The sequence below is a fragment of the Chiloscyllium punctatum genome, chromosome 15 (assembly GCF_047496795.1).
Source record: "Chiloscyllium punctatum isolate Juve2018m chromosome 15, sChiPun1.3, whole genome shotgun sequence".
NCBI lineage: Eukaryota > Metazoa > Chordata > Chondrichthyes > Orectolobiformes > Hemiscylliidae > Chiloscyllium > Chiloscyllium punctatum.
Window position 1 is genome coordinate 24,575,163 of NC_092753.1, and position 144,179 is coordinate 24,719,341.

General features: G+C 43.3%; 1 protein-coding gene across 2 annotated transcripts; it reads right to left on the minus strand.

The window, feature by feature from the left end:
• Positions 1-6,516: 6,516 nt before the first annotated feature.
• LOC140486128 (NACHT, LRR and PYD domains-containing protein 3-like) lies at positions 6,517-69,437 on the minus strand. 2 transcript variants are annotated; one of them, XM_072584776.1, is made up of 11 exons: positions 69,289-69,437; positions 58,233-58,301; positions 44,448-44,605; positions 27,563-27,734; positions 27,402-27,467; positions 15,910-17,701; positions 14,776-14,862; positions 14,427-14,597; positions 14,073-14,243; positions 13,750-13,917; positions 6,517-11,567 (listed from the first exon to the last, which is right to left on the minus strand). In XM_072584776.1, exons 2-11 carry the CDS (start codon positions 58,276-58,278, stop codon positions 11,480-11,482), a joined length of 2,919 nt encoding a protein of 972 aa, XP_072440877.1. In that variant the 5' UTR covers positions 58,279-58,301; positions 69,289-69,437; the 3' UTR covers positions 6,517-11,479. The 2 variants fall into 2 exon arrangements, with proteins under 2 accessions (XP_072440877.1, XP_072440878.1); XM_072584777.1 differs by lacking the exons at positions 58,233-58,301; positions 69,289-69,437 and adding an exon at positions 38,948-39,073 and having other exon boundaries at positions 44,448-44,558.
• Positions 69,438-144,179: the final 74,742 nt, after the last annotated feature.

The following is a 144,179-nucleotide window of genomic DNA, read 5'->3' on the forward strand; positions in this document are numbered from 1 at the left end:
CACAAAGATGTCATTCAGCATTGTAAGAGGACAAGGTGAATTCATGGTTAGATGGAGATTGCAAATATTAGTCATTTCAAGATTCCCTTTTGAGAGTTTGGAACTGTGAAAGAAAGAAAATCTCCAAATCTTCATCCAGTGTAACCTGACACTATTGTAAAGGTCTGCTCATTCAGCATCTCGAACCCTCTAGTTTAGTACACTTTGTACAGGTTAAGAAGAACCTAATGGTTCAAACAAAGTAACTCTTTGCTTTTGAAGATTGTTGCAGTGTGTCAAACAAACAAGAAATGAAAGACTCGCCACTTACGGCTGTTCAATCTGTCAACAATCTTTCACAAGTGTGAATTCTCCATATCCCTCTGATCTGTTCCTAGAAAATACTGGTCTGTGTTCGAACATAGAACCCAGAACATTACAGCACAGAACAAGCCCTTCAGCCCATGATGTTATGCCAAGTATTTTTCTTAACCTAATATCAACCTAACCTGCACACCCCTCAATTTACTGCCATTCATGTGCTTAAATGTCCGTAATGTCTCTGACTCTACTACCACCACTGGCAGTGCATTCCACACACGCACCATTCTCTGCGTAAAGGACCTACCTCTGACACCTCCCCTAAACCTTCCTCCAATCACCTTAAAATTATGACCTCTCATGATGGCCACTTCTGCCCTGGGGAAAAGTCTCCGGTATCTACTCTTTCTATGTCTCTCACTACCTTGTACACCTCTATCAAGTCACCTTTCTTCCTTCTTCTCTCCAGCGTGAAAAGCTTGAACTCACTCAACCTCTCTTCATAAAACAAGCTCTCCAATCTGGGCAGCACCCTGGTAAATCTCCTCTGAAGCATTTACATTCTTCCTCCATCCTGGTAACATCTTGATTAAACAATTCAAGAGAAATAACTAATTTATGTGAAATATTCTTATCTATGTGAACAATTGCAGCTGTACATTCTATCTCATCTAAACAACCTTGATTATACAGACCTGCTGTTGATCTACTTTATTAAGCAAGTATTTTCCCATAAGCTCCAACATCTCTAGCTATGAGCAGCCATCAGCCATTTTGTCCATGGGCATCCCTCACAACTATTGATCTTCTCTGGGCTAAGTTAAATGAATAGTGACCTATGCTAATGTTAGGAGACTGTCTGTAAGGGATTTTAACAGACAGACAAGAGGAAGCTTTCTCCTTGTCTAACATACATAACCACTCCAACCCATTGTGAGATGACTGGAGAATTTGAATTGGATGCAGATGCTTGAATAAATATTAATGACTCAGCAGGGCAAGAATTTCAAAATTTAGAGTCCACAGACACAATGTAGTCATGATTCAACAAAGAGAAATAATGACATTTCCAGATCCAAAACCTCAGAGGTGTCCCTAAGTATACAGGATGCCATGAAACAGTAAAACAAACCCTAAAACTATAGAAAAACTGGTGGAGAAACTACATGGATTAAGTGAAAGTCAAAAACTAGAAAAAGCCAAGGGAGGATGAGGAAAACATTTGCAGTTGAAATCAACAAAAAAAACCCAGAATTTTATCAGCGGATTAAGAGCAACATTTAAACAATGGAAATGATAAAGGCTATCAAAAGAGTACAAGGTAACTTCTGTAAGCCAAGTACACACTCACACACACTGATACACACAGTCAAAAACTTTAGAATCCAACACAATATTTATTCTTCTTTCACATTGATCACTTTGGATCATGCAGTCAGTCGTGTTTGTTATTTATTCTCAATTAATGAATATAAACATGTTGTATTGAAGCTCTGTGTGTTGGGTTTGTCACAAGGGGCCATCACATGGATTACCATCACATAAGAAATTTATCACTTGACCAAAGAACTCACCAAGGGTAGATAGGCACAAAGTAGTTTCATAAAAACTGTGTTGGCGTATGGTGTCCCGCTGTTTCTCTGACTATTAAGGGAAGGGTCTGGGAAAGAACACTCAAGAAAGTTGCTCGTATTTGTTCAACCATAACTTTGAAGAGTGAGTGAGGTTGAACACATTGGAAGATGGCTTTGAATAGGACAGTGATTAATTAAAAACCAATTAGGTGGATAAAACAGGTATTTTCCAATACGACAGTCACAGCAGAAGGAGGTTAAGGAAATTGGACTATTTAAAAGGCATCTAGATGGGAGCATTAATAGAAAAGGTTTGGAGGGGTATGGGTCAAGTGTTGGCAAATGGGACTGGATAAGTTTAGGATATCTGGTCAGCAAGGATGAGTTGGACTGAAGGGTCTGTCTCCATGCTGTATGACTCGATAAAAAAGTCTGATGTATGCCTTGCTGCTGAATCCAGGTAGAGCATTTTGGTCGGGTGTTCCAAACTCAAGCCTGACCATCGGCTAATGGATTCACCACCTAAGTCAGACGCTGGCACATGGGGCTTCAAAGCAACCAGTGTCATTGTGAATACATACTATTGCTTCCAAGCATAATAAAGTAGTCCACATTGATTGGAACCTTATTCAAGTTTTTTGCAAGCAACTGATAGCTGGAACAGATCTATTAGATATAGAAAATTACTTCAAAGAGTGGTTTACTCGGGAAATGAGCCGAGATGGATACTTATCAAACGGACTATGAGGTTTCAAAAGTGCAAAGCTCAAAGTGAAAGCAAATACCATGAGAGCATTAGATATTAAATACTCCAGAAGAAGCCTCATCAATGTCCTGTACAACTTTAATATGACTTTGCAACTCCTATACTCAAAGATCTGAGCAGTGAAGGCAAGTGTGCTCTTCCCAGACTTTCTACAGCTTTTATGAGATTTTATCCCGGTATATAACACTCTCCCCATCACAGAGTTTCCCTTCTACTTTGCTCTCCACCTTTCACCTGAGACACAAAGAGGAATGCAGGCAATTCCTTCTCACATAGTTTCCGTACATTATCACTCAAAGAGACACAGAGACACAAGAAGCATCATCAATCCAACAGTCTGAGATAGAGACAGTGTTCAGTCCCATTCTAAGCACTCCCTCAGTACTGTGTTAGGAAGGGTCAATCTCAATCCTGTTCCTCTCAAGGAGCTGCAGCTTCAGTCAATGACAATCTCCCTCAGAGGTGCAAGTGCTGCCCACTGAAGCAGAGAGTGGTGCCAATTCAGAGATTCCTTGGCAGGGAACAGCTATCAACACTGTGGCCATGCACCTGCTCAGTGACAGAGTTTGAGTTTGGAGGAATTTTGTGCAGCGAGATGATGAGAGACAGGGGAATGCATTCGGTGACCAAAACCAACCAGAGAGAATTGACACCTTTCTCAGTTATGAACTAAGCAGGCTGCTCGCAGCCAATAAGCAGCGAGATATTGGGCTCTGTGTTTAGGGAATGAGAACAGTTTCACACAGTGTGTCTGCATTTGTGGTTCTGATGGTGTAACATGCAAAGATTCAATAAAAAGGGTAACTCAGGAGAGAATAGGACCCCTCAAAGATACCAAGTTCAAGTCCAGCGACACAAGATCAAATCCAGCCTCAGACGGCCAGATGGGCCAATAGGCAAAGAAGTGGCAGATGGAATTTAATTCAGATAAATGTGAGGTGCTGCATTTTGGGAAAGCAAATCTTAGCAGGATGTATACACTTAATGGTAAGGTCCTAGGGAGTGTTGCTGAACAAAGAGACCTTGGAGTGCAGGTTCATAGCTCCTTGAAAGTGGAGTCACAGGTAGATAGGATAGTGAAGAAAGCGTTTGATATGCTTTAATTTATTGGTCAGCGGATTGAATACAGGAGTTGGGAGGTCATGTTGTGCCTGTACAGGACATTGGTTAGGCCACTATTGGGATATTGCATGCAATTCTGGTCTCCTTCCTATTGGAAAGATGTGAAACTAGAAAGGGTTCAGAAAAGATTTATAAGGATATTGCCAGGGTTGGAAGGTTAGAGCGATAGGGAGAGGCTGAACAGACTGGGGATGTTTTCCCTGGAGTGTTGGAGGCTGAGAGGTGACCTTATAGAGGTTTAAAAATTATGAGGGGCATGGATAGGGTAAATAGACAAAGTCCCTGGGGTCGGGGAGTCCAGAACTAGAGGGCATAGGTTTAGAGTGAGAGGGGAAAGATATAAAAGAGGTTTGGAGGGATATGGGCTGGGTGCTGGCAGGTGGGACTAGATTGGGTTGGGACATCTGGTCGACATGGACGGGTTGGACCGAGGGGTCTGTTTCCATGCTGTACATCTCTATGACTTTATGACTCTGACTGTGTGGAGTTTGCACATTCTCCCCATGACTGCATGGATTTCCTCCAGATGCTCCGCTTTCTTCCCACAATCCAAAGATGTGTAGGTTAGGTGAATTGGCCATGCTAAATTGCCCATAGTTACAGGTTAAACAGAGAATAATATGGTAGAGGAATGAATCTAGGTGGGTTACTGTTTGAAGGGTAGGTGTGGACTTGTTGGGCTGAAGGGTCTGTTTCCACACTGTTAGAATTCTATGAAATCCAGTGACGTTTTTAATCCTCACACTCAAACAGAGCAAAAGAGAAAGAAATAAAGTCCATTTCTCCCCAAACCAGTCATTTCAAACTCTGATGAAAGGTCATTTGCTGGAAAGGTTCATTTTGTTTTTCTTGGAACAGATACCGTTTGACCTGCTGAATATTTGGAGCACTGTCTATTTTACATCATATAGATTTACTCCATGTTCAAAAGGCACGCAAGTTATATAATTAAGACAGATTCTCAAAGATTCAGTTTATTTTATCTGATCTACCATGGAGAAAACTATTTGTACATTATAATATTAAAGGTACAATTACAAACATAAATATGCAAATCAACATTAAATATATGTACATAATCCATCAGATGTACAAAGAATAACAGAGATCCTGACTGCAGAGTGAATCTCACTCGCATGCAATATCAAAGACTGGGAGATAAACTCCACAATTCACACATATCGACTGTAATGTTCAGAAACAGAAAGAACCTGACTATCACCTCCAAAATCTGAAAGCAAAGCTTCCTCAATATTGTCCCCATCAAATATTGAGGGCAGGTACATCATGGGGTTAGATACAGAATAAAGATTCCACTACACTGCCCACATCAAACACTCCCGGGGCAGGCACAGCATAGGGTTAGATATTGTAAAGCACTTTCTACATTGTTCCCATCAAACATTCCCCAGGGCAGGAACAACATGAAGTTAAATACAAAGTGAATCTCCCTTCATACTACCTTCAACTCGCTTTCCCAATGTATGGCCACTGTCGGTCAGACACAGTGTAAATCTCCTCTGCTCTATCCATATCAAGCACTCATCAGTCTGGGTCAAGCAGATGTTGTTATACTGAGTAAATCTCCCTCTTTACACTGTCCCCAGGGCAGGTACATCATGAGATTAGACAGAGTAAGGATATATTGTGCTGTGACCAATACTGTCTTTCACTCTCTGTTTCTTAGTCAGCTCTCAGTTTGTATCTCTCTTTTTCTCACTTCATATGCTTGTGACTTCTCTTTGTCTCCCCCCGCCCCTTTCCTGAAGGTTTGGGTGTCATAAACAGATTCACGATGACAAATGGACCTGAACATCTTCTTACTTAAAAAGAAAACCACCAACACACTGGCCCCAGTGACCTGAAGGATACTTGTGCAGTATGTCTCAGGAGGGATAGGGTTCAAATCCAATCTCTACACTCCCCCAGTGACTGCAGGCCAGAGCCCGGACTCTGAATTTTGTTTCAATATCCAGGAAGCTGTTCAGCTGTGGGAGCCTGCACATGTCTCTCTCTTCAACCCAGTTTCAAACGTGGCTTAAAGACCATGAGATGTCAAAGCAGAAGTAGTCATTCAGCCCATGCCATGAGATTCTGGCTGGTTTGATGATCCCTAGCTCTGCTTTCCTGCCTTTCCTCAGAACCCCTGATTCCCTTCCTGGTTAAAAATCTGTCATTGTCAGCCTTCAATGTACGATTCATAATCTCGAGCCGGTCTGATCATCGATTAGGCTGTGACCTGTAACCTTCTAGCATGACCTTCTTGTCTAACACAAATACAGCTGCTGCTTCAACTAATTCCTTCCTCTTCTCTCTCTCATGGATATACAGTTAAACTACCTGAACGACACTATTTCCTTAATGGAAAACTCAGAAAGTTGCCTATCTAAGTTGCTTACTGTCTCCACACTCCATGGTGCAGGACATTTCCTCATGTTATCCCCATTTATCCTTCTTCAGGAGGGAAGACCTAAAGGTCCTTGACCTCTGGCAGTATCTGGCCAGCTGCTACATGGCCATACAGGAGCATCAGCTTATGACGGAGAAAGTGAGGACTGCAGATGCTGGAGATCAGAGTCAAAAAGTGTGATACTGGAAAAGCACAGCCGGTCAGGCAGCATCCGAGGAGCAGGAGAATTGACGTTTTGAGCATAAGCCTTTCATCAGGAATGTGATGAAGAGCTTATTCTTGATGAAAAGCTTATGCCTAAAATGTCGACTCTCCTGCTCCTCGAATGCTGCCTGATTGACTGTGCTTTTCCAGCGCCACACTTTTTGATCACAAACATTTATGCTCAGTGAGATCTTGTGATGATTAGTTTGTACAGTCCTGCAGAAAATATAAAGAGACAATCTTTGCATTTATTGAACTGAGTATCAGTCATGAGCTAGGATAGTGAGAGAAATAAATGGCCAATATTGAAACCAAAAGTGTTCTTCCTGTGAAAATTCCTCCATTTTCCAAAGTGCTTGGTTAAGCGCACTCATCTGATGTATTTATTTACATATGATAATGCCAACATTTACAAGGGTGTTGCCAGGGTTGGAGGATTTGAGCTATAGGGAGAGGCTGAACAGACTGGAGCTGTTTTCCCTGGAGCATCAGAGGCTGAGGGATGACCTTATGGAGGTTTACAAAATTATGAGGGGCATGGAGAGGGTAAATAGACAAAGCCTTTTCCCTGGGGTCGGGGAGTCCAGAACTAGAGGGCATAGGTTTAGGGTGAGAGGGGAAAGATATAAAATAGACCTAAGGGGCAACCTTTTTTATGCAGAGGGTGGTACGTGTATGGAATGAGCTGCCAGAAGAAGTGGTGGAGGCTGATACAATTGCAACATTTAACAGGCATTTGGATGGGTGTATGAATAGGAAGGGTTTGGAGGGTGCTGGCAGGTGGGACTAGATTGGGTTGGGATATCTGGTCGGCATGGACGGGTTAGACTGAAGGGTCTGTTTCCATGCTGTACATCTCTATGATTTTATGACTCAATGTTACAATGTTTTAAGATTAATACAACAATCCACAATCAAATATGTTATGAATAATGCTCAGAGAATGAAACAAATATTCGGCTGAATATTGGCCATTAATTAAATCAGTAATGTTTGTGTAACTAATGCTCACTGATAGAAGACAATTCTTTTCCTTCAAGTATATCAATGCTGTTGTCTTGGACATTTATACATTACCTTGTATTACAACGGATAATGGCATTATCAAAACAGACAAAATGAGGCAAGGAAGGGTTGGTAGGGTGAACGAACCTTGGATGACAAGAAATGTGGAATATCTAGTCAATAGGAAGAAGGAAGCTTACTTAAGTTTGAGGAGGCAAGGATCAGACACAGTTCCAGAGGGTTACAAGGCAGCCAGGAAGGAACTGAAGAATGGACACAGGGGAACAAGAAAGGAGCATGAAAAAGGTTTAGCAGGTAGAATTAAGGAAAGCCCCAAGGCTTTCTACACTTATGTGAGGAAAAGAGGATGGCTAGAGTGAGGGTAGGACCAATCAGGGCCAGTAGAGGGAACTTCTGTCTGGAGTTGGAGGAGGTAGGGAAGGTCCTTAGTGAATACTTTGCTTCAGTGTTCACTAGTGAGAGGGGCTTTGATGTTTGTGAGGACAGTGTGAAACAGGCTGACATGCTCAAACATGTTGATGTTAAGGAGGTGAATGCGCTGGAAATTTTGAAAAACACGAGGAGAGATAAGTCCCTGTGCCAGCTTGGGAAATACCCTAGGTTACTACAGGAAGCGAGGGAAGAGATTGCTGCACCTTTGGCGATGATCTTTGCATCCTCACTGTCCACTGGAGTAGTACCAAATGTTTGGACAGTGGCAGAAGTTATTCCTTTGTTCAAGAAAGGGAACAGGGATAGTCCTAGGAATTATAGACCAGTCAGTCTTACGTCGGTGGTGGGCAAATTATTGGAGAGGATTCTGAGAGACATGATTTATGATTATTTGGAAAAGATAGTCAGCATGGCTTTGTTAGGGGGGGCAGGTCATGCCTCACAAGCCTTACTGAATTCTTTGAGGATGTGACAAAACACATTGACGAGGGTGGAGCAGTAGATATGGTGTATATGGATTTTAGCAAGGCATTTGATAAGTTCCCCATGGTAGGCTCATTCTGAAAGTAAGGAGACATGGGATACCTCTGCTCTTTGCGATTTTAATAAATGACTTGGATGAGGAAGTGGAAGGGTGGGTTAGTAAGTTTGCTGATGACACGAAGGTTGGTGGAATTGTGGACAGTGTGGAGGGCTGTTGCAGATTGCAACGGGACATTGACAGGATGCAGAGCTGGGCTGGGAAGTGGCAGGTGGAGTTCAACTAGAAAAGTGTGAAGTCATTCACTTTGGAAGGTCAAATTTGAATGTAGATTACAGGGTTAAAGGCAGGATTCTTGGCAGTGTGGAGGAACAGAGGGATCTTGGAGTCCTATGTCCATATATCCCTCAAAGCTGCTGCCCAAGATGAGAGAGTTGTTAAGAAGGCATATGGTGTGTTAGCTTTCATTAGCAGGGTGATTGAGTTTAAGACTGGTGAGGTAAGGTTGCAGCTCTATAATGCCCTGGTTAGACCACACTTGGAATATTATGTTCAGTTCTGGTCGCTGCATTATTGGAAGAATGTGGAAGCTTCAGAGAGGGTGCAGAGATTTACCAGGATGCTGCCTGGACTGGAGGGCATGTCTTAAGAAGAAAGGTTAAGGGATCGAGGGCTTTTCTCATTGGAGTGAAGAAGGATGCGAGGCGACTTAGTAGAGGTGTACAAGATGAGAGGCATAGATAGAATGGATAGTCAGAGACTTTGTCCAAGGGTGGAAATGGCTATCATGAGGGGGCATAATTTTAAGGTGATTAGAGGAAGGTTTCGGGGAGATGTCTGAGGTAGGTTCTTTGCATAGAGAGTGGTGGTTATGCAGAATGCACTGCCAGCAGTGGTAGCAGGGTCAGGTATATTAGGGAAATTTAAGCAACTCTTGGATTGGCACATGGATGAGAGAAAGTAGGTTAGTCTGATCTTAGAGTAGGATAAAAAAAAACAAAGAACAAAGAAAATTTACAGTCCAGGAACAGGCCCTTCGGCACTCCAAGCTTGAGCCAATCCAAATCTACTGTCTAAACCTGTCGCCCAATTCCTAAGCATCTGTATCCCTCAACTCCCCACTTACTCACGCATCTGTCCAGACATATCTTAAATTAATCTACCGTGTCTGCTTAAACTACCTCTGCTGGCAATGTGTTCCAGACATGCAATACCCTCTGTGTGAAGTACTTGCTACATGTATCCCCCTTAAACTTTCCACCTCTCACCTTGAAAACATGCCCTCTCATTATTGAATCCTTCACCCTGGGAAAAAGCTTATCTCTATCTACCCTGTCTATACCCTTCATGATTTTGTAGACCTCAATCAGGTCCCCCCTCAATCTCCTTTTATCTGATGAAAACAATCCCAACCAACTCAACCTCTCTTCATAGCTAGCACCCTCCATACCAGGCAACATCCTCGTAAACCTTCTCTGCACCCTCTCCAAAGCGTCCACATCCTTTTGGTAACGTGGTGACCAGACCTGTACACAATATTCTAAATGCGGCTGAGCCAATGCCTTGTACAATGTTAACATGACTTGCCAGCTCTTATACTCAATACCCTGTCCAATAAGGCAAGCATACTATATGCCTTCTTGACCACTCTATCCACCTGTGCAGCAACCTTCAGGGCACAATAGACCTGCATTCCCGGATCTCTCTGCCCATCAACTTTTCCCAAGGCTCTTTTGTTCACTGTATAATTTGCTCTAGAGCTAGACTTCCCAAAATGCATCACCTCACATTTGTCTGAGGTGCCACTTTTCTGCCCAACTCTCCAGTCTATCTATATCCTCCTGTATTCTTTGACAGTCCCTTATGCTTTCTGCTACTCCACCAATCTTCATGTCATCTGCAAACTTGCTGATAATACCAATCGTGCCCTCTTCTAGATCACTTATGTATAATCACAAACAACACTGACCCCTGTGGAACACCACTGGTCACTTTTCTCCATTTCAAGAAACTCCCTTCAACTACTACTCTCTGTCTCCTGTTGCTCAACCAGTTCTTTATCCACCTTTTTGAACACCCTGCACACCATGTGACTTCACTTTCTCCATTAGTCTATCATGGGGAACCTTATCAAACACCTTACTAAAGTCCATGTAAATGACATCAACAGCCCTTCCTTCATCTATCAACTTCCTCACTTACTCAAAGAACTCTATTAAATTGGAAAGGCACGATCTCCCCCGTACAAAACCATGTTGCCTATCACTGATAAGCCCATTCTTTTCTAAATATAAATAGATCCTATCCCTCAGTACCCTCTCCAGCAACTTCCCCACCACCAACGTCAGGCTCACTGGTCTGTAGTTACCCAGAATATCCGTACTACCCTTCTTGTACAGGGGGACAACATGAGCAACCTTCAAGTTCTCTGGCACCTCACCTGTGCTTAAGTATGCTACAAAGATATCTGTCAGGGCCCCAGTTATTTCCTTTCTCGCCTCCCTCAGCAACCTGGGATAGATCCCAGCTGGTCCTAGGGATTTGTCCACCTTAATAACCTCTAGCCTACCCAACACATCTTCCCTACTTATGTCAACATGATCCAGACTAATCAAACTTCTATCTCTATTCTCAACATTGATCATGTTCCTCTCCTCAGTGAATATTTGATTCCTCGTTTAGGACTGGTCTTACTCTCCTGATATTCCTCCAGGGCCCGTTCTGTTCTTAGCTGCCTAGATCTTATGTACACTTCCCTTTTCCTCTTGGCAAGTCGGACAATTTCTTCCGCCATCGACGGTTCATGAATCTTGCCTTTCCTGTCCTCTGCCTTCGAGGGGACATGCCTATCCTGCACTATCTTTGAAAGCTCCCCACATATCAAATGTGTCCAATCCACATTTCCCAGCTCCTGCCGAATTTTGATATTCTTGGCCTTGGCCCTGTTTAGTACTCTTCCCTTAGGACCACTCTCATCTTTGTCTATGAGTATTGTAAAACTTGCGGAATTGTGGCCAACACAACATTGAGGGTCGAAGGGCCTGTACTGTGCTGTACTATTCAATGTTCTATGACACAAATAGTCTGCATACGGTCAGAAAAAAAATTCTATTGCTGTCATTAAATCTACAACCATCAGCAATATTTCTCAAATAATAAACTCATCACATTTCCACTCTGACGCCACCTCTGGATTCCTGCAGTAAGTGCAGCTGTTCCCTTCCACTGGCAGTAAATGAATTCTCTCCAATCCTAGTTGCACAGAAAATGAACAGAATGCATAAAATGTAAATACTAGGGAGTTAACATTTCAATGACAAACAGAAACAAAAAACACACACGCAATGCCAGCATTTCATTCATATTTGTTATGATTAGCTAGGGTTGCATTTCACATATCACTGAAATCACAACTCAAGAACAGATGCAAGGCTGAGGCAACGTCCACAATAAACAGTTATTGGACAACAGTCAGTATGACAAAAGGGGTTATGGTCAGTCATGGCCTTAAACTGATCACATAGAAAGAGATGAGGAACCTGGGGAGAAAGTCCAGCTTGAGGATGCAAGTTTAGTCTTGACAATAACACTTAAATATGCCTAAACAAAGAAGGGGATTGAAGATGAAATTATGCACTTGCAACATTCCAAAAATGTCAAGGCAGGAAAGGGCTGTAATGTCTGTAATAAACATTGATGATGTCGTGAGACATATGTAATAGATACAGAAACAGGAAGAGGATGTTTATTTCCGTAAGTTATACCATGAGGCAAAAGGGAGGACTGCAGATGCCAGAGATCAGAGTCAAAATTAGAGTGGTGCTGGAAAAGCACAGCATCTGAGGAGCAGTATTCTCCTGCTCTTCGGGTGCTGCCTGACCTGCTGTGCTTTTCCAACACCACTCTAATCTTGACTCTGTTATACCATGAACTGAGCTCATGAGACAGTATAGTATTGTTGGTTAACGTAACATGGATTATGAAAACATATAAGAATCTAGGAATTGGCAAATTGGAAATTGGGAATTTGCTCAAAAGAAGATGGAGGGAAAATTGCATGGAACTGGACCTGCTGAGCTTTTCCAGCACCACACTCTCGACATATGCTGGCTCTTAGTTTAAATCACCATCAGTTGTCTCTCTCTAATGGGAGAGTAGCCCTATCATCTGGAAATGACAATGCTGACAACTTGATGTTCATCACTTCTCTCTCGTCGTTTTTACTCGTTAACTTTGCAAGATAATTCTTCCATTTTGTCAGGCAGCATTTCTGTATTTTTTAATACAAAATTGTGCTAACTGCTCAATCATTTTATGATATTTAAATCATTTTGTCAACATAGATGTTAATGACGATTTGGTCTATCGTCTCCCAATCCTTACAAAGTTCTCAAGGAGGTGAAACTTTCTGGAAAATCAAACAATTTATGCACCATCTTTACATCTATAACGTTTTAGGCCACTGGGGATTTGTCTGGTCCAGGGATTGGTTTATGCTGAGACCCATTAAAGTTTCCAGTCTGTATCTTCACTAAGCTCATATCTTCATGGTTTCCTGAATGCAAATGTGTGTTCTACTCCTTTTTGTTGACTCCACTTGGATGATCTTTTCAGTGGGTATCTGAGCCTTTAAGAAAACTATATGTGTTGAAGATGACGTGTTGGGCCTTCAGACATTCAGCATTCTTTGTGGTTCAGTATATGTCTGAGCATCGACTTATGATCTACATTAAATTTATCTCCAGAACTGATTCATTGGTAGTCATCAAACAGAAAGTGAGCAGTGTGGAAAGAACAGATATTGTAAAGACATAGGAAATACTTAATTTGACAAATCTCATGTCCGTGAATATAAGAGAGTTACCAGTAAGTACAGTTGGATATTCAGCAGAAACGTATCTTCCCAAATAATGCACAGAATGGGGACATGGTGGCTCAGTGGATAGCACTGCGGTCGGGCAGAGCCAGGGATCATCCACCTTCTCCCCATGTCTGCAAGGTTTCTGCTGGGTGCTCCGGTTTCCTCCCACAGTCCAATGAGGTGCAGGTTAGGTGGATTGGCCATGCTAAATCACCCATGGTGTCCAGGGATGTGGCGATTAGATGTGTTAGCCATTGGAAAGGGGGATTGGTCTGGGTGGGATGCTCTTCAGAGGGTTGGTGTAGAGTTGTTGGGCTGAATGACCTATTTTGACATGGTGGGTATTCTATAAACAATTAGAAAGAATGGAGAATCTTCTCCCAGCAGAAAATAATTGTGATGGAAACCTGAGCGGTCATTGTGAGGAGTTTATAAGGGAGGACTCCCCTGATAGTGTTAGATGAAGATGGAGGTTCATATGGAACTTAAATGTTGGATATAACTGGTTGGATCAAATAACCTGCTCCTTTTGTAAGTCATGGAAATACATTGAAAAGAAAAAGCAGCACTCACCAGATACACTGCAGACTCTTACAGTTCAGTGTGAGGTGGCTGACAGCAGGAATGGATTGGTCAGTTAAAGAGTTTGACCACAGCGACAAAACTGTCAGCGACTGGCTTGTACTGAGAGCAGAACTGAGCGCCTCAATAGACAAATCTGTGAGTGCATTGTTATCTAATCTGAAGAGAGACATCAAGAAACAGAAAGTAATGGCAATAATCTGTACATGGATCAATGTTTATTCACAATTCTCTAGCTAATAATAATGCCAGGGAACAGCTTGACAAGTAGTAATTGAAAATAGGAATAAAATTAGACTAAGACTGTTAATTACCTCAACTCCTGTATTTTACAGTCTGGCTTTCTCAAACTCTCAGACAGCAATACTACTCCTGAGTCTCCAAGTTTATTATTGTTCAGGTTCAGCGCTGTGAGGGACCTGTTTGTTTTCAGAGCAGAGGTGAGATCTTCGACACAACAATCTGTGAGCTCGTTGTCATTCAGACTAGGCTCAGCAAGAAAGGAAAAAGAAAACAGACAGCAATGAATAAAAAGATGGTTATTCATGCAAACAATACTCTTCTTCAAAATACAGAAATCAAAGCCTGTCAGCCCATTTTGTTTACAGTTTACTCAGCTCAAATTGTATTAGAGACATCTCATGGTGATGAATCACTCTGATACTCACGACAGTTTCTGTATTTCACAGTCCAAGTTCTTCAGTGCCACAGATAAGTGTTTCACTCCAGAGGATCCCAGTTTATTATAACCCAGGTACAGGTCCTTCAGTGATCGGTTTGTGCTGAGAACAGAGCTGAGATTCTCAATAGAAGAAGCCGTGAGGTCATTGTCAGCTAACCTGAGAACATAGTGACAGTGACAGTTAGTGTGGTTAATCAGGATTCATGTAGCAGACAAGCAATGATGAGCATCATTATAATTACAAGTACAAGTTGAACTATCGCTGATAATAATAATGATTTACAATGGTGGAGATCAGTTATTATTCTGTTGATTATGCACAGTGTTATACTCACCCGAGTGCCTCAATTTGACACTTTGGGTGCTTCAGGACCAAGCACAGTAAATGCATTCCTGATTCACCAAGGTCATTTCCCTCCAACCTTCAAATAAACACAAAGGGGATAGAAATGTGCTGAAACATATCTCAGGCATACTGGGTGTTTCCAATTCTCTCTAACAATTGTTATAAAAACTATAAAATAATAAAAGATTGATAAACCAGTTTTGCTGTCTTTGCCAAAGAAACTGGGCTACTTCTAGTTTGAGGAGTACATGATATAGTTTGAACCACTGACAGTCTGCAAGTTAGGAGCACCACCAGGTGGGAGTCTGATGCGAGTGGACTTGCTCCCCCTCTCAGCCAATAAAATCACAGCTTCATGCATGTGTATTTTGTACATCATGTCAATCTGAAAAATACTTTCAAATGCTGCATAATTTGAAACAAAGTAAGTGGATGCCACACAATCTGTTTGATATTTACATAATAAGGATAATGTATGATTTGTATTTAATCTGAAAGCACTGAAACACTGTGCACAGAGTGGAGGCGATTTCACTTTGAATTAAACTCGCTGATTTCAGTCTGGTTAATCAATTATTTTGATTAATTTTTAAAAAAATTCTGCATTGGCCACATGACAGGGTCCTTCTCATTTATATTCTCTTTGTATTGACTAGGGCGTTTCTCGGATAGCTGACAGTGCAGCCAGACCACATTACTTCGTGTGCTGATTTGGGAATACTTTACAAATGCAGCTAGGCAAAATGGAACTTTTTTTCATGAACGAAGAAAGATTTCCCACAGGCAGGAAAAATCAAGTCTCACTCAATGTTGCACGTAGCAAATCAAACTGAATATTAGCCATGAAGCTACACTTTTTAGCTTCATTAACCATTTATGTCTGGTCAATATGGCATTTTTTTTTCTAATTTTAGGTCCTTGTCCACAATAGATCTCATATAGTTTTCTTTTTTCTCCCTTTTGACAATTTCTATTATCTAAATCTTTTTGCATAATCAATTGTACTTTGTTCATTGTACACTTGCTCTGGCAAAACCTCTGATCTTATTTGCTAACTTGGTATGATGCCTTTGATGAAATAAAAACAGATTTAACAACTTGACTCATGTAAGTAATGAGTTACCTCAATACTTGGCATTTGTGCAGTGAAGGTTCCAGCCTTTGAAGTCCTTCAGACTGAATAAAACAGTTCCGCAGATCAAGATGTTTTATTGTATGACAAAGTCCAATGGCGTGAGACAATACAGCGCAGTCAATTGGGCTCAGTGGCAAGGCTTTCTGTGAGTCTGAATCCCCAAATTGAAGTCTTTCCACAGACCCCAATGTAGTCTGTGCCAGGACTTTATTCTGGGACTCAAACAAATAGTGCAAAGTATTCAGAAGATTCCTTTTCCCACTTTTGCTTCCAGTGTTACCGACCTGGCTTTCAACCTTCTCCTGCACCCAGTCAATCACTCGGCAGGCTGTTTGATGAAGAAATGAGCCCACCAGCTCCTCCAAGGGCCAAGCTACCTGTGGGGAGGACAAGCCAGCAATAAAACGGAGAAATATCTCAAATCTGCCATCCTCCTTGCTGTGAACGTCATTGAGCAGTTTCTGGATGTCCTCAAGATCGGGAGTCAGGAACTGTGCGAGTGCAGCGACAAACTCTTGTATGGTGAGATGGAGGAAGGTGTAGACTACACTCTGGGCAGAATCATTCCTCTCAAAAATTTCCAACATGAAGCCAGACAGGAACTGCGAAGGCTGAAGATTATATTTGATCAGATCCTCATTTCTGAAGACAATCTGTTTCTCAAAGACACCTCTCAATGCCATCTCACCAATCTTCAGCAACACATCGCGGGGGTTTTCAATCTCTCGGCCGTGGTTTTTCAGTATGTTGTAAATATAGTAGGAATATAGTTGGGTGATGGTCTTGGGGACTTGCTGCTGTTTCTTGCTTCCTTGTGTATAGAAGGGACCCAGTGAGAGACAGAGAATCCAGCAGTACGAAGGGTTGTAGCACATGGTGTAGAGGATCTCGTTCTCTTCCACGTATTTGAAAACAGCTGCTGCCACCGTCTGATCTTCAAAGCATTTTTGGAAATACTCTTTCCGTTCTTCCCCAACAAATCCAAGTATCTCAGCCCACACACTGATGTCAGCTTTTTCCAATAATTGCAGTTCACTTGGACGGGTGGTCAATAACACTGAACACCCTGGAAGCAGCATCTTCTGTATTAAACTGCTGACAATGTCAGACACTCTGCAGGGAACCTCTGGGTCCATGCATATTGACTGGGGTGCAGCATCTGACTGGCTGTCAGGAAATTCAATGCTATCCTTGAATTCATCTAAACCGTCGAATATAAACAGCAAACTGGCCGGATGTTTCCACAGATCTTCCAGAAATTTCTCCAAATAAGGATAGAACAGCAGAATCATTTCTTTTAAAGTTGCTTTCCAGTTAATAGCATTCAACTCGCGGAATTTAAAACTAAAGACAAATTGAAAATGCGGGTAAATGTTCCCGCTGGCCCAGTCGTAAACTATCTTTTGTAACAGTGTTGTCTTCCCAATTCCTGGGACTCCACTGACGACGACGGAACAACCTGAATGAATTTGTACAATCTGTCCCTTTCCAGTGTGGCGCTGATAGACTTCTTGTGCAAAGCCACTTCGGAACAACTGATCAATGCGGATTTTTTCCAGTTCCCTCCGAAGGTGCATCTCTCTCCATTCTTCATGATCCCTGCCACGTGCAATAAGTTCATGCTCCACCAGTTTCCGATGACGAACAGGAGAAATTATTGTCAGTTCAGTGTACCGTGCGTTCAACTGAGAAATCCTAACCTTCTCCTTGATTAGAATAGTGTTCAAATCAAGTGTTTCATTTCTCTGTCTCAGCATCTCCTTGTGTTGTTCCTGAGCATCTGCAACAAGGACGGGCATTTATGGTACCATTTGGACAAATGATAAATGACATCATAATTTTGCCAACATTTCAAATATGATTCACTGCAGAAAGTGAATATGATGTTGCTAATTTTGTTTTGTTGACCTGCCATCTTATTGGGTGAACATCCAAATTTAAATCAGGATTGTGGGTAATCGAAGGAGGAGGACAGACAAAAACTGTGTCAGTAAGAGAGGCTCCTTTTTTTGAGGCATTTTCAATGTTGGAGCTGATTTCTTCGAATTCTACGAGCGGTAATTACTGCTTTACAAGCTATTGCACTGCTTTGGGGAAAAAAAAGAGATCAAAACAACGGCACTTTAAAAAGGAGGAAGAGAGACGAAGGCAGAGACCACATGGGGAGTGAATAAAATGAGAAAGAATCCTACTCTGTTGTCTGACCCAGCAGTGAATCTGCACAGCTACTGCCTCTGCTGTTTGAACTCATTGGAGATTGGAGCATACCTAAGAAATAAGCTAATAAACAGTGAAATTCATGGCTAAATCTGTGTGGGGAGGTAACAGCAAGGGAGCTGCTATGTGCAAATGTGTCATAAAGTAAAAAGAAAAATCTTTTTTGAATTTAGGGTGCAGCAACAGCTGTTAGTGGGCAGAGCAGCGGGGAAATGAGCTGTCCCAAAATAGATATAGGTAAGGATTAGCTATTAAATGGATACCTGAGTTTTGGTTGCTGTTTTGACAACCATTCAAATTTAACCAATTAATTGAAATTGTGCTCAGGATACCAAAACCCAATTGTGTTTGAGTTTACAGTATTGACAACATCAGACCAATGAGAGGGGACAATGTTAGGGTTTAAAAAATGAGGGTATTTTGAAAACTGGTCAGAACAACTGCCACCTGAAGAAATAAACACCTTGTTCTCAAAGAAATCTCTGAAGGCACTATTTATCAAAGGTACCTTTTCCTGTAAAGCTCACACCTTCAATACCTTATCTGGGCCAACATGACACCAATTGTTAAAGTTCACTTGAGAATATAACTTTTAAAAAAGTTTTGTGATTTACATATGAAACAACTGAAACCAACATGGTCATTCCAACAGATGAGAGATTTAACAAACAAGATCTTTTTCAATATATAATTTCAGGTACATCACACTGTAAATGTTTTGCTATAAATTCTGTGCCTTAATATCTTATACTCCACAATCATCTGATAAAAGAGTGGTGCTCCAAATACCTCTGCTTCCAATTAAACCTGTTGGACTATAACCTAGGGTTGTGTGATTTTTAACTTTTCCTGTAAAAGCAGTAAAAAGTAAGAGGATGACCCAGGGAGGAGACAACAGAATTAGAAGGATGGAAAGAAGCGATAGATTAAGAATATCGGAAGCAGGACAGCATAGAGTGACTGCATGGACTTTGAGAAATTAGATTAGATTCCCTACAGTATGGAAACAGGCCCTTTGGCCCAACATGTCTACACCAACCCTTAGAAGAGTAATCCACACAGATCCATTCCCCTACCCTATACTTACCCTGGACTAACGCACCTATCACTCTGGGCAATTTAGCATAACCAACTCACCTGACCTTCATATCTTTGGATTGTGGGAGGAAACTGGAGCACCCAGAGGAAACCCACGCAGACATGGGGAGAATGTGCAAACTCCACACAGTCACCTTTGGCGGGAATCAAACCCGGGTTCCTGGTGCTGTGAGGCAACAGTGCTAACCACTGAGCCACTGTTCTGTCACTTAACTAATGTTGAGTTAATGTTAGATATTTATGTTATTGGAGCAGCATTTTAATAGCGTTGAGGGTCAGACAGTAATTAGTTTAAAAAGGGGCGTGGATTTGTTAATAGTTTTTGGTTAGTGCTCATTGTTGGAATTAGGAAAATAAGTTGCTATTTTTTTCTTTAAACAGTGGAAATCAGGGGTTTTCTTTTATTCACTCTTTGAGCATACCACATTTAGAGAAGGTATGGGGTTAGAACTAGAATTCCTACAGTGTGGAAACAGACCCTTCAGCCCAATAGGTCCACACTGACCCTCCAAAGAATAACCCACACAGTCCCATTCCACGACCCTAAGGATCTGCATTCCTCTGCTCCCTTCCCATTCATCAATTTGTCTGGATCCTTCTTACTCCAGGCACCCACCACCTTCTGTGTGAAGAATTTTCCATGTATCTCTCCCCAAAACATTTCCCCTCTCAATTTGAACTCGTGACCCCTAGTAATTGAGTCCTCCATTCTGGGAAAAATGTTTCTTGCTATCCACCCTGTCTACACCTCTCATGATTTTATAGACCTCAATCAGGTCCCCCTCAACCTCCTTCTTTCCAATGAAAATGATCCTAACCTTCTTAACCTCTTCTCATAGCTAGCACCCTTCATACCAGTCAACATCCTGATGAACTTCCTCTGCACCATCTCCAAAGCATCCACATCCTTTTGGTAATGTGGTGACCAGAACTGTACACAGCATTCCAAATGTGGCCGAACCAAAGTCTTATTCCTCATTTCCCGTTGTAACATTGGATATGTCTGGTCTGGCCCTGGGGTCTTAACTATCTTGATGCTTCCCAGAATTTCCAGCACATCCACATCATTAATATCAATCTGTTCAAGCTTATTGACCTGGTCCATGGTGTTCCCACTATCAACAAGGTCCCTTTCTCCGGTGAATACTGAAGCAAAAACCTCATTTAGGGCCTCCCCTACCTTTTCAGACTCCAGGCACAAGTTCCCTCCACTATCCCCGATCAACCCTACCTGCTCTCTGATCATTCTGTTGTGAATCACGTAAGTGTAGAATGCCTTTGAGTTTTCCCTAATCCTTCCCACCAAGGCTTTTTTTGCTCCCCCCATCCTGGCTCTCCTCAGACCATTTTTGCATTCTTTCCTAGCTACCCTGTAATCCTCTAAAACTGTACCAAATCATTGCTTCCTCAACCTTAAGTAAGCTTCCTTCTTCCTGTTGGCGAGAAGCTCCTCTACTCTTGTCATCCAAGGATCCTTCACCTTACCATTCCTTGTCTGTCTCAGTGGGACAAAATTATCCAACACTCGCAACAAGTGCTCCTTAAACAGCCTCCACATTTCTGTTGTACACTTCCCAATTTATACTGCACAGCTCCTGTCTAATATCAGCATAATTTCCTCTCCCCAAATTAAATACTTTCTCATACTGTCTGCTCCTGTCCCTCTCCATGGCTATGGTATTGGTGAGGCCATTTTGGTCACTGTCACCGAAATGCTCTCCCACCGAGAGATCTGACACCTGGCCTGGCTCGGTGACTAGCACCAAATACAATATGGCCTACCCCATAGTCGGCCTATCCACATATTGAGTCAGGAATCCCTTCTGGACACACCACAAAATCGGCTCCATCCGGACCATCTGTGCTAAGAAGGTTCCAATCAATATTGGGGAATTTGAAGTCACCCATAACAACAACTCTGTTACATCTGCATCTTTCCAAGATCTGCTATCCAGTCTGTTCTTCCATCTGTCTGCTGCTATTGGTGGGGGTGGGAGCAGGGGTCCACTGAAAACACCCAATAAACTGACTGCTCCTTTCCAGTTACTGACCTGCACCCATACTGACTCAGTAGACAAATCCTCCTCAATGACAATCTCATTTTCTGCAGGAGTGATGTACTGTCTAAATAACAATACTACTCCCCCTCCCCTTTTACCCCCCTCCATGTTCTTTGTAAAACATCTAAACCCTGGAACATCCAGCGACCATTCCTACCCATGTGAAATTCATGTCTTGGTTATGGCCACAAGATCGTAGTTCCAAGTCCTGATCCATGCTCTAAGTTTATCACTCCTATTCTTGAGACTCCTTGCATCGAAACAGACACTTTTAAACACCCCTTTTTCCTATCAACTGTGTATCCTTCCTCTGCACTCTATTTCTGCCTGTTCAACAACTACTCTCTCCTCTGGTCTGTAGCTCTGATTCCCATTCCCCTGCTAAACTAGTTGAAACCTTCCCAAAGTGGTCTAGCAAATCTCCCACCCAGGAAATTGGTGCCCCTCCAGTTTAAGTTAACTATGTATAGGTCCCACCTTCCCAGAAGGTATCCCAATGGTCCAAGTGAAGCCCTTCCTCCTGCACCAGTCCTGTAGCCACGTTCTTAGCTGCACTCGCTCCCTGTTCCTCGCCTGACTAATACGTGCGACCAGTAATAATCCTGAGATTACTGCTTTGCGCGTCCTTCTTGTTAGTTTCCAACCTAACTGCCCGAAATCACTTGTTAGATTCTCATCCCTTTTCCTGGCCATTCCATTGATGCCAATGGGCACCACAACTTCTTGCTGCTCACCCTCCCCCTTCAGAACCTTGTAGACTCGATCAGAGACATCCCGGACCCTGGCACCTGGGAGACAACATACCTTCCGGGAGTCCTGTTCACAATCACAGATTCTCCTGTCTGTTCCTCTAACTATTGAGTCTCTTGCCACTAGCGCTTTTATATTGTCCCACTTCTCTTTTGAGCCACAGAGGCAGGCTCAGTGCCAGAGTGCTGGTCACTATGGCTTTCCACTGTAGGTCATCTACCCCAAAAGTATCTAAACTGGTATACTTATTAATGAGGGGAATGGCCAAAGGGGCCTTTTAGATTAGATTCCAGATTTAAAAAGCAACAAAGAACCACGAAGCAAGAAATAAAGGTAGATAAATTATGAATTCAAAATAGCACAGAATGTAAAAACAGGTAGGAAAGGTTTAGGTTGGAAAAGGGTGGCTAAAGTGGATGTAGATCTCTTGCAAAATGAGAAAGGAGAATTAATATTGGCTGAAACGTCCGAGGTCTTGAATGACTATTTTGTGTCAGTCTTCATGCTGGAAGATGTGTCTAACATGCCAAAGAATGATGTTAAGGAGGTGAGGACCTCAACTCAATTGATATCACTAAAAGGGCAGTGTTGAGCAAACTTGAGACTCTAACGATAGATTAGTTCCCTGGTCTTGATGGAATGCATCCCAGGGTGCTGAAAGAAATGGCGGAAGTTACAGGAGATGTGTTAGTGGTAATTTACCAAAATTCACTGGACTCCAGGCAGGTCACAGCAGACTGGAAGACAGTGAATGTCACACCACTGTAAATAAAAGGGTGCAGGCAAAAGGCAGGTAATGATAGGCCAGTTCGCTCAACATCTGTAGTTGGGAAAATGCCGAAGGCTATCATTAAAGAAGGAATAGTGAGACATCTGGATGGAAAGGGTTCCATCAGGCAGGCACAGCATGGATTCAGGAAGGGAAGGTCGTGTTTGACAAACTTACTGAAGTTCTTTGAGGATGTAACAAGCGCGGTGGGTGGAAAGAAAGTAGGTGGATGTTGTATACTGAGATTTCCAGAAGGCTTTCGATAAGGTGCCACATAAAAGATTCATCCATAAGACAAGAATGTGTGGAGGTACAGGGAATGTACTAGCATGGACTGGTTCACTAAGAGTCAGGAAAGAATTGGGATAAATGTGTGTTTCTCTGGTTGGAGATCAGCGGTGAGTGGGGTGCCACAGGGGTCAGTGTTCAGCCCAGAGCTGTTCATGATATATATAAATAATTTGGAAGAGGAGACCAAGTGTAACATAGCCAAGGTTGTTGATGACACTAAATTGAGTGGAAAGGGAAACTATGCAGAGGATGTGGAGGGTCTGCAGAGAGATTTTGATAGGTTAAGAGAGTGGCCAAGGGTCTGGCAGATGGAGTACAATGCTGGTAAATGTGAGATTATCCACTTTGGAAGTAAAAATAGTCAGTCAGCGTATTATTTAAATGTGGAAAGATTGCAATATACTGTTGTGCAGAGGGACTTAGGAGTGCTCATACGTGAATCGCTAAATGTTGATTTGCAGGTGCAACAGGTAATCAGGAAGGCAAACAGTAATATTGGCTTTCATTGCCAGAGGGATGGGTTTTAAGAGCGGGGAGGTTCTGCTGCAATTGTACAAGGTGTTGGTGAGGCTACACTTGGAGTATTATGCTCAGTTCTGGTCTCCTTACCTGAGGAAGGATCTACTGGAGCGGCACAGTGACTCATTGGTCAGCACTGCAGACCTGGGTTCAATTACCGCCTCAGGCGACTGTGTGGAGTTGCACATTCTCCCAATGTCGGCATGGGTTTCCTCCGGGTGCTCCGGTTTCTTCCCACAATCCAAAGATGTGCAGGGCAGTTGGATTGGCCATGTTCAATCGCTCATAGCGTTAGGTGTATTAGTCAGGGGTAAATATAGGGTAGGGAAATGGGTCTGGGTGGGTTACTCTTCTGAGGGTCAGTGTGGACTTGTTGGTCTGAAGGGCATGTTTCCATACTGTAAGGAATCTAATCTACTGGCTTAAGAAACAGTGCAGAGGAGGTTCACCAGGTTGATTCTGGAGATGAGGGGCTTATCCTGTGAGGAGAGGTAGACCCTCCTGTTGAGGGGAACTGGTTGGATCAGCAGGAGATGAAAAAATGGAGGGCTTGGAGACCTTCGTCATGGCAGATGGATGTGTACAGGGACTGGATCTCCATGGTGGAGATGAGGCGTTGGGGACCAGGGAAATGAAAGTCATGGAGGAGGTGGATGCGTGGGTGGTATTCTGAACGTAGGTGGGGAGTTCCTGGATTATGGGGGACAGGACGGTGTTGAGATATGCAGAAATAGGTTCGGTGGAGCAGGAGCAGGCTGAGACAATGGGTTGACGGGGTAGTCAGGTTTGTGGATTTTTGGGTTGGAGGTGCCGGGTTCCTGGACAATGAGGTAGGGGGCTGTGGATGGGAGATCCCCAGTGGTGATGAGGTTGTGGATGGCCTGGGAGATGATGGTTTGGTGATGGGGGGTGAGTTTGTGGTCAAGAGGCCGGTAGGAACTGGTGTCCACACGTTGGCGCTTGGCTTCAGCAGTGTAGTGGTTGGTGTGCCAAACTACCACTGCACCCCACCCCCACCCTTGTCTGCAGGTTTAATGGTGAGGTTGGGGTTGGGGTTGGAGCAGGGGGAGTGGAGGGCTGTGAGTTATAAGGGTGATAGGTTAGAGTGGGTGAGGGGGTTGGACAGGTTGAGGTGGTCAATGTCATGGCAGCAGTTGTAAATGAAGAGATTGAGGGTTGGTAATAGACCAGCACGGGGTGTCCAGGTCAGTTGGAGGCGGGAGGAGGGGTCCTCAAAGGGTGGCATGGAGGCGGCCTTCCTCCAAACCAAAGGGGTAGCCATGGGCACCCGCATGGGCCCAGCTTTGCCTGCCTCTTCGTTGGGTATGTGGAACAGTCCATCTTCCCCTACCTCTTTCTCCCCTAAAGTGATGATTGTATCGGCACCACCTCATGCTCCCACCAGTTGAACAGTTCATCAAGTTCATTAACACCTTCCATTCCAACCTCAAGTTCCCCTGGATCATCTCAGACCCCTCCCTCCACTTCGGCGAACAATCCATCCCCATTTCTGACGTCAAACTCAACACAGACATCTGCTACAAACCCACTGACCCCCACAGCCACCTGGACTACACCTCCGGGTTCAATTCCCGCCTCAGGCGACTGACTGTGTGGAGTTTGCACGTTCTCCCCGTGTCTGCGTGGGTTTCCTCCGGTTGCTCCGGATTCCTCCCACAGTCCAAAGATGTGCAGGTCAGGTGAATTGGCCATGCTAAATTGCCCGTAGTGTTAGGTAAGGGGTAAATGTAGATGTAGAAGTAGGGGTATGGGTGGGTTACGCTTCGGCGGGGTGGTGTGGACTTGTTGGGCCGAAGGGCCTGTTTCCACACTGTAAGTAATCTAATCCTCCCACCCTGCCTTCTGTAAAAATGCCATCCCTTACTCCCAATTCCTTTGCCTCTGCCGCATCTGCTCCCAGGAGGACCAGTTTCACTATAAAGCATCCCAGATGGCCTCCTTCTTCAAAGACCACAATTTCCCCTCCCAGATGGTTGACGATGCCCTCCAGCTCATCTCCTCCATTTCCTATACTCCACCCTTGAGCCCCACCCCTCCAGTCACAACAAGTATCCCTCTGGTCCTCATCTTCTACCACACCAACCTCTGGGTACATCACATCATCTTCCGCCATTTCCGCCACCTACAAACAGACCCCACCACTAGGGATATATTTGCCTCTGCATTCCGGAGAGACCATTCCTTGCACAACTCCGTTGTTAGGTCCAACTTCCCCTGCCAATTCCAGAAGTGCAAAACCTGTGCTCACACCTCCTCCCTCACCTCTGTCTAAGGTCCCAAAGCATCCTTCCACATTCAACAGAGATTTATCTGCACTTTCTTACACGTCATCTACTGTGTCGATTGTTTCCAATGTGGTCTCCTCTACATTGTGGAGACAGGACGCCAACTTGCAGAATGTTTCAGAGAACATCTCTGGGACACACACATCAAACAACCCCACCGCCCTGTGGCCGTACACTTTAACTCCCCCACCCGCTCCGCCAAGGACATGCAGATCATGGGCCTCCTCCATCACCTCCGCCATTACCACCCGACACCTGGAGGAAGAACGCTTCATCTTCTGCCTTGGGACGCTCCAACCACACAGGATTAATGTAGATTTTACCAGTTTCCTCAATTCTCCTCCCCTCACCTTATCCCAGATCCAACCCTCCAACTTAGCGCTGTCCTTTTGAACTGTCCTACCTGTCCATCTTCCTTTCCACCTATCTGCTCCACCCTCCTCTCCAACCTATCATCTTCACCTCCATCTCCATATACCTATTGCATTACCAGCTACCTTCCTCCAGCCCAACTCTCTTCCTATTTATCTTTCAACCCCCTTGGTCCACAAGCCTAATTCCTGCTGAAGGACTAATGCTCGAAATGCCAATTCTCCTGCTCCTTGGATGCAGCCTCACTGGCTGTGTTTTTCCAGCACCACACTCTTTGACTCTTCATTCCAGATTGTCAGAATCTTCAGTACGTTTTTTGTGTTCTTCAGTAGTTTTGAATCTGCATTTCACTCCCTGAACTGATTGTGGAATCAAATGAAAGTAGCAACTGTTGTTTTTTTTAAAATGAACATTTAAGAAGAAAGATGATGGATAAGGAGAATAAGTGATTTTCCAGATATTTTGAAGAACCAGGAAGAGAACAAATGGTGAATAGCATTTTTGTCTTGTATCACTGCACAATTTTCACATTTTTTTATTTATCAAACTAACCCATTACATGAGAGAACATCTATCCTTGAACACCAAGAATTCTCAACTCTTGGATTACCCAACATGCTGGTCTATTTTTGGCAATAAATACTTAATCACAATGGTGGCTGCGTAATCACAATATGACCAAGTTGACCAACCTTCGCACAAACTTCTACTTTTAAGACACACGATTGAAAATGAACACGAAACATAAAATTAGCTCAATTCTGTCACATAACACCTTGATGATTTCATTAGTGAGTAACTTCGATGGAGTGAGTTTTAAATTGCGTGTGAAATGGAAACTGGGTGTGATACTGGAAATAAATCAAACAGAATCATATTTTAGATCAATGTACAGTGCATCTTATATTCAAATTTGCTTAATCAAATGGAACTGATAACAAATTGGCATCAGGGAGATGGCAACAGGTTTCACCTTACTTGATATCTTTGTCCGTTACAAAATTCCATGTCTGGAAATGTGTAAGAAAGTGGCCAGCACCAAACCTTTCATCATACAGCATGTCAAAAGGTGTGATTGGTTTCAATCTTTTGACTTACCCTTCAAGTGTCTGGGTATCTCTGATATCTCTTCTATGATGTTTGTATAATGTGCCACAGCAGCACCTGTTTGAAACAATTTTTTCCGTAAAATCAGATACAAGAATAATCACAGCAGTATGTATGATTCTAATTTGGATGCAAATGGAATTACACAGTACCGCTTTGCTCTATTTCTTCCAATATTTTGTCCAACTTCGGGACACCATGGCGCATTTTCACAAAAGATTTCCACATCACCCTTCGGGCTCCAGCTTCCTTCTCCATTACCAGGTTCAGAAGAAGTTCGCTGCTTTCTACTTTTTTCCCATCGTCTGCCAGTTCAGTAACTTTCTGGAAGTAACAAGAAGCACCATATTTCATAAACCGTGAATATTCAATAACTGTGTTATTTCAGTTTGTCAAATGAATCAAATGGATAACAGACGAAGAAACTACCCTACACAGTGCAATTATCGGCATTAGCTCAAAATCAATCAAGTTCCATTTCAGGATTTTAGCACACTAAAATTTTCTGGGGACAGGTGGTAACATACTGCTAAAGTTATTGAGCTACTAAACTGGAGGCTAATGTTAAGACATTGGGGACATGTGTTCAAGTTGTATTATTGTTATATGGCGAAAAGGGATTTCAATAACACAGACGAGGTCCGGTATTAACTGACAGCATTCTGAAAATGTGATCACAGTTGAACGTTATAAAAACAAGTGGCTTATTAATGTCCTTTCGGGATGGAAATTAAATCTGCCAGTTTTACTTGTTGTTGTTGACATTTGTCTCCATATTCACAGGAATGTGTTTGACCATTACACCCTCTGGATAGCAGTGGCAAGAACATAGAACATAGAACAATACAGCACAGTACAGGCCCTTTGGCCCTCAATGTTGCTCCGATCCAAGCCCACCTAACCTACACTAGCCCACTATCCTCCATATGCCTATCCAATGCCCGTTTAAATGCCCATAAAGAGGGAGAGTCCACCACTGCTACTGGCAGGGCATTCCATGAACTCACGACTCACTGAGTATAGAATCTACCCCTAACATCTGTCCTATACCTACCACCCCTTAATTTAAAGCTATGCCCCCTCAAATTGGTGACACCATAAGTGGAAAAAGGTTCTCACGGTCAACCCTATCTAAACCCTAATCATCTTGTACACCTCTATCAAGTCACCCCTAAACCTTCTTTTCTCCAATAAAAACAGCCCCAAGTGCCTCAGCCTTTCCTCATACGATCTTCCTACCATACCAGGCAACATCCTGGTAAACCTCCTCTGCACTCGTTCCAGTGCCTCCACATCCTTCCGATAGTATGGCGACCAAAACTGCACACAATACTCCAGAAGCAGCCGCACCAGAGTCTTATACAACTGCAACATGACCGCAGGACTCTGGAACTCAATTCCTCTACCAATAAAGCCCAGTACACCATATGCCTTCTTCACAGCACTATTTACCTGGGTGGCAACTTTCAGAGATCTGTGTATATGGACACCAAGATCCTTCTCCTCATCCACACTATCAAGTATCCGACCATTAGCCCAGTACCCCATCTTTTTGTTACTCTTACCAAAGTGAATCACCTTACACTTAGCTACATTGAACTCCATGTGCCACCTTTCTGCCCAGCTCTGCAGCTTATCTATATCCCACTGTACCCTGCCACATCCTTCCTCACTGTCAACAACTCCACTGACTTTCGTATCATCCGCAAACTTGCTCACCCAAACTTGGAGCCCCTCCTCCAGGTCATTTATAAAAATGACAAACAGCAATGGTCCCAAAACAGATTCTTGTGGAACACCGTTAGTCACTGCACTCCAAGATGACCTTTACCATCAACTACTACCCTCTGTCTTCTTCCAGCCAGCCAATTCCTAATCCAAACCTCCAACTCACCTTCAATGCCATACCTCCGTATTTTTTTGCAGTAGCCTACCATGGGGAACCTTATCAAACGCCTTACTAAAATCCATATACACCACATCTACCGCTTTACCCTCGTCCACCTCCTTAGTCACCTTCTCAAAGAATTCAATAAGGTTTGTGAGGCACGATCTGCCCTTCACAAAACCATGCTGACTATCCTTGATCACATTATTCCTATCCAGATGTTGATAAATCCTATCCCTTACAATTCTCTCTAAGACTTTGCCCACAACAGAAGTGAGGCTCACCGGCCTATAGTTACTCGGGTTATCCCTACTCCCCTTCTTGAACAAGGGAACCACATTTGCTATCCTCCAGTCTTCTGGCACTATTCCTGTAGACAACGAGGACATAAATATCAAGGACAATGGCTCTGCAATCTCCTCCCTTGTTTCCCAGAGAATCCGAGGATAAATGCCATCAGGCCCAGGGGACTTATCTATTTTCACCCCTTCCAGAATTTCCAACACTTCTTCCCTACATACCTCAAAGCCGTCCATTCTAATTAATTGTGACTCAGTATTCACATCGGCAACAATGTCCTGTTCCTGAGTGAACACTGACGAAAAGTATTCGTTCAGTGTCTCCCCAATCTCTTCAGCATCCACACGCAACTTCCCACTACTATCCTTGACTGGACCTATTCCTACCCTAGTCATTCTTTTATTCCTGACATACCTATAGAAAGCCTTTGGGTTTTCCCTAATCCTATCAACTAAGGGCTTTCCATGTCCCCTCCTTGCTGCTCTTAGCTCTCTCTTCAGATCATTCCTGGCTACCTTATAACTCTCAATCGCCCCAATTGAACCTTCACACCTCATCTTTACAAAGGCCGCCCTCTTCCCTTTAACAAAGGATTCCAATTCCTTCTTAAACCATGGCTCCCTCACACGACCCTTTCCTCCCTGCCTGACAGGTACATACTTATCAAGGACATTCAATAGTTGCTCCTTGAACAAGCTCCACATATCAATTGCGCCCTTGCCTTAAACCCTACTTTTCCAAGAAACGCATCGTAAGTTGTGCCTCACCGCATCATAATTTCCCTGCCCCCAGCTATAACTGTTGCCCTGCAGTGCACACTTATCCCTCTCCATCACTACAGTAAAAGTCACCGAATTGTGGTCACTGTCCCCAAAGTGCTCACCTACCTCCAATTCTAACACCTGGCCTGGTTCGTTACCCAGAACCAAATCCAGTATGACCTCACCTCTTGTTGGCCTGTCTACATATTCTGTCAGGAAATCCTCCTGCACACATTGGACAAACACCGACTCTTCTAACGAACTCGAGCTATAGCTTTCCCAGTCAATATCAGGAAAGTTAAAGCCCCCATAACAACCACCCTATTACTTTTACTCTTCTCCTGAATCATCCTCGCAATCCTTTCTTCTATGTCTCTCGGACGATTAGGAGGCCTGTAGAAAACTCCTAACAGGGTGACCTCACCTTTCCTATTTCTAACCTCAGCCCAAACTACCTCAGATGGCGAGTCTTCATCCATCGTCCTTTCCACAGCTGTAATACTATCTTTGACAAGCAATGCCACACCTTTTACCCCCACCTCTGACCCGACTAAAACATTTAAACCCTGGAACCTGCAACAGCCAATCCTGTCCCTGTTCTACCCATGTCTCCGTAATAGCCACAACATCAAAATCCCAGGTACCAACCCACGCTGCAAGTTCACCTACCTTATTTTGTATACTTCTTGCATTGAAGTATACACACTTCAAGCCACTTTCCTGTTTACAGGCACCCTCCTTTGACATTGATGCCATGTTCCTAACCTCCCTACACTCCAGGTCCTGCACCCTAAAGCTGCAGTCTAGGTTCCCATGCCCCTGCAGAGTTAGTTTAAACCCCCCCCCTCCCACCAAAGGGCACTAGCAAACCTCGCCACAAGGATACTGGTGCCCCTCAGGTTCAGGTGTAGACCATCCTGTTTATAGAGGTCTCACCTTCCCCAGAAAGAACCCCAGTTATCCAGATACCAGAATCCCTCCCTCCTGCACCATCCCTGTAGCCATGCATTTAACTGTTCTCTCTTCCTATTCCTCGACTCTCTATCACGTGGCGCGGTAACTAACCAGAGACAACAACTCTGTTTGTTCTAACTCTGAGCTTCCAACCTAGCTCCCTGGAAGCCTGCCTAACATCCTCAGCCCTCCTCCTACCTATGTCGTTGGTGCCAACGTGGACCACGACTTCGGGATGCTCCCCCTCCCCCTTAAGGACCTGGAAAACACGATCAGAGATGTCATGTACCCTTGCACCTGGGAGGTAACATACCAAACATGAGAACAGTGACAGATGGTCAATAAATGCTGACGATAGCACGCATACACAGTCCATGAATGAATTAACAATAACACCTGACAGCAGATAAACGTTCCAACACTCTGTTCAAAGTGATGTGTGTCTCCCAGAGCAATAGTATTCTTTCAAGTGCAGTCACAGAGTTATAGACTTACAGAGATGTACTGCATGGAAGCAGACATTTTGATTCAAGTTGCCCATGCCGGACAATTATCCTCAGTTACCATCGGTCCAATTTTCCAGCATTTGGCTCAAATACTCATCCAGATGCCTTTTAAATGTTGCAATTGTTCCAGCTTCCACCAAGTCCTCTGGCAGCTCATTCTAAACACACACCACCCTCTGTGTGAAAAAGTTGCCCCTTTGGTCCCTTTTAAATCTTTCCCCTCTTACCATAAACCGATGCCCTATAGTGTTGAATTCCCCTTCCCTGGGGAAAAGAACTCGACTATTTACCCTGTTCATGCCCCCCATGAATTCATCAACCTCTGTAAGGTCACCCCTCAGCCTCTGTCACTCCAGGGAAAACAGCCCCAGCCTTATTCAGCCTCTCCCTATAGTTCAAATCTTCCAACCCATTCAGCTTCTCCCTATAGCTCAAATCTTCCAATCTACCATGTGGAACCTTGTCAAAAGCGTTGCTGAAGTCCATATAGACAACATCCAATGCTCTACTTTCATCAAGCTCCTTTGTCACTTCCTTAGAAAACTCAATCAAGTTAGTAAGATACAATTTCCCATACACAACATCATGTCGACTGTCCTTAATTAGTTCTTGCCTTTCCAAATACATGGAAATCCTGTCCCTCAGAATCACCTACGAAAACTTACCAGTCACCGATGTCAGGCTCACCAGTCGATAGTTCCCTGGCTTTTCCTTACCAACTTTCTTAAATAATGGCACCACATTAGCCACTCTCCAGTCTTCTGGCACCTCAACTGTGGCTATCCATGATACAAATATCTCAGCAAGGAGTCTAGCAATCACCTCCCTTGCTTCCCACAAAGAAAGTTGAATCGCTTGTCAAGAGGAAGAAGAAGGCTTATGTTAGGATCGAATGTAAACACTCAGTTAGGGAGCTTGAGAGTCACAAGTTAGCTGGGAAAGACCTAAAAGAGAGCTAAGATGAGCGAGGAGGGAACATGAGAAGTTGTTGACAGATAGGATCAGGGAAAACAGTAAAGCTTTCCATAGGTATATAAGGCATAAAAGAATGACCAGAGTAAGATTAGGATCAAACAAGGACAGTAGTGGGAAGTTGTGCGTGGAGTCAGAGGATATAGGGAAGCGTTAAATGAACATTTCTCATCAGTATTCACACTGGATCAAGACAATGTTGTTGAGGAGAATACTGAGAAATAGGCTGTGAGACTAGATGGGATTGAGGTTCACAAGGAGAAGGTGTTAGAAATTCTGGAAAGTGTGAAAATAGTTAAATCTCCTGGGCTGGATGGAATTTATCCTCGGATTCTCTGGGAACCCGAGTCTTTGACTTTGATCTTTATGTCATCGTTGTTGGCTGGAATAGTGCCAGAAGACTGGAGGATAGCAAATGTTGTTCCCTTGTTCAAGAAGGGGAGTAGAGACAACCCTGGTAATTATAGACCAGTGAGCCTTACTTTAGCTGTGGGTTAAGTGTTGGTAAAGGTCACAAGAAATTGGATTTATAATCATCTCGAATAGGTTAAGTTTTGCACCTTCTCTAGTAGGTACATTCACATACTAAATAAGAAAATGTTCTTGTACACACTTAACAAACTCCTCTCCCTTAACACTATGGCAGTCCAAGTCTATGTTTGGAAAATTAAAATCTCCTACCATTACCACCCTATTTTCTTTTTTACAAATGACTGAAATTTCCTAACAAATTTGCTTCTCAATTTCCCACTAACTACTTGGGGGTTCTATAGTACAATTCCAATAAACTGATCATCCCTTTCTTATTTCCCAGTTCCACCCAAATAACTTCACTGGACTTGCTCCCAGGAATATCCTCCCCAAATACAGCCATAAGGTTAACCCTGAGCAAAACTGCCTCTCCTCCTCCTGTCTTGCCCCTTTTCAATCCTTCCTATGGCTTCTATTCCCTGGTACAATGAGCTGCCAGTCCTGTCCATCCCTGAGCCACATCTCTTTAATTGCTATGATATCCCAGTTCCATATTCACAATCATGCTCTGAGTTTATCTGCCTTACCCCTAGGCCTCTCGCATTGAAATAAATGCAATTTAATTTACCAGTCCTACCTCGTTCTCTGCCTTACTCTTGCCTGTCTTGACTGTTTGACTTCCTCCTCTTCTCAAGTGCACCAGCCTCAGACGTATCTCTTTTCTTACTATCTCTTTGGGTCTGTGTGGCCCCTTACTAGTTTAAATCCTCCCAAGTAGCTCGGGCAAATCTCCCCACCAGTTTATTCATTCCCTTCCAACCTGTCTTTGTAAATAGGTCACTTCCACCCCAGAATATATTCCAATTATTCAAAAATGTGAATCCTTCTCCCCTGCAATAGCTCCTCAGCCACACATTCATCTGTTCTATCCTCATATTCCTACCTTCACTAGCACATGGCACTGGGAGTAAACCAGATATTCCTACCTTTTTAATGTCTTGCCTAATTTCCTGTATTATCTCATCTGAATTTGGTACTTTTCTCACCCTATGTTGTTGCCTCCAATGCGTACAAGACCTGCCTGCTTGTCATTCTCCACTTTGAGAATATTCTGCACCTTCTCAAAGACACCCTTTGCCAGCCATTGAAACATCTGTCTGTGCCTCCGACTAGAGAGTGCCCTATAACAATCGATTGCTTGGAACCTGACATACCCCTCATTATATTAGAGCCTGTCCTTGTACCAGAAACTTAGCTGTCAGTGCACACTCCCCTGAGAGTCCATCACCCTCTACATCTTCCAAAAAAACATGCTTGTTTGAGATGGGCAGAGCCACAGGAGACTCCTGCACTACCTGCCTACCTCTACTACCGTTCTCAGAGCTGAAAATGTGTTGCTGGAAAAGCGTAGCAAAAACACATTTTCAGCTCTGATCTCCAGCATCTGCAGTCCTCACTTTCTCCTACCTTTCTCAGAGGTCAACTATCTACCTGACTGTAACTGAAGTTTCTCCAGCTTCCTGAAACTGCCATCCATCACCCCCCCTGTCCAACTCCTGTAACTTCCTCAGTACTTCTCACTGCTGCTGCAAAGGATCCGTGTCATCCAATAGGATTTGCAACCAAACACACTTCCTCAATTATGATCACCAGAAACATTGGCGTTCTCCCTCTCTGCACCTTAACAATCTACAGACCCAGAAAATCGAATAGCTCTAAAAACATTTCTCTAGGATAACTTAGTGCCTATGTTTTATATTTTTAATAAAAGTCAGTTCACTAAAATCTCGGTGCTTCATTACTGATGGCTTTTAGGAATAAGGACTAACATTGCCTTCATGTAAAATAATCATACCTCTTGAAGAATGTAGAAAAGCAACTGAACACAATGAATATTCTCTTGGAAATTTCATGAACACCTCCCTGTTCCCAGCTGCCAGAGAAAGTGGTGGAGGCTGGTACAATTACAACATTTAAAAGGCATCTGGAAGGATATATGAATAAGAACGGTTTAGAGGGATATGGACCAAATGCTGGCAAATGGGACTTGATTAATTTAGGATACCTGGTCAGCATGGACGAGTTGAACTGACGTGTCTGTCTTCATGCTCTTTGGCTCCATGACTCTCTGACTCTCAAAGTGAGTTTAAATTAGCTTGTACGTGAGTTTGTAGCAATAAGTTCAGAAGGAAAGGAAATCGGCTGGAAATAGAAGGTTATCATTTTAGTTTATTCCAGAAGTTTTAGAAACCAAAGCTATGGAATAGACAACGTGCTTGTTGTACAATGATTTATACTGAAGAATTCAGTGCAGGATGTCTGGTGAATAAGACAAATAAACAGTTTCCACAATAGTGGCCCAAATATATAGCACATTCCAATATGAATAAATCACTGAGAAAGGATTCAGAGAATCAGGGAAAGAAATAGCAAAGGTTTTCTCATTGGAGTGAAGAAGGATGAGACGTGACTTGATCGCGATGTACAAGATGATGAGGCAAAGATAGAGTGGATAGTCAGAGACTTTTTCCCAGGGCAGAAATGGTTATCAAGAGGGGGTGTAATTATAAGGTTTAGGAGAGATGTTTAGGGGAGATGTCAGAGGTAGGTTCTTTACACAGAGAGTGGTGGGTGCACAGAATGCACTGCCAGCAGTGGTAGGACAGGCTTATACATTAGGGACATTTAAGTGACATTTATCTCTTGGATAGGCACAAAGATAGTAAAATGTAGCATGTGAAAGTTAATTTGATCTTAGGGGAGGATGAAAGATTGGCACAACACTGAAGGCTGAAAGGCCTGTACTGTGCTGTATTCAGCTCGGTTCTATATTCAGTTTTTCACTTTCCAATTCACTGTGCCAACAGTCTGGATGATGCAGGGTTGGAGAACTGCTAAAGTCCTGTTATTGCTTTTTTAAAAAATAGACATTTTTATTGAAAATTTAACATGTTTTTACAAACTTACAAATAAAAAAAACACAAGTACAAACACTAATACACAATTAAATCTTAAATAAATAATAGCCAAAGCCTGTCAACCAAAAAGAAGAGATACAGAGAAAAAAACGAGAAAGACAAAACTCAACTAACTACTAATCTTACCTACAACAAGCCAGAGTGTATGATCAAATATCTTACATTACTCAAGAGAAAAAGAAAGGATAACATAGTAATTAAGTAGTGAAGTACATGCTCGGAATGAGTTAACATCAAATCGTAATAAAACCCGTATTCATGCGGGATTTCTCCCCCAAGGGGCCCCTGGAACAGCCAAAACCGCTACCTCAACGAGATGAAAGCCCTTGACAATATGGCCGAAATATCTGTATCTGTGTAATTCAAAAAGGGCTGCCATATTTTATAGAAAAATTCAGCTTTTTGGTGCACCATATTTGTAAGGAAGTCAAGAGGAATACATTGCATGGTTAATCTGTGCCAATTCGGAAGTCCTGGAGGGCCCTCGGCCACCCAGCTGACTAAGATATTTTTCCTTGCACAAAAGGAGAGAATGGAAAATAGTTTCCTCCCATGCACATCCAGAGAAGGTAAACTCGAGAAGCCCAGGAGAAGAGATATTGGATCTACTCTAATTTCCATTCCCAAGATTTCTGTCAAGGCATTTGCTACTTTGGTCCAGTATTTGTGGATCTTATGGCATGTCCATAGCAGTGTGTAAGAGTGCCCACCTCTGTTTTGCATTTGGGACACATTGGAGTTGCTCCTGCCCTAAATTTTGCCAATTGTTCCGGTGCTATATGAGTCCTATGGAGTATCTTTAACTGAATGGCCTGGGTTCTGTTACAAATGGAGATTCTTCTGGCATTTTCCCAGATGTCATCCCACATTCCTATAGAAATTTCCAGCCCCAATTCCTGATCCCATGTTCTAAGCAGATGGTCCATGTCTTCCGACACTTCATTATGTAATAAGTGATAAAGAGTGCTGACCAAGGATACACCCATTGGCCACAACACTCTACGTTCTCTATCTGATTTATAAAGGCTATCTAATAGCGTAGTCTTCTTCTGTATGTAATCTCAAATTTGGAAGTATCGAAAGAGGTCTCCATTAGGTAATCCAAATTTCTGATGCAGCTGCTCAAAAGACATCAGGGCCCCCTTCTCAAACAGATCCCCTAAATAAGAAATATCCCTGGACCTCCAGGATTTGAATGTGGCATTTGTGACCCCTGGTTGAAAACACCATACCCCTACAATGGGAGTACAGGGGAATGTTTTATGTGAATTACCCTCGTTTTGCCGCATTTTCTTCCAGGCTTTAATTGTGTTTAATACTATGGGGTTTTTACAGTGGTCCATAATGATTTTCATCTTATCTAAAAATAAGATGTTAATAAGAGGACACTTTACTTGAGAAGCCCAGATGTCCAGCCAGATTGATTGCGGGTCAGGCGAGAACCAATTGCTATGTAGCTTAATAGGGAACTCAGCTGACACTTCCTAAAGTATGGAAAATCCAGCCCTCCCCTTGCCTGTGGAAGCTGTAGCTTCCTTAACTTAATGAGGGAAAATCTATGATTCCAGATGAAAGAACCAAGCCAACCATATAATTTGCACAGTGCTGGCCTCGGCAGCATCACTGGGAGCATTCTCATAGGGTATTAGAGACGGGGCAAGACATTCATTTTAATTAGAGCTATTCTTCCTAGCCAGGAAATTGGAAGATTCCCCGCAGCGTTGAAGGTCCTGCCTTATCCTTTCCAGTAGATGCCCAAAATTGACCTTGTACAGCTGACCAAATACTGGGGTGATAAAAATACCTAAATATAAAAAAACCCTCCAGAGACCACAGAAAGGGAAAGTGAGATCCGTCCAATAAGTGGGACATACTAGCGAGGCCGCCCTACGGCATGGCCTCTGATTTTGAGAAATTAATTTTGTAACCTGAGAATGCACTAAATATATTAATATTTTGGATCAGGCGGGGCAACGGTATCAGAGGATTACTAAGAAAAAGAGAACATCATCTGCATAAAGGATAATTTTATGTTTACTTGTACCAATCCTCGGGGCCGTTATATTAGAGTCAACCCGTATAGCTTCCGCTAGTGGCTCAATTATTAGCGTGAATAGCAACAGTGAGAGAGGACATCCCTGACAGCAGCCACTACCCACACTGAAGCTATCTGAGTCTAAACCATTAGTGATCACAACTGCTTTGGGATCATTGTACAATGTTGAGACCCATTTAGCAAATACCTTCCCAACGCCAAACCTTTCCAATGTATAGAACAGGTATGACCATTCTACCCTGTCGAATACCTTCTCCACATCCGAGACTACTATTCCCAGTACTTTTCCTGATGACAGACTTGAATCACATTCAAAACCCTTCTAATATTATTAGATGATATACAGCCCTTGATAAACCCCGTCTGAGCCTCCTTTATGATGTGTGGCAATACCGTCTCCAGCCTCAATGCTAATGTTTTAGAAAGAATTTTAAAATCTACTTTTAGCAAGGATGTCAGTCTATATGATGTGCAATCTTCTGGGTCCTTTCCTTTTTTGAGAATAACGGAGATATTTGCCTCTTTCAGCGAAGGCGGGAGGGCAGCCCTGACCGTATGAGTAGTTGTACATGTCCATGCGTGAACCAGCTAATACTCCTGGAAACTCTTTGCAAACTTCAACCTGAAGTCCATCTGGGCCAGGTGCCTTACCGCTCTGAAGTTGCCTGATTGCGTCAAGTATTTCCTGGGTTGTTAGGGGAGCATTCAGGATCGACACCTGTTCTGGAGTTACGTCCGGAAAAAGGACTGCATCCTCCTGGCTCTATCTTCACAATCCTGTGATTTATACAAATCAGAATAAAACTTTCTGAAGATTGTGTTGATCCTTTTATGATCGTGAGTCAGAGTACCAGTACTTTCCCTAACGGATGTGATAGCTTGAGGGGCCTTTTTATTCCCTCGCGAGAAATGCTAAGTATCTACCAGGTTCATCGCCAAATTCATATAATCTTTGCTTTGCAAATAATATTTCCCTCTTTGCCGTTTGGGTAAGTGCGGTATTCAGGGCTGTCCTAAGGGCCGTAATCCTTTGTAATTTAGCAATAATCTGTCAATGTATGCTGTTTCAGCTGCTTTTAAACGAGCCTCAAGTAGACGCTGTTGTACTCCCTTTAGATTTTTCTGGGTCACCAAGTATGAAATGATCAGACCTCGCACATAAACTTTAATGGTCTCCCACATCATTGATGGGTTACGAGCCGTACCTGAATTAATTTGCAAAAATAGTTTTAAATTCTTGAGAAAAGTATTTTACAAATTTACTATCCTTCATTAAGAAGGAATCCATAAGCCAATGTCAGGGGGATGCCTCATTGTTCCTAGCCTTGATTTCCATATACACAGCAGCATGATCAGAAATTATCATAACATCTATTTTTCAGGATGATATGGAATTCAAAAAGGTCAAGGGGGCAAAAAACATATCAATTCTAGTGTGACACTTATGCGGATTAGAGTAAAAAGAGAAATCTCTGCCTTGTGGGTGAAGGCATCTCCACACATCTACTAATCCTAATTCTTTATTCAAATCCACCAATTGTCTGGATCTGGGGGATACACCCACAGTACTCTTGGGTATCCTGTCTATCTCCAGGTCCATAATACAATTAAAGTCTTCCCCTATAATTGTATGACGAGCCCGGAGAGCCGTCGGTTCAGGGGACAACACAGATTTAAAATCCCATATTCCTCTCCATTTATAAGGGCTTTAACCAAAATATATCGTCCAGATTCATCTTTTATCTGACTTGGGATTTTGAAAGGGAGATTCTTCGTAATAAGAATGATTACTTCCCTACTTTTTGAGCTGAAAGAAGAAAAGAAGGCCTGATCAAATCCACCCTGTTGTAATTTCAAATGTTCTTTATCGAGTCAATGTGTCTCCTGTGGGAGAGCGATATCACTCCTTTCGTTTTTGAGATTAGATAGCATTTTCTTCCTTTTGACTGGCGAATTACTCCCTTTGACATTTGAGGTGCACCATTTAATCGAATGACTAACCATAATCGTCCAGGCAAGTCCGAGACCTCCCAGAAGGAGAAACCCCATCCAAAACACTCCTAGCATAGATCATCGAAAATTCACAAAAATAGAGATTCTTTAATCCACTCTAATTTAATAAAACACAATTTCTAAATTGAAAAAATATACAACATATTTAAACGGAGACTTGACCCCTTGTTTCCAGGGGGCATCACTTCCTTTCCGAAAACCCATCATATCCTCTCCCAACCAGTGCCCCACCCTCGACGCAGGCATCCCATAATAAAATAAAGAAAATTCAAGTGTCCTGTAAAGCTAAAGTTAACAGTGAGTCCCCTACCCACTCCTACCCACACCAACACCTAGCAATATATTTGGCAATGTTAATACCACGTATAAACATATAAAACAATAAAATTACAGTCTTAGCAGATAATAATTAAATATAGTAACACAAAATAATAGCGGGAAACAACCCCGCTCTAAAAGAAAGAGATAAGGTAAGACAAGACAGGCACCCCCCCTCACCTGAATCAACTAGACCACCCAGCCTATATATATAAAACAAAAAGGAAAATCGCAAAGTGGAAAACAAATAAGCTCCCTCCCTACCCCCTGGAGATAATATTAAGCAATATAGGTAATAAGAGAAAAAAAAGGGTAAACCGGGGAACAGGGGGTTGGGGGTGGGGGAGTGAGCAGAACAACTTCATTCACTACATGAATTAACTCTTACAATTTATTTGAGAGAGTCCAAATATTCCTTGGCCTTCTCCGGCGATCCGAAGTTATAGATGGACCCTTTGTGGTTAAACATGGCATTGCTGGGTAGCGCAGGGATTATTGAATGTTTAAATCCCTTTGATGCTTCTTCGTTTCATCAAACACCCTCCTCTTATGGTCCAAAGCTGGGGAAAATCCTGAAACAGCATAATCTTGGATCCTTTTTAAGTCATGGCTTGGGGATCTTTCCCGAGATTTCTGGAGGCTTCCAGGAGCGTTTGCTTCTCTCTCTAGCACTGCAGCCAGAACAGGACCGGGCAGGGGCGCTGGTCCGACCCGGGCCTGCATATTGCAACCCGGTGGGCCCATTCTACCCTTACCTGGCCTGATCCAGCCTCCAACTTCAACATCCGAGGAAGCCACTGCTCCAGAAACACTGCAAGCTGGCCTTCCTCTTCCCGTTCGGGAAGGCCCAGCAAACGAATATTTTTTCGACGACCTCGATTCTCGAGGTTGATGATGTGATCTTCTAAGGGCCGGACTCGCTGTTCGACCCACGGCCAATTCTGCAGTAGCCTTGCAGGTCGTGGCCTTTAGCTCTGCCCCTCCGACTCGATGTTCGATTTTTTCTATGTCTCGGTCGTGCTTTTGCAGCGCGACAGACAACAATTCCGACCTGCTCCTGGACTCTTCAATAAAGGCATTGATCTTCTCTTCAAGTTTGGCAATCACTGCCACAAGGCTCACCACCGTAGGTAAGTCCCCTGGGGTAGCTGCAGACACCTCTGCTGCAGCTGGGGAGGGTGGGGGAGGGGTTCCTGTGTGTTTCAAGCTGCGGGCATTCTTTCCCTTAGTCATTTTAACAGAGCATCAAACTACTCAAGGTTGGTTCAAAATAACTAACTGTATTGAATAGAAGTTATTTTAAATGATTTGGCAGGTGTGGTGGAGGCGGGCAGCCCACTTTGCCTGAGTCTTGGGCAGAGCACTACAGACTCAGACTTGCTGGGTCGCCGCCATCTTGGATCTCGTCCTATTATTGCTATGAAGGCAGAGCCAGAAACCAGAGTAAACACAAACCAAAAAGTAAATACATGGTGTTATTTTTGGTCAGAAACTGATATATAATAGTTTGAAATGTGTATTATTGATCAGGTCGAATGACTATGTGTTTCCTCACTGTGTGTAATTTTCTTCAGAAGGTATCCATGGTGGCTGATGAGGGTAACAAGAATCTGAATGGATATTGGCAAATTCATTTACAAGACCATAAGACATAGGAGTGGAAGTAAGGCCATTCAGCCCATCAAGTCCACTCCGCCATTCAATCATGGCTGATGGGCATTTTAACGCCACTTACCTGCACTCTCCCCGTATCCCTTAATTCCTTGCGAGATTAAGAATTTATCAATCTCTGCCTTGAAGACATTTAACGTCCTGGCCTCCACTGCGAGACACCACATGCAGACTACTTAGAATACTAAAATATCCCAGGATCCAAATGAGGGTGTCTGGGCTGGTGCAACCGAAGCTATTTAATGCTATCAATGGCGTAAAGCCAAAAACAAAAATATAATGTTAAATATGTCAATCAGGATTGGCCAAATCTATGTGTTATGTGGAGAAAGAACAAAAATCTGTTAAGGTTTCAGGTCTGTAATGTTTTGTAAGAAGTGAGAATAGTTGGGAAACATAATAGATTTTGATCAAATGAAAGCGGTAGCTAAGATAAGAATAATTAACAAAACAGAAGGTCTGCTCAGAGGGGAGGGAAGATCAAATGACAGATTGTTCAATGGGGCCAGATCAAAGGATTAGATAAGAGATAGTGAAACTATGAGTCTGGAGGTGATATGATGGCAGAACTGAAAATATGTTGCTGGAAAAGCGCAGCAGGTCATGCAGCATCCAAGGAACAGGAGAATCGACGTTTCGGGCATAAGCCCTTCTTGAAGCCAACTTGAGCAATGCATAAACTCAAAAGCTAAATTTTAAAAAATATGAAAGATGTATTATACAACCAATTAAAAAAGTGTATTCGAGTATGTGATCTGAAATTGTTGAATTTAAAAAAAGGAAGTTTGCAAAACGCCCTCTTAATTTCTCTGTATTTCCTTTTGGTGCATCCAATCTATCACTAACATCTAATTTGGCTGTTTTTATTTGCTGTTCTCCCTTTTTGTATTTACTTAATTTTTTTTTCCATTGCCAAGTTTACCCATTGCTCCTGAAAGCCACGAACCTGCAGAATTATCATCTTTCTGCAATGACATCATCAAACAGCGCCAGAGAATCTTTCACAAACAATTTCTGACTTTTCTACTTTCCTCATTTACGTAAGTTGGATGCAAAATTGCCTCAATGGCAAGACAAATGGTTCACACAGTTCATGAATGTTTTGCAAGAGGAAGGCAATTTTTATTGGGGTCATGCAGCATTGAGGTGAGCGTACCATGCAGTTCCTGAACTTATATGCATGACTTTCATTCAGGGGGCATGATTAAGAAGCCTTCACCTTGACATGGAAAATATCCAGGTGTTTGCTAGTTGTCAATCCTATTCTATATCAATGGAATTTACATATGCTCTGCAATGTAGCAGACAAAATTTAAGCTTGAGATGAATGATCAAATGTATCTCGGAATGACGATTAAATCTAGAAAAAACCATAGAAATGGCATGAGGGGCACAGGACAAAGAAATATTAGTGCACAGTTGGTGAAGGGAATTGGGCAGGTAAGTGGACAGGAAGAAAATGAATAATTTCTTCGGGAGCTGAGACACAGAGGATCAGAAGATGAGAGTTTATATTTGAACCATATGTACACCAGTTAGACTGAGGTTGGAGCCTCTGTAGATGATTTCATTGATTGCACTATAGGAAGAAATCCATGGAATTCATGAGAATATTTTTCAGCAATTTGTTGAGGATTGGACAATAAATTGGGCTTGGATGTTTTTTGAATCATGTCAGTTGTACAGATGAGGGTGATTAGAGATGTATAAGGTGTATGTAAGATGAGAGCACCAAGTAGAGATAGCAGATATATTTTGTTTAGCAGTGTGGTGAACAAGTGCTTATGGAATTAGAGAGGGACTGAGGAGTTGATATATATGGAGGATAGTGCCTGAAAAACTGGCAGAAGCAGAAACCTGCATCGTTTTAAACAGATCTGTGAGGTATCATAATGTTCAGGTTTATGAACCAAGAGCTGAAATGCATGATGATGTCTGGGAGCAGTCAATGGTCCAAATTACCACATCTTGTCTTCCAATTATTTCTATGTTTTCATCATTCCAACAGAGATATCATTTATGATCTGCAAATCCAAAACATTGACAGACATTTCTCACATTGATTGGATCTGTTGCCAAAATAACAGGTTCTCTTGAAAGTTTTCTGATGTTGAGTCAATTCAGATTAAGAGTGATTTTGTTCACTTGCCTGATGTTCCTGGCCATTGAAATGTCCCTCGTACGTTAACACCAAGCTGACACCTATCACCGCTTCTTCAATTGCCTGTTCCAATCTCTCCCGGTAGAATGTCGTCACCTTATAAAGGTCGCAATCGTTGAAGTTTTCAAGGCACTGGGAGACAGGATCTGTGAGTATAAAGTGTATAAATATTTTCAATGTATCCTACAAGTTACAGTCTTTAATTTATTGGTATAATTTTCATTTAACCAACCCATCAAATTCACTTAGTTTTCATGGAACAAAAAATGTTGAAGTAGTCTCATGGGCACGAATGAGTATGACACCTTTACACTGTCTTGCAGAGTTAAAGTCATTCTTCTTCCATCAAGTTAAAGGTAAGGTTCATTTCAGAAAATGTGTTGATCATTGTAAACTGTGTTATCACTGACGACAACTTTGAAGAAACAAAACTTTGGAATTTCCTGCGACTTTTGGTGAAAGGACCTTTATTTAATGATTCACTTGCATTAACCACAGAAATCCTTCATAACATCGTGTGACATGCAATGCATGCCATGGTCAATCTTGGCACAGAGTTGGCAAGGAAAGTATGGGTGGCATCATTTCTATGCCCTCAAAGAGACTTAAAGTTCACACAGACATAAACAAATCAAATAAGTAAGTATACCAGTTAGAAACATCTAAAAAGACCCTTATGTTACACAAGCAGTTAAACATTTTGAAAAGCTGCTAGACAGCACAGACAAGAGAAGTCTATGTGAGATATTGAGAATGCATCTGAATGTCATTTGATTCCTCAACAGCGGTTATCATCCACAATGATGCCCAAATGGATGATTTGCTCAGTTTTGTTCTGCTTATGTTCTCATTTACCCATTCTTTCGAAGGATGAGCTTTTAATTAGTAATAAGCAAAAAGATCCATTTACAACCAACGTGAATGTCCCCTTATGTGTGATGCCATTACAAGTCTCTCAGAATCACACTTTCAGCCCATAGGATCCATACTGTCTCTGTAGATGCACAATTAAATTAGTCACATTCCCTTGGCTGGACTGTCTTCTTTACAAACCACTGTATAATTGCCATGTTGGCTCAGTGGTTAGCACTGCTGTCCCACAGTGTGAGGGACCTGGGTCCAGTTCTCACCTGGGCAGCTGTCTGTGTGGAGTTTGCACACTCTCCCTGTGGGTGTGCTCTGATTCCCTCCCATATTTTAGTCAGGGGTAAATGCCTGGGTGGGTCCCTCTTTGGAGGGTTGTTGTGGACTTTTTCCACACTGTAAGGAATCTAATTCCCTTTTGAATGTGCCAACTGAATCTGTTTACCCCGTACTCTCAGGAAGTGCATTCCACTTTGATGGGAGAATTTTTAAAAAATATTTTCTGATGTCACTTTTTTGGCTGTTTTTACCTCTGATTTCAATCGTATTCTCAATCCTCTCAGGAGTATGAACAATTCCACCCAGTTTTCTCAGGGTGCACTCTCATGTTTGTAAATAGCCAAATTAGATCTCCTGTCAACCTTCCCTTTTCCAAAGAAATCAGGCCTAATTTCTCCACTCTCCCTCAACAATGGAATTGTCCTCCCTGAAGCAATTCTTGTGACTATTTTCTGCACCTTCTTCAAAGTCTTTATATCACACCTGAATCGCCCTGTCCAGAACAGGGCAGAATACTTCAAATGCTTCCGAACTAATATGAATTTGCTTCATTTTTATTCAAAGGAGAATGCCAAACATGGTAGGAGGAAAACGAAGATGACTAATTCTGTCAAACAAATCTTCAATAGCTAAAACCACTTCAGGAAATTCTAGTCTTTGAAATGTCTAATATTTCACACTCTCCATATGACAGGATACTTATAACAAGACGAATTGTTTCTCTAACCAATTGAAATAACTGCTCAGAGGTCGATACCCCATCACCGAGTGACTCCTTATCGACACTTGCACTGTATCTGGACTCTGAGCATCTAGCTCAGAACCAGTCCCTGGAGTGTGGAGATTCTCTGACCGAACATGTGAAAAAGAAAAAGAAAATGAGGAGATTCTCTGAATCACCTGATTTTTTTTTCCTTTTTCACATGTTCATCCATTTTCTCCTCGCCTCTTCTCATTCCCTTGCTTTCATGTCTGTTTCTCACAATGTGACTCTTGTCTTCTCATTCTTTCTTGGTCGATATTTCCTTTGCTTTTTACCTCTAAATCTCTGTCACTCCTTGAAATAACTCCACAGAGACCGGTATCCTGTCTCTCCTGCTTATATTTGTCAGCCAGGGCTCCCTGATTGGCCCAGGTTAACTGCCACAATCAGGGATCTCTTACTCAACGAGATCCATTTGGCCCTCGTTCCAATTACCATATCCCTCCGCCCACCTCACCCAACTCCTGCCCTTTCTCTTGTTGCTTACCTGGAATATTTTCACTTTTCCTGATAAACAGCTTATGCCCAAAATGTCGACGCTCCTGCTCCTCAGATGCTGCTTGACCTGCTGTGTTTTTCCAGTGCCACACTTTTGACTCTGATCTCCAGCATCTGCAGTCCTCACACTCTCTTATATTTTCATCTCAGTTCCCTTTCCTCCAACTCTGACACACACCATGGTGGCATGTACCAGACCGTAGCCCACCTCTTACACCCAGACAATATCGGGAGAGTTTCCTCCGCTTCTTTGGGGGTAACATTATCGAAACTACATCCATCTCAGACTCTAAGGTTTCCTTGACACGAGAGAGGGGGGGAATAATCCATGCTTTCTGACAGTTCTTTCTGGCTGTTCTGAGGGCCAGGTATGCTTTGCTCCTGTCCCATTTGCGAGATAGCACTTTATCGTGGTGCACACGTTAGCTCAGGACTGCCTCACCTGCCTGAACTTTGAATGTCATGGGTCCAAACTTCACCTCTTACCTACGCAGGGCCTTTTTTTTATTGAATCCCAGCAGTGTGGAAGCAGACCCAATAAGTCCACACTGACCCTCCAAAGAGTCACCCACCCAGACCCATTCCTCTACATTTACCCGTGATGTACCTACCCTAAACATCCCTGAACACTCTGGGCCATTTAGCATGATCAATTCACCGAACCTGCACATCCTTGGATTGTGGGAGGAAGCCAGAGCACCCAAAGGAAACCCACAAAGACACTGGGAGAATGTGAAAACTCCAAAAAGTTGCCCATGATTGGAATCGAACCTGGGTCCCAGGTGCTGTGAGGCAGCAGTGCTAACCACTGAGCCAACATTTCTGTGGTTTTGACACCAAACTTTGTCCCCTGAAGTAAACTGTCTCTCTCACTTAGAGGAGGCAAGTGGCATTCCTGCTGCCTTTTCACCCTCCCCATCAGATCTGGAAATATCAGGTTTAATCTGATGTGGAATCTTCTCCCCATCGCTGCAGTGATCCCTGCAGTTCGTGAAGGGTGCTCCTATAATCAAACAGGAACTGGAGCATTTTGGTAGCGAATTATGGTAGGCTGTTTCTTTGAGCTTGCCTTCAATGTTTGGACTGCTCTTTCCACCAGACCATTGGACGATGGATGCTATGAAGCTGTCTGAACATGCTGAATCTCATTTGAAAGGCAAATCAGGGCAGGACTTATACACTTTATGGTAAGGTCCTGGGGAGTGTTGTTGAACAAGCAGACCTTGGAGTGCAGGTTCATCGTTCCTTGAATGTGGAGTCTCAGGTAGATAGGATAATGCAGAAAGCGTTTGGTATGCTTTCCTTTATTGGTGAGAACATTGAGTATAAGGGTTGGGAGGGCATGTTGCGGCTGTACAGGACATTGAATAGGTCATTTTTGGGTTACTGTGTGTAATTCTGGTTTCCCTCCTATAGGAGGGATGTTATGAAACTTGAAAGGGTTCAGGAAAGATTTACAAGGATGGTGCCAGGGTCGGAGGCTGAGAAGTGACTTTATAGAGGTTTACAAAATAATGAGGGGCATGGATAGGATAAATAGACAAAGTCCTTTCCCCTGGGGTGGGGGAGACCAGAACTAGAGGGCATAGGTTTAGGGTGAGAGGGGAAAGATATAAAAGAGATCCAAGGGGCAACTTTTTCACACAACTTTTTCACACAGAGGGTGGTGTGTATATGAGGGTGCTGCCAGAGGAAGTGCTGGAGGCTGGTACAATTACAACATTCAAAAGGCATCTGGATGGGTATATGAACTGGAAGGGTTTAGAATGAAATGGGCCAAGTGCTGGCAAATAAGACTCGATTAATTTAGAATATCTGGTTGGCATGGATGAGTTGGACTCAAGGGTCTGGTTCTGTGCTGTACATCTCTATTGCTCTATGACTTTAGGAAATGCATGTCAGCATGGTGGCTCAGTGGTTAGCACTGCTGCCTCACAGCACCAGGGACTTGGGTTTGATTCCAGCCTCAGGTGACTGCCTGTGTGGAGTTTGCACATTCTCCCAGTGTCTGCGTGGGTTTCCTCCGGGTGCTTTGGTTTCCTCCCACAATCCAAAGATGTGCAGGTTAAGTGAATTGGGCATGGTAAATTGCCCACAGAGTATAGAGACTATGTAGGTTAGGTGCATTAGTCAGGGGTAAACATCGGGTAGGGGAATGGGTCTGGGTGGGTTACTCTTTGGAGGGTTGGTGTGGACTTGGGCCAAATGGCCTGTTTCCACACTGTAGGGAATCTATGTATCTGTCGGGTTTCTATGATTCCACTTGAAACCCCTGCTGGTAAATGACGTCCCATTGTCTGTGACCGATGCTTCATGTATTGTGAAGATGCTGGCAGCCTTTCAGTCATTATCCTTGCGTTTGCAAAATGAACGCTATGTATGTCCAAACAATTTGAGCAAGGACGTTACGCCCATGAAAGGGCCAGCACATTTGACGTGTAACTACATCCAGAGTTTACCCAGCCATTGCCATGACAGGGTGGTGGGGGGGGGGGGGGGGCAGAGCAAGCTGCTGGCAGTAGTTTTTGTCCTTGTTGGCACTCTGGGCACTGCCCCACTAATCCAGCTATGTCAGTACCCAATCCTGGCCACCAAATAACCTCTCGCCAACATTATTATTCTGGAAACTTCTGAACAGCACTGATGGAGTTCAGCCAGTATCTGGCAGTGACCTTTACTTAGGACTATTACACTTACTCCCCATAATAAAATGTCGTCCTCTACAGTGATCTGGTCTGTCCAGGTCCAGAAAGGTTTCCATTCTGGTTGTGATGGCTCTTTGGGTTCCACCAGCTGTTTTAGTTTTGCCAGGATGGGATCTTTCTGTGTCCACAGTTGGATATTGTCAGCAATGGCCAGAAGGGTGTCCAGAAAGTTTCAAACCAGAATGGACTCTTCCAGGGGAGGCACCACCGGTGGTGTACCTGCCAGTCAGAGGTGGCTCAAGGCATCCGCATTTGCCACTTGACCTCCTGGACAGTGGTCCAACTTGCAATGGTACGCACTGAGAATATGGGCCTACCCTTGAATTCAACTTGAAGCCACAGCCTTGTCTTCTCTAAGTAGCCCTAACAAAGATTTGTGGTCCATTAGTATTACAAATTTATGTCTGTAACATATTGGTGCAACTTTCTCAAACTAAAGATGATGGCTAAACCTTCTTTCTCCATCTGGACATATTTTGGTTCGGCATCAGCCAAAGCCCAGGAAGCGTACATTATCAGGCGCTCCTTTCTGTTGGGCCACTGGTGAGTCACACCACCCCGATACCGTACAGGGAGACATCACATGTCAGCACCACCTCTCACTTGGGATCATAATGGGCCAACACCTTAGATGACAGTAACTGTTTTTTCACTTCACAAAAGGCTACTTCTTAGCTACACGACCCTTGTTCAATAGGAAGTGTAAGATTGCCAATATGGATGCCAGCTGAATATGAATTTTCTGTAATAATTCACAAACCCAAGGAAAGACCTACATTCCAGTACAGATGTGGGAGCCAGGGTGCCTTTGATCACCCTCCCTTTGTCTTACACAGGGTGTAAGCTGGTTTTGTCAACTCTGATGCCTAAGTAGATCACTTCGGAATCCTGGAAAACAGATTTTCCCCTTCTAAGCTGTAAGCCCACATGTGAAGAACATTTAAGCACTATGTTCAAGTTTTCAGAGTGCTCTTTATTGGTCTTCCTGATGTTTTGCAAATGCTGTTTATCAGTAATTAGCAAGTCTTCCAGAGAAATGGCAACCTGGGATAGAGCTTGTAAAATGTTCTGCCTGGTGCACTGGAAAAGGGCATAGACTGATGATACCCCAGATAGCCATCTTGCGTACCAGTAAAAACCCTTATGGGTATTAATTTTGGCAAAATTCTGGGACCCCTTATCTCGTCCCAATTGCAGATACACACAGCTCATGTCCAGCTTTGTTTCGGATAACACAATCCACTCCGGTTTTATAATACGAGTCCTCTATGAGACGGACTGGGTATTTATTCAGCTGCGAGAAACGGTTTACCATTTGCTTAAAAACCCCTCAAAGGCAAACCTAGCCATTGGTCTTCCCAATCAGTACGACCGGTACTACCCGAATCTGTAAACTGGCCCAGTTTGATGATCCTCTTGCTTTCCAGCCTCCTGACCTCTGCCTCGATTTTTGCCTGTAAGGCAATGGCACTGGGCAGGCCTTGAAGAATCACAGAATTGCTTCCTAGTCAACACGAAAGGTGCCTTGACTCACTTGAGCATGCCTAGACTTTTCTGCAAAACCTCAGGGTATTTAATTAGGACTTCACTCAGGCAGACATTTTCTAATCGAAAGATGTTGAGCCAATCAGGGTTAATCTTTCTCAGCCTATTCCACCCCATCAAGCATGGGCCCAAGGCTTTTTACTACAATTGGTGGTATCTGCATCAACTGTTTCTCATAGGAGAACAAAACTGAGTCCTACCCTTAATCTGAAATAATTCGGCAGTATACATTCTCAGTCTGGCTGAGGTCTTGCGTGAACTTAAGGGTTGGATTGCAAGACAAATTCCTGAAGAAGGGCTAATGCCCGAAACGTCAATTCTCCTGCTCCTTTGATGCTGCCTGACCTGCTGCGCTTTTCCAGCAACACATTTTTCAGCTCAAATCATGTTAAAGACTGGTCCTGGAGTGACTGCTACAGATGCGTTGGTATTGATCTCCATAAGAACTGGGTGACCGTTCAACCAGATGTTTATTTTGCTTGGTTCTGATTTGAGTGCTGCTCAGCAATGTAACTGTTCCAAATCAGCTGTAGGTGGACATCCCAGGGTGTGCACTGGCTGGATACCAGTCTATGAATTCTCTTACACAATTCAGCCCCACTGCGTCTCCTTTAGGGCCTTGTGTCCCTATACCTGCAGCAACTACAATGGTCTGCCAGCCTGGTTCCGAGATAAAATGAAAATCGTTTGGGTGAAGCCCAGCTTTGTTTTTAGGGTTTTGCTGACCTAGAGTCACCTCTGTTCACGATATGTCCCAAGTGAAGCTACACAATGGTGCTGAGTGAGGATACGCAATTGACCTGAGAGAGGCGACACAGTGGTCCTGGGTGAGGGTACACAATGATCCTGGGTGAGGGTACACAATGATCCTGGGTGAGGCTACAAAATGGTCCTGGGTGAGGCTACACGATGATCCTGGGTGCGGCTACATTATCAGGCACTCCTTTCTGTTGGGCCACTGGTGAGTCACACCACCCCGATACAGTACAGGGAGACATCGCATGTCAGCACCACCTCTCACTTGGGATCATAATGGGCCAACACCTTAGATGACAGCAACTGTTTTTTCACTTCACAAAAGGCTACTTCTTAGCTACACGACCCTTGTTCAATATCCTGATCCTGAGTGAGGGTACGCAATGGTCCTGGGTGCAGCTACACAATGGTCCTGGGTGAGGGTACACAATGATCCTGGGTGAGGGTACGCAATGATCCTGGGTGAGGCTACACAATGGTCCTGGGTGCGGCTACACAATCGTCCTGGGTGAGGGTACACAATGATCCTGGGTGAGGCTACACAATGGTCCTGGGTGCGGCTACACAATCATCCTGGGTGAGGGTACACAATGATCCTGGGTGAGGGTACGCAATGATCCTGGTGAGGCGACACAATGATCCTGGGTGAGGGTACATAATGATCCTGGGTGAGGGTACGCAATGATCCTGGGTGAGGCTACACAATGGTCCTGGGTGAGGGTACACAATGATCCTGGGTGAGGGTACGCAATGATCCTGGGTGAGGCTACACAATGATCTTGGGTGAGGGTACACAATGGTCCTGGGTGAGGGTACACAACGGTCCTGGGTGAGGGTACACAATGATCCTGGGTGAGGCTACACAATGGTCCTGGGTGAGGCTACACAATGATTCTGGGAGAGGGTACACAATGGTCCTGGGTGAGGCCACACAATGATCCTGGGTGAGGATACACAATGATCCTGGGTGAGGGTACGCAATGATCCTGGGTGAGGCTACACAATGATCTTGGGTGAGGGTACACAATGGTCCTGGGTGAGGGTACAGAATGGTCCTGGGAGAGGGCATACAATAGTCCTGGGTGAGGGTACACAATGATCCTGGGTGAGGCTACACAATGATCCTGGGTGAGGCTACACAATGATTCTGGGAGAGGCTACACAATGGTCCTGGGTGAGGCCACACAATGATCCTGGGTGAGGATACACAATGATCCTGGGTGAGGGTACGCAATGATCCTGGGTGAGGCTACACAATGATCTTGGGTGAGGGTACACAATAATCCTGGTTGAGGCTACACAATGGTCCTGGGTGAGGGTACACAATGGTCCTGGGTGAGGGTACACAATGGTCCTGGGTCAGGGTACACAATGATCATGGATGAGGGTACACAATAATCCTGGGTGAGGCTACACAATGATCCTGGGTGAGGATACACAATGATCCTGGGTGAGGGTACACAATGATCCTGGGTCAGGGTACACAATGATCATGGATAAGGGTACACAATAATCCTGGGTGAGGCTACACAATGATCCTGGGTGAGGGTACACAATGATCCTGGGTGAGGGTACACAATGATCCTGGGTCAGGGTACACAATGATCCTGGGTCAGGGTACACAGTGGTCCTGGGTGAGGCTACACAATAAGCCTGGGTGAGGCTACACAATGATCTTGGGTGAGGCTACACAATAATCCTGGGTGAGGCTACACAATGATCCTGGGTGAGGGTACACAATGATCCTGGTTGCGGCTACACAATGGTCCTGGGTGAGGCTACACAATGATCCTGGGTGAGGGTACATAATGGTCCTGGGTGAGGCTACACAATGATTCTGGGAGAGGGTACACAATGGTCCTGGGTGAGGCCACACAATGATCCTGGGTGAGGATACACAATGATCCTGGGTGAGGGTACGCAATGATCCTGGGTGTGGCTACACAATGATCTTGGGTGAGGGTACACAATGGTCCTGGGTGAGGGTACAGAATGGTCCTGGGAGAGGGCATACAATGGTCCTGGGTGAGGGTACACAATGATCCTGGGTGAGGCTACACAATGATCCTGGGTGAGGCCACACAATGGTCCTGGGTGAGGGTACACAATGGTCCTGGGTGAGGCTACACAATGATTCTGGGAGAGGCTACACAATGGTCCTGGGTGAGGCCACACAATGATCCTGGGTGAGGATACACAATGATCCTGGGTGAGGGTACGCAATGATCCTGGGTGAGGCTACACAATGATCTTGGGTGAGGGTACACAATAATCCTGGTTGAGGCTACACAATGGTCCTGGGTGAGGGTACACAATGGTCCTGGGTGAGGGTACACAATGGTCCTGGGTCAGGGTACACAATGATCATGGATGAGGGTACACAATAATCCTGGGTGAGGCTACACAATGATCCTGGGTGAGGATACACAATGATCCTGGGTGAGGGTACACAATGATCCTGGGTCAGGGTACACAATGATCATGGATAAGGGTACACAATAATCCTGGGTGAGGCTACACAATGATCCTGGGTGAGGGTACACAATGATCCTGGGTGAGGGTACACAATGATCCTGGGTCAGGGTACACAATGATCCTGGGTCAGGGTACACAGTGGTCCTGGGTGAGGCTACACAATAAGCCTGGGTGAGGCTACACAATGATCTTGGGTGAGGCTACACAATAATCCTGGGTGAGGCTACACAATGATCCTGGGTGAGGGTACACAATGATCCTGGTTGCGGCTACACAATGGTCCTGGGTGAGGCTACACAATGATCCTGGGTGAGGGTACATAATGGTCCTGGGTGAGGCTACACAATGATTCTGGGAGAGGGTACACAATGGTCCTGGGTGAGGCCACACAATGATCCTGGGTGAGGATACACAATGATCCTGGGTGAGGGTACGCAATGATCCTGGGTGAGGCTACACAATGATCTTGGGTGAGGGTACACAATGGTCCTGGGTGAGGGTACAGAATGGTCCTGGGAGAGGGCATACAATGGTCCTGGGTGAGGGTACACAATGATCCTGGGTGAGGCTACACAATGATCCTGGGTGAGGCCACACAATGGTCCTGGGTGAGGGTACACAATGGTCCTGGGTGAGGGTACACAATGGTCCTGGGTCAGGGTACACAATGATCATGGATGAGGGTACACAATAATCGTGGGTGAGGCTACACAATGATCCTGGGTGAGGGTACACAATGATCCTGGGTGAGGGTACACAATGATCCTGGGTGAGGGTACACAATAATCCTGGGTGAGGCTACACAATAATCCTGGGTGAGGCTACACAATGATCCTGGGTGAGGGTACACAATGATCCTGGGTGAGGGTACACAATGATCCTGGGTCAGGGTACACAATGATCCTGGGTCAGGGTACACAATGGTCCTGGGTGAGGCTACACAATAATCCTGGGTGAGGCTACACAATGATCCTGGGTGAGGGTACACAATAATCCTGGGTGAGGCTACACAGTGGTCCTGGGTGAGGATACACAATGATCCTGGGTGAGGGTACACAATGGTCCTGGGTGAGGCTACACAATGCTCCTGGGTGAGGGTACACAATGGTCCTGGGTGAGGGTACACAATGATCCTGGGTGAGTTTACACAATGGTCCTGGGTTAGGGTACACAATGATCATGGATAAGGGTACACAATAATCCTGGGTGAGGCAACACAATGATCCTGGGTGAGGGTACACAATTGACCTGGGTAAGGGTACACAATGGTCCTGAGTGAGGCTCCACAATTGCCTTCACTTGAGCATTGTCTCTCAAGCTCATTCAGTCTTGTGAGGGGGTCCATTTCCATCCACATTCCCTATAACTCACCTGCTCCACTTGCTGCATTTTCCAATGATAAAGATAGTTGTAGCGTCTTTTTAAAGTCCAGCTGGACTTCAGCAAGTCAGCGCTTTTGCACGATTACATTACTTATCCCACATACCAATCCATCTCTCAGTTTCTCACTCAGGGTTAACCAAAATTACATGCCTCTGCCAGTCATTTTAATCTCGTCAAAAAGCTTGATTTGAATTCCCCAATTCTCTAACAGCTGAGTAAAACCAATAGCATCTTGGAATTAGTGGAGGCTTGGTGTTGTAAATTTCCTTAACTAAATCCATCAAATTTTGAAAGGTTTTGGTATCCACTGCCTCTGGGGAAGTTAGACTTCTAATAACTGAAAATGCTACAGGTCCCCAAGCAGCCAGAAGGATTGCTCGTTGCTTTTCATCGACCCCAATGCCATTTGCACGAGAAAGATACTGCATTCTTTCCACATACAGGGCTGAGTCTTTGACAGCAGGATCAAACAAGTCAAGCTTCCTTCTATGATGCCTTAAATATTTAACCTGACTGAAAGATGATTATTGAGAGTGAATTTTCTTCAGGTACATATTGTTTTCTCTAGTTGCCACTGAAATAATAGCACAGAGGCCATTGAGTCTCCCTTTATTTACATGTGCATAGTATACGGGCTCTCACCAGCCAGCTCAGAGCCAGCACCGACAGCAAGGAGGCTCTCTGAATCTCCTGTTTGTGTTTGTCATCCAGGGATCCCTGATTGATACAGGTTCACAGCTCCAATTAAGGGTCTAATAGTCAATGAGATCCACCTGGCCCTTGGTCCAATCACAACTCAATATAGATGCTGATTGGAGCCCGGGTGACCCTCGAGAAGGAGCACGAGGTATTCAGGGAGAGGTGGGCACCGCAGGGAGTGGAGTGCATTATTTCCCCCTCCAACTCTATTTTGATTTAATCCCTACCCTCCCCTTCACTTTTTTGATCATGCAGCATTGCCTATTGATAAGAAGCGCATTGTTTGACATTGGCACTTGGGTGATTCCTTTCTTCCTGGTGGTGGAAATTGAATAAAGATTTGTACACCTGTTGTCTTTCACTGTGTCCAAACCTGCACACACGCACAACATGAGTGCTGGGGAAAATAATAAGTTAGGTGGTAGTAGAGTGGGTGGGTTTTGGGGGTGGGGGTGGGATAGTCCATAACTACAGGGTTTAGGATGAGAGGGGATAGATATAATGGGCAATTTTTGCCCGCAGGGTGGTGCATGTATGGAATGAGCTGCCAGCGGAAGTGGTGGAGGCTAGTGCAATTGCAACATTTAAAAGTCATCTGGATGGGTGTATGAATAGGAAGGGTTTAGAGGGTTATGGGCCAGGTGCTGGCTGGTGGGACTAGATTGGGTTGGGATATCTGGTTGGCATGGCTGAGTTGGACCGAAGGGTCTGTTTCCATGCTGTGCATCTCTATGGCTCTGTGACTCTATGTCACACAACTGATGCAGTTTATTGAACAAACCTAGATTGCTGTTAAGTCTTTAATCACTTTGAATGGGTTTCAGGTTTCAATTCATTAATATGTAAATCCCAGAACTTCTTTCAGGTCACATTCCTGAGATAACTTAAGGTTTTATAAAAAAAAACTCAGGCAACGTATTAAAGGTGTGAGGCTAGAGTCTATTTGTATTCCAATCTTGAGTCAGACTATTTCCAATGTCGGAATTTATAAAACATCACATGGAATGACTGGTTACAGATTGTGTGCTTATTGAACAAAATAGAATGTATCTGCAAATACAAAATCACCCCATAGACATATCTGTGTGTCTGCAAGCGTGTGAGGGAGAGAGAGCATGAGAAAGAGAGAGAGAGAGAGAGAGACAGAGACAGAGAGACAGAGAGTGTGTGTGTGTGTGAGAGAGAGAGAGAGAGAGTGTGTATGTGTCTGTCTGTGGATGTGAAAGCGAGAGAGAGAGAGAGAGAGATAGGGAGAGTGTGTGTGCCTGTGTGTGTGTGTTTGCTATATCAGTTGACTCATTTATTTTCTCCTCTGGAATATGATGCTAATTTCAGAAATGCTGTCCATAAACTTTACAAATCACCATGCACAAGTGCGTTCACATCCTTCTGTTACATACCCTGCAGTCTCTTTCCCACTAGTTTGCTCTCCCTCATGCTGGCACCCATAGCTTTCTGTTCCAACCGGCCTGAAAGAAGCCATTATCTCAAACAAATCAGTGTCTTCAGCTCCTTCTTATTTTTGTGAATGGTCCCAACAGCTATGGCCAGTAATCCACATTGCACTGTACTGAGCTTTAATGATGTTAGACCGAATATTGTTGAAGATAGGTAATTGTTCTCGAATTGAGCTGTCCTGGAGGACAGGTGCAGAATATAGAACTGGCAATCTCCCACACTTCAGACTTAACTTAGAACTAGTGATACTCGAAATATTTAGTTTCATATCATCTGCTGGGTCATCTAGAGTATCCTAGCTAATTTGGACCAATTTTTTGGAACCTCTTATTTTGTCCTTACACCCACCTGTGTCTGTTTCGATTTCACTGACTGGCTGCTTCTCATCCGCCATGCTCTTTTCTGTTCAGTGGATTTCTGTGGAGATATCAAACAGATGATGGTAACAGATGATGAAACAGATGATGGTAACAGATGATGATGGTAACTGACGGAACTGACGAAAATAGACTGGAAGCAGAGGCTAACCGGGAAGACAGTAGAGCAAAAATGGCAGGAGTTTGTAGGTATAATTGAGGACACTGTACAGAGGTTCATTCCCAAGAAAAGAAAGATTAACCGGGGAGGGATTGGACAACCTTGGCTGACAAAGGAAGTCAGGAAATGTATTAAAGAAAAAGAGAGAACCTATAAAGTGGCTAAGAACAGTGGGAAATCAGAAGATTGGGAAGGATACAAAAGCAAACAGAGGATAACAAAGAGTGTAATAAGAAATGAGAGGATCAAATATGAAGGTAGGCTAGCCAGTAATATTAGAAATAATAGTAAAAGTTTCTTTCAGTACATAAGAAACAAACGACAGGCAAAAGTAGACATTGGGCCACTTCAAACTGATGCAGGAAGCCTAGTGATGGGAGATAAGGAAATAGCAGGAGAACTTAATAAGTATTTTGCGTCAGTTTTCACAGTGGAAGACATGAGTAATATCCCAAAAATTAAAGGGTGTCACGGGGCTGAGTTGAATATGGTTGCCATTACGAAAGAGATAGTGCTAGAAAAGTTAAAAAGTCTTAAAATTGATAAATCTCCTGGCCCCGATGGGATACACCCTAGAGTTCTGAGAGAGGTGGCTGAGGAAATAGCAGAGGCATTGGTTGAGATCTTTCAAGAGTCACTGGAGTCAGGAAAGGTCCCGGATGATTGGAAGATGGCTGTTGTAACCCCCTTATTCAAGAAAGGATCAAGGCAAAAGATGGAAAATTATAGGCCAATCAGCTTAACCTCGGTTGTTGGTAAAATTCTAGAATCCATCATTAAGGATGAGGTTTCTAAATTCTTGGAACAGCAGAGTCTGATTAGAATAAGTCAACATGGATTTAGTAAAGGGAGGTCATGCCTGACAAACCTGTTGGAATTTTTTGAAGAGGTAACAAGTAGGTTAGACCAGGGAAACCCAGTGGATGTGGTCTATCTAGACTTTCAAAAGGCCTTTGATAAGGTGCCACACGGGAGGCTGCTGAGCAAGGTGAGGGCCCATGGTGTTCGAGGTGAGCTGCTGGGATGGATTGAGGATTGGCTGTCTAACAGAAGGCAGAGAGTTGGGATAAAAGGTTATTTTTCAGAATGGCAGCCGGTGAAGAGCGGTGTCCCGCTGGATTCGGTGCTGGGGCCACAGCTGTTCGCATTATATATTAATGATTTGGATGAGGGAACCGGGGCCATTCTAGTGAAGTTTGCCGATGATACGAAGTTAGGTGGACAGGCAGGTAGTACTGAGGAAGTGGGGAGGCTACAGAAGGATCTAGACAGGTTGGGAGAGTGGTCCAGGAAATGGCTGATGGAATTTAACGTGAGCAAGAGCGAGGTCTTGCACTTTGGCAAAAAGAAAAAAAGCATGGACTACTTTCGAAATGGTGAGAAAATTAATAAAGCCAAAGCACAAAGGGATCTGGGACTGCTAGTCGAGGATTCTCTAAAGGTAAACATGCAGGTTGAGTCTGTGATTAAGAAAGCGAATGCAATGTTGTCTCTTATCTCAAGAGGGTTGGAATATAAAAGCAGAGATGTACTACTAAGACTTTATAAAGCTCTGGTTAGGCCCCATTTGGAGTACTGTGTCCAGTTTTGGTCCCCACACCTCAGGAAGGACATACTGGCACTGGAACGTGTTCAGCAGAGATTCACACGGATGATCCCTGGAATGACAGGTCTAGCATATGAGGAACGGCTGAGGATACTGGGATTGTATTCGTTGGAGTTTAGAAGATTAAGGGGAGACTTAATAGAGACGTACAAAATAATACATGGCTTGGAAAAGGTGGATGCTAGGAAATTGTTTCCGTTAGACGAGGAGACTAGGACCCGTGGACACAGCCTTAGAATTAGAGGGGGTCATTTCAGAACAGAAATGCGGAGACATTTCTTCAGCCAGAGAGTGGTGGGCCTGTGGAATTCATTGCCACGGAGTGCATTGGAAGCCGGGACGCTAAATGTCTTCAAGGCTGAGATTGATAGATTCTTGTTGTCTAGAGGAATTAAGGGCTACGGGGAGAACGCTGGTAAGTGGAGCTGAAATGCGCATCAGCCATGATTGAATGGCGGAGTGGACTGGATGGGCCGAATGGCCTTACTTCCACTCCTATGTCTTATGGTCTTATGGTCTTAACACATGAAATTAGCATTTTATCTACTTAAGATGGTTGCCCAAGTAATTATATTTTACTTTGGCAAATCTTTGTCTTTGAGCTGCACTACACAATAACAATTTTGTGCCTAAATACTTCCTTCATTGACGACACATAAAAATTGAAACCAGATTATTTCCCTTTTTTACACTCATTTGCTGGAGCAGTATGCTCTTAAAAACCTTCATGTTAATTCTCCAACATTGAAAATTCCTTCTTTAATCTGAAGAAAAGCATGTATGGTTTATGGTTTATGGTTTATGGAATGCTTTGGTTTATTTAGTTTTAACTTCCAAAGTTGAATAATTGCTGTTGGCAGACTTTTAAGTAGATCTCTCAAATGTTAATTCTTATCTCTCTCTGTGACTGTAACACTGCATTCTGCACTCTGTTCCGTTACCCTGACACACTTTGTATGGATGGTGGCAATAGGAGGTTTTAATTTTCCCAACATTGACTGGGATTCACTTAGTGTCGGATGTCTAGATGGACAGAATTTGTAAGGAGCATCCGGGAGTGTTTTCTAGAGCAGTATGTGAATAGTCCAAGTTAGAAAGGGGTCATACTGGACTTGATGTTGGGGAATGAGTCCGGCCAGGTGGTTAATGTTTCAGTAGGGGATTACTTTGGGATTAGTGATCACAATTCCATAAGTGTTGGAATACTCATGGACAAAGATGAGAGTGGTCCGAAAGGAAGAGCGCTATACTTGGCAGCAAAATTCAGCAGAAGCTGAGGAATGTAGATTGGGAGCAACTGTTAGAAGGTAAATCCACATTCAATCTGTGGGAGGCTTTTAAAGAGAGGTTGATTAGAGTTCAGGAGAGATATCAATGGAAGTGGGTACTGCAGATGATGGAGATCAGAGTCAAGATTAGAGTGATGCTGGAGAAGCACAGTAGGTCAGACAGCATCTGAGGAGCAGGAAACATCAATATTTCAGGCAAAAGCCTTTCATCAGGAATCAGATATGTTCCTATGAAAATGAGGGATCAAAATGGCAAGGTTCGGAAACTATGGATGACATGTGAAATTGTGAGACTAGCTGAGAGGAAAAAGGAAGCATACATAAGGTCTGGGTGACTGAAGACAGACAAAGCTTTGGAAGAATGTCAGGAATGTATCTGAAACGAGGAATTAAGAGGGTGAAAAGGTGTCATGAATATCTTTAGCAAATAGGGTTAAGGAGCAAGAGGGTAACTAGAGAAAGGGTTGGCCCACTCAAGGACAAAGGAGGAAAGATATGCATGGAGTCAGAGAAAATGAGTGAGATTCTTAACAAGAACTTTGCATCTGTATTCACCAAGGAGAGGGACATGATGGATGATGAGGTCAGGGATAGATTTTTGATTATGCTAAGGTCCGGATGGGATCTATCTCAGATTACTGAGGGAAGTAAGAGAGGAAATAGCTGGGTCCTTTGCAGTGCCCTTGAACAGGGGTGAGGAGCTGGAGGACTGAAGATTGGCTAATGTTGTCCCCTTGTTTAAGAAGGGTAGCAGGGATACTGCAGGTAACCATAGACCGGTGAGCCTGACGTCAGTGGTAGGGAAGCTATTAGAGAAGATACTGAGGGATAGAATCTATTCCCATTTGGAAGATCTGTGATCAGCAGCATAGTTTTGTACAGGGAAGGTCACATCTTAAAAACCTAATAGAATTTTTTGAGGAGGTGACAGTGTTGATTGATGGGGAATGGGCTGTAGATGTCATATATATGGACTTTAGTAAGGCATCTGATAAGGTTCCCCATGGGAGGCTGATGGAGAAAGTGAAGACACATGGGGTCTGGGGTGTACTAGCTAGATGGATAGACAACTAGCAACAGGAGACAGAGAGTAGTAGTGGAAGGGAGTTTCTCCAAATGGAGACCTGTGACCAGTGGTGTTCCACAGGGATCTGTGCTGGCACCCCTGCTGTTTGTGATATACAGAAGTGATCTGGAGGAAGGTATAGGTGGTCTGGTTAGCAAGTTTGCAGATGACACTAAGATTGGTGGAGGAGCAGATAGTGAAGGGGACTGTCCGAGAATGCAGCAGAATATTGATAGATTGGAGAGATGGGCATAGAAATGACAGATGGAGTTCAATCCGGACAAATGCGAGGTGATATATTTTGGAAGATTGAACTATACAGTAAATGGAAAAGCCCTAGGGTAAATTGATTCACAGAAAGTTCTGAGTGTTCAGGTCCAATTGTACCCTGAAGGTGGCAACGCAGGTCAATAGAGTGGTCAAAAAGGCATACAGCATGATTTCCTTCATTGGACAGGGTATGGAGTACAAGAGTTGGCAGGTCATGTTACAGTTGTGTAAGACTTTGGTTCGGTCACATTTGGAATACTGCGTACAGTTCTGGTCATCACATTACCAAAAAGATGTGGATGCTTTGGAAAGGCTGCAGAGGAGGTTCACCAGGATGTTGCCTGGTGTGGAAGGGCGCTAGCTATGAAGAGAGGTTGAGTAGATTAGGATTATTTTCATTAGAAAGATGGAGGTTGAGGGGGGCACCTGATTGGGGTCTACAAAATCATGAGAGCTGTAGACAGGGTGGATAGCAAGAAGCTTTTTCCCAGAGTGGGGGACTCAATTACTCGGGGTCACAAGTTCAAAGTGAGGGGGAAACGTTTAAGGGAGATATGCGTGGAAAGTTCTTTATGCAGAGTGTGGTGGGTACTAGACAGATACATGAATGGGCAGGGAGCAGAGGGATATTGATTTTTAGAAAATCAGCAGCAGGTTTAGATAGAGGATCTGGGAAGGGCCTGTTCCAGTGCAGTAATCTTCTTTGTTCTTTGTTTTTTGTTTAATGCAGAAGTGTGGCCCAGGGATGGACAGGACTGGCAGCTTAATCTTCTGGAGTACAGAAATAGGAGAAATGACAGAAAGGGAAGAAAGAGGGAATGAGGAGTGATGTTTTTAATTGGGGATAAAATTACGGCTGTACTTAGGATATTCCCGGGTGATTGTCCGGTGAAGTTACACTGGTAGAGCTGAAAAATAAGAAAGGGATGATCATCTTGTTGGTATCGTTTTATAGGCCCTCCAATAATCAGTGGGAAATTGAGAAGCAAATATATAAAGAAGTGTCAGATGTCTTTTAGAATAATAGTTATAACAAGAGGGGATTTTAAATTTCCAAACGTTGATTGGGACTGTCATAGTGTTACGGGGTTGGATAGGGAGGAAGTTATTAAGGGTGCACAAGAAAACATTTTTATTCAATACTTGAATGTACCTACTAGAGAAGGAGCAATGTTTGACCTGTTAGGAAATAAGGCAAGTGACTGAGGTGTCAGTGAGGGAGTACTTTGGGAGCACTAAGTGACCATAATTCGATTAGTTTTAAAATACTTATGAAAAAGGATAGACCTGATTTAAAAGTTAAAGTTCTAAATTGGAGTAAGGCTTTCTTTGACGGTACTAGACAGGAACTTTCAAAGGTTGATTGAGGGAGCCTCCTTGCAGGTAAAGGTACAGTTGGGAAATAGGAAGCATTTAAAAATGAGAATATAAAGAGCTTAGAGACAGTATGTCCCTATTAGCATGAACGGTAAGGTTGGCAAGTGTAGGGAATGCTGGATGACTCAAGAAATTGAGGCTCTAGTCAAGAAAAAGGAGACTTGTATCAGATATGTGATATTGGGTGAATCCCTGGAGGAATGTCAGGGCAGTAGGAGAATACTTAACAAAGAAATTGAAGAAGGACTTATGCCCGAAATGTCGATTCTCCTGCTCCTTGGATGCTGCCTGACCTGCTGTGATTTTCCAGCAACACATTTTTCAGCTCTGATCTCCAGCATCTGCAGTCCTCACTTTCTCCAAGGAAATTGGGAGGACAGCTTTGGCAAATAGAGGAATCCAAAGAGATTCCATAAAAGAAAAATAGGAAGTAGAGAGAGAATAGGACCCCATAAAGATCAACGTGGTCATCTATGTGTGGTACAACGTTAAAAATCACACAACACCAGGTTATAGTCCAACAGGTTTATTTGGAAGCACTAGCTTTTGGAGCGCTGCTTCTTCACCAGGTAGCTGAAAGAGCAGTGCTCCAAAAGCTTGTGTTTCCATTGTGTTTCCTGTTGGACTATAATCTGGAGTTGTGTGATTTTTAACTTTGACAACCCCATCCAACACCAGCTCCTCTACATTTTGTGTGAGATACTAAACAAATATTTTGCATCAGTATTTACTGTGGAGAAAGATGTATAAGCTAGGTAACTTGAGGAAATAAATAGCGATGTCTTAAAAAGAGTCCACATTACAAAGAGGAGGTGGCAGATGCCTTAAAACGCATAAAGGTCGATAAATCCCCTGGACCTGATCAGATGTTTCCCTGAACTCTGTGGGAAGCTAGGGAAGAGGTTGCTGGGCTCCTTATTGAGATATTTGCAGCATCGACAGCCATGGGTGAAGTGCCGGAAGACTTGAGGTTGGCTAATATGGTGCCATTATTGAGGAAAGGCAATAAAGAAAAGCTATGGAATTACAGACTTGCGTCGATGTCAGTGATGGGTAAGTTGCTGGAGAACCTTTTGATGGGACAGGATTTACCTTCATTTCTAAAGACAAGGACTGATTAGGGAGAGTCAACCTGGTTTTATCCATGGGAAATTGTGTCTCGCTAACTTAATTGAGTTTTTTGATAAGGTGACAACGAAGATTGATGAGGGCAGAGCGGTAAACATTGTCTCTATGGACTTAGCAAGGTGTTCGACAAGGTTCTGCACGGTACACTGGTCAGTAAGATTAGATCACATAGGATCCAGGAAGAGCTAGCCATTTGGATACATAATTGGCTTGAAGGTAGGAGACAACAGGGTAGTGGCAGAGAGTTGTGTTTTGTACTGGAGGCGGTGTGCCACAAGGATTGATGCTGGGTCCACTACTTTTTGCCATTCATATAAATGATTTGGATGTGAATCTCAGAGACATGATTAGTAAGTTTGCAGATGACACCAAAATTGCTGGACACAGGCTGAAGCATAGCAGGTGGAGTTTAATTTAGATAAATATGAGATGTTGCATTTTGCTCAAGCAAACCAGGGCAGGTCTTATACAGTTAATGCTTGGGCCCTGGTGAGTGTTACCAAATAACGAGACCTAGGGGTGTAGGTACATAGTTCCTTGGAGTTGCAGGTGGACAGGGTGGAGAAGAAGGCATTTAGCATGCTTCCTTCATTGGTCAAAACATTGAGTTAGGAGTTGGAATGTCATGTTGTGACTGTACAGGACATTGGTGACACCACGTTTAGAATACTGTGTATAATTCTGGTCACCTTTCTATGTTGCTAAACTTGAGGGGGTGCAGAAAAGAGTTACAAGGATGTTACGGGAACTGGAGGGTGTGAGTGATAGGGACGGCATGAATGTTCAAGGTCTTTTTCACCCGGGTGGACCAGTCCAAAACTAGTTGGCATAGGTTTAAGGTGAGAGAGGAAAGATTTAAAAAAGACCTGAAGGGCAACTTTTTCACGTAGAGAGTGTTGAGTTTATGGAACTAGCTGCCATCTGATGAAGGAGTAGTGTTCCAAAAGCTAGTGTTTCCAAATAAACCTGTTGGACTATAACCTGGTGTTGTGTGACTTTTAACTTTGTCCATACCAGTCCAACATCAGCGCCTGGAAGTAATGGAGGTGTGGATAATTACCACATTTAAAATGCATCTGGATCAGTACAAGAAGAGGAAGAATTTAGAAGGATAAGGGCTAAATGCTGGCAAGTGGGATGAGGTCACATGGGATGCCTGATTGGCACAGATGAGTTAGACCAAAGGGTCTGTTTCTGTGCTGTATGACACTGTGATTCAATGAACAGATAAAAGAGAATGTTTAAAAAAAAAACCCACAGCTAACGATATCCATGAATTAGTCTTACATCGACCTACATGAAAAGGAGTTTGTTTGAGTTTCCATTAAAATATTAGGTTTTCAATACACACAGGATCATCCAGCTAAGAAGCTTTTGTACAGATTCCCTGGAATGCAGACAGATTCCCATAAAGACGTCACTACTTTATAATTAATATTGCAGAATTGGTAGCTGTGTTCCCTTTGGAAATAACATTTGCCACCCTCCAAACATCTGACTCAACTCCAGTGGATAGTGAGCATGCAGAGATCATCGCCAAAGATGGAGCAATCTCTTCCCTCACTTCCTGTAGTAACTTTGGGTATATCCCGTCTGGTTGCATGAATTGGAACAATCTGACTCACCTCTCTCTTTAATTAGAGCCAGAGTCATAGAGACCTGCAGCACAGAACCAGACCCTTTAGTCCAACTCGTCCATGCCGGTCAGATATTCTAAATTAATCAAGTCCTATTTGCCCACACTTGGCCCATAACCTTCTTAAACCCCTCCTAATCATATACGCATCCAGATGCCTTTTAAATGCTGTAACTGTACCACTCTCCACCACTCCATCTGGCAGCTCCTTCCACATGTGCATCACCTTTGAAAAAGTTGCCCTTTCGGCCCCTTTTAAACCTTTTCCCTCTCACTGATTTACAGCACGGAAACAGACCTTCAGTCCAACTTATCTTTGCCATATCCTAAATTAATCTAGTCCCATTTGTCAGTATTTGGCCGATATCCCTCTAAATTCTGAGGAAAATATCTTGAATATGCACCATATGCACGTCCCTCATGTCTTTATAAACACCTATAAAGTCACCCCTCAGCCTCCAATGCTCCAGGGAAAATAGCCCCAATCTCTCCCTGTGGCTCAAATCCTCCAGCCCTGGCAACATCCTTGTAAATCTTTCATAACTAGAAACTCTACAGTTTGGAAGCAGGCCATTCAGTCTACACCAATCCTCCGAAGGACGTCCCACCCAGTCCCACCATCTCCTCCCTAAACATGTATTTCCCATGGCTAATCCACCTAGCCAGCACGTCTTTGGACTGGGGGAGGAAGGCCATGCAGACACATCTGAAAACTTCACATGGACAGTTGCTCAAGGGTGGAATTGAACCTGGGTCACTGGCGCTGGAGGCAGCAGCGCTAACCACTGAGCCACTGTGCTGACCTAAAGGCTTTTCTGAACCCTTCCAAGTTTCACAACATCTTCCTTATAACAAGGAGAGCAGGACGGGATGCAGTATTCCAAACTAACTGGGGAATTTACAGGAAGTCTGACCCATCAGAACATTATTGTAAACATATTAGGAGAGTGGTGAGTGCATGGAATGCACTGCCAGCAGTGGTAGCAGAGTCAGATACATTAGGGACCGAGGACATGGAGGTCCTGGGCCTCCTTCAGTGCCACTCCCTCACCACCAGATGCCTGGAGGAAGAACGCCTCATCTTCCGCCTCGGAACACTCCAACCCCAGGGCACCAATGTGGACTTCAGCAGTTTCCTCATTTCCCCTTCCCCCACCTCACCCTTATTCCAAACTTCCAGCTCAGCACTGTCCCCATGACTTGTCCTACCTGCCTATCTTCTTTTCCACCTATCCACTCCACCCTCTCCTCACTGACCTATCACCTTCATCCCCTCCCCACTCACCCATTGTACTCTATTCTACTTTCTCCCCACCCCCACCTCATTTATTTCTCCACGCTTCAGGCTCTCTACCTCTATTCCTGATGAAGGGCTTTTGCCTGAAACATCGATTTTCCTGCTCCTCGGATGCTGCCTGAACTGCTGTGCTTTTCCAGCACCACTCTAATCTAGACTCTAGTTTCCAGCATCTGCAGTCATTGTTTTTACCTACATTTAAGCGACTGTTGGATAGGCACATGGATGATAGTAAAATTAAGGGTATTAGGTTAGTTTGATCTTTGAGGAGGATATAAGGTTGGCACAACATCAAGGGCCAAAGGCGTACACTGTGCCTTATTGTTCTATTCACAGTGTCCTTAAAATAATCCACGTAGGTAGTGTTTGTAAAAATATCAGTAAGGGGCGCTTTTTCTACTTGAAGGCAAATAATTGTGAGGCCCTTTGACATCTGAGTTTTGACTTTGTGTAGGGATGAAGGAGACTCCTACGTGTTTTGAACATTTGGCCATTAAAAGCCTTTCAGAAGATCATTACTGGCTGGAGAGGGGGGACACGAAACTAAACTTTCTAGTCGGTTTGGAAAATAAAAGTCTCACCAACAGGAATTTGTTACGTTTCTGCCTCATGTCACCCACACATTTGCACAGCCCTTTCCAACTGGCGATGACAGGCAAAGCTAAGATCAGGAAAGGCTGGCAAAATGAATCAAGATCTGAGGTTGAATCTGAAGACAGGTTGATTTTCTGACTGGATTTGGGTTTTCAGGTGAACGTCCGCCTACTGGGAAAACCAGGGACGACCGGCCAGTGCTGTCCGCTGACAGCTCAGCCAGCCTGTGTGTTTTCTCAGTGCAGTTGCTGGTTCTACCTTCCAATATAATCGATATTTACAGTATAGCAGGCTGTTTATTAAACAAGGATTGGATCTGAGGTACAAAGAACCATGATCCCATCTGTTTAAACAAATTGCAAACTCCGACATGGAGACGAAACATATTTACACCAAAGGTGTTGAAATAAGTAGAGTTTGTGACCCATGCACGGCCCTTGATCTGTTTCAGCTTGATGCATAGACAGCAGATAGAAACTCTAGTGGCTCTGCAAACTGGAAAGTTCACGCTCACAAACTAGCTGCACCCTTGACTCTAAAACCATGGGGGAGAGACATGAGGAGAGAAATCGAACAAAATCAGAATTGAAACTTAGAACCTTACCGTCATCCCGAAAAAGGATTCTTTTTGCCTCTTTACTTCCTTGTGGAAGTTACTTCCAGGTTATTTCATTGGAACCAATTGAAAATAAATTGCTGGATTTGTTTGAGCAAGTTGTAATTTGAGATTGGCTCAGTTCCTTGAGCTCTACCTTCGATATGAAGCCTCCTGACTGCCCTTAGGTGGGATTATAGCTCCAACATTCCTCACTTGCATTAGTTACAGCCCATTTGCTGGAATCTAACACAACCGGTTTGACAACCCACAAGGTTGTGTTATATAAAAAACACGTTTATAAAGTCGGCCTTATTTTGTCGTAAAAACTAATGAAATGTGTGGAAATAAATTCTTACAATTCTGCCTGAATTTTTGTCATAATTATCTCGAGTTCTCAATCTTTGAATATTATTCTCTGATTTATTTCAAAAATGTACTCTATTAATAAAAATATATTGATATACATACACAGTCACTAAAGCAGTTTGGTTCTGTGGAGTAGCATATCAAAAAGCAAACAAACATTGGAGTTTGACTCCATCTAACAAATAAACCAAAGGCATTGCTGACTTGTACAGGAGTATATCCACAGGTATTTGCTGCACTGGGTGGGTCCAATAACCAAATGGACTGCATTTAACCTAATCTTTCCACTCTGGGCCTTGGTGCCAGCTGCCCCAAGCTTCAGTGCATCTCTCATCACGTGGTATGCACCTGGGAATGTACCAGCCTGCAACACTCGGTCAGGGTTAACTCCTTGTTCTGGAAGGCCAACAAGATTCGGGCAGACCGAAGAGCATCTTTCACTGAGCAGATCATCCTCCAGATGCAGTCGATGCTTGTCTTGGTGTACATCCTGGGAACACACTGTAGAGCATCACGGAGCTGCTTGGGATGAACCTCAACAAAACCCATTGCATCTTTCGCCAGACTTCCTTTGCGAAGGCGTATTCCAGAAGGAGATGTATGGCAGTCTCATCACCCTCACAGCTGCTTCAAGGGCAGCGTGTGGTAAGCAGAGAGTCTGGACTTACATAAAGGATCTCTCTTCACGCCAACAGCCAAGCGATGTCTTGGGGCTTGTTGGAAAGTTCCGGCAATGAGACATTCTGCCAAATCACTTTGACAGTCTGCTCAGGACTCACAACCCAACAGGATCCACCCTATCCTATGCCAGCACCATCTCAAGGATATTACATGCTGACCACTTCTTGCTGGACTTGTGGTCAAAGATGCTTTTCTTTGCAAAGTTCTCCACGAAGGACAGGGGAATCACAACAGTCTGATTACTTGGAACATTCTATTGCAACAAGGCCAGTCCTACCCTTCATAACCGGGGACATGTAGAGCTTCAGTACATAGTAACACTTAGTGTTTGTCCACCGGGGTGGAATTACGGCTTGATGCAGCTGCACACAAAGGTGGCCATCAGGATGATGGCAGCTTTGGACACATTCTTTCTCCCCACATCCAGTGTTTTGTACATGGCGTCCCTGAGGACAAGGTGCATCTTCACATGCTTCACAGTGATCATGCCTGCTGCACACTCCTCCCCGTCTGATTCACAGGGAAGCTGGCAGAATCCTGATCACTTTTGAAACTGCACGTGCAACACCCAGGATCTTAATGGTCTGTGAAACCAAGTGCATATCTACCAAGAACAAGCTTCAGGGTCCTGGACATCTCTCTCTGAAAGCACATTCAGAAATTTTCAGTGAATAGAGTTTGGCACAGAAGATATTCAGATTTCAGACTGAATCTGTGTTGTTTATGGAGCTATTATATTTTTTATTCATCTGTGGGACTTGGGCATTGCTGGCTGGCCAGCATTGAAAGCCCATCTCTATTTGCCCTTGAGAAGGTGATGGCGAGCTGCCACTTTGAATCGCTTGCTGTGGGTTGGCCCACAATGTCGGTAGGGGGGAATTCCAGGATTTTGAACCAACAACTGCGAAGGAACGGGTGGCATATTTCCAAGTCCGGGTGGTGAGTGACTTGGAGGGGAACTTACAGATAACGGTGTTCCCAAGTACCTACTGCCCTTGTCCTTCGAGATGGAAGTAGTTGTGGGTTTGGAAGGTGTTGTCTAAGGTTCTTTGGTGAATTCTGCAATGCATCTTGTAGATAGTACACACTTCTGTGACTGAGCACCAGTAGAGGGACTGTTTGTGGATGTGATGCCAATCAAGTGGGTTGCTTTGCCTGGATGGTGTCAAGCTTTTTAAGTGTTGTTGGAGCTGCACCCATCCAGGCAAGTGGGGAATGTTCCATCACTGCTCGCTGTTACTCGCTGCAGTATCCCTAGTCTTTGACCTGCTCTTGTAGCCACTGTGTTCATGTGGTGAGTCCAGTTGAGTTTCTGGTCCATGGTAACCCCAAGGATATTGCCAGTGGGGGAATTCAGTGATGGTAATACTGTTGAATGTCAAGGGGTGATGGTTAGAGTGTCTCTTATTGGTGATGATTCATTGTCTGGCATTTGTGTGGAGTGAATGTTACTTGCCACTTGTCGACCCAAGCCAGGATATTCTCCAGATCTTGTTGCATTTGGGCATGGACTGTTTCAGTATCTGAGGAGTCGCAAATGGTGCTGAACACTGTAATCATTGGTGAACATCCCCACTTCTGACCTTATGACAGAGGGAAAGTCATTGATGCAGCAGCTGAAGATTGTTGGGCCTAGGACACTACCCTGAGGGACTCCTGCAGAGATGCAGAGGGAGCTGAGATGACTGACCCTCCTCAACCATAACCATCTTCCTTTGTGCCAAGTATGGTTCTAACCAGCGGAGTGTTTGTTCCCGATACCCATTGATGCCAGTTTTGCCAGGGCTCCTTGATGTCATACTCGGTCAAACGTGGCCTTGATGTCAAGGGCTGTCACTCTCACTTCCCTCTGGAATTCAGCTCTTTTGTCCATATTTGAACCAAGGTAGTAATGAGGTCAGAAGCTGAGTGGTCCTGGCGAAACCCAAACTGGGCATCACTGAGCAGGTTGTTTTTAGAATTAGATTCCCTACAGTGTGGAAACAGGCCCTTCGGCCCAACAAGTCAACATCAACCCACCACAGAGTAACCCACCCAGACCCATTCTCCCGACCCTATAATTTACCCCAACTAATGCACCTAACCTACACATCCCTGAACACGATGGGCAATTTAGCATGACCAGTTCATCTAACCTACACATCTTTGAAGTGCGGGAGGAAACCGGACCACCCGGACGAAACCCACACAAACAAAGGAGAACGTGCAAACTCTACACAGACAGTTGCTCGAGTCTGAAATCAGAGTCCCTGGCGCTGCGAGGTAGCAGTGCTAACCACTGAGCTACTGTGCCACCTCACAGTTTAGCAAACCATAAGGTTGTTGCTGAGCAGATGCTGCTTGCTAGCACTGTTGATGACCCCTTCCATCACTTTACTGATGATGGAGAGTAGACTGATTACCCAGCGGTAATTGGCTGGGTTGGATTTGTCCTGCTTTTTGTGTACAGGACATACCTGGGCAATTTTCCATATTGTAGGGTAGATGCCAGTGTTGTTACTGTACTGGAAGAGCTTGGCTAGGGGAGCAGCAAGTTCTGGAGCACACATCCTCAGTACTATTGCCGGAATGTTATCAGGGCCATGGCATTGTAGATTGAGCTGAAGTACAGTTCTGCTGCTGTTGATGGCCCACAGCACCTCATGGATGCCCAGTCTTAAGCTGCTAGATCAGTTCGAAGTCTGTCCCATTTAGCACAGTGATAGTGCCACACAACACGATCGAGGTTATTCTCAATGTGAAGGCGGGATTTAGTCTCTACAAGGACAGTGCAGTCATGGAGAGGTGCTTCTGCACCCAGCAGATTAGTAAGGATGAAGTCAAGTATGTTTTTCCCTCTTGTTGGTTCCTTCACCATCTGCTGCAGACCCAGTCTAGCAGTTATATCCTTTAGGACCCAACCAGCTTGATTTTAGTATCCTGGGGCATAACTTAAACTGCTTGGTTAAATCTGAATTGTTATCAAAACAGCAACCAAAACTGAGGTATCCATTTCACAGCCAAATGTTACATATTTTAAATTTTCCAGCACATTCTGAGACTGCTGTCTAGTCATCACAGATGCTTGTAATCTCTCAGTTCAGAACAGCATTCACTCTCTATTAAAGGTACAGTACATGCCATCAACATTATAATCCCCCCCCCCACCACTTAAGAAAAAAATAAAGCCATCGTAATGAAAAGATGGCTTCATTTTTTATCTGATTCTTAATCCTGTTACAAAGAAATACATAGGTCATTAATCTCAGTTATACTTTCATATTAACTTCTGCAGAATAAGACATTGGAATCTGTCCAATCTTATCTATAGATTTTCCTTTAAATCCATGATAACGCATCAGCAATTACATTTTTATGACCCACAACATGTATAATTTGTAAACTGAAAGTCTGTAACTTAAGACTCCAACAAAATAGTCTTATATTTTTGCCTTTAAATCTTTCCAAGAATGTAAGAGGATTGTGGTCAGTGTACACAACTGCCTCTGATTCATTGTTCATCACGTAAACATTAAAATGTTGTAAGGCCAGTACCATGTATTAGTCTTCCCCATCTTATTCCTGCATATGGCCTCATACTGCTGTAACAAACCTTTCAACTAGATTCTTTGCTCCTGAGACAGATTCATTAGTCTATCCCACTCCTCAAGGATCCCCTCATTAGTTAACGTATTTTGAAGCACATCAAACTCCACAACATCTGGATTTGGTTCTTCATGCTGTGGGGCAGTAACTACCACTGTTTCCCCACTTCCCAGTCTCTATTATAATAAGGTTTCAACATATTCACATGACATACCTGTTACATTTTTTTTCCTATCCAGCATCTTTACCCGATAGTTTACCTGACTCAACTTTTGCTTAATTTGATAGGGACCACTAAACCTGGCTTTGAAGGGATCTCCCATCACTGATAACAATATTAATACATCATCCCCATGGGAAAACGTCCAAATTTTATAGTTTTATCTGCTACCTGCTTCATTCTATGCAGTGCCCTCTTCAGGTGCTGTTTAGCTAACTCACCTACCCGATTTAATCTCTCCCTCACCTCCGATACATAATCCAAGTGTGAGATCTCCTACTTCGGCCCTGTCAATTTCTCTTTAATTAATTTCAGAGACCCTCTCACTTCAAGTCCGGATATAACTCAAAGGGAGTAAACTGTGTAGATTTGTTTTGGGCATCTCTAATGGCAAACAATATGAATGGGATACCTTTATCCTAATCAGTCGGATAGTCCTGACAGTACACTCTTAACGTGGTCTTCAGGTTCTGATGCCACCTTTCAAAAGCTCCCTGGGATCCAGGATGGTACGCACTTGATTTAAAGTGCTGTATGCCGAAGCTATCCATGACTTCCGTAAGCAGCCTAGCAATAAAATTAGAGCCTTGTTCTGACTGAATCTCTCATGGAATTAATTCCAGACATGTGGTCGACAAATCCATTATGGTTAGCAAGTACTGGTTCCAACTCTTAGCTTTGGGGAGGGGACCTACACAATCAATCATTACCCACATGAAAGGTTTTTCGAATGTGGGAGTTGGCAACAAAGGTGCTGGTTTTATTGCCGCCTGTGGCTTACCTATCATTTGGCACATATGACATTTACTGCAAAGTTTAACCACATCCTTCTGCAGTCCAGGCTGTTGTAGCTTAGCTTGAGTCTTCCTCATACCTAGGTGACCTCCTCCAGGTAATCCATATTCTACCCAGAACACTTCCTGTCTGTATGCTACCGGCAACACAATCTGGTGCACTTCTGCCCATTTCTCCTCTGCACTAACCTGCCATGGTCTTCATTTTTGTCTTAGGATTCTATCTTTAAGATAATAATCTCAGGAATACAATCTGATTCCTTTTCTGAGTATGCATCTATATATATATATATCTTTTATGTCTTGTCTGTCTGTTGTAAATCCATTAGCCTTTCAAGACTAAAAACTTCTACCTGACCCAATGCTGTTCAGATTTTTCCTGCACCATTACATCAAATTGGACGTCAACACCTTTTTTTTGCTTCGTGCTGTAACCTATGGTAGTGAGATCCTGTTAGTACACAGTCTGGAAAAATTCCAGAGTGTTTTTCTTTTAACTCCTCAGTTTCTTGGTCTTCCTTTGGCTTCTCCACAACAATGGGTGTCACTCCCACCTCGGATCCTGCAAAATCATTCTGAAGAACAAACTGTATTCCTGAAAATCTGTCAGTCATTCCCACTGTTACTTTCCCAATCTTGATTCAGCTCTCCAACCTGATATTACACAGATTAATGCTAAATTTCTGTCCATCTATTCCACAAATTACCAATCTCTCAGATAAAATGTCAGAAAAAGTACAAATACTTTCATCTCTTAGTATTAGAGACTGATGAGATCCGATATCTCCCAAAATAGAACATAGACATAGAACATAGAAAAGTACAGCACAGAACAGGCCCTTTGGCCCACGATGATGTGCCAAGGTTTAATCCTAATGTAAAGTAACATAACTTAACCTAAACACCCCTCAACTCAATGCTATCCATGTGCATGTCCAGCAGTCGCTTAACTGTCCCCAATGACTTCGCTTCCACCACCACAGCTGGCAACGCATTCCATGCATTCACAACTCTCTGCATTAAGAACCTACCTCTGACGTCTCCTTTATACCTTCCTCCTAATATATCTTCAAACTATGACTCCTCATACCAGTCAATCCTGCCCTGGGGAAAAGTCTCTGGCTATTGACTCTATCTATTCCACTCATTATCTTGGATACCTCGATCAGGTCTCCTCTCTTCCTCCTCCTCTCCAGAGAGAAAAGTCCGAGCTTATTCAACCTTTCTTCATAAGGCAAGCCCTCCAGTCCAGGCAGCATCCCGGTAAACCTTTTTTGTACCCTCTCCAAAGCCTCTGTATCTTTCCGACAGTAGGGCGACTAGAACTGGACACAATATTCCAAGTGTGGTCTCACCTGGGATTTGTAGAGCTGTAGCAAAACTTCGCGGCTCTTAAACTCGATCCCCCTGTTAATCAAAGCCAAAACACCATATGCATTCTTAACAACTTGGGTGGCAACTTTGTGGGCTCTATGTACTTGCACACCCAGATCCCTCTGTTCCTCCACACTGCCAAGAATCCTGTCTTTAATCCTATATTCAGCATTCGAGTTTGACCTTCTAAAATGCATTACTTCGCATTTATCCAGATTGAACTCCATCTGCCATTTCTCAGCCCAGCTCTGCATCCTGTCTATGTCATGCTGCAGCCTGCAGAAGTCCTCTATACTATCAATGACACCTCGAACCTTTGTGTCATCTACAAACTAAATAACCCTCCCCCCAACCTCATCATCCACATCATTTATAAAAACTACGAAGAGCAGAGGCTCAAGTACAGAGCCCTGCGGGACCCCACTCAACACTGACCTCCAGGCAGAATATTTTCCATCTACAGCTACTCTCTGCCTTCTGTCAGCCAACCAATTCTGAATCCAGATAGCTAAATCTCCCTGTATCCCATACTTTCTGACTTTACGAATGAGCCTTCCACGGGGAACCTTATCAAATGCCTTGCTGAAGTCCATATACACCACATCCACTGCTTGACCTTCGTCGAACTGTCTTGACATCTCCTCAAAGAACACAATAAGATTTGTGAGGCATGACCTGGCCCTCACAAAGCCATGCTGACTGCCTTTAATCACACTATGCTTTGCCAAATAGTCATAAGTCCCATCCCTCAGAATTCTTTCCAAACCTTTGCTGACCACAGATGTAAGACTGACTGGTCTGTAATTGCCAGGGATTTCCCTATTACCCTTCTTGAAAAGAGGAACAACATTCACCTCCTTCTAATCCTTCGGTAGAACTCCCGTGGAGAGTGAGGAGGCAAATATCCTCGCCAGTGGCTTAGCAACCTCCTTTCTCACTTCCCAGAGCAGCCCAGGATAAATATGATCTGGCCCAAGCCTGTATCCCAGCTCCTCAAAGTTTTCATTCACAAGTTCTCTTTCCTTGGTGAAAATCAAAGCAAAAAACTCATTTAGGGCTTCCCCTATCTGCTCAGACTCCACGAACAAGTTCCCTCCGCTATCCCTGATCAGCCCTACCTTCTCCCTGATCATTCATAGAGTCATAGAGATGTGAAGCATGGAAACAGACCCTTCGGTACAACCCGTCCATGCCAACCAGATATCCCAACCCAATCCAGTCCCATCTGCCAGCACCCGGCCCATATCCCTCCAAACCCTTCCTATTCATATACCCATCCAAATGCCTCTTAAATGTTGCAATTGTTCCAGCCCCCACCACTGCCTCTGGCAGATCATTCCATACACGTACCACCCTCTGTGTGAAAAAGTTGCCCCTTTTATATCTTTCCCCTCTCACCCTAAACCTATGTCCTCTAGTTCTGGACTCCCCGACCCCAAGGAAAAGACTTTACCTATTAACCATATCCATGTCCCTCATAATTTTGTAATCTCTATAAGGTCACCCCCTCAGCCTCCGACGCTCCAGGGAAAACAGCCCCAGCCTGTTCAGCCTCTCCCTATAGCTCAAATCCTCCAACCCTGGCAACATTCTTGTAAATCTTTTCTGATTGATTGCCTGTGCAAATGTGCATTATTATTGGGTGGCCTATAGACTACTCCCAGCAGTGACTTCTTCCCCTTACATTCCTGATCTCCGCCCAAACAGATTCAACATTTTGCTCCTTAGATCCTATAAGGTCTCTCCCTATTGCTCTCATCTCATCCTTAATTAAGAGCATGACCCCACCTCCATTAACTTCCTGGCTATTCTTCCTAATTACTTGAAACCCTTGGACATTTAATTCACAAGTCAGGATAGTCATCACCATCTTGCAACCACGTTCCTGTAACGGCAACTAAACCATACCCCTTTTGTACTGATTTGTCCAACAAAATCATCGACTTTGGAGTATTCAGATAAAGTGCCCTTATACCCACTGTCCCTTTAGAGTCTAGCAATCTTCCTGTCTTCTGCATATGATTCTATCACCCAATTTGACTTTTTTCTTTTCTAAGTTTTGCTCTGATTTCTGCATTACATCCTTCTGCCTTTCTGCCTGGACGCCATCCTCTTGCCATTTCAGCCTTCCCTCCCTCGCATTCTCTCTACACATTTACACCAACTGCTGCATCTTCTTACCTGACGGTCTGGTTTCCACCCTGCTGCCAACCTGGTTTAATGCTTCCCCAACAGCTCTAGCAAACCTGTATGCAAGGATATTGGTCCTCCTCAAGTTCAGGTACAACCCATCCCTTTTGTACAGATCATACCTTGCCCAGAGGAGGACCCAATGATCCACAAATCTGAAACCCTGCCTCTCGCACCAACTCTTCAGTCACACATCTATCTGCCATATCTTCCTATCCTTGCCCTCACCAGCATGTGGCACAGGCAGCAATTTAGAGATTACTACCCTTGAGGTCCTTCTTTTTTGTTTCCTTCCTAACTTCCTAAATTCAATTTTCAGGTCCTCATCCCTTTTCCTCGCTATGTCATTGGTACCAACTTGTACCATGACTTCTGGTTGGTCATCCTAACCTAGAAGAACGCTGTAAACTCAATCCAAGACATCCCTAACCCTGGCAACCCGGGAGGCAACATATCATCCAGGAGTCTCATTCTCATCCACAGAATCTCTTCTCTGTTCCCCTAACCAATGAATCCCCTATCATTATTGCTCTCCCCATCTGTCCCCCTTCCCTTCTGAGCTGCAGGGTCAGAGGCAGTGCCAGAAGCCTGGACATAGTGGCTTTTCCCTGTTAAGTTAAAAATCACACAACACCAAGTTATAGTCCAACAGGGTTAATTGGAAGCACTGGCTTTCAGAGCGCTGCTCCTTCATCAGGTAGTTGCAGAGTACTCCACAAACTCTGATGAAGGCTTCCAATTAAAGCTGTTGGACTATCACCTGGTGTTGTGTCATTTTTAACTTTGTACACCCCAGTCCAACACCGGCATTTCCCCTGCTAGGTTTTCCCCCACAGCAGTACCCAAAATGGTATTCCTGTTATTGAGGGGAACAACCACTGGTAGACAGGATAGTGAAGAAGGTGTTTGGCATGCTGCGTCCTTCATTGGCCTGCATTGAGTACAGGAGTTGGGAGGTCATGCTGCAGCTGTACAGCACTTTGGTTAGGCCACTTTTGGAATATTGTGGGCAATTCTAGACTCCCTGCTAGAGGAAGGATGTTGTGAAACTTTAAAGGGTTCAGAAAAGATTTACAAGGATGCTGTCAGGGTTGGAGGGTTTGAGCTACAGGAAGAGGTTGAACAGATTGGGGCTGTTTTCCCTGTCATGTCAGAGGCTGAGGGGTGACCTTATAGGGATCTATAAAATTGTGGGGGCATGGATAATGTAAGTAGATCATGTCTGGGGTTGAGGAGTCCAGAACGAGAGATCATAGGTTTAGGTTGAGAGGGGAAAGATTTAATCGGTTACTGAGGGAAGCAAGAGAGGAAATAGCTGGAGCTTTAACAGAAACCTTTGCACCATCCCTGACCATGGGTGAGCACCGCAGAATTCGTAAGATTGCTAGAAGAAGGGTAGCAAGGATACTCCAGGTAAGCCGGTGAGCCTGACGTCAATGGTAGGGACACTGCAGGAGAAGATAATAAGGGATAGGATCCATTTACATTTGGAAGAAAATGGGCTTATCTGTGATAGGCAACATGGTTTTGTGCAGAGAAGGTCATGCATTTCCAACGTAATAGAATCCTTTGAGGAAGTGACAAAGTTGATTGATGAGGTAAGGGCTATTGATGTCATATATATGCACTCAGTAAGGCATTTGATAAGATTCCCCATGGTAGGCTGATGGAGAAAGTGAAGTCACATGGGGCCACGGTCTACTAGCTAGATGGATAGATAACTGGCTGGGCAACAGGAGACAGAGAGTAATAATGGAAGGGAGCTTCTCAAAATGGAGACCTGTGACCAGTGGTGTTCCACAGGGATCCACAGGGACCACTGTTGTTTGTGTAGGTGGTGTGATTAGCAAGTTTGCAGATGACACTAAGATTGTTGGAGTAGCAGATAAAGAAGGGACTGTCAGAGAATGCAGCAGAATTTGGATAGAGAGTTGGGCCGAGAAATGGCAGATGGATTTCAATCTTGGCAATTGCGAGGTGATGCATTTTGAAAGACCTAATTCAAGAGCAAACTCGTCAGTAAATGGAAAAGCCCTGGGGAGAATTGATGTAGAGAGAGATCTGTGTGTTCAGGCCTATTGCTCCCTGAAGGTGGCAACGCAGGTCAATAGAGTGGTCAAGAAGGCACACGGCATGCTATCCTTCATCAGACGGGGTATTGAGTACAAGAGTTGGCAGGTCATTTACAGTTGGAGAAGAGTTTGGTTCAGCCATAGTTGGAATACTGCGTACAGTTCTAGTCACCACATTAACAAAAGGATGTGGATGCTTTGGACAGGTTGCAGAGGAGGTTCACCAGGATGTTGCCTGGTATGGAGGGCATTAGCTATGAAGGGAGGTTGAGTAGATTAGACTATTTTCATGAGAAAGACAGAGGTTGAGTTGGGACCTGATTGAGGCTTACAAAATCATGAGGGGTACAGACAGGGTGGATAGCAAGAAGCTTTTTCCCAGAGTGTGGGACTCAATTAGTTGGGGTCATGGGTTCAAGGTGAGAGAGGAAATGTTTAAGGGAGATATGCATGGAAAGTTCTTTACACAGAGGGTGGTGGGTGCCTGGAGCGCGTTGCCAGCGGAAGTGGTCAAGGTGGGCATAATAGCATCATTTGAGATACATCTAGACAGATACACGAATGGGCAAGGGGCAGGGGGATACAGATCCTTAGGAAATGGGTGTCACATTTCGATAGAGGATCTGGATCAGTGCAGCCTTGGAAGGCCAAAGGGCCTGTTTCTGTGCTTTCATGTCGTTTGTTCTTTGTCCCTTGTTCTAGGTACCTCGGTGGCAATGTTTTAAAGAAATGGGTGGTGCATGTATGGAATGAGCCACCAGAGAAAGTGGTGGAGGTTGGTACAATTGTAACATTTAAAAGGCATCTGGATGAGTATATGAATAGGAAGGGTTTAGAGGGGCTACCGGCCAAGTGCTAGCAAATGGGACCAGATTGATTTAGGATACTGAGTCAGCATGGATGAGTTGGACCAAAGGGATTGTTTCCATGCTGGACATCTCCATGAACTCTCTGACTCTATGAGATTTCTAAGAGTAATAATTGGGTAACTATGCTCCAGGATTTCAACTTTCCCCCCATCATAAGTTGGAATGGGAACAGTTTTAAGGATTTAGAGGGGACAGATTTCTTAAAATGTATCCAGAGAAATATTTTTGTATCAATATGTAGAAGGCCCAACATGGGATGATGCAATGCTGGTACAGGTTCGGGGGAAGAGGTGAGACAATTTATCAATATGGCCATAGGGAAACATTTTAGTAGTAGCGATCACAGCACAGCACAAATTTGTTGTGGACAAGTTAAAAAATGGCCTGCAGATTGGGAGCAGGCCGATTTTATTAAAATATAGCATGATCTGGCAAAAGGTGAGTGGGAACACCTGCTTGTGGGTAAGTCTCCAATGAGGCAATGGGTCTCCAATGGCATTCAAACAGGAAGTGGGCAGCTGTCCAGCATGTACCTTTTAAGGGGAAATGGAGCAGAAATAAGTTGAGAGAACCCTGGATGTTGAAGATAATTCAGGACTGGATAAGGCAGACAAGTAGAGATTTTAACGAGTCCGAGGGAAGCAATTTAGCTGCAGCCGAGGAGGAATATAGGGAGTGCAAGATGGAACTGAAGGATGCAATTAGAACAACATGAAAAAGGACTTGTGAACAGGATTAGGGAGAATCAGAAGATATTTTAAAAACCCATTCAAGGGAAAAAGTTTAACCAGGGAAAGAGTAAGGCCCAAGAGGGCAACCGCTGTGTGAAGCTACAGGATATTGGTAGGGGGCTAAATGAATAGTTATTTTCAGTCTTCACTCTGGGAAAGGAATGGAATTCAGGAAAAGGATCCTACACAATTTGACATTGGAAATAGAGTTTTTGGAAGCAATGTCAGGCTTAAAACAAACAAATTGCTGGCCCGGATGAATTACATCCGAGGGCAGGAAATTGCAGAGGCTCTGAGACAAAGTTTTAATTCTTCCCTGGCCACAGGAGAATGCCAGAGGACTAGTAGGATGGTTAACGTGGTTCATTTTTTAAGAAGGATGGCAGAGATGAACAAGGAAATTACAGACCGATCAATCTCATGTCAGTGGTGGGGAAAATTGGAGAAAATTCTGAAGGAGCAAATTAATATCCACTTGGAATTCCTGATGAAGGGCTTACGCTGAAACCGTCAATTCTCCTGCTCCTCGGATGCTGCCTGACCTGCTGTGCTTTTCCAGCGCCACACTCTTCGACTCTGATCTCCAGCTTCTGCAGTTCTCACTTTTTCCATATCCCACGAAAACTTTCCTATCTATGTACTTGCCCAAACATCTTCTAAATGTTGTTAATGTACCCAACTCAAGCAATTCGGTGAGCAGCTCCTTCTCAATGTGTACCACCCTCTGTGTAAAAACGTTGCCCCTCAGGTTCCCTTTTATTCTTTCCCCTCCAACCTTTCCCCTCTCGATCTCAATTCTTCAACCCTGGGAAAAAGACTGAGTGCATTCACCCTATCATTGCCTCTCATGGATCTTATACATCTCATAGGGTCCCACTCAGTCTCCTACGCTCGAGAGAAAAAAATTCCTAGCTTCTCCAACCTCTCCTTTTCACTCAGATCGTTGAGTCCTGGCAACATCCTTGTAAATTTCTTCTGCAATCTTTCCAGTTTAATAACATCCTTCCCACAGCAAGGTGACCAAACCGGAACACAATCCTCCAAATATGGCACCACTAACGTCCTGTAGAACTGCAGCACAATTTCCCAACGTCTATACTCAGTGCCCTGACTGATGAAGGCCAGTGGGCCAAAAGCCTTCTTCCCTGCCCTGTCTACCTGTGACCCTACTTTCAGAGAACTGTGCACCTCAACTCCAAGGTCCCTCTGTTCCACTACACTCCTTAAGGCCCTACCATTCACGATGAAACTCCTACCTTGATTTGACTTTCCAAAATGCAAGGTATATATATTTTAAACCCCATTCACCATATGAGAATAAAGGCTTAAGAGCAGGAATAGACTAATTAACCCTACCAAGCCTAATCCGCCACTTTCTCCGACTAAGACTGATCCTGTAGATGCTGGAAGATGTAAGACCACTGCAGATGCTGGAATCTGAAACCAAAAGAGAAAATGCTGGAAAATCTCTGCAGGTCTGGCAGCGTCTGTAAGGAGCTAAAAGAGCTGACGTTTCAAGTCTGACTGACCCTTTGTCAAAGCGAGACAAAGGGTCAGTGAGACTCGAAACATCAGCTCCTTTCTTTCCTTACAGATGTTGCCAGACCTGCAGAGATTTTCCAGCATTTTCTCTTAAGGCTGACCTTGTGTCTGCTCCAACTCCACTTTCCTTGCCACTTTCCATACCCTTCAACTCATCGCTCACAACTTGCTTCTCTTCATTCTTCCTTCCAAAATAGACACTTGCACATCTTCCCAGATTGAAGTTCATTAGCTTGACATGTTTTTCACTGACTTAACTATTCTTCATAGCCCTTTGAGGTGACATTGTATCCATTTCCTAATTTATGTTTCACTATATGTTTGCTTCATGAGCAAATCTAGCAGCCTCTGCCTTCTGATCCACGCCAAATATATACCTTGTAAAAGGTCTGTGGTCCCAGGTTTTCTTCCTGCAGATTTGCTAACCCAAATAACACCCATGAATGCCCACTCCCAGTGTCATTGTAGACAGTGAATTGTCTATCCATGCTGATAGACTACAGCATCACCATCCACACACCATGATGGCTGATCAAACACAAAAACAGAGACCATGATGAGGAGTGAAATCTGGGGAGGGGGTCCCTGAGTCATCAGAGTGAGTTCAATGAGTCATATTTAAGAGTAAGTGAGAAAGAGAGGATGGACAGAGAGAAATAAAACTGACAGAGGGTGAATTATAGTGGTGGGGGGGTGGATTTATGTGTGAGGAAAAAGACAGATAATTTGGCAATAATGGAAGGAAGACAAGTCTCAGTCGATTGTTTCTAAAAGAAAAGGGAAATATAAATGGATACACATATCAATTTCCAACATCTGCTTCCATTTGATTTGCATTTTGACTTCCGTGAAGAGAGATTGATTCTATTTTCATTTTTTAATTAAAGTAAGATGAGATTCGAACCCATTGAGGTGATTGAGATTTCATGGTAGACTTTTCCTTTCCCCTTATACAGCCAGCACTGTACTTGCTCCGGCCTGGAACACAATGGCTACTCCAGTTTTTCACATGTTGCTAGATTGCATCACTCCTGCTTTTGGTTCTATTTGGAACCTTTGACGAAAAATTTCTACAATGAATTCAAATCACTGGAACCTGCCTCTCGGCTGCTGCTGGTTAATTTGCTCATGAATGACTTGAATCATTGATACAATCGGGTATTTCACCAGGCTCTTGAATTGCTCTCTAAATTTCGACTGAGTAGCCACATAAATAAATGTATTTGTGCAGCAACTTAAATTCCGCAGCATAAATCCAACTCTTTGAAATGTGAATTGTGCGTTGTTGTAATCTCTGGTATTTGCTCCAACTATGTAATAATATAAGAAATGTAAGACATAGACCAACCACAGAAGGATGAAGCTGCCCGATATGCTGAAAAGCAAAACTATAGATTTTCTTCTGCTCTTCATCTCTTGGTCAATATGATCCTCTCCGTTTCTTCCACCCCTTAGTCCCTTACGGACTTGACTGGTGACTAAGATGTATCTGACTGTCAGAGCGTTGAGTAACACAATTAAGGTGAACGGCAGCAATGGGTTTATAATCTTGTCAAACCAATCAAATCCTATCCATCCAGGTTCAGTATAAAAGTTTGGTTTTATGTAACAAAGCCATGGGACATTGTTGATTACTTCACCAGCTTCAAGTGTAAAGTAAAGGGGTACACTTTTTAAACAGAACAGAATACAAGATACTGATAGAACCACCAGGGCTACTTTATCAGTACAGTAACTTGTTTTCAGCTTCTGGCAACATATAGCCACAAATCGATCAAAGGAGAAAGTGATGGTGAACCAAACAGAACAGTCAGTCGCTGCACACCTCAGGATATTCATAACTCTGCATACCGGTGTAATGTACAGAAAAGAACCTGGGACATAATAATAAAGGATACGCCACAGCATGACCTCAGTGATAATGACCAATAGGTCTGCAGATGCCATGGCAACCAGGTACCGAGAGGTGCAGGTGCAGAGGCCACACTTTCCCAAGCCAAGTATGATAATCGCCAGTAAATTAACTGTAAAAGAGACAGAAAACAAAACAAAGCTGTCACTGATTTAGGAATACACACTGTAACTGATTCATACAGGAAGTATAGAAATTTGATGCAAAATAAAAGTATAGGATAAGTTCCAAAAGGATAAACCAAACAAAATCTTCAGTTCAAAGTGCAGTGTGCCATAATCCACCATCATCTCTGTTTAATACTGTTATGATACTGATTACAACAAGCAAGGTTAGTGAAGTAAACAATCCAAACTTCCTTACTCAGGATCAGTCATCAAATGGATCAGACCTTGAATGAGATCAAGCCCATGTGCTAAACGGAGAATGACCCTGGAAAAGGATTAGAACTAATTCAGAGCCAAATCAATCCCAGGACCATGCCAGATCAGGTACCATCCAGATCAGAGAATGCTCCTAGTATTTGGAGTGACTGTATTCACATGATTGCAATTTGGTACAAACTGAGATTTGAATATACCTTGGTTTGGACATTCTTCTTCAATCAGAGCCAGAAATCATCCATCTTGCTGATTTTATACAGGAACATCCCTGATCTGTTCCCTTTGTATCCAGATTCCATACATAGTAGCATTGAAACATAGGAATTGGGAGTGGGAGTATGCAATTCAGTCCTTTGAACCAACTCTACCTTTTAACATCATCATGTTTGATCTTATCCTGGCCCTAACTCCATTCCCTCTAGCCCTTTATCCCACTTTTCACCAGAAACATGTCTATTTCCTTTTTGAATCTGCCTTGACTGCACTTAGTGAGTTCTGCAGATTTACAATCCTCTGAGAGAATTAGTTACTACTCATACCGATTTTGAAACTACCTCCTCTCATACACTATCTTGTTTGAGACTGTCCCACAAGGGGGAACATCTGTTTAATGTCAACCATATCAATGCCCTTTAGCATTTTATATACTTCAATCAGATCTCCATCATTCTTCTAAACTCCAGTGAGGATAAACCCGAGCGATTCAACTGTTTCTCATCTGACAGCCCTTTTTTCCCTGGAATCAACATTGTGAACCTCCTCTGAACTGCCTCCAGTGCCACCATATCCTTTCTCAGGTACGGAGACCAATTCTGGACACAATATTCCAGGTGTGGTCTCATCAATGCCTTATAAAGTTGCAACCACACTTCTTTAGTTTTATACTGCTCTCTTTTTGCAATAAGTGCCAGGATTCAAATTGTCTTTCTTATTGTTTGGTGTATCTGCATATCCACATGCTGTGTTGCTTGCACAAAGATGCCCAGATCCCTCTGCACTGACAAACTTTGAATCTGCTTCCCATTTAAATAATAACTTGCCACGATCATTGTCTGGTCAGGACGGTTAATCTCTCACATTAAACTCCATTGGCCAGATTTAGCCTATTCTCCTAGCCTCTCAATCTACATCTGAAAATGCTTTACCTCCTCATCACAGCTTACTTTCCTACCTATTTTCGTATCAGTCACGAATTTTGCTATGTTATTGAGTCGTAATCATCCAGTACGGGAACAGACCTTGCGGTCCAATTCATTTATGCCTACAATGTTTCCCCGCATTTGGTTTTTCCTAGGCATGTACCAATCCAAATATCTTTTAAATGTTGTAACCATACCTGCATCATCCACTTCCTACAGCAGTTCATTCCACGTATAAATCACTCACTGTGTGAAAAGACTGTACTTCAGGTTCCTTTTAAATCTTTCATCTCTCACCTTAAAGTTCTCTCCAGTTTTGAACTCCCCTTTGCTATTCACTTTATCGATGTCCTTCATGATTTTATAAGCCTCTACAAGGTCACCCCTCAACCTACTAAGTTCCAGTGAAAATAGTCCCAGCTACTCCTGCCTCTCCTGATAACCCAAACCCTCCAGTCCTGATAGCGTTCTGATAAATATTTTCTTTACCCACTCCAATTTAATAATATCCTTCCAACAGCAGGGTGACTAGAACTGCACACAGTATCTCAAACGTGACCTGAACAACATTTTGCAATATGAAGCCCCAACTCCTAAACTCAATGGTTTGAGAAATGAATGCACGTGTGCCAAATATCTTCTGTGATGCAACTTTCAATGAACTATGTCCCTGAATCCCAAAATGTCTCTGTTCTATAACACTCCCCAGGCCCCGAAATATCAGCCTCAGTTTTGAATAGGTTCAATTCTGGGACATTTGCAATAGAGCATTTCAAAAATGTACACGCCTTTGAATGAAGAAATTTCTCCTCATCTCAATCCTAAACTAGTAACCCTTTATCTCAAGATTATGCTGTGGTGCTTTGGAATTCCCTGTCAGTGCAATACAGGGGAACCTCGATCATCAGAAGGACACGGGCGTAGAGTATTTCATTCGGATAATCAAATACCGGATAACACAGTTTAGCCAAGCATAAGGACCTTGCGATCTTGTTTGGATAATTTGAAATTCAGATAATCAAATGCTGGATAATCGAGCTTCCTTTGTAACCCCTCACATTCTATCAAGCTCCTTCTGGATCTAACATGTTTCAATAGAATTAGAATTAGGATATCCTTTGTTATCACATTGTATCGATCACTCAGTCTCATAAACTCCAGGAATTATGGATCCAATCTATTTCTCCTCTTATGTTAAGGATCGTCTCATCACAAGAACCAAATTAGTGAACAATCTGTGGTACCTTCTTCAATGGAAAAGTATCCTTCCATGGACAGAGACCGAACTACACACAGTATTTTCCTGACAATAACTCCTCCTCTAACCTAATAATAAGACCCGTTGTGGTAAGCAGGTAAGTGCTGCATTTTGCTTCTTCTATTGTTTGGACCTTTTTTTTTTAAAAGGTTACTTTTAGAGGGATGGCAGTGAAGGCAGTGCAATGTTCCTCTTCCAACATGTTTGAGGTGAGGGATGCCATGGTCGTCCCTGCTGATTACACTTGCAGGAAGTGCACCCATCTCCAGCTCCTCCAAGACCGTGTTAGGGAACTGGAGCTGGAGTTGGATGAACTTAGGATCATTCGGGAGGCAGAGGGGATCATAGATCGGAGCTTTAGGAAAGTAGTAACTCCAAAGATTGCAGTCGGATGGGTGACAGTGAGGGGGACTGGGAGGAAGCAGCCAGTGCAGGGACCCCCTGCGGCCGTTCCCCTCAAGAACAAGTATACCGTTTTGGATACTTGTGGGGGGGAACGACTTACCAGGGGTAAGCAATGGGGTTCAGGCCTCTGGCACGGAGCCTGTCCCCATTGCTCAGAAGGGAAGGGTGGAGAAGAGCAGAGCAATAGTTATTGGGGACTCAATAGTTCGGGGCACAGATAGGCGGTTTTGTGGGGGCGAGAGAGACTCACGTTTGGTTTGTTACCTCCCGGGGCAAGGGTACGTGATTTCTCTGATCATGTTTTCCGGGTCCTTAAGGGGGAGGGGGAGCAGCCCGAAGTCATGGCCCACATGGGCACCAACGACATAGGTAGGAAGAGGGATGAGGATGTTAGGCAGGCTTTCAGGGAGCGAGGTTGGAAGCTCAGAGTTAGAGCAAACAGAGTTGTTGTCTCTGGTTTGTTACCCGTGCCACGTGATAGAGAGTCGAGGAATAGGGAGAGAGAACAGTTAAATGCGTGGCTACAGGGATGGTGCAGGAGGGAGGGATTCCACTATCTGGATAACTGGGGTTCTTTCTGGGTAAGGTGGGAACTCTATAAACAGGATGGTCTACACCTGAACCTGAGGGGCACCAGTATCCTTGGGGGGAGGTTTGCTAGTGCTCTTTGGGGGGGGTTTAAACTAACTCTGCAGGGGCATGGGAACCTAGAGCTTTAGGGTGCATGACCTGGAGTGTAGGGAGGTTAGGAACATGGCATCAATCTCGAAGGAGGGTGCCTGTAAACAGGAAGGTGGCTTGAAGTGTGTATACTTCAATGCGAGAAGTATACGAAATAAGGTAGGTGACTTGGAGCGTGGGTTGGTACCTGGGATTTCGATGTTGTGGCTATTACGGAGACATGGGTAGAACAGGGACAGGATTGGCTGTTGCAGGTTCCAGGGTTTAAATGTTTTAGTCGGGTCAGAGGTGGGGGTAAAAGAGGGGGAGGTGTGGCATTGCTTGTCAAAGATAGTATTACAGCAGTGGAAAGGACGATGGATGAAGACTCGCCATCTGAGGTAGTTTGTGCTGAGGTTAGGAATAGGAAAGGTGAGGTCACCCTGTTAGGAGTTTTCTACAGGCCTCCTAATCGTCCGAGAGATGGAGAAGAAAGGATTGCGGGGATGATTCAGGAGAAGTGTGAGAGTAATAGGGTTGATATGGGGGACTTTAACTTTCCAGATATTGACTGGGAAAGCTATAGCTCGAGTACATTAGATGGGTCGGTGTTTGTCCAATGTGTGCAGGAGGGTTTCCTGACAGAATATGTAGACAGGTCAACAAGAGGTGAGGCCATACTGGATTTGGTTCTGGGTAACGAACCAGGCCGGGTGTTAGAATTGGAGGTAGGTGAGCACTTTGGGGACTGTGACCACAATTCGGTGACTTTTACTCTAGTGATGGAGAGGGATAAGTGTGCACTGCAGGGCAAGAGTTGTAGCTGGGGGCAGGGAAATTATGATGCGGTGAGGCATGACTTAGGATACGTGGCTTGGAAAAGTAGGCTTCAAGGGAAGGGCGCAATCGATATGTGGAGCTTGTTCAAGGAGCAACGATTGAGTGTTCTTGATAAGTATGTACCTGTCAGGCAGGGAGGAAAGGATCATGTGAGGGAGCCGTGGTTTAATAAGGAATTGGAATCCTTTGTTAAAGGGAAGAGGGCGGCCTATGTAAAGATGAGGCGTGAAGGTTCAATTAGGGCGATTGAGAGTTATAAGGTAGCCAGGAAGGATCTAAAGAGAGAGCTAAGAGCAGCAAGGAGGGGACATGAAAAGTCCTTGGTTGGTAGGATTAGGGAAAACCCAAAGGCTTTCTATAGGTATGTCAGGAATAAAAGAATGACTAGGGTAGGAATAGGTCCAGTCAAGTAAAGTAGTGGGAAGTTGCGTGTGGAGGCTGAAGAGATTGGGGAGACACTGAATGAATACTTTTCGACAGTATTCACTGAGGAACTGGACATTGTTGCCGATGTGAATATTGAGTCAAAATTAATTAGAATGGACGGATTTGAGGTATGTAGGGAAGAGGTGTTGGAAATTCTGGAAGGGGTGAAAATAGATAAGTCCCCTGGGCCTGATGGCATTTATCCTAGGATTGTCTGGGAAGCAAGATAGGAGATTGCAGAGCCAATGGCCTTGATTTTTATGTCCTCGTTATCTACAGGAATAGTGCCAGAAGTCTGGAGGATAGCAAATGTGGTTCCCTTGTTCAAGAAGGGGAGTAGGGATAACCCTAGTAACTATAGGCCGGTGAGTCTCACTTCTGTTGTGGGCAAAGTCTGAGAGAGAATTGTAAGGGGTAGGATTTATGAACATCTGGATAGGAATAATGTGATCAAGGATAGTCAGCATGGTTTTGTGAAGGGCAGGTCGTGCCTCACAAACCTTATTGAATTCTTTGAGAAGGTGACTAAGGAGGTGGATGAGGGTAAAGCGGTAGATGTGGTGTATATGGATTTTAGTAAGGCATTTGATAAGGTCCCCCATGGTAGGCTACTGCAAAAAATACAGAGGTATGCCATTGAGGGTGAGTTGGAGGTTTGGATTAGGAATTGGCTGGCTAGAAGAAACCAGAGGGTAGTAGTTGATGGTAAAGGTTCATCTTGGCGTGCAGTTACTAGTGATGTTCCGCAAGGATCTGTTTTGGGACCATTGCTGTTTGTCATTTTTATAAATGACCTGGAGGAGGGGCTAGAAGGTTGGGTGAGCAAGTTTGCGGACGATACAAAAGTCGGTGGAATTGTTGACAGTGAGGAAGGATGTGGCAGGTTACAGCGGGATATAGGTAAGCTGCAGAGCTGGGCAGAAAGGTGGCAAATAGAGTTCAATGTAGCTAAGTGTGAAGTGATTCACTTTGGTAAGAGTAACAAGAAGATGGGGTACTGGGCTAATGGTCGGATACTTGGTAGTGTGGATGAGCAGAAGGATCTTGGTGTCCATATACACAGATCTCTGAAAGTTGCCACCCAGGTAAATAGTGCGGTGAAGAAGGCATATGGTGTACTGGCTTTTCTTGGTAGAGAATTGAGTTCCGGAGTCCTGAGGTCATGTTGCAGTTGTATAAGACTCTGGTGCGGCCGCTTCTGGAGTATTGTGTGCAGTTTTGGTCGCGATACTATAGGAAGGATGTGGAGGCACTGGAACCGGTGCAGAGCAGGTTTACCAGGATGTTGCCTGATATGGTAGGAAGATCGTATGAGGAAAGGCTGAGTCACTTGGAGCTGTTTTCATTGGAGAAAAGAAGGTTTAGGGGTGACTTGATAGAGGTGTACAAGATGATTAGGGGTTTAGATAGGGTTGACCATGAGAACCTTTTTCCACGTATGGAGTCAGCTATTACGAGGGGGCATAGCTTAAAATTAAGGGGTGGTAGGTACAGGACAGATGTTAGGGGTAGATTTTATACTCAGCGAGTCGTGAGTTCATGGAATGCCCTGCCAGTAGCAGTGGGGGACTCTCCCTCTTTTTGGGCATTTAAACGGGCATTGGATAGGCATATGGACGATGGTGGGCTCATGTAGGTTAGGTGGGCTTGGATTGGCGCAACATCGAGGGCCAAAGGGCCTGTACTGTGCTGTATTTTTCTATGTTCTTTGTTCTATAACTATTAGGTTAACTGGTCTAGAATTTCCTTGCTTTCCCATTTTCTACATCTTTCAATAGCAGTGTTACATTTGGCAACTTCCAAGTTGCACGGGTTATTCTGGAATCTGTGGAAAGGTGAATGTCAGTGATTGGATGGGGTGCAAGAGAGACTGAATGTTGAAACTCATCATGTCGCATGAAGATTGGGGCAATTGAATATTTCATATTTGCATCTGAATGAACAAGTGCATCCTCACATCAGCATGACTGGAATGGGGCACATATGGGAAATGTGGTTAATGGTAGAATTGTAGAATCATATAGACCTATAGTGCAGGCGAGGCCTTTCAGCCCATCGAGTTTGTGCCATCAAACGACATTATGACTTGCTAATGCTTTTTCGTACTTTTTCCACATTGGGCTCATAGCTTTGAATGTTATGACATTCATCCAAGATTTTTTTACAAGTGGTCAGGTTACCATCTCAACTATTCTCCCAGTCAATGCATTCCAGATTCCCGCCACACTTTAGGTGAGAAGTACTTTTCCTCAAATCCCCTCTAAACCTTCTGCCTTTCACTTCAAAATGATGCTGCCTTGTTATCTATTCACCTTGTCCATGCCTCTCATAATCTCATTCACCTCTATCATGAACCCCCTCTCCCCCCCACCGAAACTTTCTCTGCTCCAGAGAAAGCTGCCTGAGCTTAACCAATCTCTTCTTCTTCAGGAAATGTTCCAACTGAGACAACACCCTGGGGCACTCCTTTGCACTCCCCGCTCCACCCCCCCCCCCCCCCCCCCCCCCCCCAGGGCAATCACATCCTTCCTATAGTGTGGAGCCCGCACTGCACATAATACTCCAGGCTGTGCCCTCAACAAAGTTCGGTACAGCTCCAGCATGGTCTCCCTGCTCTTATAATTTATGCTGCTAATGATCAAGGCAAGTTTCCCATGTGCTTTCTTCCCCGTTAACGTGTCCTGCTACTTTCAGGGATCTCTGAACCAGCACCCCAAGATCCCTTTGTTTCTCTGAGCTTCCTGGTATCCCAACATTCATTTAATGCTCCCTTGCATTTTCCCTTCTTCACAAGTGCATTGCTTCAGGTTTCAGAATCCTTGCTCAGGTTTACATCCCATCTGCCATTGTTCTCCCCATCTGACCATTCTTTTTATAATTTCTTATAATCTAGCACCTTCCTCCTTACTGTCAATCACAAGGTCATCTTTCGTACCATCGTGAACTTACTTAGAATCCTCCAACATTCACCTTTTCAGAATTTCTGAATATCACAAACAAGAAGGAATTCAACAATGATCCCTGTGTGTGACATTGCAGACTGACTCCAGTCACACAAAGTGTTCTCTACCACACTCTGTCTCCTGTCACAAACCCAATGTTGGAGCCAGCTTGTCAATTCACCTGATACCATGAGCTTTTCCTTCTTTCCCAGGTTCCCATATAGGATCTTGTCAGCGATATTGCTGAAATCCATAAAACCAACATCAACAACCCTACCCTCATCTCCTATAACATTTCACTAGATTTGTTAGGCATGACTTCTATCAGAAAAGGCCATGCTGAGTATTCCTGATTAAACCTTGCCTCTCCAAATGGCGATTAATTTTCACCCTCACTATCTTCCGCAATAGGTTTGCTGCCATCAATGTTCGACTCATTGTTATCTAGTTCCCCTGTCTATCTCTTTGACCCTCCTGATAAAGGGGAAAGACCTGAACTGGCCCCCAGCCCTCTCGCATCTACACTGTGGACAGAGATGATTTGTACATTTGAGTCAGGGCCCCCTCTAATTTCAATCCAGATCATCCCCAACATCCTGTGACACACCTTGTCCATATTGCTGATTCTAAATCTACCAAAACCTCCAATCCTTCCTTGCTTCTTAAATCAGTCTGCTCCAGAAGGTCACAGTTCATCTTCTCAAATTCTGTATTTTCACCCTCCTTCTCCCAAATAGAGGCAGATGGAAAGCATTAATTTAACAATCAACCAGCGTCCTCTCGCTTCATGCATAGATTACCACCTTAGTCCATAATAGACCCTAATCTTCCCATGATTATTCTTTCGTCTTGATCTACTTGTACAACATCTTGCCCACCAGTGTTCTCTCTAACCCCTCTTTGCTCTCCTGATTACTTTCTTCAGCTCCTCTTGCATTTTCTATATTCCTCTCAGACCTGTGTTATTTTTCTTCCATTGTACATGTTACACATTATTTCCTTTCTATCTATTCCTGGATATTCTTAGACATTAGTGCTTCTCTGAGCTTGTTGTTCTTATATTTTACCCAAAAAGGGATCTGTACCACTGTCTCTGACTTGATGAATGCCTCCCACTGCACTCCTGTAGATTTACCCCCAAGTAGTTCTTCCCAGCCTAGTTTGTTAGATCATGTATTATTTTCATAAAATCTGCCTTAACCAATCCAAATTCCACCTCCCCTCCTTCTGTGCAGAATATCTTTCTGCTTTTCCATAACAAACTTAAAATGAACGGTGTTGTGGTTGCTATCGGTAAAATGTTCCCCCACTGTCACATTGAACACCTTTCATGTTTAACTCCCTCAAATTAGGTCCAGCACTGCACTTTCCCCTTCGAGGGCCATTATACACATTAGTATAAAAAGTTCTCCTGTATAAATTTCAAGAAACCTACCTCTAATCCCGTTATACTATGATTATCTCTATTAATATTAGGAGAGTTGAAACTCTTTAATATAATTACACAATCATTATCTTTACATCCTGTGTCAGAAATTGTTAATGTCCCCAAAGAAGAGTCATTACAGAAAAGTTTTACAAGGATGTTGACAGGGTTGGAGGATTTGACCCACAGAGAGAGACTGAATAGGCTGGGGCTGTTTTCCCTGGAGCATCGGAGGTTGAGGGATGACTTTATCGAAGTTTATAAAATCATGAAGAGCATGGATAGGGTAAATAGAGAAGGTGGGGTAGTCCAGAACTAGAGGGCAAAAGTCATCTGGATGCGCCCCTGAATAGGAAGGCTTTGGAGGGAAATTGGCCAAGTGCTGGCAAATGGGACTGGATTAAGTTAAGATGTCTGGTTGGCATGGATGAGTTGGACTAAAGGGTCTGTTTCTGTGCTGTAGATCTCTATGATGCAAAGACTGAAGTGAGTAGACCTGCTGTGGTTCTGTTCGCCGAGCTGGGAATTTGTGTTGCAGAAGTTTCGTCCCCTGTCTAGGTGACATCCTCAGTGCTTGGGAGCCTCCTGTGAGGCGCAGAACCACAACAACGAGCACCCGAGCTACAAATCTTCTCCCAAACTTTGAATAGCCCTGATTAAATTAAACTCTCCACTCAGTGACACTCCCAGAAATACATACTCAATCACTATGGTCAGTGCTGCTCCAAATGGCTGACTGGTCATCACTCTAGATATTTCTGGTGAGAGACTTTCCCAGCGATAACTTCACTCAAAGCATTGCTGAGGTTTATAAAACAGTACAACAGAGAAAGTGTTTCTCCTCAAGGCAATGAACTGTTGTGAGAACATAGAATCAACACACATAATGTTTGTTAGGAAATGAGGTAACTTAATGAAATAACCTCAATAATCCAGTACACTTCAGTCAACAATATAATGTCACAGACTGGGTGACTTTAGAAAGGTGCTTAGCAGATTAATACGTGACAAGAACAAGTACAGAATAACACAATGACCAGTTCAGATACAAACTTATACAACAGCAATTGTAATATCCACTTACCCAGAACACCAATAACAACAAGGATCAGGTAGTATATTTTCACTATACTGTCAATTGGATAATGCATTTTCTACATGAAATGATCTCTCAGCGTGAGAGGTCGGCAGTCAGTTTGCATTGAACCTTGTGTGAATGCATTTGATGTCATTTCATTTATATCCTATGGGAACTCCATGGGGATATTCAGGTTGCAACATCTTTCTATGTATTTATTTTAAATTAGACACAAATCATTGAAGCAGTTAATTTTTTCTATGTAAGATGTACAAGAATAGGATAGGATATATTTGGCAACTCAGTTCACTTGGATAATTCAGGTCACAATTGTGAAATGAAACAAAATGTGATGTTTCGTTCCCCCCCAAAATCCAGCTTCTCTCAAACACAATCAACACAATATCCAGATCAATCATTTTTCTCAGTGATGTCATCCCCTCAACTCTAAACACTGCAACATTAAATGAGAATGTCTCAGCCCTGAAGATTCTACGCCATTCTCAGATGAAGCTGTCCTCTTTCATGATGGTTAGGTGACAACAATGGATCCCAGAGATCATGTTTGCAACATTAAACTATTACAACATGTGAAATTACTTCACATCCCTGAGTCTCCCATGAGGAACCTTGTTGGATGCCTTACTGAAGTCCATATAGATCACATATACCACTTTACCCTCATCAATTCTCTTTGTTACTTCTTCAAGAAACTCAATCAGCTTTGTGAGACATGATTTCCCATTCACAAAGCCTGGCTGATTATCCCTAATAATGCCTTGCCTTTCCAAATATGTGTAAATTCTGTCCCTCAGGATTTCCTCCAACAGCTTTCCCACCACTGATGTCAAGCTCACCAGTCTATAGTTCCCCAGCTTTTCCTGAACACCTTTCTTAAATAATGGCACTATGTTAGCCAACCTGCATTCTTTCGGCATTGACGTGAGCGATATCGTGTTGGACAGATGAATGGTCACAATGTGGTTTTATTGCAATGACAGTGAATACAGTATTTCCACAGTGAAGATTAAAAGTGATGTCCCATTACCCTTGTCCTAGAAGGCTTTCAGACATTCCAACTATCCTGAGATGTTTTTGAACATTGTGTTTCTCTGGTGGGCAATCCCTATTGGCAGAGGATATTTGCAGATTGAAATTGATTGCATTTGAATAAAGAAGACTCAGTTCAGTGGCATGAATTCTTCCGTCTTCTTCACCATTGCCAACACAGGGATGTGAACCCCTTGGCTTGGAGTTTGGGTTATTTCTGGTAATTCTGGATTGTCAAGCCTTTTTTGTATTGGATTAGGTGTGAACTGGAGGGAACATTGACAAGTCAGAGAAGAACTCAAATGTTTTTGAAAGATTAGGTTGAAGACGCAGGGAAGTGGGGGTATATTCAAAATAAAGTAAAAGAGGATTCAACTCAGATCAGACGGGTATCCCACTTGATCATAGCCGAATGATCAAGTTGCTGCTGTCCATTTAGTCGTGCTGCACTCACAGTATAGATAAGGTGGGAGCTCCAGGTCCTTGACCTCACAACACTGAAAGAGTGGCAGTATAGTTCCCAGTCAGAGTGATGTGCTCCTTGGAGGGGAATATTTCAGTACACCGGTCGATTGGATGGTGTAGGGGGGATGTCAGTGGTAGGTTCTTTACCCAGAGAGTGGTGGGGGCATGGAATGCGCTGCCTGTGGGAGTGGCAGAGTCAGAATCATTGGTGAACTGTAAGCGGCAATTGGATAGGTACATGGATGGCTGCTTAAGCTAGGACAAATGTTCGGCACAACATCGTGGGCCAAAGGGCCTGTTCTGTGCTGTATTATTCTATGTTCTAATACTTCCAAATAAACCCGTTGGAGTATAACCTGGTGTTGTGTGTTTTTTTAACTTTGTCCACCCCAGTCAAGCACTGGCATCTCCACATCATTGTTAAAGTAAGGAGACCAGAACTGAGCACAATACCCCAGGAGCAGCCTCACCAGCACCTTGTACAGACGCAGCAGAACCTCCCTGCTCTTAAATCCAATCCCTCTGGCAATGAAAGTCAATATTACATTTGCCTTCCTGATCACCTGTTACACCTGCAAATCAATTTTTAGCGACTCATGTACGAGCACTCCCCAGTCCCTCTGCACAACAGCATGCTGCAATCTTTCACCACTTAAATAATACTCTGACCCACGATTGTTACTTCAATGTGGATAACCTCACATTTACCAACATTGTACCTCATCTGCCAGACCCTTGCCCACTCACTTAACTTATTGGATTCTCTCTGCAGACCCTCCACATCCTCTGCACAGTTTGCTTTTCTACTCAATTTAATGTCATCAGCAAACTTGGATACATTACACTTGGTCTCCTCTTCTTAATAATTTATTTATATATCATGAACAACTACGAGCCCAACACTGAGCCTGTGGCATTCACCACTGACCTCCAAACAGAGAAACATCCTTTTATGCCAACTCTCTGCTTTCTATTGATAAACCAGTCCTCTATCCATTCCAGTACAGTCCCCATAACTCCATGTATTCTTAGAGAAAAGAGCTGACGTTTTGAATCTAACTGACCCTTTGATAAAACGTCAGCTCTTTTCTCTCCTTACAGATGCTGCCAGACCTGTTGAGATTTTCCAGCACTTTCTCTTTTGGTTTCAGATTCCAATATCCGTAGTAATTTGCTTTTACCATGTATTCTTATCTTGGGGATGAGTCTTTTATGTGGTACCTTATCAAAAGCCTTCTGGAAATCCCAATATACAACATCCAGCTCTTTCTCTCCATCCACTGCGTTTGTTACATCCTCAAAGAACTCCAGTAAGTTTGTCAAACACGACCTTCCCTTCCTGAATCCATGCTGTGCCTGCCTGATGGAACCCTTTGCATTCAGATGTCTCACTATTCCTTCTTTAATGATAGCCTCCAGCATTTTCCTGACTACAGATGTTGAGCGAACTTGACTATCGTTACCTGCCTTTTGCCTGCACCCTTTTATAAACAGTGTTGTGACATTCTCTGCTTTCCAGTCCGCCAGGATCTGCCTGGAGTCCAGTAAATTCTGGCAAATTACCACTAATACATCTTCTATGACTTCTGCCATTTCTTTCAACTCGCTGGGTTGCATTCCATCAGGACCAGGGAACTAATCTACCGTTAGAGTCTCAAGTTTGCTCAACACTACCCTTTTAGTGATATCAATTGGTTTGAGCTCCTCGCCCCCTTAATATCATTCTTTGGAATGTTAGACACATCTTCCACTGTGAAGACTGACACAAAATACGCATTCAAGGCCTCGGCTGTTTCAGCTTTACCCAACATTGATTCCTCTTGCTCATCTTGCAAGAGACCTACATCCATTTTGCCACCTTTTTCTGTTTTATATATTTATAAAAACGTTTCCTATCTGTTTTATATTCTGTGCTAGTTTGTATTCATAATCTTTGTTTTCTTTATTTCTTGCTTTGTGGCTTTCCTGCTGCTTTTTAAAGTTTTCCCATTACTCTTGGTTACTTTGTAACCCTGTGTTTTTGATTGGATTCCTTCCTTTATGTCCCTGGTTTTCTGAGGCTGGCTGTTCCTCCCTTTGCTATCCTTGTTTTTGACAGGAATATACTTTCCTTGAGCACTGTGAGAATTCACTTTGAAGCTCCTCCACTGTTCCTGAAATGTTCCACCATGTAACTTGTGGTCCCAGTCTAATTTACCAACTCCTTCCTCATCCCATTATACTCTCCCTTGAAGACTATCATCTAAAGCCAGAAAACTTTTTCACTCTACACTTGTGTCCGAAATTTGATTGCACTGTGATCACACTTTCAGAGAGGATCCTTAACTACACGATTATTAATCTTACCAGCCTCATGACACAGGACCAGACCTAAGATTGCACACTCCCCTGTAGGTTTGGTAACTTGCTGTTCAAGAAATTTATCATGGATGACTTCTGTGAAATCCTCTTCAAGACTGCCTCTGCCGCCTTGATTCAGCCAATCAACGTGCATCTAAAGTCCCCCATGACTCCTGCCGTTCCATTCTCTCATGTGTCAGAGATTTCTTGATTGATCGCCTGTGCCACTGTTGCATTATTATTGGGTGGCCTATTGGCTACTCCCAGCAGTGACATCTTCCCCTTACATTCCTGATCTCTGCCCAGACAGATTCAACATTTTGCTCCTTAGATCCGATAAGATCCCTCCCTATTGCTCTCATCTCATCCTTAATTAAGACCGTGACCCCACCTCCCTTACCATCCTGCCTATCCTTCCTAATTACCTGAAACCCTTGGACATTTAATTCACGATTCAGGATCGTCATCACCATCCTGTAACCACGTTTCTCTAATGGCAACTAAATCATACCCCTTTTGTACTGATATGTCCAACAAAGTTCATCGATTTTGTTTGGAATACTATGGACATTAATAAAGTGCCCTTATACCACTGTCCCTTTAGAGTCTAGCAATCTTCCTGTCTTCTGCTTATTATTCTATCACCCAATTTGACTCTTTTTTACTAATTTTTGCTCTGATCTCTGCATTACATCCTTCTGCCTTCTTCCAATACCTGGAGTATTGTGTGCAGTACTGGTCTCCAGATTACCTGGAGTACTGTGTGCAGTACTGGTCTCCAAATTTGAGGAAATACATTCTAGCTATTGAGGGAGTACAGTGTAGGTTCACGAGGTCAATTCCTGGAATGGCAGGATTACCTAACGTTGAAAGACTGGAGCAACTGGGCTTGTATACCCTTGAGTTTAGAAAACTGAGAGGGGATCTGATTGAGACGTATAAGATCATTAAAGGATTGGACACTCTGGAGGCAGGAAACATGTTTCTGCTGATGGGTGAGTGTCGAACCAGAGGACATAGCTTAAAAATAAGGGGTAGACCATTTAGGGCAGAGATAAGGAGAAACTTCTTCACCCAGAGAGTGGTGGCAGTGTGGAATGCTCTGCCCCAGAGGGCAGTGGAGGCCCAGTCTCTGGATTCATTGAAGAAAGAGTTGGATAGAACTCTCAAGGATAGTGGAATCAAGGGTTATGGAGATAAGGCAGGAACAGGATACTGATTAAGGATCATCAGCCTTGATCATATTGAATGGTGGTGCAGCCTCAAAGGGCAGAATGGCCTACTCCTGCACTTATTGTCTATTGTCTATTTTCTATTGCCTTTCCGCTTGGACTCCCATCTCCTTGCCATTTTAGTCTTCCCTTTCTCACAGTCTCTCTACTCATTACATCAACCTTTACACCAACTGCTGCATCTTCTGACCCGATGTTCTGGTTCCCACACTGCTGACTAGCTAGTTTAATGCTTCCCCAACAGCTCAAATAAACCTGTGCGCAAGGATAATGGTCTTCCTCAAGTTCAGGTATAACTTTAGTCCAGGTTATACCTTGCCCAGAGGAGGACCCAATGATCCACAAATCTGAAACCCTGCCTCTTGCACCAACTCTTCAGTCACACATCTATCTGCCATATCTTCCTATCCTTGCCCTCACCAGCATGTGGCACAGGCAGCAACCCAGAGATTACTACCCTTGAGGTCCTTCTTTTTTGTTTCCTTCCTAACTTCCTAAATTCAATTTTCAGTTCCTCATCCCTTTTCCTCGGTTATGTCTTTGGTACCAACTTGTACGATGACTTCAGGCTGGTCATCCTGCCCTATAAGAATGCTGTACACTCAATCCAAGACATCCCTAACCCTGGCAACCCGGGAGGCAACATATCATCCAGGAGTCTCATTCTCATCCACGGAATCTCTTCTCTGTTCCCCTAACCAATGAATCCCCTATCATTAAAGCTCTCTCCATCTGTCCCCCTTTCCTTCTGAGCTGCAGGGTCAGAGTCAGTGCCAGAAGCCTGGACATAGTGGCTTTCCCCTGGTAAAGTTAAAAATCACACAACACCAAGTTATAGTCCAACAGGGTTAATTGGAAGCACTGGCTTTCGGAGCACTGCTCCTTCATCAGGTAATTGCAGAGTACTCCACAAACTCTGATGAAAGCTTCCAATTAAACCTGTTGGAATATCACCTGGTGTTTTGTCATTTTTAACTTTGTACACCCCAGTCCAACAACGGCATTTCCCCTGGTAGGTTGTCCCCGCAACAGTACCCAAAATGGTATTCCTGTTATTGAGGGGAACAACCACAGGTAGACAGGATAGTGAAGAAGGTGTTTGGCATGCTCTCCTTCATTGGCCTGCATTGAGTACAGGAGTTGGGAGGTCATGCTGCAGCTGTACAGGACTTTGGTTAGGCTATTATTGGAATATTGTGTGCAATTCTGGTCTCCTTGCTATAGGAAGGATGTTGTGAAACTTGAAAGGGTTCATAAAAGATTTACAAGGATGCTGTCAGGGTTGGAGGGTTTGAGCTACAGGAAGAGGTTGAACAGGCTGGGGTTCTTTTCCCTGTCATGTCAGAGGCTGAGGGGTGACCTTATAGAGGTCTATAAATTTGTGGGGGGCATGGATAAGGTAAGTAGATCAGGTCTAGGGTTGAGGAGTCCAGAACTAGAGATCACGGATTTAGGTTGAGAGGGGCAAGATTTAATCGGTTACTGAGGGAAACAAGAGAGGAAATAGCTGGAGCTTTAACAGATAACATTGCACCATCCCTGACCATGGGTGAGGACTGGAGAATTGCGAAGGCTGTCCCCTTGTATAACAAGAGTAGCAAGGATACTCCAAGTACTTATAGACCGGTGAGCCTGACGTCAATGGAAGGGAAACTGCAGGGGAAGAGAATGAGGGAAAGGATCTATTTACATTTGGAAGAAAATGGGCTTATCAGTGATAGGCAACATGGTTTTGTGCAGAGAAGGTCATGCATTTCCAACTTAATAGTATCCTTTGAGGAAGTGGCAAAGTTGATTGATGAGGTAAGGGCAATTGATGTCATATATATGCACTCAGTAAGGCATTTGATAAGGTTCCCCATGGTAGGCTGATGGAGGAGGTGAAGTCACATGGGGCCAGAGTGTACTCGCTAGATGGATAGAGAACTGGCTGGGCAACAGGAGACAGAGAGTAGTATTGGAAGGGAGCTTCTCAAAATGGAGACCTGTGACCAGTGGTGTTCCACAGGGATCCACAGGGACCACTGTTGTTTGTGTACGTGGTCTGATTAGCAAGTTTGCAGATGACACTAAGATTGTTGGAGTAGCAGATAATGAAGGGATGTCTGAGAATGTAGCAGAAATTGGAGAGATTGGAGAGTTGGGCCGAGAAATGGCAGATGGATTTCAATCTGGGCAAATGGGAGGTGATGCATTTTGAAAGGTCCATTTCAAGAACAAACTCCTCAGTAAATGGAAAAGTCCTGGAGAGAATTGATGTAGAGAGAGATCTGGGTGTTCAGGCCCATTGCTCCCTGAAGGTGGCAACGCAGGTCAATAGAGTGGTCAAGAAGGCACACGGCATGCTTTCCTTCATCGGACAGGGTATTGAGTACCAGAATTGGCAGGTCATTTACAGTTGGACAAGACTTTGGTTCGGCCACATTTGGAATACTGCGTATAGTTCTGGTCACCACATTACCAAAAGGATGTGGATGCATTGGAGCGAGTGCAGAGGAGGTTCACCAGGATGTTGCCTGGTATGGAGGGTGCGAGCTATGAAGAGAGGTTGAGGAGATTAGGATTATTTTCATGAGAAAGAGAAAGGTTAAGTCAGGACCTGATTGAGGCCTACAAAATCATGAGAGGTACAGACAGGGTGGATAACAAGAAGCTTTTTCCCAGAGTGGGGGACTCAATTAGTTGGGGTCATGGGGTCAAGGTAAGAGGGAGCTATGCATGGAATGTTCTTTACGCAGATGGTGGTGGGTGCCTTGAGTGTGTTCTGAGCGGAGGTGGTAGAGGCGGGCAGAATAGCATAATTTAAGATGTATCTCGACAGATACATGAATGTGCAAGGGGCAGAGGCATACACATCCTTAGAAAATGGGCGTCACATTTAGATAGAAGATCTTGATCGGCGCAGCCTTGGAAAGCCGTACAGCCTGTTTTGGTGCTGTAATGTCTTTGTTCTTTGTTCTTTGTTCTAGGTACCAAGGGGGCAATGTTTTAAAGAAATGGGTGGTGCATGTATGGAATGAGCTACCAGAGGAAGTGGTGGAAGTTGGTACAATTGTAACATTTAAAAGGCATCTGGATGAGTATATGAATAGGAAGGGTTTAGGGGGCTACCGGCCAAGTGCTAGCAAATGGGACCAGATTAGTTTAGGATACTGGGTCAGTATGGATGAGTTGGACCAAAGGGATTGTTTCCATGCTGGACATCTCCATGAACTATCTGACTCTATGAGATTTCTAAGAGTAATAATTGGGTAACTATGCTCCAGGATTTCAACTTTCTCATCATAAGTTGGAATGGGAACAGTTTCAAGGATTTAGAGGGGACAGATTTCTTGAAATGTATCCAGGGGAACTTTTTTGTATCAATATGTAGAAGGCCCAACGCGGGATGATGCAATGCTGGTACAGGTTCGGGGGAAGAGGCGAGACAATTTATCAATAGAGGAGGATTTTAGTAACAGCGATCACAGCACAGCACAAATTTGTTATGGACAAGGAAAGAAATGGCCTGCAGACTGGGAGTAGGCCGATTTTATTAAAATATAGTGTGATCTGGCAAAAGGTGAGTGGGAATAACTCCTTGGGGATAAGTCTACAATGGAGCAGTCGGGAGGGGGGGGGGTGCATTCAATCAGGAAGTGGGCAGCTGTCCAACATGTATCATTTAAGGGGAAATGGAGCAGAAATGAGTTGAGAGAACCCTGGATGTTGAAGATAATTCAGGACTGGATAAAGCAGAGAAGTAGAGATTTTAACGAGTCCAAGGGAAGCAACTCAGCTGCTGACAAGGAGGAATATAGGGAGTGCAAGTTGGAACTGAAGGATGCAATTAGAACAACATGAAAAAGGACTTGTGAACAGGATTAGGGAGAATCAGAAGATATTTTAAAAACCCATTCAAGGGAAAAAGTTTAACCAGGGAAAGAGTAAGGCCCAAGAGGGCAACCGATGTGTGAAGCTACAGGATATTGGTAGGGAGCTAAATGAATAGTTATTTTCAGTCTTCACTCTGGGAAAGGAATGGAATTCAGGAAAAGGATCCTACACAATTTGACATTGGAAATAGAGTTTTTGGAAGCAATGTCAGGCTTAAAACAAACAAATTGCTGGCCCGGATGAATTACATCCGAGGGCAGGAAATTGCAGAAGCTCTGAGACAAAGTTTTAATTCTTCCCTGGCCACAGGACAATGCCAGAGGACTAGGAGGATGGTTAATGTGGTTCATTTTTTAAGAAGGATGGCAGAGATGAACAAGGAAATTACAGACTGATCAATCTCATGTCAGTGGTGAGGATAATTGGAGAAAATTCTGAAGGAGCAAATTAATATCCACTTGGAATTCCTGATGAAGGGCTTACGCTGAAACTGTCAATTCACCTGCTCCTCGGATGCTGCCTGACCTGCTGTGCTTTTCCAGCGCCACACTCTTCGACTCTGATCTCCAGCTTCTGCAGTTCTCACTTTCTCCATATCCCACGAATCCTTTCCTATCTATGTACTTGCCCAAACATCTTCTAAATGTTGATAATGTACCCACCTCAAGCAATTCAGTTGGCAGCTCCTTCTCAATGTGTACCACCCTCTGTGTAAAACATTGCCCCTCAGGTTCCCTTTTATTCTTTCCCCTCTAACCTTACCTATCTCGATCTCGATTCTTCAACCCTGGGAAAACCCTGTATCCATTTCCTAATTTATGTTTCGCTATATGTTTGCTTCATGAGCAAATCTAGCAGCCTCTGCCTTCTGATCCACGCCAAATATATACCTTGTAAAAGGTCTGTGGTCCCAGGTTTTCTTCCTGCAGATTTGCTACCCCAAATAACACCCATGAATGCCCACTCCCAGTGTCATTGCAGACAGTGAATTGTCTATCCATGCTGATAGACTACAACATCACCCACACACCATGATGGCTGATCAAACACAAAGACAGAGACCATGATGCAGAGTGAATTCTGGGGAGGGGGTATCTGAGTCATCAGAGTGAGTTCAATGAGTCATATTTAAGAGTAAGTGAGAAAGAGAGGATGGACAGAGTGAAATAAAAATGACAGAGGGTGAATTATAGTGGTGGGTGGGTGCATTTATGTGTGAGGAAAAAGAAAGATAATTTGGCAAGAATGGAAGGGAGACAAGTCTCAGTCGATTAAAAGAAAAGGGAAATATAAATGGATACACATATCAATTTCCAACATCTGCTTCCATTTGATTTGCATTTTGACTTCCATGAAGAGAGGTTTATTCTATTTTCATTTTTTAATTCAAGTAACATGAGATTCGAACCCATTGAGGTGATTGAGATTTCATGGTAGACTTTTCCTTTCCCCTTATACAGCCAGCACTGTACCTGCTCCGGCTTGGATCACAACTGCGACTCCAGTTTTTCACATGTTTGCCAGATTGCATCTCTCCTGCTTTTGGTTGCATTTAGAGTCTTTGGACAAAAATTCCTCCAATGAATTCAAATCACTGGAACCTGCCTCTAGGCTGTTGCTGGATGGTTTGTTCATAAATGACCTCTATCATTGATACAATCGGGTATTTCACCAGGCTCTTGAATTGCTCTCTAAATTTCGACTGAGTAGCCACATAAATAAATGTATTTGTACAGCAACTTAAATTCCGCAGCATAAATCCAACTCGGTGAAATGTGAATTGTGCGTTGTTGTAATCTCTGGTATTTGCACCAACAGTGTAATAATATAAGAAATGTAAGACATAGACCAACCACAGAAGGATGAAGCTGCCTGATATGCTGAAAAGCAAAACTATAGATTTTCTTCTGCTCTTCATCTCTTGGTCAATATGATCCTCTCCGTTTCTTCCACCCCTTAGTCCCTTACGGACTTGGCTGGCGACTAAGATGTGTCTGACTGTCAGAGCGTTGAGTAACACAATTAAGGTGAATGGCAGCAATGGGTTTATAATTTTGTCAAACCAATCAAATCCTATCCATCCAGGCTCAGTATAAAAGTTTGGTTTTATGTAACAAAACCATGGGACGTTGTTGATTACCTCACCAGCTTCAAGTGTAAAGTAAAGGGGAACACTTTTTAAACAGAACAGAATACAAGATATTGATAGAACCACCAGGGCTACTTTATCAGTGCAGTAATTTGTTTTCAGCTTCTGGCAACAAATGGCCACAAATCGATCAAAGGAGAAAGTGATGGTGAACCAAACAGAACAGTCAGTCGCTGCACACCTCAGGATATTCATAACTCTGCATACCGGTGTAATGTACAGAAAAGAACCTGGGACGTAATAATAAAGGATACGCCACAGCATGACCTCAGTGATAATGACCAATAGGTCTGCAGATGCCATGGCAATCAGGTACCGAGAGGTGCAGGTGCAGAGGCCACACTTTCCCTGGGCTAAAATGATAATCGCCAGTAGATTAACTGTAAAAGAGACAGGAGACAAAACAAAACTGTAAATTATTTAGGAATACACTCTGTAACTGATTCATACTGGAAGTATGGAAATTTGATGCAAATTAAAATTATTGGGTAAATTCCAAAAGAATAAACCAAACAAAACATTCAGTTCAAAGTGCAATGTACCACAAATCCACTCTCATCCCTGTTTAAAACTGTTATGATACTGATTACAACAAGTGAAGTTAGTGAAGTAAACCATCCAAAATTCCTTACTCACAGGATCAGTCATCAAATGGATCAGACCCTCAATGAGGTCAAGCCCATGTGCTGAATGGAGAAGTACCCTGGAAAAGGATTGGAAATAATTCAGAGCCAAATCTATCTATCCCAGGACCATACCAGATCAGATACCATCCAGATCAGAATGCTCCTGGTATTTGGAGTGACTATATTCAGACGATTGCAATTTTGTACAAACCTAGATGTGAATATACCTTGGTTTGGAACTTCGTCTTCAACAGAACTCAGAAATCATTCATGTTGCTGATTTTACACAGGACCACCCCTGATCTGTTCCCCCTATATCCAGATTCCATACATAGTAGCATTGAAACATTGGGAGCATACATAGTAGCATTGGGAGTGGGATTATGCAATTCAGCTCTTTGAACCAACTCCACCATTTAACATGATCATGGTTGATCTTATCATGGTCCTAACTCCACTGCCTCTCGCGCTTTTATCCCACTTTTCATCAGGAACATGTTTATTTCCTTCTTGAATGTGTTAGTTGATTCTGCCTCCATTGCACTCTGGGGCAGTGAGCTTCACAGATTTACAACCCTCTGAGAGAATTAGTTACTACTCATACCGATTTTGAAACTACCTCCTCTCACGCAATATCTTGGTTGAGACTGTCCTACAAGGGGGAACATCTGTTTAATGTTAACCATATCAATGCCCTTTAGCATTTTATATACTTCAATCAGATCGCCCTCATTCTTCTAAACTCCAGTGAGGATAAACCCGAGCGATTCAACTGTTTCTCATATGACAGCCCTTTTTTCCCTGGAATCAACATTGTGAACCTCCTCTGAACTGCCTCCAGTGCCACCATATCCTTTCTCAGGTACGGAGACCAATTCTGGACACAATATTCAAGATGTGGTCACATCAATGCCTTATAAAGTTGCAACCACACTTCTTTAATTTTATAAAGTCAGGCGACTGACTGTGTGGAGTTTGCACATTCTCTCCGTGTCTGCGTGGGTTTCCTCCGGGTGCTCCGGTTTCCTCCCACAGTCCAAAGATGTGCAGGTCAGGTGAATTGGCCATGCTAAATTGCCCGTAGTGTTAGGTAAGGGGTAAATGTAGGGTTATGGGTGGGTTGCGCTTTGGCAGGGCGGTGTGGACTTGTTGGGCCGAAGGGCCTGTTTCCACACTGTAAATAATCTAATCTAATCTAATCTAATTAAAATAATGCTCTCTTTTTGTGATAAGTGCCAGGATTCCTATTGTCTTTCTTATTGTTTGGTGTATCTGCGTATCCACTTGCTGTGTTGCTTCCACAAAGATGCCCAGATCCCTCTGCACTGACAAACTTTGAATCTGCTTCCCATTTAAATAATAACTTGCCACGATCATTATCTGGTCAGGACAGTTAATCTCTCACATTAAACTCCATTGGCCAGATTTAGCCTATTCTCCTAGCCTTTCAATCTACATCTGAAAATGCTTTACCTCCTCATCAAAGCTTACTTTCCTACCTATTTTCGTATCAGTCACGAATTTTGCTATGTTATTGAGTCGTAATCATCCAGTACGGGAACAGACCTTGCGGTCCAATTCATTTATGCCTACAAAGTTTCCCTGCATTTGGTTTTTCCTATGCATGTACCAATCCAAATATCTTTTAAATGTTGTAACCATACCTGCATCACCCACTTCCACCAGCAGTTCATTCCACGTATAAATCACTCACTGTGTGAAAAAGCTGCCCTTCAGGGGTTCCTTTTAAATCTTTCTTCTCTCACCTTTAAGTTCTCTCCAGTTTTGAACTCCCCTATCGCACGGAAAAGACCTTTGCTATTCACTTTATCGATGTCCTTCATGATTTTAGAAGCCTCTACAAGGTCACTGCTCAACCTCCTAAGTTCCAGTGAAAATAGTCCCAGTTAATCCTGCCTCTCCTGATAACTCAAACCCTCCAGTCCTGATAGCATTCTGATAAATATTTTCTTTACCCACTCCAATTTAATAATATCCTTCCAACAGCAGGGTGACTAGAACTGCACACAGTATCTCAAACGTGACCTGAACAACATTTTGCAATATGAAGCCCCAACTCCTAAACTCAATGGTTTGAGCAATGAATGCACGTGTGCCAAATATCTTCTGTGATGCAACTTTCAATGAACTATGTTCCTGAATCCCAAAATGTCTCTGTTCTCACCAGGCCCCGAAATATCAGCCTCAGTTTTGAATAGGTTCAATTCTGGGACATTTGCAATAGAGCATTTCAAAATGTACATGCCTATGAATGAAGAAATTTCTCCTCATCTCAATCCTAAACCAGTAACCCTTTATCTCAAGATTGTGCTATTGTGCTTTGGAATTCCCTGTCAGTGCAATACAGGGGAACCTCAATTATCAGAAGGACACTGGTGGAGAGTATTTCATTCGGATAATCAAATACCGGATAACACAGTTTAGCCAAGCATAAGGACCTTGCGATCTTGTTTGGATAATTTGAAATTCAGACAATTGAATGCTGGATAATCGAGCTTCCTTTGTAACCCCTCACATTCTATCAAGCTCCTTCTGGATCTAACATGTTTCAATAGAATTAGAATTAGGATATCCTTTGTTATCACATTGTATCGATCACTCAGTCTCATAAACTCCAGGAATTATGGATCCAATCTATTTCTCTTCTTATGTTAAGGATCATCTCATCACAAGAACCAAATTAGTGAACAATCTGTGGTACCTTCTTCAATGGAAAAGTATCCTTCCATGGATAGAGACCGAACTACACACAGTATTTTCCTGACAATAACTATGAGGTTAACTTGTCTAGAATTTCCTTGCTTTCCCATTTTCTTCATCTTTCAATAGCAGTGGTACATTTGGCAACTTCCAATTTGCATGGGTTATTCTGAAATCTGTGGAAAGGTGAATGTCAGTGATTGGATGGGGTGCAAGAGAGACTGAATGTTGAAACTCATCATGTCGCAAGAAGATTGGGGCAATTGAATATTTCATATTTGCATCTGAATGAACAAGTGCATCTTCACATCAGCATGACTGGATTGGGGCACGTATGGGAAATGTGGTTAATGGGAGAATTGTAGAATCATATAGACCTATAGTGCAGGCGAGGCCTTTCAGCCCATCGAGTTTGTACCATCAAACGACATTATGACTTGCTAATGCTTTTTCGTACTTTTTCCACACTGGGCTCATAGCTTCGAATGTTATGACATTCATCCAAGATTTTTTTACAAGTTGTGAGGTTACCATCTCAACTATTCTCCCAGGCAGATTCCCGATTCCCACCACACTTTAGGTGAGAAGTACTTTTCCTCAAATCCCCTCTAAACCTTCTGCCTTTCACTTCAAAATGATGCTGCCTTGTTATCTATTCACCCTGTCCATGCCTCTCATAATCTCATCCACCTCTATCAGGAACCCCCTCTTACGCCCACTGAAACTTTCTCTGCTCCAGAGAAAGCTGCCTGAGCTTAACCGATCTCTTCTTCTTCAGGAAATGTTCTAACTGAGACAACACCCTGGGGCACTCCTTTGCACTCCCCGCCCCCCCAGTGCAACCACATCCTTCCTATAGTGTGGAGCCAGAACTGCACATAATACTCCAGGCTGTGACCTCAACAAAGTTCGGTACAGCTCCAGCATGGTCTCCCTGCTCTTATAATTTATGCCACTAATGATCTAGGTAAGTTTCCCATGTGCTTTCTTCAGGTACACCGTTAACCTGTCCTGCTACTTTCAGGGATCTCTGAACCAGCACCCCAAGATCCCTTTGTTTCTCTGAGCTTCCTGGTATCCCAACATTCATTTAATGCTCCCTTGCATTTTCCCTTCTTCACAAGTGCATTGCTTCAGGTTTCAGAATCCTTGCTCAAGTTAACATCCCATCTGCCATTGTTCTCCCCATCTGACCATTCTTTTTATATCTTCTTATAATCTAGCACCTTCCTTCTTACTGTCAATCACAAGGTCATCTTTCGTGCCATCGTGAACTTACTTAGAATCCTCCAAAATTCACCTTTCCAGAATTTATGAATATCACAAACAAGAAGGAATTCAACAATGATCCCTGTGTGTGCCATTGCAGACTGACTCCAGTCACACAAAGTGTTCTCTACCACACTCTGTCTCCTGTCACAAAGCCAATCTTGGATCCAGCTTGTCAATTCACCCGATACCATGAGCTTTTCCTTCTTTCCCAGGTTCCCATGTAGGATCTTGTCAGCGATATTGCTGAAATCCATAAAACCAACATCAACAACCCTACCCTCATCTCCTATAACATTTCACTAGATTTGTTAGGCATGACTTCTATCAGAAAAAGCCATGCTGAGTATTCCTGATTAAACCTTGCCTCTCCAAATGGAGATTAATTTTCACCCTCACTATCTTCCGCAATAGGTTTGCTGCCATCAATGTTCGACTCATTGGTATCTAGTTCCCTTGTCGATCTCTTTGACCCTCCTGATAAAGGGGATGACATGAACTGGCCCCCAGCCCTCTCGCATCTACACTGTGGACAGAGATGATTTGTACATTTGAGTCAGGGCCCCTTCTAATTTCAATCCAGATCATCCCCAACATCCTGTGATACACCTTGTCCATATTGCTGATTCTAAATCTACCAAAACCTCCAATCCTTCCTTGCTTCTTAAATCAGTCTGCTCCAGAAGGTCACAGTTCACCTTCTCAAATTCTGTATTTTCACCCTCCTTCTCCCAAATAAAGCCAGATGTAAAGCATTAATTTAACAATCGACCAGCGTCCTCTGGCTTCATGCATAGATTACCACCTTGGTCCATAATAGACCCTAATCTTCCCATGATTATTCTTTCTTCTTGATCTACTTGTACAACATCTTGCCCACCAGTGTTCTCTCTAACCCCTCTTTGCTCTCCTGATTACTTTCTTCAGTTCCTCTTGCATTTTCTATACTCCTCTCGGACCTGTGTTACTTTGCTTTCATTGTACACGTTACACATTATTTCACATTATTTCCTTTCTATCTATTCCTGAATATTCTTAGATATCAGTGTTTCTCTGCGCTTGTTGTTCTTATATTTTTCCCAAATAGGGATCTGTACCACTATCTCTGGCTTGATGTATGCCTCCCACTGCACTCCTGTAGATTAACCCCCAAATAGCTCTTCCCAGCCTAGTTTGTTAGATTGTGCTATATTTTAATAAAATCTGCCTTAACCAATCCAAATGCTACCTCCCCTCCTATTTGTGCAGAATATCTTTCTGCTTTTCCATAACAAACATAAATGAATGGTGTTGTGGCTACTATCAGTAAAATGTTCCCCCACTGAACACCTTTCATGTTTAACTCCCTCGAATTAGGTCCAGCACTGTACTTTCCCCTTCGAGGGCCATCTACACGTTGGTATAAAAAGTTCTCCTGTATAAATTTCAAGAAACCTACCTCTAATCCTGTTATACTATGATTATCTCTATTAATATTAAGCGAGTTGAAACTCTTTAATACAATTACACAATCATTATATTTATATCCTGTGTCAGAAATTATTAATGTCCAAAAAAAAAATCATTACAGAAAGATTTACAAGGATGTTGCCAGGGTTGGAGGATTTGAACTACAGGGAGAGGCTGAATAGGCTGGGGCTGTTTTCCCTGGAGCATCGGAGGCTGAGAAGTGACCTTATAGAAGTTTATAAAATCATGAGGTGCATGGATAGGGTAAATAGACAAGGTCATTTCCCTTGATGGGGTAGTCCAGAACTAGAGGGCAAAAGTCATCTTGATGCGTACATGAATAGAAAGGGTTTGCATATTGACCAAGTGCTGGCAAATGGGACTTGAGTAGGTTAAGATGTCTGGTTGGCATGGATGAGTTGGACCGAAGGGTCTGTTTCCATGCTGTACATCTCTATGGTTTTAAGACTGAAGTGAATAGCCCTGATTAAATTAAACTCTCCATTCAGTGACACACCCAGAAATACATGGTCAATCACTATGGTCAGAGCTGCTCCAAATGGCTGAATAGTCATCACTCTAGATCAGATTCTCTACAGTGTGGAAACAGGCACTTCGGCCGAACAAATCCACACTGACCCTCCAAAGGGAAAGCCACCCAAACCCATTCGCCTATCCTATATTTATTTGCTGACTAACACTGTGGGCAAATTAACACGACCAATTCACCTGATCTGCACATCTTTGGACTGTGGGATGAAACCGGCACACCTAGAGGAAACCCACACAGACACAGGGAGAATGTGCAACCTCCAAACAGGCAGGCGGGAATCAAACCCAGGACGCTGGTGCTGTGAGGCAGCAGTGCTAACCACTGAACCACCATGCCGCCTGCTGGTTAATTCTGGTGAGAGACTTTCCCAACGATAACTTCACTCAAAGCATTGCTGAGGTTTATAAAACAGTATAAAAGAGAAAGCGTTTCTCCTCAAGGCAATGAACTGTTGTGAGAACATAGAATCAACACACATAGTGTTTGTTAGGAAATGAGGTAAATTAATGAAATAACCTCGATAATCCAATACACTTCAGTCAACAATATAATGTCACAGACTGGGTGACTTTAGAAAGGTGCTTAGCAGATTAATACGTGACAAGAACAAATACAGAATAACACAATGACCAGTTCAGATACAAACTTATACAACAGCAATTGTAATATCCACTTACCTGGAACACCAATAACAACAAGGATCAGGTAGTATATGTTTACTATACTGTCAATTGGATAATGCATTTTCTACATGAAATGATCTCTCAGCGTGAGAGGTCGGCAGTCAGTTTGCATTGAATCTTGTGTGAATGCATTTGATGCCATTTCATTTATATACTGTGGGAACTCCATGGGGATATTCAGGTTGCAACATCTTTCTAAGTATTTATTTTAAATTAGACACAAATCATTGAATCAGTTAATTTTCTCTATGTAAGATGTACAGAATAGGATAGGATATATTTGGCAAAGCAGTTCACTTAGATAATTCAGGTCACAATTGCGAAATAAAGCAAAATGTGATCTTTTGTTCCCCCCAAAAATCCAGCTTCTCTCAAACACAATCAACACAATACCCAGATCAATCGTTTTTCTCAGTGATGTCATCCCCTCAACTCTAAACACTGCAACATTAAATGAGAATGTCTCAGCCCTGAAGATTCTACGCCATTCTCAGGTGAAGCTGTCCTCTTTCATGATGGTTAGGTGACAACAATGGATCCCAGAGATCATGTTTGCAACATTAAACTATTACAACATGTGAAATTACTTCCATACTACAGACTGATACAACATTTTAACCTGATGCAGTATGCATAAGCTTGTTTAAATCTTTACATTTTAAAATGAATGTATCACCACCAGTAATAACCCTCACATCGACACAATCTTGCAATAAAGAAGGTATGCTTTATACAATTTTTCCAACTGATACAACTGTCTCAATTTGGTACAGCTTCTCCAATTGATGAAGACATATCAACATCTACCAGTACTCAGAACTAATTCTATCTACAATCTGGAGGGGCGAGCTAATTGTTTACTCTTCTGTTATATCAACTTCCATCCTCCTCTCTATCAGAAAATACCTTCAATCAATCTATTGATTCTGAGTCAACTTCACACCTGTGTGAGTGGGAGGGTACGCCCAAGGTTCATCTGAGAGCAACATACCATCGTAATTCTGCAGAGAAGTACTTGCTTCCTTCTGTGTAATTTTAGATTGTGATGCTACAGCAATCAAATTCCCCACTAGCATTCACTCACAAATTACTAATGTTTTACTCATAGCATTTTGAGGAAAGGAAATGAAGGAAAACAAAAAACATGTGGAATATTTGAAGTGTTTTTGATCATTTATATAATGCATGTAATGTGCATGTTGCAAATAAGATGGGGATATATTTATCACAAATGACATATTCATTTATTTATTTTCAGAAGGATGATATGTGTGAGAAGTGTAGAAAATCCATGAATCCCATTGCTGATATGACGCACAAAAGTTCTGAACAGGTACTACTGAATGTCCTTTATAGTCAGCGTTTACAGAAGTTCATTGCACAGAGGTTTACAAATTGAAAACGAGGGTAGTCCACAAATCCAACAAATTGATGCACTTCCTTCATGTTCGTTGGCCACCTCTTCTCTCTGAATCTCGAAATACTTTCCCTCTGTTATCTTCAGTCCCATGTTCTGCTTTAGCTTGTTTTCTGTTTCTCTTCATAACCACAGACGATTAGATCATCCACAATTCATTCCATTCTGGCAGATCATTGACTATTTCATGCTGTCTGCAGAAATGCTCAGGCAGAGCAATGGTAATGTACATTATTACAATGTGGAGGTCGAATCCCTCTGCTAATTCAAGCCAAAACACCCAGGAAAGCTTGTCTCATCTCGTAATCTGTTAAAATCAGAGTCAGTGAAAGTAAACCCCTGACTTCCACTGTTTAAAGAAAAAAGACAATTTATTATTCAAACTCTAACAGTGAACACCACACAGAAACTATTAATAAATCTGAGCCCCACATTTCTTAACTATTTACTATCTGACCTCAATAACACAATTACTAAAAATTGCATTAATTCAATCACAAATCCACACAGTCTCTCATGCTGTCTTTCTTTCAATCTTCCGAAACTGTTACTTCCTTCTGTCCATCTCATTCTGCTGTCTTCTCCCTGGGTCATCTTCTTACTTTTTACTGCTTTTACAGGAAAACATGTCTTTTGATAGACAGTGCCTTCTGAGATTTCTCTGAAAGCAAGATGCTTTAATTTCTGCAAATGACCATTGTGCGACTGTGGTTGCTCTGACCAATTTTCAAAATGCCCTTGCATTTTATGTCCCCCAACATCATACCTTCTCATTGGTCCAATGTTGTCAACACATTAAATACAAACGCAATTGGGTTTTGGTGTCCTGGGCATAATTTAAATTAATTGGTTAAATTTGAATTGTTGTCAAAACAGCAACTAAACCTCAGAGGTCCATTTAACAGCCAATTGTCACATGTAACTATTTTGGAACAGTCCCTCTCCCAGCTGCTCTGTATACTGGCAGCTCTGGCTGTACTTTAAATCCAGAAAACACTTTCTATGTTAAAGTGACCACACAGTCTTTGAACTTTCGAACACCATCCCCACCTTAAGAAAGAAATGAACCATCATCATGAAAAATGTCTTCATTCTTCACTTCTGTTTCTACACCTTAATACAATTATCATGAAATACATAGGTCATTAATATAAGTTATGCCTCTTATATTAATTCTGCGCACATAATAAACTTTGGAATCACCACCATCCAATTTTTATCTACACTTTTTCTTTTAAATCTGTGATAACACATTTGAAATAACACTTTTATCACCCACAACATTACAATTTGTAAATCAAAAATCTATAAAATAAGACTCCATCAAAATAGTCTCATATTTTTGTCTTTAAATCTTTCCCAAAATGTGAGAGGGTTGTCATCAGTGCACACAACCATCTCTGAAACATTGTCCCTCACAGAAACATTACAATTTTGGAAGGCCATTACCAAACTCAATCATTCCTTTTTTGATAGTGGAGTATTTTTTTTCTAGTAGATATTGTGTTTCTTTGAAAAGTAGCCAATTGGATGCTCAATTCCATCACCAACTTCCTGCATCAATACAGCTCCAATCCTTATATCGCTAGCATCGATTGAAACTTTCAAGAGTTTTTAAAAGTTTGGTTTAACTAAAACTAGTGCAGTGGTTCGTACAGCTTTTAAATTCTCAAATGTCTACTGACATTGGTCTGTCCGCTGAAATTTCCATGGGCCTATCCAAGAGTTGCTTCAATCTCCCGAATGTCTCTGCCTCTCCTACTACTGCTGATAGTGCATTCCACACACCTCTGTGCAAAGAACCGACCTCTGACATCTCCCCAAAACTTCCTCAAATCACTTTGAAATTATGCCCCCTTCTTATAGCCATTTTCACCCTGGGAAAATGTCCCTGGCGAACCACTCTATCCATGCCTCTCAACGTCTTGTACACCTTGATCAAGTCACCTCTCAAGCTTCTTTGCTCCAGTGAGAAAAGCCCTAGCTCCCCCAGCCTTTCTTCATAAGACATGCCTTCCAGTCCAGGCAGCATCCTGGTAAATCTACATTGTACCATCTCGAAAGCTTCCATATCCTTCATATAATGAGGTGACAAGAAGGTCACCTTTGCCTTCGCGAATTCTCTTTTCTTTCAGTTTATTACTAGTTTTGCTTTTTCTAATCATTCAAAGAGCTCTGCCAACTGCAGCATATGATCTTTTCATGAGCGGCTAAAGATCACTTCATCATCCAGAGAAATGGCATGATTACTTAAACCTGCCACAACTCTGCACATGAGTCTTTCAAATGTGGTTGATGCGTTCTTCATTTCTAAGGGCACCATTTTGAATTGATATCGCCCATTTGTGTTTACAAATGCAGAAACTTCTTTCACTTTCTCTGATACAGATGTCAGCCAATAACCACAGTAAATCCAACTTCATGATCTAAGTGGTTCATCCGACTTTCTCTATACCGTCCTTTCATTTTGGTGTCGGATATGAGTCTACCTTAGTTACAGACATTCCGATAGTCCACATAGAATCATTGAGTCCCGTCATGTTTGGAAGCTAACATGATCGGCAATCTCACTCACTCATTCTGATTCGGTTTGATGATAGCCTCATTGAGCATCACATTCACTTCCTTCTCTACCTGTGTGGCTTCGACAGAATTAAGCCTGTAGGGGTGTTGTTTTATTGGAACAGCATGCCCTACTTCCACCTCATGCACAAGAGTATTATTCCTTCCAATTCTATTCCTACATATGTCCTCATTACACGACAACAAACCTTTCAACTTGGTTCTTTGCTCCTGAGACCGATAAATCACTATCCTATCTCATTCTTCAATGACTTCCTTGTTATTTGACGCGTTCTGAGGCACATCAAACCCCACGACATCTGGATTTTGTTCCTCACTCTGTGGGCAGTAACTAACACCTGTTTCTTCAGTTGCCTGATTCTATTATAGTAAGGTTTCAACATATTCGCATGTCACACTCGATACAGTTCTTCTCTGTCAGGTGCTGGAGATCAGAGTGGAAAAGTGTGGTGCAAGAAAAGTACAGCAGGTCAGGCAGCATCCAAGGCACAGGAGAGTTGACATTTCAAGCATAAGGAATGGTGGGGGGATGGGGGCCAAAGCGGGCTGGTAGATATATGATAGGGGGTAGGGCTGGGGGTGACGGGAGCTGAGAATGTGATAAGTCGATAATGGAGGGGGGGTGATGATGATAGGTTGGAAAGGAGAGTGGAGTGGATAGGTGGGAAGGGAAATGGACAGGTCAGGCAGTTCAAGAGGGTAGTCCCGAGGTGGAAGGTTGGATTTGGGGTAAGGTGGGGGGGAGGGGAAATGAGGAAACTGACGAAATCAACATTGATCCTGTGTGGTTGAATTTAGTTAAACAGGAAGAAAGTTAGCCACCAGGATACATGACCACCAGCTAGCCACATAAAGACCCGGCCCTCTCTCCCTCATAGCCTTATACACGGAGGCAAAAAACCACCAATTCGACTGGGACAACACATCTATCCTGGGACAGGCTAAGCAAAGACATGCCAGAGAATTCCTAGAGGCCTGGCACTCCAACCACAACGCCATAAACAAACACATAGATCTAGATACCATCTATCAACCCCTAAGAAAATGAACAGGAAATGACATCACCACAAAGCCCAGGAACCGCATCCAGGACAAACATATAAATAGAAAAAAGGAGACAGCAGCTTTGATTCACTTGGAGGTCACCACTGATGATGTTACCTAGCCAGGTAATGAAAGATCTGGATATCAAACCTACAGCTCACTGAGCAAACCTACACCCCCTTTGTCTGAACTCACATTAACAAACATGTTCTCTGGCCACTCCAGCTGCCTAGCCAATTTTTCAGGTGAAAAAAAGACTTCGACATCTTTCTCACGTGGCAATGTTTTAACAGATTTGTATGCATCGTTATCTTCTCCCTTCATCTCTATCCTGTAAACTTGACTGTCTTGACTAATTCACAACTTCTGAAGTTCAAACTCTCTCTCTCTCTCTGCCTCTCTTCCTTCTCTCTCTCTCTGTCTCTTTGCTCCACTAAGAAACTTCTCTCCATTTCTTTCTCCTCTAACTCAAACTGCTTCATCTACAATTGAATTTGAGCCATTTCCAAAGATTGTAATGGCCTTTCCAGCACATTGGAATGTTGAGTTATTTTGGTAATAACCTCAACCTTTCTCTGAGACTCAGGTCACCCCAGCTCCAGCTGGTCTGCCAATTGCAGCAGTTTTTCCTTGTTCGCCTTTCGTAAAACTCCCAAAGTCCCTTCTTCCACCGCCAGGAAACATTTTGTAATCGAAAGTGCCATTTCTCTCACTTTTAATCTCACCAACTACAAGTAGCCAACATTAAACAGATTTTCCTCACCTAAATTTTATTTGAAGATCAAGGACATTAATCCCCAAGTGTTTAATTTCTGCCGTGGCCTTTTGCATCCTAAATCTGTTCAAATCCCAGACCTGATCCATCCAGATCTATCTAAACCTCTCCAATTTCAGGATGACGAGCCCCCAATCTGTTATGATGTGGAGGTCACACCCCTCTGCTAATTAAAACTGAAAGCCCCAGAAAAGCTCGTCTTGCTTGTAACCTGTTAACATCAGAGTGACTGAAAGAAAACCCCGGGCTTCCATCATGTAAACAAAATGCAACCATTTATTTTCTTATTTTAGTTCCTTGAGTTAGAGAATAGGGCCCCTCAAGGACTAAAGTGGTCATGTATGTGTAGAACTGCCAGAGTTAAAAATCACACAACACCAGGTTATAGTCCAACAGGTTTATTTGGAAGCACACTAGCTTTTGGAGCGTTGCTCCATCACCAGGTGATAGTCTATCACCTGATGAAGGATAGTCGCTCCGAAAGCTAGTGTGCTTCCAATTAAACATGTTGGACTATAGCCTGGTGTTGTGTGATTTTTATCTTTGTACATCTCAGTCCAATGCTGGCATCTCCCAATTAGAACTGCCAGGAGATGGGTGAGGGTCTCAATGAATACAATCAGCCTGAATGGGACAACTTAGTTCAGGAATAATTGAATAACAAGTTGCCAAAGTAGATAGAATACTTGAAAGTTTGTGATGTCATGAATCCTGGTGCACTGGATCATTTGTTAGAGTCATTTTAGGAAATCATGTACCCAAAGGGGACTGGGCTGATGGGAATTTGTTGTCTTTTTAGTAGAAACTTGTTGTGTGAAGTCTGTTATAAAGCGGAGAAATTCTGAGAGTAGTGAGTTCAAATCAGAAACTGCAGATCGAAAAGAGTAACTTGATGTCTCAGAGAGTTTACAGTCAGGAAAGGGCAGTTTTCCAGTTAGAAAACACAGAATAAAAGGGAAGGAGTAATCCCTGACTGTGGTCAATCAGGAGAGAACAGTTTGCCCCTCAAATTACAGAATTCCATTTGAGACAGTGAACAGGAATGCCGAGAAGGCACAGAGGCAGGTTCACGAGGCAATAATTCAGATTCAGTAACTTGGAAGCAAATATCAAAATCTCCAGGAAGCACTTCAAGTATTGCATCAATCACAGATTGAGCAACACAGGAAGAATGCTGATCATTTTAGATACCAATGAGAGATAGAGAACATAGAATGCTGCAGTGCAGTACAGGCCCTTCAGCCCTCGATGTTGCGCCGACCTGTGAAGTTAATCTGATGCCCATCTAACCCACACCGTTCCATTATTATCCATATTTATTCCCAATGTCCATTTAAATGCCCTTAACGCCGGTGAGTCTATTACTTTTGCAGGCAGGACATTCCATGCCCTTACAACTCTCTGAGTAAAGAAACTACACCTCATACCTGCCCTAAATCGATCACCCCTCAATTTAAAGTTATGTCTCTTCGTGTTAGCCTTCACCATCCGAGGAAAAAGGCTCTCACTGTCCACCCGATCCTCTCTGATGCCTTGAAGTCACAGCTTGCCAGCCAGAGAGGCCTGTGGTCTGAGACCTGGACAGAGATGAGGAGATGAAAGGGATGATGCTGATTGGGAATCAGTTGAAGGTGAAGCCGTATGCGATACATCAGGGTAGGAAATATGATTATAATCCCGATCCCGGCACACCTTCAACATACTCAGATTGCTGTATCCACCCACACTAATCTGGTACAATCCCAATGTATAGCCCAACAATTTAATGACAGTTCAACAACATAACTGAGGGTAAACATAATTGCCCAGTGATTGGGTCATAAACCAGGGGTTTGGAAAAGTGAGATGAACAAACTGCAGAACATTAAACTACGTTAGTTAAGAGTGAGAGTCAATGCAGACAGGAGAAGCCCTCAGACCTATGGAGTGTCAGAGGGCTGTGACATACTTTTCTGATACACCTGAGCCGGAGACGGACTGGAAAGAGAAGTTAGAGAAAGACGGACCCCAACCCCAATCGATTCCCATATCACTGTCATGAACCCTGGAGAGAGAGAGCCAGAGAGAGAGAGAGAAAGAGGGAGAGATAATAACAAGGAATAAAATTAAGTTTGAACTGTAATCCTTTGTTTGATGGAGTAAGACCACATGAGTAAATGTGTGTTTGCAGAAATAAATTGGTTAAGTGTGTGTATATAATATTTCACAGGCAATAAGGCCAATGAGTACAATTTTATTTGTTCATTCATGGGATGTGGGCATCTCTAGCCAGGCCAGCACTTATTGCCCATTACCTAATTGCCCCCTGGGGGGGTGGGGTTAACTGGTGGTTAAGTGGCAACCAGATTGCTGTGGGTCTGGGCTCACACATAGCCCAGACCAGGTAAGGATGGCAGATTCCCTTTCCTAAAGGATATTAGAGAACCAGATGGTTTTTCCTCCAATTGACAATGATGTCATGGTCATCGTTAGACAGCCACGGCTGACAAAGGAAGTCAGGAAATGTATCAAAGAAAAAGAGAGAGCCTATAAATTGGCCAATTGCACTGGGAAGTCAGAAGATTGGGAAGACTACAAAAACAAATATAAGTGTTCAAGGTGAGCTACTGGCGTTGATTGAGGATTGACTGTCTGACAGAAGGAAGAGAGTTGGGATAAAAAAAGTTCTTTATCAGAATGGCAGCTAGTGACAATTGGTGTCCTGCAAGGTTCAGTGTTGGGGCTGCAGCTGTTCACTTTATATAGTAATGAACTGGACAAAGGCACTGGGGAGCATTCTGGCGAAGTTCACCGATGATACGAAGTTAGGTGGACAGGAAATGTACTGAGGAGGTGGGGAGGCTGCAGAAAGATTTAGACAGTGGAGGAGAGTGGTCAAAGAAGTAGCTGATGAAATACAACGTAAGCAAATGCGAGGTCTTGCACATTGGAAAAAAGAATACAGGCATGGGCTATTTTCTAAACGGTGAGAAAATTCAAAAAAGCCAAAGTACAGAGGGATCTGGGAGTGCTAGTCCAGGATTCTCTAAAGTTTAACTTGCAGGCTGAGTCCGTCATTAAAAAGCAAATGTAAGGTTGTCATTTATCTCCAAGAGGGTTGGAATATACAAGCAGCGATGTGCTTCTGAGACTTTATAGAGCTCTAGTTAGGTCCCATTTAGAATACTGTGTCCAGTTTTGGGCCCCTCACCTCAGGAAGGACATACTGATACTGGAGTGTGTCCAGTGGAGATTCACATGGATGATCCCTGGAATGGTCGGCCTAACATGATGAACAGCTGGGGATCCTGGGATTGTATTCATTGGAGCTTAGAAGGTTGAGGGGAGATCTAATAGAAACTTACAAGATTGTGCATGGCTCAGAAAGGGTGGACATGGGAAGTTGTTTCCGTTAGTTGAGGAGACTAGGACCCATGAGGGTGGTCTTAGAATTAGAGGGGGTCAATTTAGAATGGAAATGAGGAGACATTTCTTCAGCCAGAGTGTGGTGGGCCTGTGGAATTCATTGCCATGGAGTGTAATGGAGGCTGGGATGTTAAAATTCTTCAAGGCAGAGATTGATAAATTCTGGATCTCGCTACGGGGAGAGTGCAGGTAAATGGAGTTGAAATGCCCATCAGCCATGATTAAATGATGGAGTGGACTCGATGGGTCGAATGCCTTATCTCCACCCCTATGTATTATGGTCTTATGGTTTAATATGGTCATCACCCCTTGGTCAGAGATACCAAAGTCTGCATATTCCAGAGGAGGAGTCAATATTATGGATGAAAGAATCTAGAGGATCATCAATAATGTCACATCATAAACAGGAAGGACAGAAAATATGAGAACAATTCATTGCCAGGATTCTTCAGTAGCAGAAATCTGGACAGCAACACTGCATAACGCTTGAACCATGGACACATAGAGAGACAGCCTCCGCTTGAACCACAGATTTCCATCAGTAATTGGGTAATAGTCAAGTTACATTGTGATGCATAACTTCCTAATGAGGTGTGATATTCTAATTGTTCCATGGAATCAAAGTTTAAATGTACATTTCATTATTTGATTGGCAATGAGATTTTTTAATTAGTCACCAAATTAAAGGTAGCTTGTGGTAATTTACCCATCAACAACAGGAAATGCAAAAAGCATTACAAGCATGAACATAGAAAGGGGTCTGGACAGACAGATTTACAATTCCCTGAAAGTGGCAAAATGGTGGATAAAGTGGTCAATCTTGCATTCAGCAGCTGGGGCAGAGAGTATAACAATTGCCAAGTCATGTTACAGCTGCATAGAACTTTAACAAAGCCACAGTTGGATGGTTGTCTACAGCTCTTGTCACCAAATTACCAGAAGGATGTAGAGGTTTGGAGAAGGAACAGAAAAGATTTGCCAGGATGTTGCCTGGGTCGGAGTCTCTTCGGTCTGAGGAGAGGTTGGACAAACTTGGTTTGTTATCATTTGAACTTTTAAGCCAAGGGAGGTGGGGTGGGGGTGATGGGGGTGGGAGTGGGGGACCTGATCTGATTATGATTATGAGAGGCATAGATAGAATGGATAGTTGGAAACTTTTCTAGCCAGGGTAGAAAGGTTAATTGCTAAGCAACATTTGATGAAGGTAAAAGGGTAAAGGTTAGAAGAAGATGTGACAGGCATTTTGTTTTAACATACTGAGGGTGGCAAATGCCTGGAATGTGCAGTCAGAGGAGGTGGTAGAAACAGATACTATCACAATGTTTAAGAGGCATCTTGGCAGTGGCATGAACAGTCAGGGAATAGAAGGATATGGAGCGCAGAGAGGGAAAAGGTTTCTAGTTTAGACAAGTGTTGTGTGTCAATGTGGGCCGGAGGACTTGTTCCTGGGGTGGTACTGTTTGTTTTTTGACAAGTGTGAGGGAAGAGTAAGTGTGAGAACAGAAGTGTGGGAAATGGCTCTTCCAAGGCCTAGGGCCCGGTCATCCACAGTGGTAGGGAATCCTCAATAGTGGAAAACATTGGACATTTCTGAGGCACTCTGTGGAAAATGACATCTTCAGAACAGATTTGATGGAGATGGAGATTCTGGGAGAATGGAATGGAGTCTTTATAGCAAGCAGAGTGTGAAAATGTATATTCAGGGTAACTGTGGGAGTCATGGATTGTAATGGATATTGGTGACCACCCTACCACAGGAAATGGGAACCAAGATGTCGCGGAAGAGAGAGGAGGAGTCAGAGATAGACCAGGTGGAATGGACAGCATGATGGAAAATGGAAGCAAAATTGATATTTCTTTTCTCAATTCCGGATGGGAGACTGATGTCATTATCGATGTGGTGATGAAAGAATAGTGGGGAGTGACCCCAGTAGGTTTGGAACAAGACATTTTCCAAATACCTCACAAAGAGACAGGTATAACTGCGGCCAATGGCTGCTCACTTGATTTGAAGGAAGTGAGAGAAGATAAAGGAAAGGTTATCCAGACAGCCATAGGTAGATACAGCACAGGAACAGACTCTTTAGTCCAACTTCTCCATGCCAAACAGATATCCTAAATTAATCTAGTTCCATTTACCTGTACTTGGCCCATAGCCCTCTAAACCCTTCCTATTCAGATCCTCATTCAATTGTCTTTTAAATGTTGCAATTTTCCAGCCTCTATCACTTCCTCTGGCAGCTCATTCCATACACGTACCACCCTCTGCGTGAAAAAGTTAGCCTTCGTTTCCTTTTATACTTTTCCTTGCTCACCCTAAACCTATGCTCTCTACTTCTGGACCCTCCCAACCCAGGAAAAAGACCTTGTCGATTTTATATGCCTCTACCAGATTGTTTGGTTAGCTCATATGGTTAGAGCGTGGTGCGAACAATGCCAAGGTTGTGGGTTCACTGACCACCTGTAGCATTAGAGTTTGCAAGTGTCAGGTTCCCACTTGCAGGGTCTGTGTTTGTCGTTACCTCAAGGTGGTTAGCACTGCTCCCTCTCAGCACCAGGGACCCGGGTTCGATTCCAGCCTCAGTTGATTGTCTGTGTGGAGTTTGCATGTTCTCCCTGTGTCAGCATGGGGTTCTTCTGGGTGCTCTGGTCTCCTCCCACAATCCAAAGATGTTCCGGTCAGCAGAATTGGCCATACTAAATTACCCATAATGCTCAGGGATGTGTGGGTTAGGTGCATTGGCTTGGGGTAAATATAGGGTAGGAGAATGTGTCTGGGTGTGTTACGCTTTGGAGGGTTGGTGTGGACTTGTTGGGCCAATTGACCTGTTTCCACACTGTTGGGATTCTTCTATGGCTAAGATCAGCCCTCAGCCTCTGAAACTCCAGGGAAAACAGCCGCTCTCTATAGCTCAAAACGCTCCAATGCAGGCAGCATCCTTATAAATCTTTTGTGAACCCTCTCAAGTCTCACACCATCCTTCCTACAGGAGGGAGATCTGAATGGCATGCAATATTCCAAAACTAGCTTCACCAAAGTCCTGTAACACTGGGGTGAATTTGCATTTGCAGAATTATAATTGCAGATACATTCTATTCTTGCTCAAAAAGTACACAATCTGCAGGCAGTTAATGCAAGCAGTCAATCCACATAACCTTCTCGGAATTCCTACTTCGGAAATAGAATCAGTCTGACTCAAGATTGGGATACAGGCTCTAACCTCACCTTTAATGCATTGTCTGAAAAGAGATGTCACCTTGTTTTCTAAAACCTTAAATTATCTTGAGATTATGACTATAAAGAAGTCTAGGGTTTTATGTATTAATGAACTGAAACCTCCAGCCCATTCTAAAAGATGAAAGACTTATAAACAATCTCGGCTTATTCAATATATTGTTTTAATTGCATGACACTCTGATCTTTTGCTATAACGTTTTGTCCTATGATCCTGCCCCACTAGTTACCTGATGAAGGAGCAGTGCAAAGGCACCATGGGTTTACAGTTTTAGACCTGGGAACCCTAACCTCTCACAGTAGTAAAGCTAGAGGGATAGATGTATGACAGATGGATCCTCCAGCATTCATTCTCATAGTCTCTTTGGCGTGTTGCGCACTGCTCCAAATCCTGAACAGCTCGTTGACCTCATTGCTGTTACCAATCACCTCAATGTACCTGGTAAAAAATATCATAGGGTCATAGAGATGTACAGCCACGGAAACAGACCCTTCAGTCTGACTTGTCCATGCCGACCAGGTATCCTAACCTAATTGAGTCCCATTTGCCAGCACTTGGCCCATATCCCTCTAAACCCTTCCTAATCACATACCCATCCAGATGCCTTTTAAAAGCTGTAATTGTACCAGCATCCACCACTTCTTCTGGAAGCTCATTCCATGCACGCATCTTCTTATGTGAAAATATTGTCCTGTAGGTCCCTTTTATATCTTTTCCCTCTCACCCGAAATCTATGCCCTCTAGTTCTGGACTCCTCCACCCCAGGGAAAATATCTTGTCCATTTTTCCTATCCATGCCGCTCATGATTTTATAAATCTCTATAAAGTCAACCCTCGGCCTCTGATGCTCCAGGGAAAACAGCCTCAACCCATTCAGCCTCTCCCAGTAGCTGAAACCCTCCAACCCTGGCAACATCCTTGTAAATCTTTTCTCCACCCTTTCAAGATCCACAACATCTTTCTGAGATCAGAATTGCACCCAATGTTCCAAAGTAGCCGAAACAATGTCCTGTGCAACCACAACATGACCTCCCAACTCCATAACTCAATGCTCTAACCAATACAGGAAAGCATACCAAATGCCTTCTTCACTATCCTATCTACATTTTCAAGGAACTATGAAGCTGCACTCTAAGATCTCCTTTTTCAGCAGCACTCCCCTTGACCTTACCATTAGGTGTATAAGTCATGCTCTGATTTGCTTTTCCAAAATGCAGCACCTCGCATTTATCTAAGTTAAACTCCATCTCCTCAACCCATTGGCCCATCAGATCAAGAGCCCATTGTACTCTGAGGTGACCTTCTTCACTGTCCATTGCACCTTCAATTTTGGTGTCATTGCAAACTTAGTATCTACGACTTTGATGATCACATCTACATCATTTACATAAATGACAAAAAGCAGTGGACCCAGCACTGATTCTTGCGCACACCACTGGTCACAGGCCTCCAGTCTGGAAAGCAAACCTCCACCACAACCCTCTGTCTTCTACCTTTGAGTCAGTTCTGCTTCCAAATGGCTAGTTCTCCCTATATTCCACGAGATCTAACCTTGCTTATCAGTCTCCCATGAGGAACCTTGTTGGATGCCTTACTGAAGTCCATATAGATCACGTATACCACTTTACCCTCATCAATTCTCTTTGTTACTTCAAGAAACTCAATCAGGTTTGTGAGACATGATTTCCCATTCACAAAGCCTTGCTGATTATGCCTAATAATGCCTTACCTTTCCAAATATGTGTAAATTCTGTCCCTCAGGATTTCCTCCAACAGCTTTCCCACCGCTGATGTCAAGCTCACCAGTCTATAGTTCCCCAGCTTTTCCTGAACACCTTTCTGAAATAATGGCACTATGTTAGCCAACCTGCATTCTTTCGGCATTGACGTGAGCGATATCGTGTTGGACAGATGAATGGTCACAATGTGGTTTTATTGCAATAACAGTGAATACAGTGGTTCCACAGTGAAGATTAAAAGTGATGTCCCATTACCCTTGTCCTAGAAGGTTTTCAGACATTCCAACTATCCTGAGATGTTTTTGAACATTGTGTTTCTCTGGTGGGCAATCCCTATTGGCAGAGGATATTTGCAGATTGAAATTGATTGCATTTGAATAAAGAAGACTCAGTTCAGTGGCATGAATTCTTCCGTCTTCTTCACCATTGCCAACACAGGGATGTGAACCCATTGGCTTGGAGTTTGGGTTATTTGTGGTAATTCTGGATTGTCAAGCCTTTTTTGTATTGGATTAGGTGTGAACTGGAGGGAACATTGACTAGTCAGAGAAGAACTCAAATGTTTTTGAAAGATTAGGTTGAAGACACAGGGAAGTGGGGGTATATTCAAAATAAAGTAAAAGAGGATTCAACTCAGATCAGACAGGTATCCCACTTGATCATAACCGAATGATCAAGTTACTGCTGTCCATTTAGTTGTGCTGCACTCACAGTATAGATAAGGTGGGAGCTCCAGGTCCTTGACCTCACAACACTGAAAGAGTGGCAGTATAGTTCCCAGTCAGAGTGATGTGCTCCTTGGAGGGGAATATTTCAGTACACCGGTCGATTGGATGGTGTAGGGGGGATGTCAGTGGTAGGTTCTTTACCCAGAGAGTGGTGGGGGCATGGAATGCACTGCCTGTGGGAGTGGCAGAGTCAGAATCATTGGTGACCTGTAAGTGGCAATTGGATAGGTACATGGATGGCTGCTTAAGCTAGGACAAATGTTCGGCACAACATCGTGGGCCAAAGGGCCTGTTCTGTGCTGTATTATTCTATGTTCTAATACTTCCAAATAAACCCGTTGGAGTATAACCTGGTGTTGTGTGTTTTTTTAACTTTGTCCACCCCAGTCAAGCACTGGCATCTCCATATCATTGTTAAAGTAAGGAGACCAGAACTGAGCACAATACCCCAGGAGCAGCCTCACCAGCACCTTGTACAGACGCAGCAGAACCCCCCTGCTCTTAAATCCAATCCCTCTGGCAATGAAAGTCAATATTACATTTGCCTTCCTGATCACCTGTTACACCTGCAAATCAATTTTTAGCGACTCATGTACGAGCACTCCCCAGTCCCTCTGCACAACAGCATGCTGCAATCTTTCACCACTTAAATAATACTCTGACCCACGATTGTTACTTCAATGTGGATAACCTCACATTTACCAACATTGTACCTCATCTGCCAGACCCTTGCCCACTCACTTAACTTATTGGATTCTCTCTGCAGACCCTCCACATCCACAGCACAGTTTGCTTTTCTACTCAATTTAATGTCATCAGCAAACTTGGATACATTACACTTGGTCTCCTCTTCTAAATCATTTATATATATATAACATGAACAACTACGAGCCCAACACTGACCCTGTTGCATTCACCACTGACCTCCAAACAGAGAAACATCCTTTTATGCCAACTCTCTGCTTTCTATTGGTGAACCAGTCCTCTATCCATTCCAGTACAGTCCCCATAACTCCATGTGTTCTTAGACAAAAGAGCTGACGTGTTGAATCTAAATGACCCTTTGTCAAAGGGTCAGTTAGACTCGAAACGTCAGCTCTTTTCTCTCCTTGCAGATGCTGCCAGACCTGTTGAGATTTTCCAGCACTTTCTCTTTTGGTTTCAGATTCCAATATCCGTAGTAATTTGCTTTTATCCATGTATTCTTATCTTGGGGATGAGTCTTTTATGTGGCCCCTTATCAAAAGCCTTCTGGAAATCCCAATATACAACATCCAGCTCTTTCTCTCCATCCACTGCGTTTGTTTCAACCTCAAAGAACTCCAGTAAGTTTGTCAAACACAACCTTCCCTTCCTGAATCCATGCTGTGCCTGCCTGATGGAACCCTTTGCATTCAGATGTCTCACTATTCCTTCTTTAATGATAGCCTCCAGCATTTTCCTGACTACAGATGTTGAGCGAACTTGACTATCGTTACCTGCCTTTTGCCTACACCCTTTTATAAACAATGGTGTGACATTCTCTGCTTTCCAGTCCGCCAGGATCTGCCTGGAGTCCAGTAAATTCTGGCAAATTACCACTAATACATCTTCTATGACTTCTGCCATTTCTTTCAGCTCGCTGGGTTGCATTCCATCAGGACCAGGGAACTAATCTACCGTTAGAGTCTCAAGTTTGCTCAACACTACCCTTTTAGTGATATCAATTGGTTTGAGCTCCTCGCCCCCTTAATATCATTCTTTGGCATGTTAAACACATCTTCCACTGTGAAGACTGACACAAAATACGCATTCAAGGTCTCGGCTGTTTCAGCTTTACCCAACATTGATTCCTCTTGCTCATCTTGCAAGAGACCAAATCCACTTTGCCACCTTTTTCTGTTTTATATATTTATAAAAACTTTTCCTACCTGTTTTATATTCTGTGCTAGTTTGTATTCATAATCTTTGTTTTCTTTATTTCTTGCTTTATGGCTTTCCTGCTGCTTTTTAAAGTTTTCCCATTACTCTGGGTTACTTTGTAACCCTGTGTTTTTGATTGGATTCCTTCCTTTATGTCCCTGGTTTTCTGAGGCTGGCTGTTCCTCCCTTTGCTATCCTTGTTTTTGACCGGAATATACTTTCCGTGAGCACTGTGAGAATTCACTTTGAAGCTCCTCCACTGTTCCTGAAATGTTCCACCATGTAACTTGTGGTCCCAGTCTAATTTACCAACTCCTTCCTCATCCCATTATACTCTCCCTTGAAGACTATCATCTAAAGCCAGAACACTTTTTCACTCTACACTTGTGTCTGAAATTCGATTGCACTGTGATCACACTTTCAGAGAGGATCCTTAACTACACGATTATTAATCTTACCAGCCTCATGACACAGGACCAGACCTAAGATTGCACACTCCCCTGTAGGTTTGGTAACTTGCTGTTCAAGAAACTTATCATGGATGACTTCTGTGAAATCCTCTTCAAGACTCCCTCTGCCGCCTTGATTCAGCCAATCAACGTGCATCTAAAGTCCCCCATGACTCCTGCCGTTCCATTTTCTCATGTGTCAGAGATTTCTTGATTGATCGCCTGTGCCACTGTCGCATTATAATTTGGTGGCCTATAGGCCACTCCCAGCAGTGACATCTTCCCCTTACATTCCTGATCTCTGCCCAGACAGATTCAACATTTTGCTCCTTAGATCCGATAAGATCCCTCCCTATTGCTCTCATCTCATCCTTAATTAAGACCGTGACCCCACCTCCCTTACCATCCTGCATATTCTTCCTAATTACCTGAAACCCTTGGACATTTAATTCACGAGTCAGGATAGTCACCACTATCCTGCAACCACGTTTCTGTAATGACAACTAAATCATACCCCTTTTGTACTGATTTGTCCAACAAATTCATCGATTTTGTTTGGAATACTATGGACTTTAATAAAGTGCCTTTATACCCACTGTCCCTTTAGAGTCTAGCAATCTTCCTGTCTTCTGCCTATTATTCTATCACCCATATTGACTCTTTTTTTTACTAATTTTTGCTCTGATCTCTGCATTACATCCTTCTGCCTTCTTCCAATACCTGGAGTATTGTGTGCAGTACTGGTCTCCAAATTACCTGGAGTACTGTGTGCAGTTCTGGTCGCCAAATTTGAGGAAAGACATTCTGACTATTGAGGGAGTGCAGTGTAGGTTCACAAGGTCAATTCCTGGAATGGCGGGATTAACTTACACTGAAAGACTGGAGCAACTCGGCTTGGATACCCTTGAGTTTAGAAGACTGAGAGGGGATCTGATTGAGATGTATAAGATCATTAAAGGATTGGACACTCTGGAGGCAGGAAACATGTTTCTGCTGATGGGTGAGTGCCGAACCAGAGGACACAGCTTAAAAATACGGGGTAGACCATTTAGGACAGAGATGAGGAGAAACTTCTTCACCCAGAGAGAGGTGGCAATGGGGAATGCTCTGCCCCAGAGGGCAGTGGAGGCCCAGTCTCTGGATTCATTTAAGAAAGAGTTGGATGGAGCTCTCAAGGATAGTGGAATCAAGGGTTATGGAGATAAGGCAGGAACAGGATACTGATTAAGGATCATCAGCCTTGATCATATTGAATGGTGGTGCAGCCTCAAAGGGCAGAATAGCCTACTGCTGCACTTATTGTCTATTGTCTATTTTTATTGCCTTTCCGCTTGGACTCCCATCTCCTTGCCATTTTAGACTTCCCTTTCTCACAGTCTCTCTACTCATTACATCAGCCTTTACACCAACTGCTGCATCTTCTGACCCGATGCTCTGGTTCCCACACTGCTGCCAACCGAGTTTAATGCTTCCCCAACAGCTCAAATACACCTGTGTGCAAGCATAATGGTCTTCCTCAAGTTCAGGTACAACCCATCCCTTTAGTCCAGGTTATACCTTGCCCAGAGGAGGACCCAATGATCCACAAATCTGAAACCCTGCCTCTCGCACCAACTCTTCAGTCCCACATCTATCTGCCATATCTTCCTATCCTTGCCCTCACCAACATGTGGCACGGGCAGCAACCCAGACATTACTACCCTTGAGGTCCTTCTTTTTTGTTTCCTTCCGAACTTCCTCAATTCAATTTTCAGGCCCTCATCCCCTTTCCTCGCTATGTCTTTGGTACCAACTTGTACCATGACTTCAGGCTGGTCATCCTACCCTATAAGAATGCTGTACACTCAATCCAAGACATCCCTAACCCTGGCAACCCGGGAGGCAACATATCATCCAGGAGTCTCATTCTCATCCACAGAATCTCTTCTCTGTTCCCCTAGCCAATGAATCCCCTATCATTATTGCTCTCCCCATCTGTCCCCCTTCCCTTCTGAGCTGCAGGGTCAGAGTCAGTGCCAGAAGCCTGGACATAGTGGCTTTCCCCTGGTAAAGTTAAAAATCACACAACACCAAGTTATAGTCCAACAGGGTTTATTGGAAGCACTGGCTTTCGGAGCACTGCTCCTTCATCAGGTAATTGCAGAGTACTCCACAAATATCTGATGAAGGCTTCCAATTAAAGCTGTTGGACTATCACCTGGTGTTGTGTCATTTTTAACTTTGTACACCCCAGTCCAACACCGGCATTTCCCCTGGTAGGATGTCCCCCGCAGCAGTACCCAAAATGGTATTCCTGTTATTGAGGGGAACAACCACAGGTAGACAGGATAGTGAAGAAGGTGTTTGGCATGCTCTCCTTCATTGGCCTGCATTGAGTACAGGAGTTGGGAGGTCATGCTGCAGCTGTACAGGACTTTGGTTAGGCTATTATTGGAATATTGTGTGCAATTCTGGTCTCCTTGCTATAGGAAGGATGTTGTGAAACTTGAAAGGGTTCATAAAAGATTTACAAGGATGCTGTCAGGGTTGGAGGGTTTGAGCTACAGGAAGAGGTTGAACAGGTTGGGGCTGTTTTCCCTGTCATGTCAGAGGCTGAGGGGTGACCTTATAGAGGTCTATAAATTTGTGGGGGGCATGGATAAGGTATGTGGATCAGGTCTAGGGGTGAGGAGTCCAGAACTAGAGATCACAAATTTAGGTTGAGAGGGGAAAGATTTAATTGGTTACTGAGGGAAACAAGAGAGGAAATAGCTGGAGCTTTAACAGATACATTTGCACCATCCCTGACCATGGGTGTGGACTAGAGAATTGCTAAGGTTTGTCCCCTTGTATAACAAGAGTAGCAAGGATACACCAGGTAATTATAGACTGGTGAGCCTGACGTCAATGGTAGGGAAACTTCAGGAGAAGAGAATGAGGGAAAGGATCTATTTACATTTGGAAGAAAATGGGCTTATCAATGATAGGCAACATGGTTTTGTGCAGAGAAGGTGATGCCTTTCCAACTTAATAGAATCCTTTGAGGAAGTGACAAAGTTGATTGATGAGGTAAGGGCTATAGATGTCATATATATGGACTCAGAAAGGCATTTGATAAGGTTCCCCATGGTAGGCTGATGGAGGAGGTGAAGTCACATGGGGCCAGAGTGTACTCGCTAGATGGATAGAGAACTTGCTGGGCAACAGGATACAGAGAGTAGTATTGGAAGGGAGCTTCTCAAAATGGAGACCTGTGACCAGTGGTGTTCCACAGGGATCCACAGGGACCACTGTTGTTTGTGTATGTGGTCTGATTAGCAAGTTTGCAGATGACACTAAGATTGTTGGAGTAGCAGATAATGAAGGGATGTCTGAGAATGTAGCAGAATTTGGAGAGTTTGGAGAGTTGGGCCGAGAAATGGCAGATGGATTTCAATCTGGGCAAATGTGAGGTGATGCATTTTGAAAGGTCCAATTCAAGAACAAACTCCTCAATAAATGGAAAAGTCCTGGGGAGAATTGATGTCGAGAGAGATCTGGGTGTTCAGGCCCATTGCTTCCTGAAGGTGGCAACGCAGGTCAATAGAGTGGTCAAAAAGGCACACGGCATGCTTTCCTTCATCAGACGGGGTATTGAGTACCAGAATTGGCAGGTCATTTACAGTTGGACAAGAGTTTGGTTCGGCCACATTTGGAATACTGCGTATAGTTCTGGTCACCACATTACCAAAAGGATGTGGATGCATTGGAGCGAGTGCAGAGGAGGTTCACCAGGATGTTGCCTGGTATGGAGGGTGCGAGCTATGAAGAGAGGTTGAGTAGATTAGGATTGTTTTCATGAGAAAAAGAAAGGTTAAGTCAGGACCTGATTGAGGCCTACAAAATCATGAGAGGTACAGACAGGGTGGCTAGCAAGAAGCTTTTTCCCAGAGTTGGGCACTCAATTAGTTGGGGTCATGGGTTCAAGGTAAGAGGGAGCTATGCATGGAATGTTCTTTACGCAGAGGGTGGTGGGTGCCTTGAGTGTGTTCTGAGCAGAGGTGGTAGAGGCGGGCAGAATAGCATAATTTAAGATGTATCTCGACAGATACACGAATGGGCAAGGGGCAGAGGCATACACATCCTTAGAAAATGGGCGTCACATTTCGATAGAGGATCTGGATCGGTGCAGCCTTGGAAGGCTGAAGGGCCTGTTTTGGTGCTGTAATGTCCTTTGTTCTTTGTTCTTTGTTCTAGGTACCTAGGGGGCAATGTTTTCAAGAAATGGGTGTTGCCTGTATGGAATGAGCTACCAGAGGAAGTGGTGGAAGTTGGTACAATTATAATATTTAAATGGCATCTGGATGAGTATATGAATAGGAAGGGTTCAGGGGGCTACCGGCCAAGTGCTAGCAAATGGGACCAGATTAGTTTAGGATACTGGGTCAGTATGGATGAGTTGGACCAAAGGGATTGTTTCCATGCTGGACATCTCCATAAACTCTCTGACTCTATGAGATTTCTAAGAGTAATAATTGGGTAACTATGCTCCAGGATTTCAACTTTCTCATCATAAGTTGGAATGGGAACAGTTTTAAGGATTTAGAGGGGACAGATTTCTTGTAATGTATCCAGGGGATCTTTTTTGTATTAATATGTAGAAGGCCCAACACGGGATGATGCAATGCTGGTACAGGTTCTAGGGGATGAGGCGAGACAATTTATCAATAGAGGAGGATTTTAGTAACAGCGATCACAACACAGCACAAATTTGTTATGGACAAGGAAAGAAATGGCCTGCAGATTGGGAGTAGGCCGATTTTATTAAAATATAGCATGATCTGGCAAAAGGTGAGTGGAAATAACTCCTTGGGGGTAAGTCTACAATGGAGCAGTGGGCCGGGGGGGGGGGGGGGGGGGGAGTGGTGCATTCAAACAGGAAGTGAGCAGCTGTCCAACATGTATCATTTAATGGAAATGGTGCAGAAATAAGTTGAGAGAACCCTGGATGTTGAAGATAATTCAGGACTGAATAAAGCAGAGAAGTAGAGATTTTAACGAGTCCGAGGGAAGCAATTCAGCAGGTGGAAAATAGGGAGTGCAAGATGGAACTGAAGGATGCAATTAGAACAACATGAAAAAGGACTTATGAACAGGATTAGGGAGCATCTGAAGATATTTTACAAACCCATTCAAGGGAAAAAGTTTAACCAGGGAAAGAGTAAGGACCAAGAGTGCAACCAATGTGTGAAGCTACAGGATATTGGTAGGGAGCTAAATGAATAGTTATTTTCAGTCTTCACTCTGGGAATGGAATGGAATTCAGGAAAAGGATCCTACACAATTTGACATTGGAAATAGAGTTTTTGGAAGCAATGTCAGGCTTAAAACAAACAAATTGCTGGCCCGGATGAATTACATCCGAGGGCAGGAAATTGCAGAGGCTCTGAGACAAAGTTTTAATTCTTCCCTGGCCACAGGAGAATGCCAGAGGACGAGGAGGATGGTTAATGTGGTTCCACTTTTTTAAGAAGGATGGCAGAGATGAACAAGGAAATTACAGACCAATCAATCTCACGTCAGTGGTGGGGAAACTTTTGGAGAAAATTCTGAAGGAGCAAATTAATATCCACTTGGAATTCCTGATGAAGGGCTTACCCAGAAACCGTCAATTCACCTGCTCCTCGGATGCTGCCTGACCTGCTGTGCTTTTCCAGCGCCACACTCTTCGACTCTGATCTCCAGCTTCTGCAGTTCTCACTTTCTCCATATCCCACGAATCCTTTCCTATCTATGTACTTGCCCAAACATCTTCTAAATGTTGTTAATGTACCCACCTCAAGCAATTCGGTTGGCAGCTCCTTCTCAATGTGTACCACCCTCTGTGTAAAACATTGCCCCTCAGGTTCCCTTTTATTCTTTCCCCTCTAACCTTTCCCCTCTTGATCTCGATTCTTCAACCCTGGGAAAAAGACTGAGTGCATTCACCCTATCCTTGCCTCTCATGATCTTATACATCTCTATAACGTCCCGCTCAGTCTCCTATGCTCAAGAGAAAAAAGTCCTAGCTTGTCTAACGGTTCCTTTTCACTCAGATCGTTGAGTCCTTGGCAACATCCTTGTAATTTTCTTCTGCAATTTTTCCAGTTTAATAACATCCTTCCCACAACAAGGTGACCAAACCTGAACACAATCCTCCAAATATGGCACCACTAATGTCCTGTAGAACTGCAGCACAACTTCCCAACATCTATACTCAGTGCCCTGACTGATGAAGGCCAGTGTGCCAAAAACCTTCTTCCTTGCCCTGTCTACCTGCGACTCCACTTTCAGAGAACCACGCACCTCAACTCCAAGGTCCCTCTGTTCCACTACACTCCATAAGGCCCTACCATTCACCATGAAACTCCTACCTTAATTTGACTTTCCAAAATGCAAGGTCTCACTTCTGTATGCATTAAACTCCATTTGCCATATAAGAATACAAGGGTTGAGAGCAGGAATAGACAATTTAACCCTCCCAAGCCTAATCTGCCACTTTCTCCGATTATGGCTGACCTTGTGTCTGCTCCAACTCCACTTTCCTTGCCACTTTCCATACCCTTCAACTCATCGCTCATAATTCGCTTCTCTTCATTCTTCCTTCCAATATAGACACTCGCACATCTTCCCAGATTGAAGTTCATTAACTTGACATTTTTTTCACTGACTTAACTATTCTTCATAGCCCTTTGAGGTGACATTGTATCCATTTCCTAATTTATGTTTCACTATATGTTTGCTTCATGAGCAAATCTAGCAGCCTCTGCCTTCTGATCCACGCCAAATATATACCTTATAAAAGGTCTGTGGTCCCAGGTTTTCTTTCTGCAGATTTGCTAACCCAAATAACACTCATGAATGCCCACTCCCAGTGTCATTGTAGACAGTGAATGGTCTATCCATGCTGATAGACTACAACATCATCCACACACCATGATGGCTGATCAAACACAAAGACAGAGACCATGATGAGGAGTGAAATCTGGGGAGTACTTGAGTTATCAGAGTGAGTTCAATGAGTCATATGTAAGAGTAAGTGAGAAAGAGAGGATGGATAGAGTGAAATAAAAAAGACAGAGGGTGAATTATAATGGTGGGGGAGGGATTGGATTTATGTGTGAGGAAAAAGAAAGACAATTTGGTAACTACGAAAGGAAGACAAGTCTCAGTTGATTGTTTCTAAACAAAAAGGGAAATATAAATGGATACACATATCAATTTCCAACATCTGCTTCCATTTGATTTGCATTTTGACTTCCGTGAAGAGAGATTTATTCTATTTTCATTTTTAATTAAGGTAAGATGAGATTCGAACCCATTGAGGTGATTGAGATTTCATGGTAGACTTTTCCTTTCCCCGTATACAGCCAGCACTGTACCTGCTTGGCCTGGAAAACAACTGCTACTCCAGTTTTTCGCATGTTGCCAGATTGCATCTCTCCTGCTTTTGGTTCTATTTCGAGTCTTTAGACAAAAATTCCGCCAATGAATTCAAATCACTGGGTCCTGCCTCTCGGCTGCTGCTGGTTGGTTTGCTCATGAATGACTTGAACCATTGATACAATCGGGTATTTCACCAGGCTCTTGAATTGCTCTCTAAATTTCGACTGAGTAGCCACATAAATAAATGTATTTGTACAGCAACTTAAATTCCGCAGCATAAATCCAACTCTTTGAAATGTGAATTGTGCGTTGTCGTAATCTCTGATATTTGCTCCAGTTGCGTAATAATATAAGAAATGTAAGACATAGATCAACCACAGAAGGATGAAGCTGCCCGATATGCTGAAAAGCAAAACTATAGATTTCCTTCTGCTCTTCATCTCTTGGTCAATATGATCCTCTCCGTTTCTTCCACCCCTTAGACCCTTACGGACTTGACTGGTGACTAAGATGTGTCTGACTGTCAGAGCGTTGAGTAACACAATTAAGGTGAATGGCAGCAATGGGTTTATAATTTTGTCAAACCAATCAAATCCTATCCATCCAGGCTCAGTATAAAAGTTTGGTTTTATGTAACAAAACCATGGGACATTGTTGATTACCTCACCAGCTTCAAGTGTAAAGTAAAGGGGGACACTTTTTAAACAGAACAGAATACAAGATATTGATAGAACCACCAGGGCTACTTTATCAGTGCAGTAATTTGTTTTCAGCTTCTGGCAACAAATGGCCACAAATCGATCAAAGGAGAAAGTGATGGTGAACCAAACAGAACAGTCAGTCGCTGCACACCTCAGGATATTCATAACTCTGCATACCGGTGTAATGTACAGAAAAGAACCTGGGACGTAATAATAAAGGATACGCCACAGCATGACCTCAGTGATAATGACCAATAGGTCTGCAGATGCCATAGCAATCAGGTACCGAGAGGTGCAGGTGCAGAGGCCACACTTTCCCCGGGCTAAAATGATAATCGCCAGTAGATTAACTGTAAAAGAGACAGGTGACAAAATAAAACCATAAATTATTTAAGAATACACTCTGTACCTGCCTCATACAGAAAGTATAGAAATTTGATGCAAAATAAAATTATATGGGAGATTCCAAAAGGATAAACCAAACAAAACATTCAGTTCAAAGTGCAATGTATCACAAATCCACCCTCATCCCTGTTTAAAACTTTATGATTCTGATTACAACAAGCAAAGTCAGTGAAATAAATCATCCAAAACTCCTTACTCACAGGATCAGTCATCAAATGGATCAGACCCTCAATGAGGTCAAGCCCATGTGCTGAATGGAGAAGGACCCTGGAAAAATGATTGGAACTAATTCAGAGCCAAATCTATCCCAGGACCACACCAGATCAGATACTATCCAGATCAGAATGCTCTTGGCATTTGGAGTGACTGAATAAAGACTGTAATAATTTTGTACAAACTGAGAAATGAATGTACATTGGATTGGAACTTCTTCTTCAATCAGAACCAGAAATCATTCATGTTGCTGATTTTACACAGGACCACCCCTGATCTGTCCATGCTGTCTCCATATTTCACACAGAGTAGCATAGAAACATAGGAATTGGGAGTGGGAGTATGCAATTAAGCCCTTCAAGCCAACCCCACCCTTTAATATGATCATGGTTGATCTTATCCTGGTCTCAACTCCATTAGCTCTAGCCCTTAATCCCACTTGTCACCAGAAACATGTCGATTTCTTCTTGAATGTGTTGATTGATTCTGCCTCCACTGCACATTGAGGTGGAGGTTCTGCAGATTCACAACCCTCTGAGAGGTATAGTTACTACTCATCTCCATTTTGAACCTCCCTCCTCTCACTCTATACCTCTGCCCTCTTGTTTGAGACTGACCCACAAGGGGGGGACATCTGTACAACACCCACATTTAGTCTTTTATATATTTTATATGTCTCAATCGGATACCCCTCACTCTTCTCACTTCCAGCAAGTATAACTGTAATGATTCACTGCTTCTCATATGACAAACCTTTTTCCCTGGAATCAGCTTTGTGAACCTCCTCTGAAATGCTTCCAGTGGCACGACGCTTTACCCCAAGTAAGCAGACCAAAACTGGACAATTTCCAGATGTGGTCTCACCAATGACTTACAAAATTGCAACATTTTTTCTTTACTTTTATAATCCAGTCTTATTGGGATAAATGCCAGAAATCCAATTGCCTTTCTTACTGGATGATGTACCTGCATATCCACTTGCTGTGTTTCATGCACAAAGATCCCTTTGCACTAATGAACTTTAAATCTATTTCCCATTTAAATAATAAATTGCCTGGATGTTTTTCCAACAAATGTGGACAATCTCATACTTATCCACGTTAAACTCCATCGGCCAGATTCTTGCTAATTTTCCTACCCTATCATTGTCCATCTGGAACTGCTATATGTCCTCATCACAGAATGTTTTCCCATCTGTTTTAGTATCATCCACGAATGTTGATATGTTATGGAGTCATGGAATCATACAGCACAGAAACATACTCTGCAGTCCAACATATCCATCCAACCAAGTCTAGTTCCATTGGCCCTTATCCTTAAATCTTTCTTCTCTCACCTTAAAATCATGGCCTCTCATTTTGAACTTCCCTATCTGAGGGGAAAGACCATTGTTATTTACCTTATCCATGTTCCTCCTGAGTTTATAAATCTCTATAAGGTTATCCTTCCATCTCCTACACTCCAGTGAAAAAGTTCCAGCAAATCCAACCTCTCCTGATAACCCAAAACCTCCAGTTCCAGAAACATTCTCCAGTACCCTCTCCAATTTGGTAATATTCTCCACATATCAGGGTGACCGGGATTACACACAGTACTCCAAAAGTGGCCACACGAACATCGAGCAACCTGAAGCTCCCAAATCCTCAAGTCACTGAAGGCAAGCGTGCCAAATAACCTTTTTGCTATTCTGTCCACCTGTGTCACAACTTCCAATGAATTATGTGTCTGAACTGCAAGGTCTCGCTGTTCCACAACACCCTCCAGGGCCCTAAAAGTCAGTCTCAGTTTTGAATATATTCAATTGTGGAACATCTGTGGTAGAGAATTTCAAAAATTTGCATGCCTTTGAATGAAGAAATTTCTCCTCATCTCAGTCTAAAGCCATCAACCCTTTGCCTTGAGACCATCCTTCTGTGATTGGGATTCCCCTTTCAGGGATATCACCTCTCTCACTCTGTCAAGTGCAGTCTGGATCTTGCATGTTTCAATAGAACACCCATTTACATAAACTCTAGGAATTATGGACCCAATTCACTTAGCCTCTTTCAGTAAGGAGCATCTGATCACAAGATCCAAACTAATGTATCGACAGGATAGATCGAGTGAACCCTTAGAAGAGTATAAAGGCAGTCGGAGTATACTTAAGAGGGAAATAAGGAGGGCAAAAATAAGACATGAGATAGCTTTGACAAATAGACATAAGGAGAATCCAAAGGGTTTTTACAAATATATTAAGAAAAAAAGGGTAACTAGGGAGAGAATAGGGCCCCACAAAGATCAGCAAGGTAGACTTTGTGTGTAGCTGCAGAAAATGTGGGAGATACTAAATGAGCATTTTGCATCTGTACTTACTGTGGAAAATGACATGGAAGATATAGAATGTAAGGAAATAGATGCTGACATCTTTAAAAATGCCCATTATACAGAGGAGGAAGTGCTGGATGCATTGAAACACACAAAAGTGGATAAATCCCCAGGACCTGATCAGGTGTACCCGAGAACTCTGTGGGAAGCTAGGGAAGTGATTGCTGGGCCTCTTGCTGAGATATCTGTATCATCAATAGTCACAGGTGAGGTTCCGGTGGACTGGAGGTTGGCTAACGTGGTGCCACTGTTTAAAAATAGGGATAAGGACAAACCAGGGAACTATAGACCAGTGAGCCTGACCTCGGTGGTGGGCACGTTGTTGGAGGGAATCCTGAGGGACAGGATGTAAATGTATTTTGAAAGGCAAGGACTGATTAGGGATAGTCAACAAGGCGTTGTGAATGAGAAGTCATGTCTCACAAACTTGATTGAGTTTTTTTGAAGAAATAACAAAGAGGATTGATGAGGACAGAGTGGTAGATGTGATCTATATGGACTTCAGTAAGGCATTCGACAAGGTTCCCCATGGGAGACTGATTAGCAAGGTTAGATCGCATGGAATATAGGGAGAACTAGCCATTTGGATACAGAACTGGCTCAAAGGTAGAAGACAGATGGTGGTGGTGGACGATTGGTTTTCAGACTGGAGGCCTGTAACCAGTGGAGCGCCACAAGAATCGATGCTGGTATCCACTACTTTTCATCATTTATATAAATGATTTGAATATGAGCTTAAGAGGTAGAGTTAGTAAGTGTGCAGATGACACCAAAATTGGTGGTGTAGTGGACAGCGAAGAAGGTTACTTCAGATTACAATGGGATCTTGATCAGATGGGCCATGGGCTGAGAAGTGGCAGATGGAGTTTAATTCAGATAAATGCGAGGTGCTGCATATTGGGAAAGCAGATCTGAGCAGGACTTATACACTTAATGGTAAGGCCTAGGGAGTGTTGCTCCATGAAGTGGAGTCGCAGGTAGATAGGATAGCAATTAGATTAGATTCCTTACAGTGTGGAAACATAGAACATAGAACAATACAGCGCAGACCAGGCCCGTCAGCCCTCGATGTTGCGCCAACCTGTGAACTATTCTCAGCTCGTCCCCCTACACTATCCCATCATCATCCATGAGTTTATCTAAGGATTGTTTAAATCTCCCTAATGTGGCTGAGTTAACTACATTAGCAGGTCGGGCATTCCACTCCCTTACCACTCACTGCATAAAGAACCTGCCTCTGACGTCTG

Bases quoted from the DNA above. Each gene is read 5' to 3' on its own strand.
- LOC140486128 (XM_072584776.1), bottom strand. From the start codon at position 58,278: ATGGCGGATGAGAAGCAGCCAGTCAGTGAAATCGAAACAGACACAG. The intron at 27,468-27,562 runs GTACTGTGTAAT...TGTTTCAAACAG, and splicing joins GGAAGAAATAGAGCAAAGCG to GTGCTGCTGTGGCACATTAT. The intron at 17,702-27,401 runs GTAAGTCAAAAG...TCCTTGTTGCAG, and splicing joins GATACCCAGACACTTGAAGG to ATGCTCAGGAACAACACAAG.